Source organism: Gallinula chloropus, assembly GCF_964237585.1.
Source record: "Gallinula chloropus genome assembly, chromosome: 19".
Taxonomy (NCBI): Eukaryota; Metazoa; Chordata; class Aves; order Gruiformes; family Rallidae; genus Gallinula; species Gallinula chloropus.
In genome coordinates, this window is record NC_140104.1 from 582,796 (window position 1) to 698,872 (window position 116,077).

General features: G+C 52.8%; 4 protein-coding genes and 1 long non-coding RNA gene across 7 annotated transcripts; 3 read left to right on the plus strand and 2 right to left on the minus strand.

Moving 5' to 3' along the window:
- Positions 1-5,925: 5,925 nt before the first annotated feature.
- On the minus strand, positions 5,926-13,080 carry RAD51D (RAD51 paralog D). Of its 3 annotated transcripts, none has more exons than XM_084272810.1 (10): positions 12,739-13,080; positions 11,513-11,574; positions 11,251-11,369; positions 10,425-10,506; positions 10,194-10,328; positions 9,666-9,761; positions 9,390-9,480; positions 8,561-8,631; positions 7,519-7,686; positions 5,926-6,845 (listed from the first exon to the last, which is right to left on the minus strand). In XM_084272810.1, exons 1-10 carry the CDS (start codon positions 12,818-12,820, stop codon positions 6,762-6,764), a joined length of 990 nt encoding a protein of 329 aa, XP_084128936.1. In that variant the 5' UTR covers positions 12,821-13,080; the 3' UTR covers positions 5,926-6,761. The 3 variants fall into 3 exon arrangements, with proteins under 3 accessions (XP_084128936.1, XP_084128935.1, XP_084128937.1); XM_084272809.1 differs by having other exon boundaries at positions 10,425-10,509; XM_084272811.1 differs by lacking the exon at positions 7,519-7,686 and having other exon boundaries at positions 10,425-10,509.
- A 2,789-nt stretch (positions 13,081-15,869) lies between these two features.
- UNC45B (unc-45 myosin chaperone B) lies at positions 15,870-27,267 on the plus strand. The gene is made up of 20 exons (XM_084272997.1): positions 15,870-16,040; positions 16,177-16,346; positions 17,179-17,215; positions 17,520-17,695; positions 18,214-18,303; positions 18,767-18,934; positions 19,506-19,674; positions 19,947-20,117; positions 20,866-21,037; positions 21,345-21,645; positions 22,036-22,130; positions 22,786-22,927; positions 23,365-23,505; positions 23,688-23,815; positions 24,230-24,296; positions 24,660-24,773; positions 24,876-24,991; positions 25,312-25,429; positions 25,520-25,675; positions 26,517-27,267. Exons 2-20 carry the CDS (start codon positions 16,185-16,187, stop codon positions 26,781-26,783), a joined length of 2,790 nt encoding a protein of 929 aa, XP_084129123.1. The 5' UTR covers positions 15,870-16,040; positions 16,177-16,184; the 3' UTR covers positions 26,784-27,267.
- Positions 27,268-28,644: 1,377 nt separating this feature from the next.
- Positions 28,645-29,509, plus strand: LOC311198966. Its single transcript, XR_014617726.1, has 2 exons — positions 28,645-29,152; positions 29,366-29,509. It is a non-coding gene; the product is annotated as an uncharacterized lncRNA (long non-coding RNA).
- A 2,200-nt stretch (positions 29,510-31,709) lies between these two features.
- Positions 31,710-34,506, minus strand: PEX12 (peroxisomal biogenesis factor 12; the record flags this gene model as incomplete). Its single annotated transcript, XM_084273008.1, has 3 exons — positions 31,710-32,728; positions 33,383-33,927; positions 34,381-34,506. 3 exons carry the CDS (start codon positions 34,504-34,506, stop codon positions 32,335-32,337), a joined length of 1,065 nt encoding a protein of 354 aa, XP_084129134.1. The 3' UTR covers positions 31,710-32,334.
- A 4,068-nt stretch (positions 34,507-38,574) lies between these two features.
- AP2B1 (adaptor related protein complex 2 subunit beta 1) lies at positions 38,575-113,137 on the plus strand. The gene is made up of 22 exons (XM_084272906.1): positions 38,575-38,610; positions 38,926-38,983; positions 41,110-41,215; positions 42,313-42,448; positions 44,172-44,417; positions 55,749-55,939; positions 58,003-58,224; positions 59,092-59,212; positions 61,291-61,386; positions 65,879-65,994; positions 67,058-67,223; positions 67,721-67,819; positions 70,668-70,927; positions 75,159-75,351; positions 86,094-86,135; positions 87,952-88,098; positions 89,371-89,516; positions 91,973-92,102; positions 100,593-100,677; positions 101,302-101,388; positions 109,300-109,454; positions 110,893-113,137. The coding sequence occupies exons 2-22, from the start codon at positions 38,947-38,949 to the stop codon at positions 110,965-110,967; spliced, it is 2,856 nt and encodes a 951-aa protein (XP_084129032.1). The 5' UTR covers positions 38,575-38,610; positions 38,926-38,946; the 3' UTR covers positions 110,968-113,137.
- The last annotated feature ends 2,940 nt before the right edge of the window (positions 113,138-116,077 follow it).

Consider the following 116,077-nt stretch of genomic DNA (forward strand, 5'->3'; position numbering starts at 1 on the left):
GCATTAACTGGCTCTCAGCAGCCTCCCGTCCCAGGAACACCACTGCTCAGCAGTTTCCCAGTCAGCTGTGGCTCAGGCAGAGTACTAAAAAGTACCGACGCGCTCGTGGAAGAAAACAGACCTCAGGGAGTCCATCCTCCAACACAACAGGGGAGAAATCGTGCATCTGAGGCATTCTAACTACCCGGAGCTGCTGGGCGAGCGACGCCTGGAAGCCGTTCACTGGTGGCAAGGTGTTCACCCTTCACCGAGCAAGGTGTTTGACATCAACAACAGCATCACATCAGCTTCAGGCAGGACTGGCAGGGGATGCAGGATTATGGCTTTGGACTCCTTTGGGCAGCGAGCCAAACCAATCATCGTGCTCATGCACGACCAAGTGGCACCGATTCAAGGGAGCCATTTGTGACACTGAGATCTGAAATTATCTGAGTGTATATATAGAAGATACAATGCCCAAAGGAACCAGCCCTCCACAGCAGAGGTTACCATGCAACAAGCTGCTCCCAGAAGAGTACTTTAAATCTGCCTGTTTAAAACCTCACTTAACATCAGTCTAGAGGCGCAGTGAGAAGACTCCAAGCACATGCTGCTTAATTCTTGGAACCACATCCCACAGCCTGCTGAACAGAAATAAGAAGGTGGCAGCATTAAAAAAAAGCTGATGTTAAATTAATATTTTTCACTACACAGAAATACAATGTGGAAATTCCAATTCCAAGACTGTTTGGCAGAGAAGCCAGAGATCATTAGAGAAAGAAGCCTAATTAATATTTTAGAGTAAAGTTAAAACCTCAAGAGCAATTAATGTGACGGATTTGTTGATTCTACAGAAACTGAGAAGAATAAACAGCGTCTCAGAGAGCATGAATTCTTTTTAAAGAAAATCCCTTATGGGAACATAAATTTAAGAAGCCAAAAAGGGCTTTCCAAGCTTAGAACAATCCATCTCTCAGTTCTGAGAAAACTGGCTGAGAAAGCTGGGAGACACTCAGTTTGAATTCTCGATCTGACAGCCATCCTCTGGCCCTTCAAGAAATTTGTCATTTTTCAACCTTGCAGTGTTCTTTGAAGATGGAATAATCGGCTTTGGAGGAAGATCAGGTGGTTAGAAGACCTGGTGTGCAGACGAGTTTGTTTCTGCCATCAGCGCAGCAGTGATGTGATTCTCCTCCCCACCAGAGCACAGAGGTTACCCTTACTCACCCCTGCAGAGTGCTCCCTGCTCCCCAACTGCCACTTGGTGCAAGTTCAAAGTACTGACTTCTTCTAAGGACTGTCCCTGGGAAGCTGAGTAAAACAAGCTTGATATGGGGAGACACATGGAGCCTAATGGCTGGAATTACTCTGGGGAGCAGGACACTGGCTGGGGTTTTGCAGTGGCCGTGGTTATCAGGGGAGGGCTGCAGAAACACTCACAGCACGTGGAGACGTTCAGCGCAGAGGACGATGCGCAGGTGCATAAACAGCAACAGCATCGCAGCGGCACAGTCCTGACCACAGCTTTGAGTGTGACCCTTCCTGAGAAGTTACAGAGATACTGTTTAGCCCACACCAGGCTGCTAGTGATACTCAGGTAACTTAAAGCCATGCTGTGCCTGCAGCCCGAGCTCAGCCTGCAGAGAAGGACCGAGCACCTTCGGGTTCTACCAGCATGGAGATCCTCTTCTTCTGGTCAGCAGCAGCTGACATATAATTGTGTCCAAAAGCAGAAGGTGTGCACACAATTATCTGCAACTCTCATTATCCTTCTGGCAGCAAAGTGTTTATTAAACCCCAAGCACGTGGTTCAATGTACTTTCTAATTCCTTATCTTTTGATCAGGCTCTGTATCCCTCAGGACCATCAAAGGCTTCAGAGAAGAGACACTCTGAGACATCCTATGAAGATGCACTCCTGTACAGCATGGGAAGGGCACCTAAACCTAATTAAGCACAGTTTGTTCCTATGGGTATCAGAGTGAACCCCAGAGGCACTAGATGAAGGCAGCATTGTGCCTGGCTGGACGCGAGGGCAGGAAGCTGCAGCTCTGGGTTCGGCACGCAGCCTGTCTAGCTGGATAGCCTGGCTCCTGCGCAGGGCTGGGTGAGCCAGAGGCAGGCACGCTGGGGGAAGAACACCACAGCAGATGACTGCATGGAAACCTGCTTACACCTTTCCACCAGGCAAAGGCCGGTTCAAAGTCTAAAGCAGAAGTTTTACCAACCCTTTTATCTATAGTACTGGGGGTTCAACTCCAACCCTGCTCCAGCCCGACAGAAGAGCTCACGAGCTCAGTTACAGCCAACAACCCAGGGTACAAAGTTGCATAACAAGTGAAAATTACACTATTTAAAATAAACAACCAAACAAACAACAAACTGAAACCGAAACCAAGCAGCAAACCAACACAAAACTACACTGAAGCCAACCACAACACAGAGAAAAATGGAGGCCTGAAGATCGAGCTCTGTCATAATGAGTGACAGCCAACCCCAAAATATCAGTCAGACACGTTATTCCTTTGCACTCTCCTTGCAGAGATCTCCAAGAGCCCCACCACACGTACCTGCCAGTGAGAAAGGCTACACCTTGCTGAGAGTCAGCCTTTTTCTACCCTACACTTAAACACAATATTGAAATGATGGCTTTAAAACTAACCCAATTCAGCACAAACCTGAGCAATTAAGCATTAACCTACGAACACCAATGTCAAAGCAATTAGCTTTTAATTAAAAGTTTGGTTGCTGCCAGCTGAGGGAACATGCAAACCACAGAGCACTGCAGCCAGGTCACTCCGCACCGGGATCAGGACGCTGAAGCTGATAGCTTCAGGAAGCTGTTTGGTTTCTTTATGCTCAGTTCTTCTACCAAAAGTAATTATGGTTACAAAGAACGAATGCAAGATTCCCCCCCATCACTGTGACACACAGCACGTTAAGGAGATAACAGTATTTAATGGTGGCAGTAGGTAAATGCAAGGATCTAAAATTCCTAAGAAACATTTAAAGCTCACAGCTTTGTGTTCCACTTCTGGGCTCTGGAAAAACAAGGTGGCAGTGGAAACGATAGCAAAGGTTAAACACTCTTGCTGTTTGTTTCATGTAATCATGCCTCTGCCTTAATGATGATTTATCTTGAAATATGAGCCTCAAAGTCTTTACATACAATCTATTACGCTGTAAACGCACCAACCCCCTCAACTTGTAATGCACTTGTCATTCCCCATCCTAATGCAATGGGGAACCAGAAAAGCATTTTGTCCATCCTCTACATTCTTCACTCATCCTATAGTCAGGTTCCTGCACTGCCACGAAAGGGGTCTCAAAGAAAAAGCAACATCTCAGCCCTCCTGTGCTGCCCACAGGAGATACGCGGTGTGCCAGAGAGGAGGAAGTGAGCTCAAACGAAACACATAAACAAAACCTTTGTATGTCTCAGCAAATTAAACATTACCCTGAGCGGATCTTAATCAAGGAACCATAACACTAAAACACCCCTATCCACACTCCAGCAGCCTGTATCTCTGCAGCGTCTACACAAGCCCAGCCATCCCTGCAGTGTTCCCAAACACACGAAGCCATCGAGGGCAACAGCCTATTTATCACAGCCCGAACATCGAGCACACTCATCCTCAGCTGTTCTGCCAGGTCTGCAAAGGCTCAGGCTGGGCTGCTTGCTGCAGAGTTTACATTTATTAACCGTCAATCACATCCTGAAATACCGGTAAGAAACCGACTTGACGATACGTCACCACTTTCCCCACAGGAAACACCTTGAGCGGCTGACGGGAACAACCCGTTCTGAAGAGCAGCCCAGTACTTTTATTTTCTGAGCTCCTTTTGCCTTCTGCAGCACAGGAAGGTCTCGCGTAGCCGTCACCTTGCCGTACCCCCAGCGCCGAGCAGAGGCAGGGCAGAGCTCCTCGCTAAGAAAGCAGCCTGGGGTCCCTGGCACCACGGGCACGCTGCCAGCACACAAACCGCGGGCACGACAGAACGCAGAGACACAACAACCGAAGCAAAGAGCCGGACCGCGGGCTGGCTGAGAACGCCTCGTCCCCCACAGCACCCCGCGCAGAACCACCCGCCAGACCTCGGAGCGCCGGCGGGAGCGTCGCTGCGACAGGCCGAGGCTGCCGAACGCCGCTTCCTCACCGCCAGCCAGGGGCCGGTGCCCGCGGCCCGCCCGCCCTCGCTCGGGGCGCCCCGCACGCTCCCCGTGCCGGAGCCCCGTCGCTCCAGCTCCCCGGAACCAGCAGCCAGGCGCTCAGCACCCGCTTCGACCCTCTCCCTGCCCCATTCCCCCCGGCCCCCCACGTTACCTCCCCATAGCCCCACACACGCTCCCCCCCCCCCAAGGCCACAGCCGTTCCCGCACCCGCAGCCCCTCGGCAGCCCCCCCACCGCCTCAAGGCCCCCACGGGTACCTGTCCCCCCCCACTACACGCACCCCCGGCTCTGGCAGCGCCCCGCAACCCCCAAACCCCGGTAGAGGCCTCGCAGGCCTCCCCGCCCCCCGACCCGGCAGCCCCCTCGCAGGCCTCCCTCCCCCCCTACCCCCCGGGCAGCCCCCGCCACGGCCCCACCCCACCTGGCAGCCCCCCCGGCACTCAGAACACCCCAAGCCCCTCACCTGCCTCCTCCGGCAGCCCCGTCCCGGAGCGGGCGGCGGGGCCGGGCCGCGGGTCAGCCCCGAGCCCTCCGCTCGGCGCGGCGGCGGCGCTATGGCAACTGCCCACCGCGGCGGCGGCCAACCACTGAGAGGCCGGCCAGAGCGCCGCGCGCTTAGACGGCAGCGGGAGGAGGGCCCGCCCCTAGCGGCGCGGAGGCTTCTCTGGCGCCCTCAGGAGGCCGAGGGAGCGGCGGTGGCTCCACGTCCCGGGTTCGAGACCCGGGCCGGGCAGATGGGGCCCGTCTGCTGCTGAGGGGTGGGCTGTGGGCACAGGGCTGAGCTGCACCGCGCGAGGAGCACACACGCACACACAGCCACACGCACTGCACACACAGCACCGGCAAAGGGGCCAGCGCTGCCAAAAGGCATCACCCTGCTGAGGGCAAGGGGTGCCGTGTCTGCCCCAGGACAGGTTCATCACCCCACTCGGGGCCTCTCCCGCAGTTTTCCAGCCACAGGGAAGGAGCAGGGAGAGGGGACACCCCGCACACTGGCACAGCCAAGCCCTGGCCTCTGGGGCTGCACAAGCGCCTGTCTGAGCACAGAGCAGAAGAGCCATTTAGGCCACACACGCTTTTCAGCCGAATCTGACTAACCAAACTCAAGGCAAATCAGCTTGAGTAAGGAGTCAAATTTTTCAGGTGAGACTCCTGTAGCCTGAACCCTTCTGCTGTCCCCGTGCTAAGCAATAACCAGCACAGCCAGGAATTCAGGACATCACCTCCCCTCAGTGCCTACCTCAGCAGCAAACCTGGGTGCAGAGGGGGTGTGACCAGAAGCTCAGCTGGGCCTGGTATCAACAAGCCCCCCTCAACCTACCCAGCTGCTTCCCAAAAGAGTATAAAACTCCCTCAGCTACAATTAGCTGATTGCCAGAGAAAGAACACCCCTCTCACTCCCCAGGTCACAGCTGTGCTGCAAGCCCAGGACGGGTAGCTTCAGAGGAGCACAGCCCACCCACTGTCACCTTACCCAACCTCTTCCCAACCAAATGGCACCCTCCCCCTTGATTCACCACCCCGTGACTGCTCCCTGGTGACTACGCACAAGAGCGGCACCTGCTGCCATTGCCCAGAGGCTGGGGTGAGGATGCTCCCTGGGCCTGGCCCAGGGTCCTCCCACAAGTCAGGGGAGGCAGGCAGTGAGGAAGCTCCCTCAGCTCAAGAAGAACTAAAGGGTTTTTCTCTTAGGCTTTTCGCCTTTGAGAGCTTTGCTTTGCCTACAGGATCCCAGGCAGAGAGAGAAAATAGCAGCACCTGGGTTTGGTTGAACTTGTAAGTCCCAGCTCTTTATTCACAGCTTCAAGAGGTATATGCTAAAGGCTTGTAAGGAACAGCCTCCTCAGCACCAGCCTCCAGCAGACAGGAAAACCATCCTCCCCCTGGCCCCAGCCAGCCAGGCAGCAATCCCTGTGGCAACCCCGGAGCCTGCCCAGCGCAGTGGAGAGCAGCTGGGAAGCACTGAACCGAGGAGAGATTCTTTTCAACTTCACCACGTCCCATTGAGTAGGTCCTTGAGCATCAGACAGGGCCAGCTGGTGTCAGTCAGGACTCCTCCACCCCAGCTGGTCCATGACATTCATGCATTAAAAGCAGCTCTGTGCAGCACAGCATGGCAGCAGGTCCCTACAGCGCCTGCTGTTATCATGGGGACAGCATCAGCTCCAACATCTGATGGTGTCACTCAGCAGCAGCCTGTCCCAGCCCTGCTAGGGACTAAACCTCAGTGTCTTTAATTAACAGTGGTCACCATTACCTGGAGTCCAGCTCCCCACCACAGCACTGGGCCAGATCTTTCTTTTATCTCTGACTCAAGATCGCAAGGGTGATCAGAGCTCCAGTGAGTTACTGGAGTTACCTCAGAACAGGGCTAGCTCTGCTGCTCAGAGACAAAGCTGTAGCAGAGGAGAGGACCCAGCCACCGTGGGCTGCATCTGCTGGGGCAAGGAGATCTCCAGGGATCCCCTCACTCATTTTCTCCCCAGCACAGAACAAGATCTTCTGCATGTTGGTCCTTCCCAAGGCTGCAGGACTCAGAAACAGTCTGTAAAACCTTCAGTGTGCTTATCTGCCTTTTGTTTTCACCTTGACATTTGCTGTTGTGCTGCATCACAGCCCCGGTGTGGGTGTTGCTGGGCTCGGCTCCTGCATGTCACCATTTCCAATATCCAGCTCCACCTGTATCCCCGTCGGCTGTGAGAGACAGAGAGAAGCTCCATCTCACACTGCTGGAACTCTCCAGGCAAACCTGCACACTGCCCCAGAGCCAAAAATCCCCAATTTCACCCCCTTGAGGAATTTCTTTCTGCCAATACCCTCATTTTAAGTGGGTCTGCTGAACAGAAACACAAATAGGGAATGCAGTTTAGTGAGGAAAGAGCATCTTGCTCCAAGACATCCCCAGACACACTATTATTTAGCACACCCACGCTGTGTTTTGCTGCCCAGCACATCACCAGATCTAAACCCACCCGGCTCAGGCTGCAGAGCGGGTTCAGAGCCGGGAGGCTGAGGCAGGGCTGCAGCTGCAGCCAGCTCTGCGGGTGTCACAGCCAGCTCTGCAGGATCCCCACTGCCCACACACCGCCAGGAGAGCGGGACAGGCACGAGGAACACGGTGACCTGGACTGGGTGCCACTCCTTTGGCACGCCAGTCACCACAGGCTGGGGCTGCGGGGAACAGATGCTCTTCTCTTCCACAGCACCAAACTGCGCTGCACCCGCTGCTCTCCCATGGCTGGGGGTCACCCAGTGGGGCCTGACCCTGCTCTACACCCAGAGCAGGAGCCTCCCTCTGCTCCAAAGCCGGGTCCAAGCCACAGAGCTGCTCCTGCACGACCAGGGGGACCCGTGCAGGGAGCCTCACCTGCCGGGGTGACTTCGCCAGGGAGGCGAGGCGCTGCCTGGTGCCCTTCTCCCAGGGGGCTGCTTTGCTCTCCAGCAGCACCCGGGTGCTGGGCACGAAACTCCAGGAGCGCCCAAGGGCTGGCTTCAGTGGGCTGGTGCTGCTGTCCCTTGTCACCTGGTTAGTCACCTGCAGCACAGACAGGCTTATCAGTGCCCAGGGCAGCAGTGCCACTCTGAACAGAACACCAGAGGAATAACTGCCAGTCTGCTACTTCCACAGAAGGTTTTTCTTCTCCATCCTGACTCTTCTTCCCTGGCACACCCATCCCCTCCAGATGCATCCCTCACAACTGTCCCAGACACACACTCAGGCAGAAGCTCACTTGTACCTGCACACTGCAGTGACTCCTGGTGCTGAAGAAGCCACCTGCAAGGTTCAACTTGGAGCCTCCAACCATCCTTCCAGGCACCCTGTCCTTGTCACTTCATCACTAATCAAAGGGCAGGGTTGTCTCACCACCATCCAGTGCCAGGTTCAGCAGACCACTATTACCCTTCCCAATTTAAACACATTAATTGTGGTCCCAGCAACCTGTCTGGGGCCACTGAAGCAAACGCAATTGCTTGGCCAAGAGCTGAGGACAATTAGAATAGAGCCCCTTCCAGCCCTCTGGGATGATGCAATGCCTGGCAGTTGCTCCAAGGTAAGGAAGCAAGAGGTTACTTAGTAAGCTGGCCAGCCTCTTCAGTGAAGGGTGTTATATCAAAGATAAATACAGCCAGCTTCCAATCTGTACTTAACCCTACCCTGCTCAGCCAAGTCAGAGCCTCTAGTTGAGGACAGCACTAAAAGCAGGCAGCAAGTCAGCCCTGTTCTTGCTCCATGTGTGCTGGAACAAGACATCCACAGGCTGCAGAGACCAGAACTGCTGGGGAGCAGAGCACTGTGTGATACACACCTCTCCTGCTCAGTCAGAAGGGTTCCCCCCACCCTAGGGGTCCCAAAGCCTCTCCAGGGCTCCCCCCATGGCACAAAAAGGACAAGGTGCAGGAACACTCACCACAACAGCAAGGCTGAACTCCCTAGCCAGTGTCTTCAGCTCCCTGGCCAGCTGCATCATGATGGCCAAACCTGGAGGAGGACAAAGTACGGGGGTGTTTGGGGATCAACCCAAAGCACATCTTGGAGGCACATGACATCTAGAATTGCACAAACCAGATGCAGTGCCAGCGCTGGTGTTCAGGGACACCTTCAACCCATTCCCATCACCAGCACCCCAATGCACCCACTGCACCCACACGCTCCAGGGCACCTTAGCCAAATGGACAGGCCATGGAGAGACCACTCCCCAGACTGTCCCCCTCTCCTTTTCCCACCTTACAAGCCCTGAGGCCAGGAAACCCTACAAAGGCACCAGAGGCTCCAAAGCTGGCCAGGTTGATTTAACAGGTACAGGACCCCTCTTCTCCAGCTCACAGCTTCATTTCCCTCAGCCTGTAGCTACAAGGGGAACCCCTTGGCACACAAGACCCTCTGGAAGGTGTTTGAGGGGCCTCCCTGGCATCTCAGGAAAAGAAAGCCTCTCATACTCCTGATTTATGGTCCTTCCTGGCAGAAACAGGGGAGCTTGGCAACCTGTGCCAGCAGCCACCATGTATCTGTGACACTGCAAGCCTGGGGGCCTGTCATTCAGTGCCTCCTCTGTCCTCTTGCCAGGTTTCAGACCTGTCATGAGCTTGCACAGCCACAGCCAGTGCAACTGCAGATTCCCCTTTCAGCCAGGCCCAAAGAAAAAGCTGGGAACAGCTGCACCAACAGCCATCCTGCCCCAGGCACAGGACATCTGGGAGGAAGGGTCTCCTCAGGACTAGCAGGGGTCTGCAGCTCACCCTCTGCCTGCTTGCCACCCAGCAGCGGGTACACCACAGCCGACACCGAGTCAACCACCACAACCTTGAACGGCCCCGTGGAGCTCACAGCCTGAAAGACAAGAGGCACCGGGCGCTACGTGGAGCGGCAGCTGAAGCAGCTGTGGAGATCCCGAGCTGCAGAGGCTCATATATCCCCGGGGAAGGCTGATCTGGTGCCGCTGGTCAGGCACAGCAGCCCTGCTGCCCTCCTTGCAGCTCTGGGGCAGGGAAGGGGGCTCGGCCCCTGGCTCCCACCTGCTGGGAGAGGCAATCCCGCAGCTCCTGCAGAGCGCTCAGCATTCTGTAGACATCAAACACACGGGCCACCTGGATCCGCTTCAGAGCCTCCAGCTGTGGCACAACAGCAGCATCAACAACAGCCTTATCCCCTCCAGGACCCACCATATTCCTCCTGCCCAGCTGCTACCAGCTCTCTGCACTTACACCATGCCACAGAGACTGGGACCCTTATTTCTTCCACATCTGCCTCCAGCCCACGAGCACCGCTGGCCCCACTGCAGCAGCGTGGGCTGAGCTCAGGGACCAGAGCTGTGAGGAACTGCAGCAAGCCCTCCCCTCCTCCCCAGGAAAAACATCCCAAGTGCAGCAGCTGCCCCTGAGCACAGCACCCACCCGTCCGTGGCAGGAAGAGTTTGGACCCGGTGGGGACAAAGGCAGAGCTGGACAGAAAGCCCATCTCTGGGGGCTGTCTGCAGGCAGGAGCCAAGGTGGTTTCAGCATGAGCAGAGGAGCAGCAGCAGGACCAGCTGCAGGGGAACTTGCCTGTTCTTCCTCATCCTCTGCCCGAGCTCGAAGCATCTGGTAGAGACGGGAGGCGGTGAACCCCCCCGTGGAGTCAAGGAACAGGACGTGCTGCTTGAGGCCCAGAGACACGCTGGCTGCGATGCTCAGGCACACCTGCAGAGGCAGGGACCAGGCATCAGACAGGTCTGCCCCACGTTCCAGGAAACATCTGCACCCTGCCTGTCCTCTCCCCTCCTCTGACACACTCACCTGCGTCTTCCCACTGCCTGGCGCTCCCATGAGCTCCATCACCTCTCCCGTGTACAGCCCAGAGTCCAGCAACTGGTCCAGGCTACTGGTTGAACACAAAGTGGGATGATCAACACATCTTCAGCCAGATCAGCAGGGGCATCAGGAAGCAGCAGTCCCTGGAGAACCCTTCCCAAATGCAGCCAAATGCTCCAGGCTCTGCTCCTTCCCTCCCACCCCCCTGCTCTCCATGTTGTGGACAAGAGCAGATCTGCACTCTGGGGGATGCAAGAGGACAGTGTGGAGCTGGAGCACAGCAGGGAGCAAGGTTTGAATACCCAGGGTTCCTCTGCATAGCCACTGTAACAGCCCAGTGAGGAGACCAGAGAAAAGAAGGAGTAAGGACATGCAGGAGAGCAACTCCACTCCATGCCTGATCCAGTTTGGACCATCATCGCTCAACAATCCTCACAGATGCTCAGCCCTCCTCCTCTCTGGAGCCCTCAGGAGAAGCCAGAAGGCAGCATGGGCTAGAAGTAAGACACAACCACTTCCCAAAAGGTGTGCAGGCTCTTACAAGGACAACAGCAATGTCATTCCCTCCAGGGGAACAGACCAGCTGGCTCTGCAGCCACAGGACATGAAGAATATTCACCTCTTGCTCATAAAAAGCAGAGCCAGGCTGTGGCTGAAGTTCCTAAGGCAGCTGCTAGGGATGGTTTGGACACCACGGAGCCTGCTCAGGGCATCCCCACGCTGAACGTCAAAGCTGTGCTGGGCAGCCAAGACCTTTTGCACCAAGCCCAGCCCCAGGCAGCCTTGCTGGCCCGCTGAGCAACGTACCCACCTTGAGCTCCCAGTGGGCAGGATGGCCGTGGAGCTCTTGAGCTCCTCATAGAGGTCTGCTCCATTGGCAGGGAAGGCAGAGAACTGGGCCAGGAGCACACGCCTCACTGCCACCAGCACCTGGGGGGTAGAAACACATCTGGAAAAGGATGGCCCAAGGCCACCAATGTCCACTGCAGAAGACCCACCCCCGCAGACAAGCCCATCCCAGCTGTGAGCTGAGCAGCTCTGAGCTCCCTGCTGATTCTGGAGTCACCTTTTACCTTGTAAGACAATGAACACTTCTGGGCAACATCCTCCAGGTCTGATGACACAAAGTCCACCACTGCAAATAGCAAGGGACAAGCAGTTGGAAGCCAGACCTGGACAGACCACAATCACCAAAGAACCAAACAGTCCTGACAAAACCTGCCTGCACTAGGCCAAAATACCTGTGCCCCCTGCCATCACTGCAGGTGGGTGAGCAGGAGGCCCCACAGAATGGGGTGTTGGAGATTTTCCTCTGAAATGGCTCTGCTGCCCGCAGCAAAACTGGTTCTTGCAAGAGAGACCAGGGAGAGAAAGTGGTAAAAACTCTGTTTTGTTGGAGAGCTGCCCGGGGCACTGGATGGCTGGGGACAGCCATCAGAGTCCCTCCTGCCAGGGACACCGAGTCTCAAGGGGCCAGTGACCAACCCAAAGGACCAGCCTGGAGTACACCAGAAGGGCTGAAGCCATAGAACTCACAGCTCCACCTCTGCTCCCAGGAACCACTCCGAGATTATGTTTTCACACAGATGTGTGTGTTATTGGTTACAAAGCGTTAACCAGGAATTTTCCTAGGGAAAACAAGGATTACAATGTCCAGGGCTCCAGCACCCACAGGGCCTCACAGACTCCATTTAACAGGAGTAAAATGGTGTTTTTCTCAGCTCTAGTCCAGTTTCTCAGAGCCAGGAAGGAATCCACCTGGAGCACCTTCCTCCCTTCCTGTGAGCAGGAGGTGCCCAGGGTGCAGCATGCCAGGAGCAGGGGTGCTTTTCAGAGGAAAAGGTGCACAAACGCTCCTAACAGCAAAACCCTCTGCAGCGACCCCCACCAGGTCCTAACACTCCTCCTGTCCCACAGGGAACCCCTGACTCACCTTACCCACCCAAGGGGACCCAGAGGACACCCAGCCTGGATGGCACAGGAGGGACATCGCACCACCACCCTTCCAGGGCACAGGCTGCCCTGGGCACAGGCAGGGGGCTGCAGCCCCATGGTGCCGGCAGTCGGTACCCGGTGTGCCCATCGCAGACAACCCGCAGCCAGGCTCCTTCTCCGCGGCCTTTATGAGAACTCCCTGCTGCAGCTTCTGGGCTGGAGGCCAAAGCCCCCAGGGCGGGAGACGTTTCCCAGGGGTTGCCCCACAGCCCAGACCGCCCGGTCCGGCAGGTGTGTGTCCCGCAGGGGAGGGCAGGGCGCGGGGCACGGCGCTCCCCTGCCCGAGCCCCCGCCAGCCCCTTACCTGTCCTGATGTCGTTCGCCCTCAGGAGCTGGATCATCTCTTCGGTGAGGCCGGGGCAGAGCCCAGCCCGCAGGACGCCCATGGGCCTGGCCGCCCCCAGGACGGAGCGCCAGGGGCCGGGAGAAGCGCAGAGCTGGAGGAGCCACAGGAGCGCGGCCTCGGCCCCGACCCCAGAGCGGCTACACGGGCGGGGGCGGCGCCGCCCGGGCTGTGCCCGGGGCGGGGGGCAGTGCGGGGGCCCGGCCAGCAGCTCCCGCCCGCGGGGGCCGATCTCGACGCGAGCCCCGGGGCACAGGCGTGGCTGGGCGAACACGGACAGCCCCACGCGGAGCCCAACGCGCGCCTTCCGCCCCCTCAGCCTCCCGCAGCCGCGCTGCCCGGCGCCGTGGCCCGGCCCCGCCCGCCCCCTTCCTGCGCGCAGCGGAAGCGCCAGGCGTGGCGCCCGCCTGGGTCCGCAGCCGCCATCGAACCCCCCGTGCGACCGCCAGCCCCCGGCTCCCAGCGAGGCGGCACAGGGGATCCCCCGCCGCGCCCCGCAAGCAAACGGGGCTCCGGGTGCTGCCCGGGGGAGCACTGCCAGCCGCCGCCTGCAGACGCGGCCCCCGGGAAGGAAACCCCCCCGGCCCAGGCTGTGCGCTCCCAGCAGAGGCCCGGCCAGCGCCAGGGCTTGCGCGGGGGCTGGGGCAGGAGGTGGAGCAGGGGGAGTCTCCCATTTAATAACCCCCGAGCTACCACCACCTGGCTTTAAACGCCCACAGCACCGGTCCCAGCAGTGCTCCAGGCTCTATAAGCAGCAGAACCAGAGCCTGGCTGTGTTTGGGCTGCAGTGGGTGGGTGAATAAGCTAGTTTATAGGGGAAATGTTACAGAAATACGAGCTAGGCTGAAGGAGTGAGTGTTGGGTTGCTCTGAGCTGCCCTTGCAGAGCTCTGTGTGCCTGGGTAGGGCCTGTTTTGCTCACAGAAGCCTCACGTTCAGAGGTGGGCTCTCTGCTGTCGTGGCTGGGTAGGCCCACGGTCCCTTGCAGAGCTGGGGGGGCCTGAGGCCCTGAGGCCAAGCTGGTGGGGCCTGAGGCCTTGCTGGGAGCGCAGCAGGTGTGGCAGGGAAAGAGGCTTTAGTTGTAGCCTCTGAAGTTAAGTTTGAGAGATGAGCCTGAGCTCTGTGTCCTGGGCAGAGCTTGGGGGGCAGCTCTTCAGGGGGTTGCATGTAACTCTAAGGAGAAGGGGGTGATGCTATGCCAGAGAAAATCTGAAGCTTGGGTGCTGAGTGCAGCTGCCTCTGCAAGCCTGCTGCTGCTCTGCTGATGCTGGAGCTCCTCATGGGGCTTTCTGGAGGGTAATTTCACCACAGGCCTGTGCAAGGTCCTGGGTGAGATGGTGGCTTAGAGACAGGGTTTGGCTGCCTGGGGTTTGAATTTCCCTAGGAAAATACCTTTTTTGGCTTGCTCAGTGGAGGCCTGAAGAGGTTTCCGCATACTTGCTGCTCAGGCTGCCTGCCCAGGCAGGGGCTACCCCAGAGATCCTCAACACATCTGCTCCAGCTGCAGGAAGGCACAGGGACACGGTAACTCCTGGGGCTGGGCACTCTGTCTGGGGCAGTGTAACCACTGATACCCTGTCCCAGTGAGGGGCCAAGGGGAGCTATGGTCACTCCTGGCTCTGTCCTGAACAGTAGCAGCATCAAACACAGTTTTATTTTGTAACTTTGTTTATTTGAGGCACCTGCAATGCTGCAGCTTGTAAAAAATGAAGCGTTTATTCCTGATAACTTGAGAGAGGGCATGCTGCGTACACCACGAGCACTGAAATGAAGCAAGCTGACCCTTCCCCTACATCTGATGCAACATTGGAAGGGGTTTCTGGTATGTGAGCCCTAGCCAAGCCACTGTACTGAGGCTATCCAAGGCAGAGGTGGCCTCTGGCACCCTCCACAGATGTGGTCCTGGGACCTGCTCCCAAGCAGGTGAAGGTATTTGGGCTGCCTGCAGTTGCTGTGCAGGTGATACGATCCAAAGGGATTTCCAAATTGCTTTGTGTCCCCTCCTGCCCAGATACCAGGGACCAGCCAGTGCTGTTGGTGCAGGGTGAATAAACAAGGAGACCTGAACAGCCCAGTCCTGGGCCAATTCTTGCTGTATGAGATCCACAAGCCACTACACTGATTGCTGATGTGATAACCAACTTATTTCCACAGCAGTGTCTCAGTGAGGTGTGTTCTCTGCTACAGCTCAGCTCTGCAGTGTGAACCTCATCGGAGCCACTGAGCTGATACTGGTCTGGCCTCAGTCCCTCCCCATCCCTAACACCAGTATTTGTTTGTAGCTGAGATGCTCGTGGGTACACTTGGGAAGACAAGGCCTGTTTTGGGAGAGAAGCTGCCAAGGAGAACTCTTGGCTTGATTGTCACCCCTGGGAAATGGGGGGGTTTGAAAGGCTCAGCTGTTTAGGAGCTCAGTACTGCTCTGTCTACTGCCATCATTCAACCTGAGACTCGAGACACTCATCACAGCAGTGGGACAGTATTCCCAGTACACATGACTGTGTTGGGCTGTGCCAGTGGGCTGCCAAATGAGGGGAAGTGGCAGTGCCAGCCATGGGTGGGGTTTCCAGTGAGGTGGGCTCCCAAAGGCCCTGTGAGGAGGCACTGGGTGCGAGTTGTCTTTCTGTCCTGGGGTGTTCTGGAAGGTGCTGGCTGCAGCTGCTGGCGCGGGGCTGCTTGTCCCCGAGCCTCAGCTGTCTCATGCTTCCCTAAATAGAAAGGGAAGCGGGTCTGAGCACTGTGACAGGGGTCAGCCATCCCAGCCACGGGGTTTTTTTGGCACGATCCCCCCTGTTCCTGCTCCCCATGCCCTGTGTGGCTCTGGAGGTAGAGGGAAGCTGGGATTTGCCCCCACGGGTGGGATGGGATCCCCTCTCACTGAGGGGGACTGCTGACCACCTGCACACAGATGTCCCCCCGCGCTGGGCTGGCTGTGGGGGCCCTGGCTCACAGCCCTCCCCAGGCACTATATAGCATGGGGAGTGCTGAGGAGGGGACAGGCTGTGGTGACAGGTGACGCTGACAGGCAGCAGGAGCTGCCAGGTCCTGCCCAAACTTGGAGCGGGAGGCGAGCTCTTTCCTGAGCCCCACGAACCCTCAGTAGTGCTGGCAAACGTCTTTAATTCTTCTTTTTATCATTGCTGTTGTCGTTTTTCTTTCTTTTGTCAACTGACTTCCAAGGATCCACAGCCATAGGACAAGCTGCTGAGCAGCCACAGCCTTGAGGAGAGACTTTGGTCTGCGTTCTCCAAACTCTTCAGCCTGGTAAGCTGCTGTTATTAGTACGTCTGTTAATTATCTGTCGGTCTCATGGTGAAGCTCAGCTTGGTGGAGTAGGCAAGGGACCCTGGTGACCCCGGCTGCTGAAAACAGAACATAAATCAATGCTTTTTCCTTAAAGCTCTGCAGATGGAGGATCCCATCCAGCTGAAAGAGGAGGGCAATAAATACTTCCAGGCCAGTGACTACGAGAAAGCTGCGCAAAGCTACACCCGAGCCATAAAGCTCAACAAGGACAAGGCACTGCAGGCAGTGCTGTACAGGAACAGGGCAGCCTGCTTCCTCAAAAAGGTGAGGGAAGCCCCCAGCTCCCCTGGGCAGCACCCAAGGGGAGAGGAGCGGGGAGAGGCAGGCAGGGGTGCTGGGTGCTTCGTCTGTTCATCAAGTGGTTGCCAACTGATGTGAAATTATTTGCTCTGTGCTTGTGCTGGAGCTGTGAAGCTGCCTCCCTGCTTTGGTCCTGGTGGGGCTGGGTATGGTGGTCCTGCTTAATCGCTTTGAAGCTCCAGCTTTTGGCAGCCAGCCTGCTCCAGGCGTGTGGGGAGCTCTGTCAGCTGTGGGTTGGGGCACAGGGGTGTTGCTCGAGCTGGCTGTCCCAGCACCAGAGAGGCAGACACAGGTATTTAACAACACAGAAAGGTATTGGTATCCGTACCCAAGCTGTCTCCACCCTGTGTGGACAGCTTACTGTGACCTGCTGCTGGGTTTCAGCAGAGTCATTGCATGTTCCTGAATTTTCACTAGCCCAGAAGTGACCCCAACCCAGAGCAAGCTGCAGATTGCCTGTTGTGGTGTCCCCTCTCCCACCAACCTGTTTTGGCAGGGGGGTTGGACTCAATGATCTCTTGAGGTCCCTTCCAACCCTGACAGTTCTGTGAGTCTGTGATCACCGCTTGTGATGATGCCATCATCATCCACATATGTTGTCACCTGTGTCAGACCTTTTCCTCTTCCCCCATCAGTGGTGACGAGGCAGCTCCGTCCCCGTCCTTCCTTCTGTAGGCTGCTGCTTTCACTGGGGTGTCCTGTGAGTAGGTGGGAACAGAGAGGTCACAGTGTCCATCAGCCACGGGACGTGCCCTGCTCTCCACTGCTAACAGACCTCTCCCTTCTGCTCCAACAGGAGGAATATGCCAAGGCAGCCTCAGATGCATCCCGAGGTAAGGAGGGGGCTGCTTTGAGAAAGGAGAGCTGTGCTGCTGGGTGTCCTGGCTCCAGCCTGCTCTCCTGTCTGCTTTTGGGGCATGCTGAGGCGACAAGGGAATTGGTAGAGGAGGTTCAACAGAAGATGCACCCTTTCCCTGTGTTGGTACAATCGGTGCCAATCGGGGCCCGGTTCACTCTCAGTGTTAATAACAGCCGTGTCTCCAGGAGCTGTAGGCACTGTGCAGCCAATCAGAGTTTACACAGAGGGTTTCTGAGATACAAACCCTGATGCCTGGTGGCTTTGGATCCCTTTCCCAGCTCTGGACATCGACACTTCGGATATCAAAGCCCTGTACCGGCGCAGCCAAGCTCTGGAAAAACTGGGGAAACTGGACCAGGCGTTCAAAGACGCTCAGAAATGTGCCACCCTCGAGCCCCACAACAGGAACTTCCAGGAGACCCTGAGGCGCCTGGGGGCCAACATCCAGGAGAAGGTAAATGCTGGGGGCCCAGGCTCACGGGCCAGGTGTGGAAGGTCCTTGCTCTGGATTACACTGCTGGATGGTTGGTTGTACTGGAAACTCAGAACAATGTTAGGGGGATAAATAGGCTCCACTAACTGGAAGTTCATAGTTGGTGTATGTAAATTGAAGGGTTAAATTAAAAAGCATGGCAGCTCACTCCTGATGCTGCCCTGGTCCTGAATGTCTTGGTAAGGTCCCCACAAAGACTAGACCAGCTTTGGACTACATCTGCAGTCACCACGTTGACTTGGTGGGTGCTGTGAAGAAGTCCCTGCATCCCTACTACTGTGAGATCTCAAATGATGGCTTAGGGCTGGTTCTGTCCATGTTGCCGAGTCTGAGGGGGGTAATTGATGTCTCTGAGAAGTGTCACCTAGTTTGTTACCCAGCTTAGGTTGTGGTTTGAGGGTCTGTGGTGTCAAAGTGATAAAAGAAAACTGCTCCTAAGTTTTCCCCCCTGATGGTCCATGCACTCTCTGTTGGCACAGCTGCACATTCAGTTCTCCACGGACTTGAGGGTGCAGAAGATGTTTGAAATCCTGCTGGACGAGAACAGCGAGAAAGAAAAGCGAGAGAAGGTGAGAACTGTCCTGGACCTGCCAGGAGAAATTGCTGTTGCCTATTATCAGAGGCTGCCCTGAGGAGCAGGAGGCTGTGCTCCTTCCCCACCTCTCCCAGGTGAGGAGCTGGCAGACACTGCCCTCAGAGACATGACTGAGAGGGGAAATCCCCCAAAGAGGCATCACCCTTGGGATTTGGGAAGGTGGAGCAACCTTCCAACATACCAGAGGTGGGATCAGACTGGACTTGTGCTCAGGCCTGTCTCTGCCACCTTCCCCATGTTTCCCTCCAAGCAGTGGCCAACCTCTCTTGGACAGAGTGACACTGATCCAAGAGAAGCTGTCTGGTGGGGCCGGAGCTGGTTGTCTGCAGCTGTCAGGAGATGACCACCCCACAGCTCCCACTGGGACATCCTGGCGCTGCACGGAGGTGCCGGCAGGGCCGTGCCACTGACCCCTGGTTCCTCTGTCTCCCACCCAGGCTGCCAATAACCTCATAGTCCTGGGCAGGGAAGAAGCGGGTGCTGAGAGGATTTTCCAGAACAATGGGGTCAGTCTGCTGCTGCAGCTGATAGAAACCAAAGATCCTGAGCTGATCCTGGCAGCCGTGAGGACGCTCTCGGGCATGTGCACAGGACACAAGGCTCGGGTAAGTAACGGGGTGCTCGAGACTTCCACTGCTGTTGCCTTCACCTGGGGGAGTGGAAAACTGCAGTAGGTCACCATGTTTGGGAGCAGTGGGGCTTCTTCTCCTCCTTCCGGCTCGTGCAGGGAGGAAAAACTGAAACCCTACTAAGGAGATTTGAAATTGAGGGGGAAAGACCAAAATTAATTATGCAAGTGGAGGCAACAGAGACTCTTGAAACTGCCACTGTTACTCTGCTCCTCATCTCTGGGGTCAAAGCCATGTGTGTACCTTATGGTTCCTGCACTCAAGAGGCTCTTTGTTCCCAGCCTGGTGTGTGCACCTCTTCTGAACCCAGCCCTTCTCAGCCCCCTTGTTGGAAGTGCTCTGTTCCATTACCAGCCGGTCGAGGCTTTAGGAGTTGCCTTATCAATGCAAATAAGAATAAAAAGCAAAACTGCCTTGTACTGACTCAGGATTCAGGCTGGAAAAGCCTTTCTCCATACAAGTGGAGCCTGAGTTCTCTAAAGCAGGCGGGGAGGGAAGGCTTGAGCCTTGGCTGACGGCTGCCCTGCTCTCTTCTCCCTGGGGCCAGGCCACTGCCATTCTGCATTACCTGGGCATCGACAACATCTGCATGTGGATGTCTGTCAGCAACGAAGAAATCTCCCTGGCTGTCTGCAGCCTCCTGCAGACCATCTCGGACTGCTTGCTGGGCCAGGGGAAAGAGGAGCATCACGGCAAGCAGGAGGCTGTGGTGCTGGGTAAGTGTGTGACCTGGCAGTCCTTCTGTCTTGCCGTAGAAGTGGGGTGAGCAGGGAGGGCTCTGCTCCTGGGATGTCCATCTTATTCCGTAGTGAACTGGGGTCTTTACCCTCCAGCTGTCCAGGATCACCACCTGTGCACAGCCCTTACCCTCACAGTGTTTAGAACCCATGTTCCAGCCGTGCAGTGGCTTTGAACGGCTTTCACCAGGTTCCTCTCCTTTCAAAGACAGTTCCTTGTAACTGACTGCTGCTGTCTTGCTTCTCTGTAGATACTAAAAAAGATTTGAGGATGATCACGATGCGTTTGCTGGACATGCTGGTCAGCAAGAAAGTATCTGGGCAAGGGCGAGACCAAGCTCTCAACCTGCTCAACAAGAATATACCGAGGAAGGACCTGAAAGACCATGACAACAGCAGGACCATCTTTGTCGTCGACAACGGTGAGTCCTTCCCCTCCATCCTGTTCTGGTCTGGGAGGTGTGGGGCTGTGTATTCTTGCTTGAATACCTATAGATCTGATTCTCTCTACAACAAATCCTCTCTGGCTTTTTTCTGTGCGTGTACACGGTGTTAAAGTGAAGAGAAAAACCCACCTGTGTTAGGAGAACAGGAACTTTTCAGTTTCTAAAGGACTGACTGAACTTCTCTGGTTAGTTTGTGTATTTGCTAATGCCAGGAGGATTCAGCTTGGATAAACTGTCTGGCTTAGGATGAGGTGAGCGCCTGCGGAGCTTGCTGGATCCTCAAACCAGTTGTTTCTACAGCTGGAAGGGGAACTGGGGTGGGGTGTATGTACTCACTCTGATAACTTCTGGTGGAAGTTACTTAATAACACTTTAGCAAGAAGGGGCTTAGGACATCCAGAGTAACTTGAAAGTCACCGAGTGTCCCCCAGCCTCAGAGGTCAGTAGGTTTGATGTCTCCTGACAAGTGACTGGTCCAGCCAGGGACCAAGTGCAGAGTTCTGCATATCTCCCTGAGAGCTGGATGGAAGCCTGAGGCTGCAAAGCTGCAGAAGCTCCTCCCCAGTGAATATTCAAGTGCCTTCTGTGTTTAAGGTTTATGTGGATAGGCTGCAAAGTAATTGAAAACTAAATTGTCCGTTTCTCTACAACCCCCAGCAAACAGTATCTTGAGTTTGTACAGCCCCTGTCCCCTCTACCAGCTGCACCTCTCCATTGTTTCCAGGCTTAAAAAAGATCCTGAAAGTGGTGGGCCAGATTCCTGAGATGCCTGACTGCCTGCCGCTGACAGAGAACACCCAGCTGACTGCCTCCGTGCTCCTAAATAAACTCTACGATGACCTGCGCTGCGACCCCGAGCGGGACAACTACCGGGTGATCTGCGAGGAGTACATCAAGTGAGCCGGGGCCGGGCTGCGGGGGCCGGGCTGGCCCAGAGGCACAAGAGCAGGAGGCACTGGGAGCGGGGTGAGGCACTCACAGGCCACTTAGATGCCAAATCAAGGCCCTGGGATACTTGGGTCCTCATGTTGTGCTTCTACCTGCTGGGTCACAGCCTGTGCGTAAGTTGGGGCTCAGCCGTGTCCCAGATGATACCTCAGGCGCAGAGCTCAGTTTCCAGTCTGAGGGAGAACATTCCCTGCTCAAGGGCATGAGAATTAAGCAGCTACTGTTCCATGTGGTAACTCCCTCTGTTCCCTGCAGGAGCAAAATCGACCCGCAGAACATGGACAAGACGCTCCATGCCATCCAGATGGTGTCTGGAGTTCTGCAAGGGCCCTTTGACTTGGGCAACAAGCTGCTTGGCATGAAGGGAGTCATGGAGATGATGGTTGCCCTGTGTGGGTCCGAGAGGGAGATTGACCAGCTCGTGGCTGTGGAAGCTCTCATCCATGCCTCCACCAAGCTGAGCCGGGCCTCCTTCATCATCTCCAATGGGGTGACGCTCCTGAAGGAGATCTACAAGAAGACCAAGAATGAGAAGATCAAAATCCGAGCCCTGGTGGTAAGGATGGTGGCCCCTCTCCCTACTGCCTGCCATGCTCGCCAGCTTAACCCCGGACTTGCGAGAGCAGGGAGGTCCTGGGAACATACTGAGTTCATTCACCTCAGTGGGGGCTTATGGTGCCTCCCCCTACAAGGAAGGGGGATGTGGCAGGCCAGGGGAGCACATGGATTATTGGTAACTTTGAAGGCAAAAGTGGTTAATCTTCTGTTAAAGGTGTCCAACAAGAGCCCCAAATGTGACTACGATCTCTTGGGTCATTCAGCTTGTAGAGGATGCTTCCTCTTTGTTAGACCTGGCTTCAAACTTTAGATAGGGGATTGGGCTGTTTGGGGGCAGCAATACTATGGATAAGCTTTCTCATAGGTGTGTCCTCTTCATCCCCCTCAGGGTCTCTGCAAGCTGGGCTCAGCAGGAGGTACAGATTATGGACTGCGGCAGTTTGCTGAGGGCTCCACAGAGAAGCTAGCCAAGCAGTGCAGGAAGTGAGTGGGTTTACTCTTTCCTTCTGTTCCACGTGCTGGAAGATACAATCTGCTCCCTTCCCCAGAGATCCTGCCCACAGTGTCCCTCACTGTCACTGCCTGAGGGCTGCCAGTGCCCCCAGGGCACTGGGACCTGAAGAGCATCTGTGCCTCAAGCAACTATGCGTTTGTTCTGCCTCAGTAACCAGACAAGCCTTCTCCCTCACTTCCCACTAGACCTGGTGCCTCATCTTTGCCAGAAGGGCACAGCCCACCCCATGCTCTCTAGAATATGCACAAGCACCTTCTGAAGGTGAATTTACCAGGTAGACTAACCAAGGAGGTGGGATGAAGTTGGGAAGTGACTGAATGAATGTGTGACCGTTGCTGCTGGCACAGACAGCAGGGCATTCTGTGTTTCATGTGATGGTGAAGGCAAAGCTGTGCTGAGTAGCTGTCTTGGTCTGTCCTTCCCTGCAGCATTTAGATCCCTTCCCTCGAGATGTGACCTTCCTCCCGTGGCCCAAGGGAAGCACCCACAGTCTTTAGGAAGTGCAGCAAAACCTGAACACATATTTGGGCCTGAAACCTCTCAACATCCCTTCTTCCTCCCTCTTCTCCCAGAGGAATTAGTCCTGGGTCCCAAGGTAAAGGTGGATGTTTTTCTTTCTTCCAGGTGGTTGTGCAACACCAGCATTGATGCCCGGACCAGGAAGTGGGCTGTGGAAGGGCTGGCATACCTCACCCTGGATGCAGATGTGAAAGATGACTTTGTTGAAGATGAGCCAGCCCTGCAAGCCATGTTTGAGTTAGCCAAGGTCTATTTCCTTACCTTGTTCCCTCATCCCTCTGGTAGCATCAGGCTTTCCCAGCCCTCCAGCCCAACACTGTCTCCCCAGGCAGGAGGAGCTGTGACCCCAACCCCTCACCTACAGTTCAGCAAAATGTCAGTTTTGCCTGTGCCATGGAGACACTTGAGGTTGTTGTCACTCTGTTCTTCTCCCAAGGCTGAGGGAGGGTGCTCATATCTTTACTGTCAACAACTGCATGCAAACCAAAGGCATCAAGATGTTGACAGTGATGTCAGATAGCCTCTCTGACCATACAAAGCTCTTCTTTTCCCCTGTCTTGAGCTACAAAGCCAGGGACAAGGCTAAGCACGCTTCAGCTAGAGCCAGACCAGCACGATGGCAGTCCCAAGGGACCTGTTTCCTTCCTGTGTCCTCCTCACATAAGCTTTTATATTTCTGTGCAGACAAGTGACAAAACTATCTTGTATTCTGTGGCTTCTGCGCTGGTGAACTGTACCAATAGCTACGACACCAAGGAGCTGGTCCCTGAGCTGGTGCAACTGGCAAGATTCTCTAAGCAGCACGTGCCTGAGGAGCATCCAAAGGTAGGGTGTCCTCAGAGCCGAGGAGCTGGGAGGAGATGCTTGTGCCTGGGACTCTTTGGTGCATCAAGTATCGCAGGTCTCCTGTCTCAGGCTGAAACGGCTTTGCTGTCCAACCAGGCTTGGCTGTAGCCATCAGGAAGGCAGCTGCTACAGGGCTAATCCCTTTCAATGTGTCCCCCCAGGACAAGAAGGATTTTGTGGTGAAGCGGGTGAAGCGGCTGCTGAAAGCCGGTGTGGTCTCTGCCTTGACCTGCATGGTGAAGGCAGACAGTGCCATACTGACCGACCAGAGCAAGGAGCTCATTGCCAGGTACCTTCAGTGCTGCCATGGGAGCTGGGAGTGCTGCCCAGCCCGTGAGCCACTGAGATGGCACCAGGATTTAGTGGGGAGGGTGTGTTCTGTCTCGGGGGTGAGAAGAAAGAGAAAAGATCTAAACCCCTAATTTTTCTTAAGCAATGTCATGTTCTGACCTTGAAGGGCTGCCTTGCCAGGATGCACTGTGAATTCCTAGTCCTCAGTACTGGTTTGGGCTGGAATGGAGTTCATCTTGCAGGCCTGGACACTTCTCACTGTGCCATTTGTAGCTTCCTCCCAGAGCGCTGTGGGCACTGGGGTTTGCCTGGTGGACCCGGCACCCCTGCGGAGCTTTATCCCCCTTCCCACCAGGGACGTGGGTTATGGCCTCCCCACGTGGCTGTTCTAAGTGATGCTGTGCTTCTGCAGGGTGTTTCTTGCCTTGTGTGAAGACCCCAAGGACCGTGGGACCATCGTGGCTCAAGGGGGTGGAAAGGTGATTGCTTTTGCGCTTGCAGCCCGACCCGACGCGCGGCTGATGCTCACTGGGAGCCCGACACGTGTCTGCAGGGAGGGGGGGAGGCAGGAAAGCATGAGCTGTCTCGGGAGCCCCTGGGGCCCGGGCTGACTCCCCAGTCCCATCCCTGCAAGCTTCCAAAGCAGCAGATTCTTCTGAAACAACCCCCTGTGTGTGAGCTACAAGCTCTGGCGTGGTGCCTCTTTGAGAACAAAAGCAGGGAGTCACTCTGCAGCTACAGTCCAGACCTATTTCTGCAACAGACACATCTTTAGGATATTTTTAACTTATTTCAGTATATTAAGGGAATCCTTAATTGAATGCTTTCCTGTGCATCACTAGGCTCTGATACCTCTGGCTGTGGAAGGCACAGAAGTTGGCAAGATAAAGGCTTCTCATGCTCTGGCAAAAATTGCTGCTATCTCCAACCCAGACATAGCATTCCCAGGGGAGAGGGTAAGTGTAAACAACAGAACAAAGATCTTGATAATTCCTTTAGAAAATAACAGTTGTCAAGATCTGAGAGCTGGAAAGCAGTGACCTGCCTTCTCTTCTTAGGTGTATGAGGTGGTGAGGCCCCTCATCAGCCTGCTGAACACAGAGAGAGATGGCCTCCAAAATTATGAGGCTCTGTTAGGTCTCACTAACTTTTCAGGAAGGAGTGATAAACTCAGGTGAGTTAAACTGCTTTTTCACTTACTTTCTTCCCCAGAAGTGAATGGGAGTTTCGGTTCAACAGTCTTCTTGCAGGGCTATGCAGGCTGGTCACTTTGAGCTACCTTTGGCAAAGCTAGAAGGGTCTCAGAATTAAAAGATTACTAAAAAGAGGACAAGAGTGGTATATTTTCATCTAGAAAGAGGAATTTAATCTGTGTTAGGGAGTGAATCTTGTGTCATGAGCTCCGTGCTGCAGACACTGATTTGGTTCCAGGCCTCCCCTGTCTGCCGTCCACACTTTGTATGTTGTATTTCACCTGACTGCTTCTCAACACAGGATGAAGATAGTCAAAGAGAGGGCCCTGCCAGATATCGAAAACTACATGTTTGAGAACCACGACCAGCTCCGCCAGGCAGCCACGGAGTGCATGTGCAACCTGGTGCTCAACAAGGAGGTAACTCGCGGGCGCCCGACTCGCTGCCTGCGCCGCGCCGCGAGCCCCTGGCGAGGCCTCAACGTGGCTCTGGATGTTGGGGGGGTTTAGGTTCAGGAGCGGTTTGTGGCTGATGGAAACGACCGGCTGAAGTTGGTGGTGTTACTGTGTGGTGAGGATGATGAGAAGGTCCAGGTTGCAGCAGCGGGAGCCCTGGCCATGCTGACTGCAGCACAAAAGAAACTCTGCTCCAAGATGACTGAAGTGGTAAGGCTGTGAGTGTGGTGTCCGGCGGTGCAGACGCTTCCTCGCGGGGCTGGCTCGGTGACGAAACGCCTCTCAGAAGGAAGATGTAGTGCACCGGTTGGGCAGAGAGGAACTCGGTGGGGAAGCTGAGACCTGGCTGTGCATGCTCCTAGTTCATCCTGGCACAAAGGCAACCAGCCTGTGCCTTACTCTATTCATCTCAGAGCTGAAACATTTGTATATAGCTTCTCCTGAAGCTAAATCCAGGGTGCTATTGTATAAGCCCTTAAAGCTTTTGATAAATAACCTGAAATCTGAGCCCTGTTTCACTCAGAAATGAGAAGAGCTCAACAGATAACCTGTTGAGCCATCTCCATTTCCTGCACAGACCCGTGTCCCTGACAACTCAGCTCCTGCACAGCCCCATGTCTGTGAAGAGCTGTGGCAGAGAACTCCTTAACCAGCCTGTGTGCAGCATGACAGGGTGTCAGATTCCAGGGCTTCATGGGATAAAAATGATTCCTGAAGCCAGAGGAGGGGCTCAGGAAGGTCAGTGGGGGCAGCAGGTGCTCTGCTCTGCTACCCTACCTGTGCCAGTACTCTGCTTGGATTCTTTGTGGAGGTTCTGCAGCAGCCCAAAGATGAGATGTGTAGTTCAATGAAAGCTTCTGACCGTAGTGTGACAACAGTTGAATGTTGTTTGGAGTCAGGTTTCCTGAGGTATTGGATTCTTTAACTGACATGAGTGTGGCAGAGGTGAGTCCCTGCGCTTCTGTCTGCTGAGAAGTGCCTTGCCAAACTCATTCTTGGTTGAGGTCATCTTCAGATCAGTACTAATGATCTCTCTCTCTCTCCCTTGAAGACCACCCAGTGGCTTGAAATCCTGCAGAGGCTCTGCTTGCACGACAACATGAAAGTGCAGCACCGAGGGCTGGTCATCGCTTTCAACTTAATCAGTGCTGACAAAGAGCTGGCGAAGAAACTGGTGGAGACAGAGCTCCTGGAGATCCTGACCTACATCAGCAAGAGAGAAGGTGACCCCAAGAAGCAACACATCATTAACACAGCACGGGATTGCCTCACAAAGTGTATGGATTACGGGCTGATCAAACCTCTCTCTCAGGCATGAGGAAATAATAAAGCACCAGAAAAAAGGGCTGAGTGGGGGAAAAGGCTTCTGAGAAATGTGGAAAGGTGAGGAAAATTTAGTGCTGTTGTCAAGGCATGGAATAGTTTGGGGACAATGTTGGAGGATCAGAAACTTGTGAGGAAAAGGGGGATGTTTTTCTGGGAAATTTGGAGTGTCCATCTGAGTGATTCCCAGATGGAGACAGCCCTTTGCCCCCATTCAGCCGGTAGCGATGGATGCTCCATGGCCCAGCTGTAACAGTTGTGTCAGAAGTGTGCTGGGAGGTTGTTAGAAAGAACCTCAACTTCTGGAGTTCCTAGCCATGGCAGAGCAGGGAGGGTTAAATGAATTGTCCTGTAGCTGGGAAGTATGTGGGGTTTAGCTGTGTGCTTTTTTTGTTCATTTCTGGTATTTTTAAGCAGCCTGAAGTGGTGTGCCCGAGGAGTGAGGGTGGTGGATGGACTCTTAATAAATTCTCTACTTTGTCCCACGTGGAATTCCTGTTCTGCTTTTACTGAGCAACAGTTCCCCCTGCAGCCTGCACCCCGCCCGGGGAGCTGGAGTGGGGGTAGCACAGGCTGCTCACGTGGGCACGGGGAGTCACCCTGAGAGGCTGTACGAGGGGGCAGCACCGGGGGGTGCAGCGGGTTCACAGCAGGGCACAGGGTTTGGGTCAGCAGCAAATGCCAGTACTACCTCAGTTAGGGAAGAAGAGGGATGTGAAGCACACACATGGGTTGGTCATAGATTAAACCTTTATTACAGCAGTGTTTACAGTCAAGCACCACTGCTGTGTGCAGGCTGGGGACAGCACACACAAATCAGCCCCCTGCTTTGGCTCCTCAGTGCTTCACGCATGAGTTCCAGGGCACGGGAGTGTTCCTGGTCACGCTTCGTGCCAGCGCTGCTCACACAACGGGCAGGGCAGGGCGAGCGCCGGGGCTGAGCAGAGCCAGGGCAGCATCTTCTTGTGCGTTAAGGAAAAACGAAGCAAACCCGTGCTGTGAGCCCTGCAGCTCCGGCCCGGCTGTACCTGGGGGCATCAGGAGGAGTGTGGGCAGCAGGTGACAGGAGGGGATCCTCCCCCTCTGCTCTGCCCTGCTCAGGCCCCACTGCAGTGTTGTGTCCAGTTCTGAGCTCCCTGGGATCAACCAGCCAGGGATCTCCTGGAGACAGTCCAGAGGAGGGACAGAGATGCTGAAGGGGCTGGAGCATCTCCCCTGGGAGGAAAGGCTGGGGGAGCTGGGGCTGTTCAGCCTGCAGAGCAGAGCCCGAGAGGGGATCTGATCGGTGTTTATCAAAGGCTGAAGGGCGGGGGGCACAGGGCTGCCCGCACCCCCGCCTGAAACCAGCCCCCGCTTCCCGTCCCGCCGCTTCCCCCAGCGCCGCCCGCTCCTCCCGCGCTGTGTTCATCCCCCCACAACGAGCTTCGATTCCTGCCCCGCCGCGCTGTTCTAACGGCTCCACCCCCACGCCCGTGGCCGCGCGGAGCCGCCGCCGCACAACGCGGGAGCCGGGACCGAACTGGGGCCGCAGCTGGCGGCGGGGAGCCGGAGGAGGGCGCCCGAGCCCGGCACCGCGGCGCCACGGCCGGACCCGCCACTAACGCGCCTTCCTGTTGGAGCCCGTCCGGGTTCGTCGGCAGTGCTGCGCGCTGCCATTGGCTGCTGCTCAGCGGGGGCGGGGCAAAGGCAGGAAGGTCCGGCCTCGGCGTGGTAGGGGCCGCGGGAGCGCTGGGGCGGTGCGGGGATGCGGAGGCTGCGCGGGGGGCTGGCGGGGAGTGAGCCGGCCGGCGGCGGGGCTGCGGGGGGCTGGGGGCCCGGCGGGTGGAGAGCAGCCGCGGGGCAGGAGCTGGGCGCGGGCGGTGATGCGCGGGGGGGGGCCGGGCCGGGCCGGTCACAGCGGGCTCTGGAGCCCCGAGGGCTGCGGGCTGGGCAGCGCCTGCGGGCGCGGCGGGCCGCCCGCTCGGCCTGGGGTCCCGGGCCCTGGCCTGTTTCCCTGGGGCCAGCTGGGCTCGGCCAGGCACCCGCCTCCCTCCCCAGCCCCGTGTCCCGGCCCCTCGTTACCCCCGGCGAGGCCCCTCAGGGTGGGCCTGAGGCCCAGTGTCGCTCGGCTGCTGCGCGCTGGCAGAGCTGGCAGAGCTCTGTTCGGCCTCCCTGCGCCTCGCGGGTGGCACCGCGGGCAGGGGAAGGAGGGAAGGGGTCTGCTGGCGCAGGGAGTGGTGTTTGGGGAGGGGAGGTGGAAGGCTCCTGCCCGTGTTACTCTAACAACGTGGCTTTGTCGTGCACGCAGCTGAACACGGGCTCTGCATAGAGACACTGCAGCCCTGCTGGTGGTGGGGGGTTCCAGCTCCTCTGTGCTGCCCAGAGGTGAGTTCAGGGAGGTAGGGGTGGCTCAGGGCGCAGCTTTTCAGGCTGGTAACAGCCACTCCTGGGTCAGTGTTACCTTCCTGAGAGCTCCGTCCTGCAGAAAGCCCCAGGACCCCCAAAAGATCCCAAGCTGAGCTGTGTTTCTTGGAGGTGAGGGGGTGTGTGCTTGTTTATTCCTCCAGGAGTAAAACCCAAAACACTTCTCTGCTCCAGGTCCTGACCAGAGAGCAGGGTCCCTATGGAATGAAGCAATGATGAGCGAAGTATAGTCTGAACTGGTACTGCTGAGACTCCGTGTCTTCGCTCTGACCAGGGCATGATCACGTAATCTTCTCTCTGAGCTTACTTTAGGCTGAGCTCACCTAGAGTCACACCTTTGCTGCTGATTAAGACTTTGATGCACCCTAAAAGTACTGAAAACACATTAAGAATTTTGAGCAGTTTCTTTTACTGGCAGGAAACCCAAAGCTTGATGTGCAAAGGCAGCAGTGCAAGTGCTTGTCTGGGTTTGTGTCTTGCTGTGGCACCAGACTCAGCACTAAGCCTGTAGCTAGAGGGTTTCTTGGTTTTCCTCCCACGTGTGACATGGCTCATGGAGCTCTGGGTACTCTGCCACAGTGTCTGGCCTGTTTGTAACTGCAGCGTGGACTCTGTAAAGCAGCCTTTGAGCTGTCTGTGCTGTGGCACCTTGCTAGCAGCTGGCTCAGCTGTGCTCTGTCTGGCGAGTGCCCGCAGGGTGTTTCTTTCTGGAAGCCAGTTGTGGTCTGGCCTGGCCCTGGCACTCTGAGCTGCAGCCCTTTTGGGGGTGGGGGAAGAGGCTGGGCTAATGGAGTACAGGAAAGATAGGGAGTTGTTGTCTAATGTGGGTTTTACTCTCTCTCAGGTCTTGGTGACAGCTTTACATTCGTTTCTCTCTTCCAGCAGGGAAGGAACCTCCGATGGGGAGCAGGAACCCCGGAGTGCAGTTGTGTTTTTCTCTCTTAGCAGGAGAAGCCATGGGGTTTCTGTTAAGGTAGAGAAAGCAACTCAGTTGCTGCTGCATGAAGCTCTTTAGAGTGTCTGGCTGAGTTGTGAATGTGGCTTAGGTTGACTACACACTTTAAAAAGTGCAGAGCTCTGACAGTAATGTATTGGGCAGCTCCAGTGCTGCTGGTAGTCCTGATGTCCTGAGCCCTGACTGTGTGTATGATGCGTGACTGTGTAGAAGTCAGAAGTTAACATGCACACCCAATTAATAAAGATGGTGTTTCCTGAAACATCTTTTCTTGCCTTATTTTTCTCTTGGCTTTAATAACACTACAGCATTCCTCAAGCAGATACATGGGAGTTTCTGTAACCTGAGTTGGTTCCGTGGCTTTTGTTTTAGGCAGTAGAAGGGTACGTGCGTGGCTGCTGGGGACAGGAGGCTTGGAAGCAGCAGTCAGATCCCAGCTGGTGTTCTGCTGTCTGCAGGAACACTAACAGACCCTGGCAGGTAACTGCTGAGCCTGTCACTGCTGTGGGCTTAATGCCTGGTAGGCAGAAAGAGCAAGTGGCACTCGAGTCACTGTGACCACAGGCTCAGTCTGTGTCCCCAGACAGGCAGCTGTCAGACTGTGCAGCACTGGAGCATCTGGGGTGCTGGTTTGCTGCAGAGATGATGATCTCTGTGTGCATGAAGCAAAACTGATGTGAATTAACATCCAGTCCAAAGCCAGGGATGCTAAAAGTGACTGGAAACCTCAGAAAATCTCACACCTTGATGTGGCACTTACAGGAAGGTCTATGTGCTCTCACTGCCTTTCTAAGGAAGAGGGAGGTCTCTATGGATCTTGTAACTACTGGGGAAAGGAGCAATGAGAGAGTTTTAACTGTTCTTCTGTAGTGGCACAGGTAGAAGGGTGTAGAAGTTGAATAGAAACAGCTGTATTTTCCCACATTATTCAATAACCCTGCTATCTTGCTTACAGGTGAGGGAGGATATTAGAGATTTTATCCTCTGAAGCAGGGCTACAGCAGAGGGAAAATGAGATGAGTGGTTCTGTGGAGTAAATGTTGGGACTTGTCTTTCAGTCTGAAAAGAGCAGGTACTTTGTGTGGCAAACTTTGCTCTTCACACTCTATAGGCAAAGTCACTGGGCTGTCTGGAGCAGCAACTGCTGCTCCCTAGAGCTGAGTCAGGACAAAACCTTCCATCCTGAGATGAAATAGGTGTGGAGCAAGAACCAGGCATAATGCTGCACGTGTTCCCTTTCCCCTGGTCAGTGAAGGGATGCCTTCTTATGGTGTGGATGTGTGATATGGCTGGGAGGGGAGTAACTGCAATGTGATGCTTAAACACAGACTTTACAAGATTCCCAGCCTTGCATCCATCATCATCTGCAAAGCCAAAAGCAGCCTTAGCCTGTCCTCCCTTAGATCATCCAGCCCCTAGAGGATTAAGCTCTTTTCCTCAGAAAAGAACCTTAGGTTCTCAATCAAGAAAGAATTTTGCTTTCTAAGAGCAGGTAGCAGATGCAAAATCTTAATTAACAGAAACCAACTCTCCTCATTTGGCACAGCTGCTGCTTTAATCTGGTTTGTTGTTTTCCTCCCTTGTGCAGGAAATCTCTCCCCCTTGCATCCTTGTTGGTGCACATCACCCCCAGTTCCTTTCAGGATCCCACAGTCTTAATTTAGAACCATTGGTGGGAATTAGGGGTGCAGGGATCTCAATCCAAAGGCCTGAAAATGTGGGGAGACTCTCAAGAAAAGCATGATTAGATGAGAGATCTAAGACCAGCTCTACCTCTTTGCAAAACATTAGTGCCAGAGCTCACCCTGGGCAGCACATGCACCTGGGGAGCTGCTGAGGGACAAGGAACTCGCCGGGAGGATCCCGCTACCTCTTTAATATGCTGGCTCGTGCCCTGGAGCAGGACTGTCACCAGGGATGCTCTTTGATCCTCACAAATGCATTCGTTCTTACCCAAATCAATGTTTCTTCCCTGTGGGTTGGTCCTTGAAGGCATTTCTGTGCTGTCTGACAGAGTGTGGCCGTCTGATGCCTCTGAAACTGCCACCGGGTGTTTGAACAGAGCCCGACTGGGATCCACTGAGCTGGTCTGCATCCGAGGTGGAGGCAGCTTCAGGGCTCACCAAGGAGCTGCAGCGGCCACGGGTCTCCCATGGGGCAGAAGAGGGGGCCAGCCCCAGGCGGCCTCTCAGCTCTCGGGGGTGTACAGTTTGACCAGGTGCTGCAGCTCAGTGGCGTAGCCGGTGACGGGGCAGCGCTGGTGGCTCCGCACGTGGCTGTAGGCGCAGCGGTAGCAGAACACGAAGCCGGAGGTGGCCAGGGCGGTGGCGTTGACGCGGACCTTGCGGCACAGCGGGCACACGGTCTTCAGTCGCGGCAGGAGCGCTGAGCCGGCCTCGAGGTGCACGGGGGGCGGGGGGGCTGGGAGCGCTGTCAGAGACTTGATGGTCTCTTGGTTTTCTGAGGAGTACCACCAGTCCAGGAACTGGAGGAAGAACACGCTGACAGACAGCCCGGTGGACAGGGAGCAGGCAATGCCACCCAGCGCTTTCCTCACCGCTGACCGCACTCGGGCTTTAACACTGTGGGAGAGGCAAGACACGGGGAAACGTCACTACAGCGCAGCTGCCCACTGGCACACCAAGGCAAAAGGGACCTGGGGGGTCGAGTCATCCCTTCATAAAGCTGTTTAGAGATAGGGAAGTTGGCCAGCGTGTCCCATGTTTGTAATGAGGCAGCTGCTAAGGGTTCCTCTCCGATTCTTTGTTCTTTAAGAAAGCTTCAAGTTCTGTTTTGTGCAGAGGTCTAAATTGGAAGAGTCTGGATTGAGGGGACCTGGACCATGCAGTGTTTCACTCCCAGCTCATCATTTTCAGGACAGTAGCTGCTGCCCATAAAACTCACAGAGCTAAGTTTCAGTCCTTTCAATGTTATTGCTGCCATCTACTTCCCTCTTAGAAAAGTGCAGGTGAAGACTGAGCAGGGTACAGGCTGGAGTGCTGAAAAAGCCCCCCAAACATTGCCATTTCATTACCACAAAGTCTTGTGAAACTAACCCCTGCTACTCGTTTCCTCATTTACACTAAGGATACACCCTTTTTTGGAGCACATTTTCCCAGAGGTAAACCTCATCCTGAAGAATTTCTACAGAACAGAGTTTTCCTTGCAGCATCCCCTCTAAACTGGCACCCCACAGAACCTCACAGAGCGCAGCTGCTGAGCATGTTCTGCCATACCTGCGTGTTTGGCTTGAGGTGCTTCCAGACAACTTCTTCTCCAGGGCCTGGATGTCCTCTGCAGTCAGTCTGACCAGGCGAACACCAGCCAGCCGCAGCATGGGCGAGTGATGCTGAGCTTTCCCCAGGATGTAGCACAGCTGCTGGATAAGAAACCATCCCTCCCAGGCCATGTTTACAAAGGGGTAGGCGGCTAGGAAGGCTCTGTAGAAGCGCTTCCAGGATGACGATGGAGGGTGGATGGAGTACTCATCCTCCTCCCTCAGGCTGGACACCAGTTTCTCCAGCTTTCCTTTCAGGTAAGGAACAAGAACCAGCAAGAGGAGAGACTTCCAGTGCTGCCTCTGTGGCAGGCCCGCGGAGGCCAGAGGGCGCTGCCCGCGGTCTCCCACCGGTATCCTCTTCAAGCTGTAGAAGTTTTCGGAGAAGGAGGCGCTGCACCTGGCCAGGTAGTGCTGCTGGAGCAGCACATCCAGGAGGACGTAGATCTCGTCGAACCAGTGCCAGAGGAAGCCGAACCGGCCGGGGTCCGACTCGGCGAGCACCTGCGGAGAGGGACGGGGCAGGGGAGGGCCCGAGGCGCCGTGGCAGCAGCTGCAGATCCCGGCCCCGCTCTGGCCGGGCCGCAGCCGCTGGGCGGGCTTGTGAGCGCGGCCGGGGCAAACCTGGCCAGGACCGGCCGGGCGCGGGCTCCCCGCGACCCTCCCCGCAGGACCCCCCCCAGCGTCCTGCCCCCTCCTCGGCCTCCTGCCCCCCCTCCTCGGCCTCCTGCCCCCCCCTCCTCGGCCTCCTGCCCCCCCCTCCTCGGCCTCCTGCCCCCCCCGCCTCGGCCCCCTGCCCCCCCCGCCTCGGCCTCCTGTCCCCCTCCTCGGCCCCCTGCCCCCCTCGCCTCGGCCTCCTGCCCCCCCCCCCCAGCCTCCTGCCCCCCCCCAGCCTCCTGCCCCCGCAGCGCGCCGGGCCCTCCTCTCCCCCAGGCCTGCGGGCCGCTTCCCCCTTACCTTGACCAGGTGCTGCAGGGCGGGTTTCACGGCGGCCATCAGGCTGTCCTGGGCCACCGCCTCGAAGACCGAGGGCCGGTCATCGCCGGCCGAGGCGGCCGTGAGGTGCGCGCCCAGCTCCGCCATGGCACCCGCGCCCCGCCGCCAGGGGGAGCCCCCGCGCCGCCCCCGCCCGGCGCAGCGAGGCCCCGCCCCTCCCGGAAGCGCGCCGCGGGGCTGCGCGGTGCGTCCTCGCCCCGCCTCGCTATGGTGGCAGGGGCGCGGCCGCTCTAGGCAGGGGAAGGGGTTGTTCGCGTTCCTCGCGAGTCCTCCCGGCCCCTCCGCGCCGCTTCCGGTTCCGCCGCCGCCGCCCCCGCAGCGGAGTGTCCGTCCCGCCGCTGTGAGTGGGGCCGGGGCGGGGCCGCGGGGGGGGAGCTGGGAGCGGAGACTGGGGCAGGGGAGGGAGGGGAGGGGCGCCGGGGGGCACCGGGAGGGGCGCTGGGGGGGCTCGGGTGAGGTGGGGCTGGGATGAGGCGGGCCGGGCCGGGCCGCTGGCGGGGCACCGGGACGGGTGAGGCCGTCAGGCTGTCCCGGGCCGCCGCCCGCACTGGCGGGGTACTGGGAAGGGGGGCAGAGGTAGGGTGGGGAGAGCTGCTGGTGGGGCGCTGGGAGGGGGTGGAGAGTCACTGGGAGGTGTGGGCAGGTGGGTGCAGAGGTACTGGGAGGGGCACTGGAGGGGCGAGGGGTGGGCGCTGGAGGGTGCTCTGGGCAGGGGTGAGGGGTGGGCGCTGGGAGGAGGCGCTGGTGGGGGGTGCTGAGGGCCCGGGGGCGGTGGGGTTGGGAAGGGAGGTGGAATGGGGATGGGCAGAGTGAGCGACTGGGGTACTGATGGGACTGGGCAGGGATGAGGGCTGGGGGGCTGCTGGGACTGGGAACGTTGGGGAGGGGAACTGGGATTGCTGGGGGATGTGTCCACAACTGAGGGATCCTGGGAGAGGTCTGGGGGGTGCTGCTGAGGCGGGGGGGTTGGGGGTGCTGGGGGTGGCTGGGGGGAGAGCAGGTGGGTTCTGGGGGGGCTGCGAGCCCGGCTGAGGCTGGAGCCGGGGTGAGGGGTGGTGATAGGAGCCACAGGGCATCTGGGGAGGGGTGGAGGCACCACGGAGGGGTTTGGTCCCTGGGATGGAGACAGATTACCTGCTGCTCTTGGGGCTCTGGGCTCCTGAAGCCCCTTTCCCTTTGCTGGCTCCATCGCTCTGCTTGCTGCCCTGACACTGCTGCAGCCCTGAGCCACGCTCGGGCTGTCACCCCGCTGCTCCAGGGGCTTTGCCCCCGGCATGGGTGCAGGTAACAGGCGGTGGCACCAGCTGGAGTGTCAGGCAGGTTAACCAGGGGTCACTTTAGAGGTGCAGGGGTTCAGCACTGGATTGTTTTGCTGCTTGGGTGGATCCTGAGGCCTTAAACCTGCCACCTCCCCTTTGCAGCTGTGTGAAACCAGCGGTCAGGCTGTTGCTTGGAGTGGCACAGGGGGCAGAGGGAGTGTTGGTCAGGCACAGGAGTTGGCTTTCTGTGGGGTTTGGGCTGCAGTTTATCTTTCTGGTTGTGATGGGTCCCTAGTCTTTTCATTTAATCATATTTTTTGTTCAGTCTACCCTCGAATGTCACACCAGCACTCACAGCACTGAGCACTGGCAGGGCTTCTGGAGAAACTCCTGTTTCAGCTCTCCCTGCGTGTGCTGGGCTGGGAACAGGAGCCTTTTGCTGTCAGCTTGGACACCTCTGCCTGTGTCCACCTTAGCAGGCGCTGGACACAGAACAACAGTAGGGAGAGGGGAACCCAGTGGAGATTTTTCTCCTAAAAATGCCAGGAAGTTGCTGGTGCTGCTGCCCCTTCTCCTGGCTCTCTGCAGTTTGGGGCTGTGTACCAGAAGCCGGCGTTTTCTCGAGCTATTTAAAACGTTGCTATTTGTATGTCTGGGCTGGTTTGCTTTCTGCCTTCATGTGGGACTAGCTGGAAGCCACGCTGGGTTTGCTTAGAGGATGAGATAATAGCAGGCTGTCTCTGAGCAGTGTGTGGAGCCAGCTCTGACACACGCCAAGCAAAATCTGTGTGCTCCTGAGGGGAAAGACAAGAGCTTTCTGCTGTGCTGCACGTGCAGAATCCAGGGTTGCTCATCAGCCCAGGCTGGGTCTTGTCTCTACAGCCCGTTCTGATAGAGACAAACGTGGGCTGTGCTCAGCCTGAGGGTGCCTGGGACATTGTGTGTGTCCAGACCTGGGCTCTGGGGTTAGACACACGGTGACGTGCCCTGTGTTTGGGTGTCAGATCGGCTTCCTCCTCTGCAGCTCTGTGCAGCTGGGGTGATGTGTGTGCTGGGGGTTGGGTCTCCCCCTCCATGCTCTCTGTGTTCTGCCACTCTGGCCCCTGTTAAAACAGCAGCAGAGCAGCTCAGCTGGGAGGCAGGACCCAGGCTGAGCCCCACACGGGATGCAAACAGAGAGCAGCAAGGCTGCTCAGTGCCTCCTGTGGGCTCCATGCCAAGTACTCCAGAGGGGAAAAACGTTGAAGTCATGGCTTAAGCTGGGCTCAAACCCTGTGTCAGCACTAACGTCGCAGCTGAGCACGGGCTGTGCTTCTGATGGGAGCACGAGACCCAGAGCAACTTCTTCTTCTGGGGTGCTGAGCTGCTCTTCCCCTGCGGTGCTGCTCGGAGGGAGGGCAGACCTCTCCTGCAGAAGGGATGCACTTCCAGGGCTGTCCACAGCCCCAGTTTGCTTTCCAGCTTGGCAGGAGAGAGAAATCAACCTGTAACGCTGCCTAATTGGGATGAGGTGGTATCTGTGTGGACACAGGGCAGGCAGGAGCCCCTGGGAGCTGAGCAGAGCAACAGGTTGACTCTGATCCGGTCCCTTGGCAGCCGGACGTGATCACGATGCTGGGGGTGGTCAGAATTGTGGTGCTGACTGGGAATTTGGCCCCTGAGGTATTAAACTGATCGAGGGGCAGGGAAGAGGGTGGTACTGGTGCTGGGTTGGTTCTGGGGTGAGGAAGGGAAGTGGTAAGAAACAGCATGCTGGTTGTGCTGCTGGGCAGTGTCCTGGAGCCCAGAGCTGTGCTTGGCCCCAAGTGCTGAGCCAGCAGGACCCGTGGGGTTTAGGAACAGATGACTGGCTGCCTGGCTGGTAGGGATGGGGTCACAGAAGTGACCTTAGGGCAGACAGTGGCAGGACAAGGGGGATGGAGTGAAGCTAAAGGAAGGAAGGTTTAGATTAGATATTAGGGGGAAGCTCTGTACAGAGAGAGTGGTGAGGGGCTGGAAGGGGCTGCCCAGAGAGGGGGTGGGTGCCCCATCCCTGGGGGTGTTCAAGGCCAGGTTGGCTGGGGCCCTGGGCAACCTTGTGTAGCTCCAGGCCTGGAGGTTGGTGTCCCTGCTTGTGGCAGGGGGTTGGGGCTCTGTGACCCCTGGGGTCCCTCCCAGCCCAGCCCAGTCTGGGGTTCTATGAGGTGTGTACAAGAGAAGGGGAACTGGGGGGGAGGAATAGAAAAACGAGGAAATAGGTAGGAAACCCCTTTTTTGGGGTGGTTTTAGGGCCACAGGTTTTAGCAGTGATGCAGCCTGTTTGATCAAAGCCAAACTGCCCCCACCCTGTGCTTGTGTTTCAGCCAGTTCTTGAGAACTGTTTGAGTTGTGTTTGTCAGGGAGCTGGCAGTGAAGTGATGGGTGTCCACACAGGTTTGGGGAGCCCCTGCATCCCAAGCTATTAACAATTTGCTTCTGTGGAGCAAGAGAAGTGCTGGTGAGACCATTCTCTTCAGCTGTGCTGAGCACTCGTTGGCCCAGCACCCTTTCTGTTCACCCTGCCTGTGGAAGTTCAGTGTGGCACTGGAACCAGGGGCTTGTTGTGCGGCAGAGGTGGGTGTCAGCTCGCGCCAGAGACAGATCTGAATTTCAGGCTTGAGGGAACTGAGAAGTAATGGCCTGTCTTCAAAGACCCACAGAGCTGCTTGCATCTCCTGGGAACAGAAGGGGGGAGAGAAGAGGCCCCTCGGGGTGGGGATTGGGAGCGGGGTCAACGGGTGCTCCCGTCAGAGGCAGCACGGGCAGGGGTCGTTGGGGGGGGCTGGCAGTTTCCTGTCTGCAACAGGCACTTCTCGCTTCCAGTCGAGATATTAAACGTACAGTGCTGCTTCTTCTGAGAAAGCAATTGTGTAGCCAGGGGAAGAGCTGTGGAACCTGTGCAGACCTGCCCCTGGTGAGCTGCCTTTCCGTGTCCCAGCGCCGAGTGTCAGAGCTGGGCTGAACAGCGCTGCTCCCGGCCCCCCGCCCCAGGGCCCCTGGGCTCTCACTGCCACTGCTCTTCCCAGCCCATCACACCCCTGGGTTTCCCAGCTACAGCCAGTGGCAGGTGCAGAATGAAGGTTGTGAGACTCAGGCCTGTGGATGTGAAGCACCTGCTCCCCCTCACAGTGCACCCTCCCCAGCCGCCCGTCCTCGAGCTCCTGCCTTGCGCGCCGGGGGCTGTCAGCTCCCAGTGCTGCTTGACTCCTTGTCTCATTGTTATCCTCAGGTGTTGTAAGGAGCTGGCACCATGACGGACTCCAAATACTTCACCACCAATAAAAAAGGTTAGTGTGAAGCTGAGCAGTGGGGGGGGTGGTGGGTGGCTGTTTTCACACGGCGTGTTTAGCTGCATGCAGAAGAACGTGTGCTTTCCTGTGAGCCCTGCCCCTGTTTCTTGTCTTAATCATCCAGGGAGAAACTTCTGAAGTAGGTCACATGGTGACAGAAGGAAAAAGTAGTGATGTGTTGTATGCTTTTGTGATGCACAAAGTGACCCAAACTGCTGCTTTTCCAAGGATCAGAGAGCAAAACGCTGGGATCTGAGTGCAGATCTGGTCAAAGTTTTAGCTACAGACTAACGAGCTCCAGGACTTGAGGGCACTTGTTCCATTGGGTGTTACAGGATTAAGTTGCTTGAGGGACATTGAATATTCAGGCTCTGCTGTGGTAGGGACGATGGGATTTCCCACTGCTGCTTCCTCCAGAGCCGCAGTGCTGCGTTTGGCTGTCCCTTGGCTTTACTGTAGGTAACCCTCCCCTCACCTCAGGAAAAACTGCTGCTGTTAAAATTGAGAACATGGGAAGGTGTCTTTGGAGGCATTTTACCCGTTCACCTGTTTCAGTGCAGGAATTCTTCTGCCACAGCTGTCCCAGGAGGATTTATTTGTTTTGTTCTAACCTGTTCTTAAACAAAACTGTTTATCCCAACTCTTGCTGGCTGCAGTTTACTCCTGATGGCCCTGGGCAACCTTGTCTAGATCATGCCTGGAGGTTGGTGGCCCTGGCTGTGGCAGGGGGGTTGGAGCTCTGTGATCCTTGGGTTCCTTCCAGCCCTCATCATTCTATGATCTGTCTCAGGTAGATGTGGAAAACAGTTCCCATTAACCTTCCTTTTCCGAAGGGCTGGATGTTTCTGATGCATGCTTGCCAGTGGGGGGACAAAACCTACAGTGTTGATCCATTTGTGCTTCACTGGGCTTTGGAACGAGCTCATGAATTAAGGAAATGAAGTTTGCATCTTTCTCAGGAAGAACTCTCTCTGTCAGTTCAGTCTGAAGCTTTGGGCAGGTGTTTCTGGGATGGCTGCAAGAGACCAGGCTGCTCTGTGAGCTCTGGTGAGCGTGCTGCTGCTGGCTCAGCTCTGCACCAGGGCACTGTCTTGGTGTGAGTAACGCCAGCATCTCTTTCTCAGGCAGGGGGTATTACCAGTGGTCGCTGCCCTGTGTTCTGCAGAACAGTAACTTCTCTTTTGAAGCACCTGCTAGTCTCTTTGTGCCAGGCTTTTCAGTAATTAGTGCTGCTGCTGGGTAGGAACTGAAGGGTAGGGGCTAGAATGCATTTTGTCAGAGATATTTGGGTGTTTGTAACATGTCCTCAGCCTGTGGCTTCCAGTGGGAACTCTGCTTGTTTTCCTACCCAGGGAAAGCTGTGGGTTGGGAGCATTATCTGTCTCACACCACTTGCTCTGTGTGGAATAGGCCTGATAAGCTGTCTGCTGTGTGGCTTGCTTTATTTTGTAAACTTGCTGTGTCACTTCCTGAGCTGACTTTCCCTGCAGTGATCTCTGGAAGCTCTAGTGCCTTGGAAGAAGCTGCTTGGGCAACCTCAGGATCCAGGCGAGCTGTGTTGCTCCCTGCTGTTGTTAGTAGTAGCTGCCTTTCTAGCTCGGAAGGAATTGATTCCATGGACTAGATGTGTGCTCTCCTGGCTGTGATTCGTGGCATTTGGGCTGCTCTGCAGGCTGCTGGTTTCTCAGTGCTTGTGCAGGAAGCAGGCAGTGATGAGCAAAAGTTAGGAAGTCTGGGCAGAATTCCTAGCTAAGTGAGGTTTGGGGGTTTTTTTCCCTTGTAGGCACTGATCTGGCATCTCCAAACATCTTTTCATCCTGGTTATGTAATAGTTGCCTCTGAGAAACAGACGCCACAGAGATGTGGTTTAATGTTCTGGAAGTGGGAGAGCTGCAGCACGCAGCGTGGTGCTTGTGAACTGCTTTTCCTGTAGCAAGTTGTAGCCTGTGTCGTTCTGTTGAGCATCACAGCTTTGCTCCTCCAAGGGCCACGTTCTCCATCAGCTTCCACCTCTTGCTGTGCCAGTTTTACGGGAAGAGCAGCCCCAGAGAGTCGACAGTCACTTCTGGGGTGCCCCTAAAGCCTGACCCAAGAGGCTCCATCTCTCTCTTCTCTTCTGCCAGGAGAGATTTTTGAACTGAAGGCTGAACTCAATAATGAAAAGAAAGAGAAGAGGAAAGAAGCTGTGAAGAAGGTTATTGCAGCCATGACCGTGGGGAAGGATGTCAGGTAAAGGCAGCTTGCTGTGGTTGTCCTGGGGCTGGGTGGGGTGTAGTGACACGGGTCGCCCTGCCGCCCCGGCTGGGTGGCGAGGCTGCCTGTGTCCTGTGTCCTGTGTCCTGTGTCCTCGCCTCCGCTGTGCCCAAGTCACACGTTTCCCAACCTCCTTCCTGTTAACAAGAGCAAAAGCAACAACCCTTTTCAGTGTGGGTTTAAGTAGGTGCCTCACAGCCCTTTTGATTTCAAAGCCCACCCAGAGTTCAGCTGGTTTATATGTCTCTGGATGACAGCTTCTCCCTGCTTGCTACCCTGGCTTTCAGTGTTAGAAAGGTAATTCCAAGTGCCACTCTTAGCCTGACTTTTCATAGCAGAAATTTCAGCTAGGCTTCAAAATGAGTGGTTTTTACACTGAACCTTTGCCTCACAGGGACTAAAGGACACAGGCATTTACCTTCTGCAACATGGTCCCCAATGCTTTCTTCTCTCTCTGAGGCAACCAGATAAACTTGCTTGAGTGAATGCATTCTCCCTTCCAGCATCCCCCCTAACTGGAGCCTCCAGTAAAGTCACAGGAGTCCTGGATTCATGAGAATGTGGTCTGTTGCCACGGGAATTAATACAAGGTTGCAAATTTAGCATCATGACTTCATTGGAGAAGGAAGGAACAGAAAAACTGGAAGAAAAAATAATCATTTTGGCCAACAGCGCTTGCCCTTCACCTTTAAACCCCTACAGCACACCTGAGAGCTGCAGAGAGCCTTGTGTAATGTGCTGCTTCTGCAGTGCTGTTTGCAGAGTGTTGCTGACATTTCAGTGAAACTCAGCTTGTCAGCAGTGAAGCTCCTGCCTGCTCTGGAGTTTGCTGGGCTGAAACAGGTGGATTCTTTGTAAACATCCTGCGTTACCAAAACCCTTTTAAGCAACGTTTTTGACTTGTGGGTTCATTGCCAGGCCTCACAAGTGTTCTCCTTTGGTCAACTTCCCAATTAAAACACTTCTAGGAGATGGCATTAGCTTTTCCTGGCTCCCTTGGTGGTTTTACTGTCCCTTTGCACACTGTAATCTCACTGCTGGTTCTCTGTTCTCACTCACTGTTGTCTGTCCAGCTCCCTCTTCCCTGACGTGGTGAACTGCATGCAGACAGACAACTTGGAGTTGAAGAAGCTGGTCTACCTGTACCTGATGAACTATGCCAAAAGTCAGCCAGACATGGCCATCATGGCTGTCAACAGCTTTGTGAAGGTAACGTGCTCCTACAGCCCGTCAGAAATGGGTTCAGCTCAGTGGCTGTCACTGTGTCCTCATTGCCTGTTGGTCTTTGTGAGCTGTTGTTTATCTCTGCTGTTGTACTTGAGTCTCTTTGGCTGGGGGTGCTTGTAGAAGGGCAGGAAATAAGGAGCTGACATGCTGAATCCTCCAGGTCTGGGTCCTCTCTCTCACTTGCTGCTGCTAGTTTACTGCAGAGGAGATGACTTCAGTGCCCCACAAGTGGTTATGAGAGCCTGCTCTAGGAAAAGCAGCTTCTTTAATTGTACTCATCATCGTTAGAGACCAGCTTCTGGTGTTAGATAACAGAACTTATATTTGTAATCCTCTTCCAGCCTTTGTAGTATCTATGTCACATGGATATCTACTACTTGTTTGAGCGGTTCAGCTGTGTTTTGTGTGGAAAACCTTTATCTCTGGTGAAACTGGAAGATGGCTCACTGGAAAAACAAGACCCTGACCGCTGTGTTGCCTTCGAGTCTGTTGTCAAGTTACCCCTTATTAATTAGCAAATGTTATTTCAGGCCCAGGTCATGCAAGTTAAAACCCAGTGAGTGCTTAGAGGAAGTTTGAGACTCCTCCTAGAGCATTATAAAATCTGAGACACTGGTTAATCTGATCATGTTTTAAGTTTCTAGTGTGGTGCCTGACACTGAAAGAGGTGAGAGGACCTGGCTGAGAGCAGGGCTGCTCTTCTGGCCAGAGATGGCCTTGGTTTTCTCCCTGGAAACACTATTGATACCTGTCTTATCTTTAAAGTGTAATTCTGCAAGAATGGACCGGCAAACAAACATCATCTTTTCCAGCTTCATGTTTTTTCATGTAAGGAAATGTCCCATGTCCCTTTTGGCAAGCTGAGGGCCAGGTGTTGGTAGGGCCAGGTGCTGACACTAGCCACCCAGCTCAGCACCTCACACAGGTCACAGCTGAAGGTGTTGAATGCGCTGGTAAAAGATGTCACTTCCCTTGGATGCTCTAAGTGATGCATTTGGGTGGCTTTTCAGCTGTGAGAAATTTAAACAGTAAAAGGTAAGTGTACCCTGTGCTGTTGTTGGCCATTCTGCACCCATCTTTTACAGGCTCGTTTCAGAGGAGTCCTGCTCAGCGGTGTGGATGGGCTGGGTGTATGGACAGTTGCACAGGCTTGCAGTAGGAAGTGTCACAGTCCCTTCTGCTCTTTTCTTTCCTCATCAGAAAAGCACCTCTAGAGTAGCCTTTGCTTAGTGCTTCATGTGTCACACACTTCAGAGATGCTTTTGAGCAACAGGCCTTGATGGTGGCTGCATTGTGTTTAATTGTTGGCTTGTCCCATTGTGTTCTCTTGCTCCTCTGAACCAGTAAGGCTGGAAACCAGTATTTGAGTTTGTCTGAAAGTTGCCAGTGGCTAGTCCTTGAGTGGTGAGAGCTGCCTCTAGCGAAGCTGTAGCTGCTAGATGATGTTTGAAAGCAGCTTTGCCTGGGAGAACAAAGGGACACAGAGATCACAGTTTTACCAGCTGTCATAGCCTGAACACATCTTGAGCTGGGGTAGAACGTTTCCCTGAACCAGCAAGTTCCACCTTTTATCCCTGATGTGGAAGGACTGGCTCTTTTAGCATGCAGCCAGAGGCAGTGCAGTGTGGAAGGAGCCCAGCCTGGCGCTGGCTGCGGGCAGCTGTGGCAGCTCCTGGTGCGAGCGTGTGTCCTTCTGTCCCCGCAGGACTGCGAAGACCCGAACCCTCTCATCCGCGCCCTGGCCGTCCGCACGATGGGCTGCATCAGGGTGGACAAGATCACCGAGTACCTGTGTGAGCCGCTTCGCAAGTGTCTGAAGGACGAGGACCCCTACGTGCGCAAGACCGCGGCGGTCTGCGTGGCGAAGCTGCATGACATCAACGCCCAGATGGTGGAGGACCAAGGATTTCTGGACTCTCTGCGGGACCTGATCGCGGACTCCAATCCCATGGTAATTTGCATGTCCTTGAGTTTGAACCAGGCAGATAATCAGAAAGGTGAAGGCTCTTTAACTGTGTGAATGCACCGTGATGAATGCACTGACCAGAGGACACTTGTTGCCTCTTCTGTTTCTCCATCTCGTTGGGCTTTTGCCTGTCTTGGGGGCTGCAGCAAAAGTTTCACTTCCTGTGGTCAGATGAGTTAAAAGAAAATACTTGGTGCTGCTACCTTGGTGACAGCTATTGCTTTCCTGCAGGCGTTGGCTCTCCTCGGACTGAGAGGCTGAATGAATTCATTCCCTAATGCAGACAAATCCACTGGCCTGTAATGAGTGGAGAAAATCAATGCTTATGTTTTTAATAGAGCTAAATGAGTCGTCAGAGCAGAGGTGGAGATCCAGACCAAGAGTTTCACAAGACTAAATTACCTACTAAATCAGTATTTCATCACCATTGATGAAGGGTCCATTTCCATGCCAGGCGTGTTCCCCCGGTGTGTTTAACTGAAAGACACTGGGCAGTGGATTGAAATGCTCTGCTGCCTAATCCTTTCATTCAGTGGTTTTTTTGCTTGTGACCTGCCAGCATCCAGTGAGCATGCCCATGTTGTAACTCCTGGCAGGGAGGATGACTTCTGTGGCTTGGTTTAACTCTGAGTTTAATGATGTCACTACTACTTTTTAACTCTTTGAGGCTCTGCTAAAGACAATTTCACGTTATTAGGGTAGGTGTAACAGCTCTTTCCCTCTGCATGATTCACACCACATGAAGCAAATTGCTGTCTTGTTCTGGCTGTCTTTTGAGCAGGTTTGGGTAAGTCAGCTGCAGATGGTAAGATGCTGTCCCCTTTGGTAGGACAGTGAAGGCTGCTGATTGCTTTTCTTTCAGCTTTCTAGAGGGAGGAAAATAAAGGTGTCTGATTTTTCTCTGGCACAGATCCGTGAGTGGTGGTGCCTATCAGAAGATCCAGGCACCTCTTGCCTCTGAGATCTGTCTCTCTCTGTATGCCTGCCTGATTTTCTTTCTATGCTGGGTTTCTGCATGAATATTGATGATGACTAGAAGATGCTCTCTCTGTCTAGGCAATTTTGAAGCTTATAGGGGAACACCTGCTTTGTAGATTTAATGTCGAGGCTGTGCCTTGCAGCCTCTGAAAGTACTTAACTGGGCTGCTTTAGTTCCACTTGAATATGGGCCCCTGGCATTCCCTAGCTCACAGGCAGCAGTGGAGTGTGCTGTGGAAAGGGGTATAACCTGCTCTTCTCCTAGCCTTGGTTCCAACTCTTTAATTGTCTTCTCATTACAGCCTCATGGATATGAGTTGAGGAGCTCAGGCTGAAAAGATGAGGTACTTCAGGAGAAATTATTAAGGTTTTGCTTGCCCTTTCTGCTCATTAATCTCTATGGAACTGTTTGGGTAAATGAACCCTTGGCTGTTAGGAGAATACTGGTATCTATTTCAAAAGCACATTAATGTAATACTGACTTAAATGAAGGGAGAGAAGAGGAGAAATACCAAAGGGCATTGTGTGCTCCATTTGCTAAATAAACTGCTGAAAGTAGCACAGGGATTCCTAATAAAACATTAGTACAGCTAATGAGCTCCTTGGTAATGAGGATGGGCTGGGACAGCAAAGCATTTGTAGGTGCTGCAGTTGGCTGCAGCTCTGCAGCCACTGAATCTGCAGGATCACAGCACCTGCCTCACGTCCCTCTCACAGCAGGAGAATGTGGTTTGAAGTGATAGTGATGAAGAGAAGCCTGGGGTGTGTTGTCAGGTCTGCAGGCTTTGAGAGGATCTCCTGGCTGTATTCAGTGTGCTGTTTCCCAGGTGTTACTGTAGACAGGACATTATATTCTTGCTTTTTAAGGGTAGGTGAGATTTTATCAGGTTTGGGGCTCTTACAGCTGATGACTTAATACCATATTTAATCATGTTACAATTTCAGTCGATTCAGACACTCCTATTTATTGTTTTGTACCCCTTTTGAGATTCATGCCTTTGTGGTACAGTTGTTCCCTTAAAAGTACAGGAGCTATCCACCCTTAATTAAAATTCACCTTCCTGATAAGCCAAGCTGTGCAGCTCATTGCTGGCTTTCTCCATGTGAAATTTCAGAGAGGATTCCAGGCAACCAGGAGTTGTGCTTGCCAAATAAGTTATAATTGTGTGCCAGCTGATGTTTATTAAAGTATTTCTCTAGGGCAAGGTGGAATGCAGCCCTGCCTGGAAGCTCTTTTTAAGTAAAATATCATGTATCTGGTATCAAGAGAAAGGTGACTGAGAAGACTGGTACAGATGGATGTAGCCCTATGGCCTAGTCCTCTGTAAATGGGGCATCTCAATCGTGGCAGCCTGCTATCTGAACTCATTCATATTGATACTATTATAAATGTTTCTCCTCTTTTGATGACTTGTGGAAATAGGTGACGTTTGATGCTTGATGAAGCAGAATGTTGTTAGATGGGAAATCCACACTTGTTCTCTCCTGAGAAATGAGGATTTTGAGCAGGAGCTAAAAATCCCCTGTTGAAAAAGAGTCTTCAAGAAGGTTTTATGATGGGTTTTGTAACTGGCTGCCTTTAGCACATGAGCAAGCACTAACCATTCTAGCTGGGTGCTGGCTGGAGTAACAACTCCATCTGTAGCTTGCTAATTGCGTTGTGGTTGTGCAGAGATCAGGGTGTGTGCTGCTATCCTCTCACATCACCCTCATCATAAACACGTCTGCCTGAGTTGGAGGTGACCTTGTCAGAAACATTTTGGGGTGGTTTGGCTTCTTTTTCCTGGTGTAAAGCTCAGCAGAACCAGGTCTAGATGGGTGAATGTACAGCTAAGGTTTGGCTCCTTCAGGCTGTCTGCATGCTGCTGGGCTTAGTCCTAGGGGCCTTTCTTGCTGGTTACTGTGGTGTGGTGCAACTCAAAGCATGTCCTCACGTTCTAACAAGGCACAGGCTCAGTGGAGCACCCCAGGGTTTGTGTATCCCTGCCTGTAGTGGATGGCAGGTAACTGCAGCGTGCCGTCGGCATCCAGCAGTAGATGATAGTGGGGTGGAGAGGTAGGTCTGTTAGACACCTCCTGATGGCCAGAGGACTTAGCAGGCAAACTTCTTCCTGATCCAGCCTTGTCCTGACTCCTGTGAATCAGAGTTGGAGCATTGCAAGTGATTCCGAGCCCTGGTGATGCGGAGCAAGACCAGGAGATGGCAGCAGTTCAGAGCAGAACCAGAGCTGTTCCCATTACACACCTTTTGTAACCAGCTCCCTCCTGGCTTTTATCACAGAGCACTTCTCACTCTTCTTCAGGAATGTAAATATTAGCAGAAAAACATAAAAGGAAATCCATCTTGAGCCTTACTGGTCTTTTAATATTTGAGTGGAACAACCTTTCTCTCTCCAAATATTTTAAATCCTTGACCTTCTAAGGTAACTCTCAACCCATGGAATGATTTTTCTTGGCAATCTACCTGTTATCCATATGGCTTAAGTTAGGTTGGTGTCACCTTCTCCCAGTTCTTAGGTGCTGTGGAGTCTTTGATTCCTTCTTGCAGCATTTCTTCTTCCTTCTGTCCTGCTTGATCACTGGGATGCTCTGGATCGAAGCTCTCACCGGTGTGGCTGTTCTGCGCCTGTGTTTTCGTGGGCTGTACAGACACAGCACTTATGTGCTGTCCAATAATATGTCATGTTCTGCACCATCTACACATCAGTTTATTGGGGGAAATGCTGTTGTGAATCAATATGGAGTAAACTGAGATCACATAAGCTGATTAGTACATGCACCGAGTCTGGGGAATGTATTTAAAGTCTTTTGTTGTGCCTGTATTTTCTTCCCTTTAGCATTTAATAACCTGCACCAAGAAAGGAATCTATTGCTCTCTGACACCTAGAGGTGGCCAGGTCCATCTTCATCTAATTAGAATTCTCTCTAGCAGTATTAAGTCTCTGTAGTTCACAGGCTAGACTGAAAACCTATTGCTGTAGGTATCGAGGCTTTCTTGTCTCTCCTGGTGTGACTGCAAGCCCTGTAGGTTCCTTCTCTGCCAGCCAGAACTTCAGCACATGTTTGGGCTTCCTGGATGACCTTGTGGAAGAAGGAGGTCTTCATTTTGTTCTTTTTCCTGCTAGCTGGTAAGCAGCATGTCTTCCTGAGCTGAAGGCCTGAGGAATGAGCTTGTTTAGAAACAGAAGAGCTTTTGCCTTCTGGACTGTCCTGCCCTGCATGCTACTTTGCAGGAGTTTCATCCTTTGCTGTGTAATAAAGCTGAGAATGTGCCTCTTGCTGAGAAACTGTTGGTGGTCCTTTGAGTCCCAAAAGGACTTTGTAGGAGGCAGCCTGGGACATTGTGGAACTTCTCTTGTGCATCAGGGGCTGGAACATCATCTTCTTCGTGGGTGCAGGAAAGCACACCTTCCTCACAGGGAGACTTGGACTTCTCACAGCTGTGTGGGTTTCTTCCTCTGCAGAAGATGTTTTTTCTAATACAAAGAAGGAACCACCACTGCTGGATGAGTTCTGGATTCCTGCTTATGAAGGTTGTAAGGACTGGAAAATTCTCACTCTGGTGTGGAGCTGAACACTGCTGGGAGCTGTGGGCTGTGCCTCTGCAGCGTGTGGTCAGCCTGGGGCTGTCTTGCTCTCTGTAAACTATTTACAGCCAAGGTGTTGCAGAATGAAGGCTGTATCTTGAAGCCTCCCAGTCACTGTCTCTGTTGGTTTGGTGTGGTTTGGGTTTTTCTAATCTGTTTGTGCTGCAGGTGGTGATAATTCCTTCTGGGAGATACCTGATGGCATTCGTAGGTGGAATTTGTTTACCCAGGGCTGGGTATGTTACAGTGAACGAGACTGTTGCTTATGGGCTGTTGAAGTGTGTGGGCTTCACTCTGGGGCTCGCAGGGAATTCCTGCTGGTTCCACCAGGCTGCCTGGGGGGCAGAGCAGCCTGTCCTGTGAAGGCAGCACAGAGCTGGCAGCAGCAACCTGGGGATGAGATCGGTACAAGTTACGGAGGAGACTGTGCAGAGCAGCGGCTGTGTTGCTGTGTGTGGTGGGGTGCTTGGAAGAGGCAACGTGGGACCTCACTGGGCAGTTCAGAAGCCAGCTTGCCTGTCTGTGTTGCAGCACTCAGACTGCAAAGATACAACCCATGGGAGAAGGTAGAGCTGCCATCTGTGATCCACAGCACGGCTCCTGGTTGGCCACCGACCCTCCAGAAAGCCGGTGTAGGCTTAGGGCTGAGCTCTGGCAGGAAGGCTGGGGCCCCACACTGAGTAGCTAGGGGCTTTTCAGGGTGTCCTCCCAAACGGTCTGAGGGATTTTCAGGCCTGTGTGTGGGTCCTGGCTTGTTTGGTTGGTTTGGTTTGGTTTGACAGGCTGGTGGATGCAGGATGCTGGTCCTGAGCACTTCCCACAGGAGCTGTGCTTCCCCCTGCCTTTCGAATGCTGGCACTCTGGGGGAGAGAGCCAGCAAATCTATATGGTAATGCAGGAATTTCCACAGCTCCACCGAATCTGTCCTCACAGACCCCTCATTTATAAAGCTTAATTGACAGATTCATCCATCAGAGACCTGTCCTCTTCCCATTACTGCTACCAGCATGTGTCTGATTTGCAGGGTGTTAGTCTGGCCCAATGGATCGTTCCAGACCCGTGGTGTCCATCAGAGTGCTGGGGAATTTTGTGGACCTGTGTGTCGATGCTCAGTCAGTGCAGACTCTTCTGCCTATCGACAAGCAGGTTTGTCACAAAACGCTGTGGCTTTGATGTGTTTGGATTCTGCATCCCCCTCCTAGGGCTGCATAAGGTCTTTATTGATGCTGAGCTGGTGCCTTTCTCCTGAATGGCTGCGTGGCTCAGGCACAGGCTCTTGCCACTGGATGGTGCCAGTGAGAATCTCCGCAAGGAAAATTGCGAAGGGCCTGATGAAGAAAACCCCTGCAAAGCCTTGCAGACCCCGGGCAGCTTTCCTGTAGGGCTTGGCTTCCTGTCCTGGGGCAGACAGCAGTACCAAGGAGAGCACCTTTGTGTTGGAGCCATCCTGGAGCAGCTTCTTGCCCACCTGCCCTGAGAGATGCACCCTTTGGGGGGGAAGTGTGGTCTCCTGTGTTACCACAGACACACCTTGCAGGGATGTGAGAACAGGAGTGGGGTTTGGGCCTGTCAGGTGGTGTTTGTCAGCAGGGCACGGTAGGCACAGGGAAGTGCAAACACCAGTCAGGGGAAGCACGTCCTGGGAAGCATAACACTGACTTCCCTTCCACTGCCAGCTCCACAAAACGCATCCCTCTTGCTGAGAGCAGCCAGGAGCCCTTCCCCACCCAGGCACTTTTCAGGACGTGGCCAGGAACTGATCACATATCCAGCAGTGTGGTTCCAGGCCTGGGCACTAAAGTACAGCCTCCTGCAGTGGAATTAGTGGAAGATGAATGACATGCCCAGAGCCCTGGAAATCTGTCTCAATTAAGGCTGAGCAGGTGAGCTGTTACTACTTTCCAAGACTCTTCATAGGCTGGGCATGTGTTAGTCTCCCAGGGTTTTAATTTAAAGCCATACAGGTTCCATGCATTAGTGGTGTGAGAGGTTCATACAGGCTCTCTGCCTGCCTGCTTGGGCTGTTGTAATAGTTCACAGATCGTTTCTAGGGAAGCAAAGTGGAGGCAGGCTTGTAGATGAGAGGTGATTAACATAGCACATAAGGGTGGTGCTCAGGAGCAGAAGCTGCTCTGTTGGTACTTGTTAGGCACCTTTCAGGCACACAGCGTCGTTAGTGGCCGTGGAAATGAGTGGCCCTGTGCAATACCCACCCATGTGGATGCCCCTAACATCCCATCAGGGAGCCTGTGCTTAATGACACCAGCGTACCATGCGTGCTCCGCGTGCTCTGGAAATGTCAGCACCTCTCTGTTCACAAAAACATCACGTGGCGCCTGGCTCCCTTGAGGGTAGGAGCCTCCAGCTATGTGGGGAGGGCAGTTTTTCCTCAGCATCTTTTCAGAGCCTCTTAATTCTTCTTCCTTTTCTTAATTTTCCTCCTCATTTTAATGGGGTGGTGAGCCAGAGGTTCCCGTTTTAAGCAGCAGAACGTTGTATTTCATTAACTCCATTACACACTTGGTTTAATTTCCAATTAGCCTGGGATGCTAGCAAAATAATCTGATTGCTTTGCCTGTTTGGTGTTCTAGATCTGCCTAGCTTCCCTCCTGTCCCCCCCACCCCCTGCAAAGCTTTTTCCGTGTGGGTTGATAGGCAGACACTCAGGTTTTCACCCACCCCCTTTCCTCCTTGTTAATGTACTTTATACCATTTGCTCCGAGCTAAAGGTTTGAGCTGCCAGAAGGAATAACTGGCACATCAGTGTTCCTACCTCTGCAGTTCTCCACGAGGGCGGGTCTGGTCTCTCTGGCTGAACGGGGGTTTGTAGGTGGGTTTAAAAACGTTGGGTTCTTGTTAAATCTGTAATGTAAATTGCAGGATATTATTTTTTCCTTAATAAGAACATGTAAGATGTAGTTACTTTCACTGTACCAATGACACTTCTCCAAGAGCCTGAATTCCTTGGGAAATTCCAGCCAGAAAAGCAGGTCTATTGTCATGTGGCATCAACGGGATGTTGCTGTGGCTGCATCTGAGTAACGCTGACGTGTACCCGGGGTGAACTGCCTTACATCAGCCAGCCAGGAACCTGTTGTTATTACTGTTGTTGTTTATTCAATCTGCTCTGTGTTTGTACTTTCTAGGTGGATTTTAGGCACATTCTCGTTGGTTGGTAGCTGTTAGCTAAAAGACTCTGTTCTTAACTCTGAGTCAAGTGGGGCACCTTGCCATGGAGTTACTCTAGAAGTGTGAGCTTTTAGAAGTTTTTCATGTTCATTAATTGCTTTGCTTCACATATTGGTGGCTAGTGGGTTGACCTTGGGTTTTTTCCTTTATTTTTGAGAACTGAAGGCTATACTGGATGTTAATTCCTTGCTTTTAGTCTCCTTCCAATCTGTGAAATAAGGGATCCAGCTCCAGTTGGTTTCTCCTCAGAGGGAATGTTGCAGGTTGTGGAAGCAGAGAATACTTCGTTGGCTAAAGAAGCTTCTGGCATTGGCTGGAAACTTCTCCAGTTCCATGGAGGACTCTGTCCTGCTGCACTTGTAAAGCTTTAGTTTTACTTCTGAGATGTCCCTCAGCAGTAGGGAATCACTGCTATTTATTTTCATGGTGAACCCCCCCCAGGTGTTATACAGCCTGTTCCATCACTTCCTACCTTCTACTTGCAGCTCAGTGCCATTGGATTTCACTGTCTGGCTTTGTTCTGCTAAGGAAACAGTATCAGCTGAGTTGCAGATAGAAGCTTCAGCCTTGTTGTGGGTTTTCTTTGGCCCAAACACCTTTCTAAGTGTTCCAGTGACGCTGGTGTGACTGCCAAAGCACAGGCTGGTTACCAGGTGATGCAACACATGAACTGGAGTTGACTGGCTCTTAATGGACTCTCTTCCTGTACCTGACTGATTGCTGTTAGTGTCCCACGCTGTGGACAGTGCTTTGATCTGTGTTTACACGTCCTGAGCCATCACTTCGGGCGGTCAGCAGAGGGGTGGTTGTGTGCTGGATGGACACCAGTGCTGGCTCGATGTTCCTGGCTTGTCCTGAAGCCAGTGGCAGTGCCAGTGAGGAGAGGTGAGCGTGCATACTTGAACCAGTGTTTATGTTGGCCTGGTTCCTGAAGTCTGTTTTCGTTTCAGCTGTGCTGTGGCTGTGTAAAAAGCCTTGAAGATGCTAATTATTTTTGTTGGCATACCGTAACATATCAATATGTTCACTGTGAATCGCCAGCAAGTACTTCTCTTCTAATAAATGTTGCTTAAAGTTTGAAGATTCTCCTCATCCCTTCTCACGTCCCCTTTTGCTTCATTTATCATCTTGTTACCAAGCTGACAGCAGCCCTGTTCTGCAGCGGTGGGACGTGAGGACCAGCTATAACTGGACTATGAGATTGCATATCCCAGCCCATCTGGCAGAAGTGAGCTGCCCTCAAACGTTTCACAGCCCCTTCCAGCCCATTGTTGTAACACCCAAGGAGCCCACAGCCATGCTCCTGGGTGCATCTTGCATCTGATGCTCTTTCTCGTGATGGAAATCTGACATCTGGTGGGCTGCCACACAGAGTCCCATCCACAGCTTTGATCTCCACACTTACATCTGTGCTGCCACACTAGCTCCTGAGGAGCACAAGAAGGTCCTAAAAGCAAGACCTTGATCACAGTCAGGTCTCTGGGCTGTAGCTACCGTGTACCAGGCAGCTCGTGGTCACAGTGTTGCTGTGCACCCTCTGCCTGTGGTGCATCCAAAGCGATGGGTCTCACAGCGCAGGGGAAGCTGCTTTGGTCTGCACTGGCCCCAGGCTTTAGGGTGTCCACGTGGCCCAATTACTGTAACGAAGGCCTGGCAGCATGAGTGCATTTGCCAGCACTCAGCCCTGCTCCATACAACTGACAGGCACCTTTCTGTGGTACTTTGGCAGATTATTATTTTTCCAAAGTCCTTGTTTCATTTCACAAGTGTTTCTTCATCCTGGTTTGGAACTTGTCAGTCGCCTTAATAATCTGTCTTCACTTGTAAACTTCCAAAATATAATGAAATTAAAACTGTATTTTACTTCAGTCTTATGCTGGGTCACGTTAACTGTTCATGAATTAGGCAAATTAAATAATGGGAAGAATAAGCAGCATCTCTTCAGTTACTCATTAGAGCAGTACAAGAGGACAGCAGTTCTGATTACTAATGATTTTGGTAACAGAAGGCTCATTCAACTAATGAAATTCATGAAAACTTGGATCAAAATCCTCTCTCTGACCTCTAGGTGTGAAATGCAAAACAACCAACGTGCCTGTGCATGTGCAGTGACTCTGGAATATGTTGGTTTAGTGACAAGTGGTGATGGGGACGATGCAGAGAGATTTCTGGTCTCTCTGTTCTTGTTTTCGGTGTTCTACATCAGAAGCATCTTTAGTCATGCAGAGAACCAGACGATTTCAGATAAGATGTTTCTTTGCCTTAATCCCATGGAAAATAATGCTATAAATCTTCATTTTAGCAGGAATGAGTTGTGAGTGAGGTGGGCTGGGCGTGATACACATTGTAAAATAGCCTGGAAGTGCCTTTTCATAGGGTGTATCAGATCTGTGTGTTAAACTCAGGTTTAAATCCCTTTGCTGGTGAGTTTAAAAAAAATGAAAGACTTTTTGTCTCTGTAAATTTTCTATTTTTGTCTACATACTCTGCAAGTCTTCTATTTTAGAAATCTTCAGCTGGCATCTGTTAGAATAACGGGTGAACCTGAGCATGGAGCTAAATTATAAATCTGTGTTGCACTCCCACTTCTCACTCTTGTCAAGCTGGACCCTGGGCTTCATCTCTGCTTCCTTTCATCCGAGCTTAGAAAGGAGAAGGCCTTATATAGTCGTCGGTGTAGCAGGAATATTTTCAGTGATGAGTGGTGCTGTGTGCTCGCTGGGAGGGAACTCTGCACAGCACAGAAATGGCTGCTATGGAGACTCCTTGGAACTGAAATATGTGTGATGAAAAATGTAGTAGGAGTTGTCCATTTCAGGGAAACTGTGTGGTTGCTTTCAAACCGGGTGACCTGGCAGAATCACTACAGGGCTGAAGGCTGCCTGCACCTGACATCTCTTACCAAGGAGATGGTGTCTCTCGGTTTGGATCGTGTTAAGCAATGTGTTTCAGGACTGCTGGGGAGAATGAGGCATCCATTCCTGAATGAGGTGGGTGATTAGAGGTTTTGAGACCTGGGCTGTATCAGTTGAGCATCCCTTGGAAGTGGGGGGAGATGGTGCCTGGTGCAAGCCTGGAGGAAGGTGAGATGCTGTTCATGTGGATGCCATCTCTAGGTCCCTCCAGAGTAAAGTCCCTTGTGAGGCCCTCGTGCCAGGTCCCTGTTCTGTCCAGAGGTGGCTTTAACTCTTGTTTATCTTGCAACAAAACCACTTCCAAGCTGCAGTTTCTCTAGCGAAATGCTCTTTGTACCTATGCTGGCCTGTCATGCTTCCTGTGCATGTCAGCAGCCCCCTCGTGCTGTGCTGCTATTCTTTCACCTGCTCCCAGATTTTGGCAAAGAGCAAGGTTGCAGTCAGGCTCTGGGCTCTCCAGGTTGTTGATGAGGCTGCACAGGGTCTCTGCAGCCTTGCATGACTGACGTGGTGGCTGCTGAGCAGCTGATAGCACACCCCAGGGTCTCTGCGTTGGTTTTGCGTGTGTAACCCGTGCTAAGCCCAAGCTCATCTCTGCCAGGCCACTGATGGCACGCAAGCACAGAGGCGCCTCGTCTCTCCTCCAGGTGGTAGCGAATGCGGTGGCTGCCCTGTCAGAGATCAGCGAATCGCACCCCAACAGCAACCTGCTGGACCTGAACCCTCAGAACATCAACAAGCTGCTGACGGCCTTGAACGAGTGCACCGAGTGGGGCCAGATCTTCATCCTGGACTGTCTGTCCAACTACAACCCCAAGGATGACCGCGAGGCTCAGAGGTACGCCTGTTCCCGCTCTGTAAGGCGGTGCCCTCACGCGGCACGCGCAGGCTCTGGCAGCGCTGTGGCTCTGCAGAGCGCCCGTGCTCACAGGGGGCTCTGCTTGGGGCTGTAACAGCTCACTTAAGACACGAACTGAGAAAGGTTTGAAAGGGAGGCAGCTTTTGGTAGCTTGGGCTCACGCTGGAAACCTGCCCCTTCCCTTTGCAGTTCCACTTTGTTCATCATTAGCTTTTTGAACTTTTTTTCCCATTTAAAAGGCTGGTTCTGGCAGGAACTGGCTGAGAAGGGATCAGCCAGAGACCAAACCCTTACTAACAGCTGACCCACCTGGAAGCCTTGTTTGGAGGATTTTCTGGTTAAAACAGAGATTCCAAATCTGATTTTGCTACTTTGAGAGGCAAAAAGCCCATCTAGATTTGGGGGCTTCCAAAGTACTGTAGGTCTGAGACTGGAATATTTTTTCCAGCTGAAAAAACTAGTCTGAGATACGATAGAACTGAAAAAAAGGTGAGAAGTTATTTTTCTTATTACTTCAAAATCACCCTTGTGCTTTTACTTTTAGCCACAGGAATTAAACCTAAATGCAAAGCCTCAGGGCTTAGGTAGTGGGGTGTTAATTTGTATGCTTCAAGACTCCTCCTCTGTGCCCAGAACCACAGAAATCAGATTCTGTACCAAAGAGAACAAGGAACCAGCAGGGAAAATTACTTGGAATGGAGGAATTCTTGCTACATTTCATGTAGATAAGAGGGGTGGAGGGGAAAGCAGGGGCACAAGCCTGGCTGGGCAGGCCTGGGCAGGCTTGTTGGCTGTGATGGGTTTTTTAAGTGATCCTTGAGACACAAGAGATCATCCACTCTTTTTAAAAGGCTTGCCATTAGTCTTGCTGATTTTTTTTCCCCCCTCCACCTCCTTCCCCTCGTGCTCTGTTCCTGTGCCAGAAACAGCTATTAACAAGTGCTGGAAACCTGCACAGATCTGCAGGGTGCCAGGCCAGCGTCGCCCGCGCTTCGTCAGGAAGGCACTGCTAGTTCAAACAGCTGTGAGCGTGTCCCAGTTCCTCATCCATCCTTCCTCTGAAGCTGGTGTGTAAAACTGTGTGGGCAGCACCTCCCAGCACTCCTGTGTGTGGAGTTTAACTCCCGGAGCCTGATGTCAGGCAGGAGAACTGACAGCACCTGGGTTTGTGCCCTGTTCCCTTCACAGCAAGGCTGGTGCCGTTACCCTGCACGGGGAGACCGAGGCACGCAGAGTTGAAGCAGTCGGGTGACTTGGGCAGCCCCAGCTGGGCCCTGTCCCCACCTTTGACTGGGACTCCTTTGCTCTTCACTTGGCCACGCTGCTTCCCTCTCGGGGCAGCTGAAAGCAGATCTTTGAGGGAAAGAAACTTAGAGGCACAGATGGGAATAAGATTGTTCTGGGTTAGCAATATGCAGGAGGGGGTGGGAAGAAACTTGACAGCTGCTGTAAGAAAGACCATATGAACCCAAACTTCCTCTCTGCTTGGGATGGGTTGTTTAGGATGCTGTTGATCATAGGATTTACTGAATTGAGTGGTGAAGCTGAGATTTGGGAGGGTGTTTAGGTCGCTCTTTCCTTCCGTCTTCACAGTAACAGAAAACTTTATGTACAGAAACAAATGGTTGAAATGGCAGCAACCCCCAGACAGGCGAGAAGGATCGCCCCCAGAGGATTTCACGGGGGCTGGAGTGTGGTTCTGATGGCTGTTTTGTTAAAGTTGTGTTTGTAAGTGACAGACCAGATCACAGAAATAGAGAATGCCAGCAGTAAAGGCAGAAGCAGCTCTAGGAACTGAACATGGCTGGGACTGGAGGGCTGAGAGCTGGAGGAGCTCCGGAGCTGAGGTGGCACGAGGGAAACCTGGAGCTGTGAGAGAAGTTGTTCTTGTCTGGTTCCTGCTGTGTTCAGGACAGCAGGACTTTGCCTATTCTTTGTGAACAAGGCCAAAACAAAGAAATGTCTGGGGAAATAATTCTATATATGTATATATTAATAATAAGGTCTGAAATACATGGGAATCCTTTCTTCTCTGTCTCCAGTATTTGTGAACGGGTGACCCCTCGGCTCTCTCACGCCAACTCGGCAGTGGTGCTGTCAGCAGTGAAGGTCTTGATGAAGTTCCTGGAACTTCTTCCCAAGGACTCTGACTACTACAACATGCTGCTGAAGAAACTTGCCCCTCCACTGGTGACCCTGCTGTCTGGAGAGCCTGAAGTTCAGTACGTTGCCCTGCGGAACATCAACTTGATTGTGCAGAAAAGGTAAAGCCTCACAGGGGTGTTTCTCCTTGGTTGTCCAAGGGCACCTGGTTGTCTCAGACCTTCATGTATTTCCACATGCACAGCACTTCATTTAATGCAGGGTGGGATCCCCCAGGGGATGGATTAACCCGCCTCATGCCTCTGGTAGCATGAGTTAATTTTCTGTACAGCATACTGGTGATATCAGTATCATACAGAGTTTCATTACCTGCCTCCCTCTTCGCTGCCTTCTTAAGAGCAGTAAGAACTGCCCTCTCATTAGACTGTAAATCAGATTGCAAATCGGCAAGAGGGTGTAACTGCAGAGTGCACGGTGACCTGCAGAAGCTCAGTGTGCCTGTAATGATCTCCTCAGCAGAGCCGCCAGGCTGCTGACGTACTGGTGCACAGTGGGTTGGGTTTGTTGGGTGTTTGGGGTTTGATTTTTATTTTTTTTCCCCAGTTTACTCCCACGTGCATGTTTACTCTTGTTCCTTGCTGAAGGGTGGGATGGGTTGGATAGCACTGTGATTGCATTCAGGGCAGGGTTACTGTGTGCTGGCTCTTGCAAGTGAAAGCACAAAATGAGCTTGTAGATGGGTTTTGCATTGAGATGAGGATGCTTTCCTTTCACTGAAAGGACCGATGTCCAGTGGGTGGCCCAGCAGTGCAAGGAGGTAGAGATGTAGGTATAGAGAGACCAGACCTCTGCATTTGCATTTAAAGTTCTCTTTTTCTAGCTTTCTCCACATTGTTCCCTTCCTGTGTTCCTTTGCATGCCCTGGACACTATTCTGTTCCTGGTGAATGTTTGGGTAGATCCCTTTGGTTAGGATAGAGCCTATTGTTCTTACCAGTCTTGAGTGAAACAATGTTATGTTCCCTCCAGGCCTGAAATCCTGAAGCAGGAAATCAAGGTGTTCTTTGTGAAGTACAACGACCCCATCTATGTCAAACTGGAGAAACTGGACATCATGATCCGCCTGGCTTCTCAAGCCAACATCGCCCAGGTCAGCTGGGCACGTCCTGCGTGTGCTGGGGATGGGAAACCCTCTCGTGGGGCTGTGTGCCACTGCTGCTACTGCTGTCCTGGCCTTTAGGCACCTCACTAACCCTGGTAGAGGTGCTCTTTGCAGCTACTTAATGGGAAGTGTTGGACCTTGCTCTGTAATTTAAATAAAAACGGCATGGGGTGCCCTTAGGCAGGGCTTGTACAGATCACAGTTCCCGGAGGAGAGCTGATGTCTCCTGTCAGATGAGTCACTGCAAGTGCTGAGGTTAGACTGAGGGGCTTGTTTCAAGTGAGAGGTGTGCCAGTGGAGCCATTCAGAAAGGCCAAACCTTACTGAAGTGTGAAGTTCAAATGTATTAATTGCATTCTTAAACTGTAGCATGGGCACTCTTCAGAGCTAAAATAACCTTTGTTTTGCTGAACTTACTTCCAGAGTGGAAACTGCACAAAGCTGAACTTGAATTGAGACCACTTTACAGTGTAGGGTTTGGATTTGATGTAGTTTTAATCCAAATTCCTTTCTTAAAGGAAGTGTTCACAAGGCCTAACGCTAATGTGAAATGATTAGTGCCTCTGGTTAGTGCTATTAATGTCCTATCCTCACTGTCACACAGCACTTTCATTTAATGTGACATCAAGCACCCCTCTTCAGCTCTCCTGATAATTTTGTTTGTTTGTTTTTGAACAAAGTAATTCACCCCCCTTTTGTGCTGGGACGTGGGAAACATGTTAAAAATCAGTTTCCATGAGAATCTCTTCAGGTTTTTCTATTTACTCTTAATAGGCTCCATACCAGTTTTAATGCCTAATGTTTGGGTAATGCAGGTGGTTTGGATGAAAGGCAGTGATGTCTGGAGGGCAGAGTCTGGGACTGGCATCCGCAGACTAATGAACGAATCTCTTCCTGGCTCTAAAGAGGCATTCCTCAAAACAACCCACGCTTCATCAGGAATAACACCCTGAAATGCTTCTACCCACACCCTCCCTGTGCATCTTTTTGAGACCCTCCATCTCCACACCCATTCTAGACCAGCACAGCAACTGGCTGAAGCTGAGGCAGTCGGACTCAGGAGTATTTGAAAAGCATAAGCTGCTAAACCTGGGTGCTTTAAGTACTGTGCAGCATAAATCACCCAAGGAAATAATAAAACTTCAAAACACAGATGTCCTGTCTGCTCCTTGTGGATTTATTTGTCTGCAGTCTGGCCCTTCAAGGCCCCTTTATCTTGTCATTGTTCTGAGCAATTGGCATTGAGTAGGGATGTTTTTTCAAGGAGCCGTCTGGCTTTGTGCTGTTTGTCTGTCCCTTGCAATCTATTTGTGACATCACAATGAGATCCCTGATGTCATGTTTGATACGAGAAACTGAAACAAATGAGATTTTGAGGGGATATAAATTACATGGGATCTCCTTTTAATATCATTGTTTCGAAGCCAAGTGATTTGTTGAAGATAAAGTAGGGTTTCAGTCAGCGGTCTGTAAGATCCCAGCAGGTCCTGCTAGAAGCCCTTTTTCAATTTTCATTAGTAGAGAAATGGAGACAAAGTAGTAAATTTTATTCTTAAGAGGGGAAAAGTCTTGACTCTGTTGTTGATCTCTGTATATGCGTTTCAGGTGTCCTCAGAGCTCCTCTGCTGTCTCTTTGGATCCAGTAGAGATCCAGAGATGCAGCTCAGGAAAGGAAGAAGTGGCTGTTGCTTAGAGCTCTGCATACAGTGACTGTGGGACAAAAGCACAATGGGGTGTACATAAAAATCACCCCTATTTCACTGCATTTTCAGCGTAAGGAGGTAGAGCAGCACTGAAGTTTGGCGGAGATGATTTATTCCCCCAGCTTTTGTTCAGGGGGATTTGAAAGTAACCTAGACCAAGCCACCTCTTAGTTTTTGCAGCCTAACCCAGGTCTTGCTTCCCTGATCCACGCTTCACAGATGGAGACTGATTAGAGTTCGACTGCATTAGCCTTGAGTGCAGGTGGAGAGCACACGGTGCGTTTGGGCACGCGAGTGGCATCGCTTGTCAGCAGGCTGTTCCTGTGGGAGCCCGGGCACTCAGGGGGTGTGCTTTCTCTGCAGGTCCTGGCAGAGCTCAAGGAGTACGCCACGGAGGTGGACGTCGACTTTGTGCGCAAGGCTGTCCGAGCAATTGGGCGCTGTGCCATCAAGGTTGAGGCAAGTACCTGAACTTTCATGTGGCACTCAAAAACAAGAGTGGGCTTGGCAGTCTCGTTCCCACATTCCACTAATCTTCTTTCCTCCTGCACTGGCAATCGAGTGACCTGGATACATCGTGCTCATGGGCAAAGCCCCAGCTGAACAGTAGGACGTGTGAGCTCTGGTTGAGTACCTGGTGGGAGGGTGGTGTGCTCCTAGCAGACCTCAGCTTGCAGGCAGAGCAGAGCAGCCAAATCATCCTTGGTGGAATATTTTACTGTACTGGCTTCAGTGGAACAATGACGGCTTATCCATGAGGCTCTCCTTTAATCACTGCAGCCTGACCTTTTGAAGGGGGAAGGAGAGGAGATTGTGCAGAAGAACTCAGTATTATGAAGTGTTTTCTGTTCCCTGGTTCAGCTGAATAGAACACACGCACAGAATGACAGAGATCTGGGGCACTTAAGTGCAATTCGCACAAACAGAGTGACCCTCTCTGCTTATCCAGTACTAAAGGTCCTTAGAGCTTCATTTCCAATGTGCTCTCCATAGCCTAGACACTTATGCAAATAAGTTCCCAAGAACCTCTGCAATTATTCAGAACAACAGTCTGAAATGTTCTCTGCTGGCTGAACATCCACCAAAATGCCCATAATAGAAATTATTGGTGTTTTTCTGTAGTGATGCTCCTGTTAACTTCCCTGCAAGTGAATCTGGTGTGCCTGACAGGAGCTCAGAAAGCCTGTGAAAAGAGAGGAGACTTGTGCTCTGGTGTTGGTACTTTTCAGTAAACTGATAACCGAGTGCAAAATGTCACAGAAGTGCTCTAATTTCAGCTGAGCTCATTTAGCTTTTGCTAAAGCGTGTTCCCATGAGCATTGCCTGACAGCAGATTTAAATAAGAACCTAATCATGCCTGACTGAGTACAGTGTCAGCGCACAGGTTTCCCTTGTTTCAGCTAAACTGCTGTTAAGTCTGAGTAGAGAGAGCACCGACTTCTGTCCTTTGGAGAGCATCTCCCCCCCATGCAGCCTTCTGCTCCGTGGGCTCTCCCGGCTCCTCACAGCCACAGCCTGCCTTTGAAGCGGGGCCCGAGAGCGCAGGCACTGGCTGCACCTCTGCGGTTCAGATACCAGGGTGTGCTGGCAGGAGGCTGGCTGAGCTATGGCACTGACAGCACGAAACGCTCTTGAGTGTGGAAGAAGGCTACTGGGAACTAAAAGGAAGCTGTTGGCAGCTCTTCTTGTGGTGGTTCTTGTGCTGGGGAGCGGGAGTTTGCTTTGGTTCTCAGCGAGGACTTTCACGCTCGGACTCGTCCGTGTGTCTGTCCTGCTCTCATGTGAAAGGGGCTGTATTCCTTGCAGTTACCAAAATGTTTTTACCCTTTGCTGCCCTCATCCTCTACGCTCTTTCTTCCCATCCCTGATGCCATGACAATCACATTCAGTAGGCAAACGTCTACGAATGTCCTGGCAAATCTGCAGTGATCCCCTGATGTAACTGGGTGTCTCAGGAAGCAGTGGTAACCTTGATTTTAGCAGCGCTCCTCTGAAGACACTGCTGCTAGAGATAAGGTCTGTTTACTCCTCTGACAAGAGCCAGATTTAGAGAGGGCAAATATAGAACAACTCATTACAGTGTCCTCATCTCTAGGTTAATCCCTGTCCCCAGTGCATCTGTGTTTACTAGAGGCTGTTTGCACTGAGTTATGACTAATGGAAGAGCATTCTTACAGCCCTCAGTGTCCAAGTTCCCAAGGCTTAGAAATCTGCTCTCTTGACATGGGGCACAGCTGATGAATGAGTGTTCACAGGGAACTTCAGCTCCACCTTCAAGGATCCCACTTCCTGTCTAACTGTCTCTCCTAGAAGAGTAAGACAATAAATAAACAACCTTGTCCTCTCTGACATGCGCTGTAGAGCAGGTGTGGCCTGGCCCTTGCTGCACAGCAGTCTGTGGTGCTAACAGCAGAGGTGGCACTTGTTTTGGAAATGTAAGCCATACCCATGCTGAACAGCAAGGCTGGTGGATTTTGCTCAGGCTTTGTCAGCCATGTGGGCTTGGGGGATGTCAGAACAACATTGTTTGCATGGACAGAGTAGCTGGGTATGTCTACAGCAAACGGTGTGGTGTAGCTAAACGACAGCATGGGGTGAAGGTGTCTGTGGGCTGTGCACTGGTTTGCTCCATTGGCAGCACCAGATGAAGTCATCTGATGCTTCTGATTGTAAGGAAATAAAGTACCATTCCTGTGGGAAAAGGAAACGAAATGGATGCAGTGAGAATGGTGATGCCTCTGGAGAGAAGGAGAAGCAAAGGACCCGTGTTGCCATGTTAGAGGGGGATTTGTCTCTGTTCTAGGAGATCCAGCCAGCAGTCTGGTTCTTAGAAATCCTTGAGACTTATGGCTGCGAGCATGGTATGTGCTACTTCAGTAATCCTGTGGGCTTTCATTTGGTTTCTACAGAAAAACAAAGCAAGTTTGACATGGTTCTGTTGTCCTTCCTCACTCCAACTTGAGAGCTGTTCTGGTTGGGACACTCTTTCATCCCTTTGCAGAGCCCTGCGGTCCCCAGGGATGTCCACCTTCAAACAGCAATGTGTTTGCAAGGGATGAAGTGGGCTGAGATGCATTTTGTTACATGGAAATGTTGTTAGAGGAGCTGCTGTGCTGTGTGTGTGCCCACATGGTGGCTCGCTTTCCGAGGGACTCTGGGCTAGAAGTCAACACTGCATATTTCAAAGTGGATGTTGTTCTCTTCCTGGAAAAAAAAGGCAAAATAAACCTTAACTTGCTTTTCCTTGAGTTCTGTAGCTCTGAAAGCTTTCCTTGTTAGGGGCTCTGGCAAGGCTGGACTGCTTGTCACAAACAGTGACCGATACACTGGTTAAAACAACTAGTGGAAGCTGTTGAGAAACTGGTAAGCGATAGGACTGCGAGCTCTGAAGCATCCAGCTTGCAGGGGTTTCCAGCGGGGTTCCCACTGTGGGAGTGGGGACCTGTGTTGGGTCAGGGCCACGATGAGCCTGCATGGACAGAAGTGTTGTACAGGTCATGGGCCTCAGATGGCACCTTGAGCAGGAAAAGACATAGGGGTAGAACAGTCATACTGCCTTCTTTCTACCTCCATAGTGACACAGTACCTGTACAGCTGTGCCAAGGGGGGACAGGTATCACAAACAAATCCTGCACCAACCATATGACTTCAAATAACAGCTCTCCCTGGTCTGGTACCAGTCGTATCGGATGTTGTTTGGTGTGAATTTCTGGGGAGTGTCCCATGGCCTTGAGGGCCAGTTTGGGGAGACAGAGCCAATGCTGGTTTATAGTGTCTCTTCTCGTGGCTGATCTCTGTGCCAGCATGGTCACAGTTTGCTCTCATAGGCGGTGTAAGGTACCAGAGCTGAGAGTCACCAGGAGGTTTCAGTTTCTGCTTGTCCCACATTCATCTCTACAAGTCTTGAGGTTTGTCCTTGAGATTGTTGCCCATTCTCAAAAATCTGATTCCTGTGACTTACTTAAATGCCATTTCATTCCTCCTCCTCCTGCCCAGCCTTCAAGTGCTCTGTAAGTGAAGGGGACTATTAGCTCACTGGAATTGAAAAATCCACCTACGTTGCTATTGTTTGTGCTCTACAGTATTTGTCTGGGTTCTGAATGCCTTATGAATGTTCTGGTGGTGCCTGCCTAGGCAGTGTCGTGAGCAGTCTGCTTCTCACATTAATCACCAGCTGTGTAATGAGGCTTCATATGTGCTCTGCTAATAGCCAAATAACTGTCCTGATCTGAGACTCTCCAGTGCTGGAGTTGGTTGCTCCTGCGATGATGTCCTGCCTTGCTGTGCTATGTGGGAACAAACCTCCCCAAAGTGTTTGCCTCTCACTGCAGCTCTGGTTCCTGGACCATGCCAGTGTCCAGTCCTTGTTATCTTCCAGGCCCCATGGCTGGGAATTTTGAACTAATTAATGTGAAAGCTGCGCTGGAAGCAGCTGGATTTCTAATAACAGCTGTATCTTCACGTGTTGCTAGGGACCTCACCCCACAAACATCAAACCTGTTGCTGGTGGGAGCTGCTTTTTGTTTTCTCCTGCCTTCTAGCTTCCCCAGACCCCTCCCAGCAGTCCCTGTGTAAAACTCTCCCAGCCCCGCTGGCTGCAGCCTGGGCATGTCCAAGGGAGCTCCTTCAGTCCCCTGTTCCGACTGCTAGACAGCCAGAGGGTGACAGGAGTAGGAGGGCAGGCAGTGTTCTTCCCTTGTGTGGTGATCCAGCTATCCCCAGGCACGGCTGCTCGAGCCATCACTTCTCACAGGAGTCAGCTGGTGTCTCTGCTGCAGAACACAAGCACTTGTCAACCCGCAGGTCTTGCTGGATGCACACAGCGAGTCGGTAGCTGTTGTACTTTTGTCTTCCCCCTCTGAGCCTTTCCTCGTGCGCGTGGTGTGCTGTGGGCTGGGAAGGAGTGCTGCTTCAGCTTGTGTTAATTGTTCTGCTCTGTGTGTCTCCCCAGCAATCTGCCGAGCGCTGCGTGAGCACGCTGCTGGACCTCATCCAGACCAAGGTCAACTACGTGGTGCAGGAGGCCATCGTGGTCATCAGGGACATCTTCCGCAAGTACCCCAACAAGTACGAGAAAGCAGCAGGAGGCTTTTGGAAGCCCTTGGCTGCTAGAATCAGAACAGAGCAATGTAAACCCCCCTCAGCATCGCTCACCAGGGCTCTGAAGCAAAGGGGGCTGTCTGTCTGCAGAGCAGAGTGCATCTGTCCAGCAGGGTTGGGATGTTGGCTCTAGATGAGGTGTTGGCCTGACACATTACTAGTCTGAATCGAAAGCTTTTCCTTTCCCCGCTGCTCCACACTGATGAATATAAGCTAGTAAAGCTTTTACAGGGAATGCCAGAAAGAAAATTTGACTGAGTTTACAGCATTAGGCTTCTGGTTTTGTAGCCTTCTCTAGAAGACTTACACAGGAGGCCCTGAAAGTTCCTGGCCCTCGTGGCCTGAGAACAAACTGCTGGCTTTCCCCACCGAGCAGTCACTCTGCTTGGGCAGTACTCAGCTGCTTTTAAGCTGCAGCAAGGCTCTGTCTCTTCAGCTACAGAACAGCAGCAAGATCTTTCAGCAGAGGCTTCAAGATCACATAAAAAGTAATATGGGACATCTGCAGGCCTCTCTGGCAATTTCTGCTGTCAGTTACAAGATCGATTGCCTGCTGATGACAGGGATACCCACGCATGGGAACAGGGGAAGCTAAATAATTAGTGTGGGGTATTGTCTGTTTTACAGCAAAGCCTTTGGGGAAGTGTAATATCTAGTTTAGAGTTACCAGTCTGAAGATGCCAGCAAGGCTGCAGGAGCTGATAGAGCTCCTGTTTTGAACTGTTGGATCAAATATTCCCTTTAGCAAAACAGAGAGGGAGGCATCTTTGTCTTCAGTTCCACATCTGGGTGGTCTTGGTGATTAATGAAACTGCAAAGCTCTTGAGGACCCTATGAGCTCTTAGTGCTCAGCTTGGAAAAAGACAAGTCCTGGGGATATCTGCCGTAGTTGAGCGTAAATGCTGCTCGTTGCATAGAAATACAAGACATTGTCATTCAGGGCAGGGTTCTCTGCAGAATGATGTGGGCAGAGATGGAGTAACACAGGTTGAATTCACCCCAGTAATCCACCTGTCCTCTGACAAACCAGGTATGAAAGCATCATCGCCACTCTGTGCGAGAACCTGGATTCCCTGGATGAGCCAGATGCCAGAGCTGCCATGATCTGGATAGTGGGAGAATATGCAGAAAGAATTGACAATGCAGATGAGCTGTTGGAGAGTTTCCTGGAGGGCTTCCATGATGAAAGTACTCAGGTAAAATTGTGCTGTGCATCTTACTTGTAGTGTTCCATGCAGTGTGTGTCTGGGACAGACGGTAAATAGTATTGCAGGGGTCAGAAAATACCTCCCAGTGAAAATTTCAGTCTTCAGCTTAAATGGAGCTCTTGAGAGTCTGTAGGTGTTCCTCTCATGTTTGTATCTCCCAAGCGTCTCTTCTTGGAAGAATAAGGCAGAACAGGAGTTTCTAGATGTTATGTGCTTCTTGGGGAATAGCCCTACTAGGGCCCAGAAGATAGAGAAGAACAGTGTTGAGATGCAGAAGTGACAGAAATCTCAGTGTGCTGACTGGGGACTTGTCTGTGAAAGTGTTTTGCAACAGGCAGGAGTCTGAGTCTCGTACTGACAAAGAACAGTGTAATGCTGTTACAAAGCTTAGGACTTGAATTGTGTATCAGCAAAGGGTGTTGAGATGTGGGAGACACTGGTAAAGCATGGATGAATTCTCTAATCTCTCCGTGTGCCTTTCCTAGGTGCAGCTCACCCTGCTGACTGCTATCGTGAAGCTGTTCTTGAAAAAGCCTTCTGAGACACAGGAGCTGGTTCAGCAGGTCCTCAGCCTGGCCACGCAGGTAAGCCAAGATACCCAGTGAGCCAGAGTCCTCCAGAGGCTGTGTCAGCCTGCTGTGTGGTGTCTGCCATCTGCCAGGCCAGTCAGCTGTGCAGGAGATTGGGCAAAGGGGGAACGCACTTGAATCCTAAGAGGAGGGACTTGACTCCGTTGAAGAGCTGCTCTGTGCCTGTTACCATGCCATCTGGTATCTGCTCTCTCCTCCTTAGCTCTTGCTTCATCCTAATTCCTTCCCTGTTCACCCACCAAATGAAATGTTAGGGACAGGGTAGGGTTATGAAGACACCAAAACGCTTTCTCCTTGGAGATGGCTTGCAGTTACAACATCTGGAGCTGTGATAGAGGGAAGGGGCCTGGCAAAGACTTTGTTCCATGAATGGCAGAGCATAAGCAGTGCCTTGGAAAAGAAAGAAACGAGGTTTGGGTTTTTTCCTTTGTACTTGGATGCTGTCGACCACAATGTGGCAGCTTTGCTGGAGGCTGTAACAGTGGGCTAAGATCCTGGATTCATTATGCATGAGGTGCTGAGTTTTGAGCTCAGATCACTGCAGGTGGGGCTGGGTTTGAGCTGGCAGACCTGGAGATGTCCTGGTGGCAGGAGTGGGTAAGACATCAGCTGGTCCTCCTACACTCCCTGGCTGCAATGACAGGGGCAAATGTGTGGCAGCATAGTCCAAAAAGAGCAGCTCCTCTCCAAACCTGCTGTGTCAAGTGATCACAATAGTCTCCTGGCTGTTCTGAATGGGCTGCAGTTGTTTCTGGGCAGAAAACCTGGAGTCAAATAATCAACTGGCCCTTTCAGTCCTCTTTGCTGCAAGAAGTCACGGCTATGGACTTACTGGTACTTAGAACTATTCATCCCTTTGGGGTGTTTCACTGGTCAGGGGCAGGAAATCAGTGGCCTGCTTTCCTTGCCTCAGAACGCTCAGCTCCCCTCCAGTACAGGGTGGGCCAAGGGCAGGCTGTATCGTTTGTCTGAGCCAACCAAAGGAAGGTATTAAGTGTTAAAACCCACTATGCTGAGTCACAAAACACTTAATGGCACCCTAGGAGTGGAACAGGCGGCTGTTTTTTCTCTGTTTGTCACAAATGTTGATTCAGTCTGGCTTTTTGTATTTTATGTGAATAAGTCAATGTAGGATAAATGGCTGTAAAACACTAAGAGCCTTATGCTTCAAGGTCTGATTTCTAGGTAGAGATAGTGCTTTTCACTGGAGTGGGAGAGTAATTACACGTGTGTTTCCTTCCCCAGGTTGGGTACTGTTGCACTTTGAGTGTCTCTTAGGGTATGTCTGCACAGCAAACTGCAGGTGCGGTGGTGGCAGGAGCCAGCTTAATCCAGCCAACACTGGTAAAAATACCAGTGAAGCAGCTGGGGATGGGAGGGACCCTGATGTGCAGTGGTGATCGGGGTCTCTGGCCAGCCCGTGACCCAGCGGCTGCCACGGAACCTCTGCATCTCCGTTGCTGCCGTGTGCCTGTTCATCGGGGTGCACTACTGCATGCAGGCCCTGGAGAGCGGAGAATTGGCAGCAGTATGGAAAGGGAAGAGCTGAGCCTCTTGTTTCAGTAGGTTTAGTGAAGTTTCAAGTCTGTTTGACTGTGAGAAGAAACAGTCTTCAATCTGTAGGTGCCTGCAAGTAGCTCGGAGCCGGCGGTCTCTCATGTCTGCCCTGGCAGAAGCCTTGCCTGATCTTGAGCTGCCTGCCGCAGGCAGGATGCACAGGGCCTTGTAGGAATTGAGGGCAGAAGGTGTAAAGAGTCCATGACTCCACCATCAAACTGAAAAACAGCGCTGCAGAGAAATCTATCAGTTGACCCAGACCTTGTATCTAGGTCCTCATGAGCAAAATGAGCTTAGCATGCTCAGCCTCATTATAAATAGAGGTTTTGCTGAGTGCCTGAGAATGTCTGGGGACAGAGGGCAGAGAGGCAGGCTGTAGCAGGTCAGCAGCAGTGTGAATGAGATCACAGAAGAGGAAAAGAAATGCCAAGGAAGAAGGATAATGAGATGTACAGTATGTTGCCAGAATTTACAGGGGAAGGAAAGCCTCAGAAACATTTTCCCTGTTTTTCTGCTGCTGTGGGGATCAAAAATCCCAGCTCTTGTTTCTGTGAACAGTACAAACGTGTTGCACTACAACATAAAAATGTATCAGCTCCCTCTCCCTAGAATATTAACTGCAAACTATCACCACTCACTTTGCTGCTCTGGGCAGAGCTGTTCGAAAAGGGGAGAAATAATTAGCACTTCATGCAGAGGCAGAAGTATCTGCAGTGAAACGGGGGTATTACTGACAGCTGGAGATCTGATGAAGCATCCTAACTGGGTATCATTAGCATCTTTCCATACTTCATTAGATGACTAAAAGGCAGGATAAATAAGATCTTGTTTGGTATGAAGAATACAGCTTAGTGAGGTCTTTTTGTCCAGCACTTTCCTTGGGGAAATCATGTATTTCCAGGAATGTTGGATCATCCTGTCACTACATGTGATATTGGATATCTGGCCTTAGTATAAGACAGAGTCGTTTCGAGTCACCTCTTCTCTTGTCTGCACTGCCTTAATTTAAGTGGCAGGAGAGGTGGGAAAGCAGTTCATAGCTCAGTGGGATGGGGCAGTTGTGGGATGTAAATCCTGGCTCTTTGCTCCCAGCTGGGCAGGAAGGTCAGCATTAATGCTTTTGAGTCTCATGTTTAATTTCGGGGTGCTTTTGGCAACAAGCAGCTCGTGGCCTCATCCTGAATTTGGTGATGCTCTTGCATAGTTGGGGTGTTTAACCAGAAAAAGGAGGTGATTACAGGTGTTGGACCCCTTCACACCTGACTGATGGGTTGCTTGGTCGCAGGATTCGGACAACCCCGACCTGCGGGATCGTGGCTACATCTACTGGCGCCTTCTCTCCACGGACCCGGTGACTGCCAAGGAAGTGGTCCTCTCGGAAAAGCCGCTTATTTCTGAGGAGACCGATCTGATTGAGCCCACGCTGCTGGATGAGCTGATCTGCCACATCGGGTCTCTGGCTTCCGTGTACCACAAACCACCCAACGCTTTCGTGGAGGGGAGCCACGGGATCCACCGCAAGCACCTGCCCTTTCACCATGGAAGGTAAGCTGAGGCACCTGCGCTGGCAATGGGCAGGACTGGCTGTTTCTCTCTAGAGCAGTCCAAAAGATGCAAAGATCTTTTATAATACAGCTGGTGGGAGCATGTTTATTGATTGCACAGGGGCTTGCAGGCCATTCCTGAGGCCATTTCAGTGTAGAATTCCGTCCTGGGTCTGTAGTTTCTGAGTTCCCAGGTCAGAAGACAGAGGAAGCATCAAAGCTCTTGTGTGAAGAGAAGCTGTGATGTTTTTTTGAGCAGACACTGGCTATAAGCCCTCTTGACATGAGAGTCTGAATAAAGCAGAAGCTTTGGATAACCAGTACAAGGGCATGCTTCCAGGAGGAGGAGGACGGTGGTAAAAGCAAGCATCTTGCAGAAGGATGCACCACTTCGATTTTTCTAAGAGCTTTTGCTTCAGCAACAGCACAGCTTTACAGGCCTCATTTGTGTAAAATAATACAGGTTTCCTGGAACTGGGGAGTACAGGGATCCTCTGCTGTGGGAATGTGAAATGGGGAAGGATTGGTGAAACTGCCTGTCAGGCAAGGGGAGTGTAAAAGCCATCTCAGCCCTGCCACTGGAAACATTTTGGTCTTAAAAGAAGCTGACTAGCCTGATAAGATTCTGCCTAACGTTTGGGAGGTGGGGGGAAATGCTTTGGCTTATTGTCTGGAGCTTTAATGCTTCCCCATGAAGACAGTCCTGTAGGTGGGTTGGGTCGGCAGGAGCAGGCAGTGCAGTACTCCTGGGCTGTGGCCGTGTTGCTGTGAGCCTGTTCCCATGGTTCCTCATTCAGGTAAGCAGTGCTGTTTGCACTAATGGTATTAATTACAAATCCAAGTGTGATTTACAGCAGGAGGCAGAGTATCCAGGCTTACCTCTTTAATAATATTCCCAAAGTGACATTTGGAGTGCTATTTTTTGCTGTTGCACTGATAAATCAGCATGTGTAGCTGCTCCTTTCCTATTTTCTGACACCACTTTGCTGCTATTCTTAGCAACAGAAGCTATTTCTGACTGGCTTTGCAAACCAAGTTGTTTTCTCCCTGCTTAGGAAATCAAGTCTAGCTGCACTGACCCAGGACCAGCAAGCACAAGTCTACCAGTTGGACAAGAAAAGCAGTGACCACTTTCCTCAGCCACTTCTTAGAGTCCAAGACTTGCCTCAATAGCAAAAGGAGCTGTGGTGGGGGCAGCTTTGGTGCCCAGTGTTACCAGCCTCACTGCACACTGGCCCCAGGTCACTGCAGGGAGTTTAGTCAGCTCAAGGAGTTCAGCTTTTGCAAGGAGCAGTATTTCTTACTGGCTTCTTGCACACACTGTGTACGTGGCTTGACTCTCGTAGCTCATGCTCAGATGGTCGTCTGACCTCAGATCTTGTCTGACTGCAGCAGTACTGCACATCCCCCCATGGTGTTTACAACTAAATTACCCATTATTTCAACATAAAACCTTTGGGCCTCAATCAGCAGCAGCAAGCTGAGGCAGCCAGAGCTGAAGGGCGCTCAGCAGAGCGTGCTGCATCCTGGCACTGTATGGAATAACGTTGCTTAATGGCACACCAGGCTGCTCTGATGGGAGCTCACCTCATAGAGACCCCCCCCTTATTGTGGTTTTCTGCTCTACTGTTAGAAGAAGGACAGGAAAACCTTACAAGCTGATGCCCAGGCCTCCTTGTAGCATGTCCCAGCACACCAAATTGCCACTTTCAGCCATAAGAATTACAGTGAGCAGCTCTGCAGGAGCATGGTTGTGGGGAGCCTGAATTTGTGCATCCAGGATGATTTTACTGATTACTGAGAAATTGGTTTGCCCCTTTTATAGTGCTCAAGGTGCATTAAAAGATACATGAAAACCTTTCAGTTCAAGGCAAGTTAAGGGTGCCCAATGAAAGGGAACCTCCTCACCTAGCTATTTGGAGTTACCTTCGTTACTTCTGCACTCAGGTAATGACTGTTCTGGTGTCTGCTGGAGTCTGAGGTTTTTCCTTCATATTGCACAGTGAGGTTGAGGTGGGAACATGGAAGCATCTCCATGGCTTCCTCTAGACTCACTCAACTGCTCCATGCCCTTCTTGTCCTGGGGACCCCTGAGCTGGATGCAGCACTGCAGGGGCAGGTCTCGCCAGAGTGGAGTAGGGGGACAGAATCCTCTCCCTTGACCCACTGGTCACACTGCTGGGGTTGCAGCCCAGGACACAGTTGACTTTCTGGGCTGTGAGCACACACTGCTGGCTCATGTTGAGCTGGTTCCTCCCTGTTCAGTGAGCCCAAGTGTCATAGAGTTGCAGATTAATCCTAAAAGTGGGGGAGACATCTCCTGATTGCTTGGCAGTGTTTGCTCAGGTGGTGGCTCCCACCACCCCTACGCAGCTGTAATGGAGCTGGGAAGTTTTGGGGAGATATTTACAGGGTTCCCAGGAGAGGAGGAGTCTGGTTAGGCTCTGGTAGGAGTCCCTATTCCCAAATGTGGGTGCAGGAAATGATTCTAGGTCAGAAGGTGCATCCCCTGTGACACCCAACATCTGAGAGTTACTGGGGCTTGGACTGATGGAAGGACAACCTCCAACACACATGGGCAAGCCCAGCTGCTAACCGCTGCCCAAGACTAAGGGAGAACGCTTGTGTCAGGTCTTTTTGCCCTTTATAACCCACATTTCTTTTAATATTTTTCCCCCAAAGCAAATGCAAAGCTTTCTAGACAGCCCTGCGCAGGGGCCAGGTCTGGCTCTGTGCAGGAGCCATGGCGGTGGAATGCCACCTGCCTTAGCCTTGTCCTCTCCTAATTTCTTCTTGGGCTTTGGGGCAACTGCAGTTACACAAGACCTTGAGAGATTGCTTTATCTCCATCAGAAGAAGGATGAGTAAGTGTTGAAGAGGTGTAGTGTTAAAGGGATTATACTGGGAACGAACCGAGTGTGTGCACTGCCGGCTCGGAACGTGCCTCTGCTCACACATGCTGTTCTTGCCTGCTCTGGGGTGGGGGTGGGACTGGATCGTGGTAACCACTTGTCCTTCAGAAATGTTTGTTAGCTGGTCAGTGCACAGAGAAGTCCTGCTGAAGGGAGAAGCAGAAATCACTCTTGATATTAGTGCTATTAGGGGTGAGAAGCTTTCAGGGCAGAGAAGCTTTCAGCCCCTCCTGTTGCTGCCTGGTAACTAATTCATTCTGCAGTCCTTATGCTACAGCTTTTCCTCTTGGCACTGAGGTTGGGAGCAGCTTATACTCCATTGCTGAAGCCTTCCCCTCAGCAACCGAATGAGGATAAGGGAGGGAGTCGTGGCGACTCAAAACCAGGAGCTGTGACCCTCACAGAAGAGCACCAGCATTAAACACCTTGTCAGGGTGCAAATTCCCAGGCTGCTCAGGTGCAAATACCTGTTGGCTGCATCCACAGTAATAGCAACTGGAAATAATTCTGTCAGGTACTGCTGGCAGCAGGATACAAAATAGATTTTAAGTTATCTAAAATATTAGTGTCTCTGGATTTAAAGAATAAATACATGGTAATGAGAGCTGCAGGAGCTGCAGTCAGTCTCTTTTTTAACCCTCCTTGTAAAATTCAGTGGTGAGTGCATGTAGAAGGTAGTCAGGCTGCATATGATGAGAAATTTTGGAAGCATTTCTAGACTAGTAATTAGCATGCTGCTAAGTCAGAAAAAAGGAAATTATTGGTAGAAAGCTTGAATCCATTCTAGATTGAGGCCTTTAATGAGAAAAGACTTGTGGAACTTGGTGCTGGTCAGCTGGTTAATCCACACCTGTGAGGAGTGGCTGTGTTTGCCAGGGTAGAGTGAGGGCTCAAGGGTTCTATTGCTGTTAAGTCTCTGAGGAAATCTGGATTATTTCCCCCCTGCCATGTATGCATGTAGTTCTCCAGGCCTGGGGGGCTGAAAATCATCTCTGTAGGTTTCTTCTGAGCTGGGCAGTAATTTTCAGTGCTGTAGTCATGTAGCACTCGTGGCTCAGGCTTCACACCTTGAAGATTCCCTTTTCCAAACTGCAAACCACACACAATGCCTGGAACATCTCTGTGCTCAGAGCCTGTGCTGATGAACCCCTCCCCATAACACCCTGCCCTGTGGCAGTAGGCAGATCAGCTGCCAGCACGAGCTTTGAACCGGCTCCCGCTCCTGAGCCGCCTCTTGCTGGGTTTCCCTGTGTGGGGAGTCTGAGGCTGGAGGCCGAAGGTGAGTGATGTTGCTCCTCTTCTTGTTCCTCCCACCCACAGCACTGATGCAGGCGATAGCCCTGTGGGCACAACGGCCACTACAAACCTGGAGCAGCCACAGGTCATTCCATCGCAGGGCGACCTGCTGGGCGACCTCCTCAACCTGGACCTGGGACCCCCAGTGAATGTTCCCCAAGTGTCCTCCATGCAGATGGGTGCTGTGGACCTCCTGGGAGGAGGGCTGGACAGCTTGGTAAGTGGCATCCTCTTTAGCTTCTGCTGATGGGAAATAATTGAAGCTGTGCTTATCTCTGTAAAGCTTTGATGGTTTGTGCCTGTAATGCTCAGATCACTGAGCTCCCACTGAAGAGTCCTAAAACTCCAAGAGGATTTAACCAGTGCTATTGTACCAACTTCTAGCAGGTTTTTCCTGCTATGAAAAAAACGTTGCTGCACGCTGTAGAGTACCTGTGGTCAGTGGATATATTTGTTCCATGCTTTTTCTGTCTGTAGAAGAAAACCAAAAGGTGGCTTTAAGGATGGAGAGTTCCTGCTGCTTTGGAATGGGCTCAGGCTCTCTTTCAAGAAGGTTTTTGTTCCACTGGCTCCCAACCCTATTGAATTTCAGTGCAGAACTCCCGGGGCCGCAGGCCGTAGCCCCGTGTCATCCCATTTGTGTATCCTCTGGAGTGTGTCATGGTTTAACGTGGGTGATGTTTTAATTGCAGTTAGGTCAGGAGGGAAGCGCTCTGTCATCCTCCCGGTGCCGCAGCTGCTCACGGGGAGGTACCCGGTACTAACAGGGTCAGAGTATGAGCAGTCACACGCTGCGTCTGCTCTGGGCTCTGAGCTGGGCGTGAGCTGCAGTGAGAGAAGCGCTTAGAAAGGAGACTGCAGCAGTGGAGAGGACCTCAGTGCTGTGGTCTTGCGTTGGTGGCAGCCAAGCATTGAGAAGTGGTGAGTGTCGTCATCAGGAGACGTTCCTGTGGGGTGGAGCACAGCACACAGACCCCAGCACCCTGGTGACTCACCCGCAGGGCTAAGAAGCACTCTAGCCATACTTGCACCATGTAACCTGAGTCAGACCACCCCAGTGAACGCAGCTGGGTGTTTTCCAGGTATCTGGTGAATTCGTGTTGCTCTGGTTTGAGGCCTGGCTTGCAGTGAGCTGGGTTGGTTATGTGTGTGCCTGGTTCAGGTGTGCTTTCAGTTCTGCATCGCGCTGCGAACACCAGAGGCAGGAGGCAGCTGGATGAGCCCCAGTGCAACCAGTCCTTGTTTGTCAATTTATTTATTTTTTAAGCTGCCATAATCTTATTAAAGGAGCTGTTTAACGAGTTTCCTGCACCAGTGCTACATAAGCTAATGAACTGGAAACCATCTAACCCATAATGGCATCGGCATTCACAGAGGTCAGGTGGGCTTCAGTCTCTGTGCCAGCCAAAAAGCCATTTGCTTATTTAGCAGGGAGAGGCTGCTTTTATGCTGGGAGGTAGGGGAGCAGGGGAATGGTTTGAGCTTGGAGCTGCTGGGAAAGCAGGCAGCGAGCCCGGAGCAGTGACCTTGGCAGCCTTCGCCCTGTCAGATGTGCCACTGAGAAGCTGGATTTGTCATTGCATTAAGGCCCTGCAGAAGGTGGTGTTATCTGTGGTGGCTCAGGAGCTGTTCCTTTGTCTGCACTGTCTTCCAGGCCACTTACAGCAACACTTTGTTTTAGTGACGAATAAATGGACGTGGCAGGAGGACTAAAAACTTGGGTTTGGGAAAAGATTGTCTTGCACTTGGCATTAATGGGCTTAATTTAGTGACTGGCTCTGGCAGTAGAGCTTTCAGTTGATGCAGTGCTAGGTTTTTACGTAGTATTTTTCTCAAGCCTGAATTCATGGGGCTGTGGAGTGCGATCGAGCAGGCGATCGTGTCTGGATGGGGCTGTGCCTCGGGCTGCGTGGGCCAGCACCATCTCAGACAAGTTACTAGAGGGGAGAACATTGAAAAACAAACCCCAAACTATTAGGATGGTGCTGTGGTGGTTGGGGTTTTGGTTTTCCCCCTGTGCTCTCTACTGAAGTGCTGTTCCATCAGAGGTCATGTCTTCTGATCCCTCCCGTGCCTTGGGGAATCTTTTTCCTGGTGAATCTTTGTATTTCTCTGCCTTTCCCTTAATAAGCCTAATTAGCATGTGTGTGAATGGGATCTGTGTCTCTGTTTATTGTTGTGGGCATTTGTTTAAGAAGTATCAAGCTGTTATTGCTAACCTGGTATTAGCTGAATTGCTAGGCAGTGCCTCTTGGCTGCGTGGGGAAGCCGGGGGCTTGGTGTTTGGGTCTCGGGGCAGCGTTAAGCCCCAGTGAGCGGTGCTGAAGCCACAGGCTCAGGCTGCAGGTACCCACCTGCCTGCTTTCTGTACGTGCTGGGGGGGAGATGTGTCCTGAGGAGCCCTGGGAAGGAGGGCTGAGCCCTTCACCTGGAGTCAAACCCGGCTGGGGACGGCTCTCGCAGGCACCGTGTCTGGACACTGAAATGCAGTCATCTTCCTCTGTGCTTGTCAGCCTTCTGCCTGTCAGTGTGTCAGCAGGTGTCCTGGCTGTCGCTGAAGCAATCCCTTCCTCTTTCTCCACCTCAGATACCTTATCCACACACTTCCCTGATGTCATATCATTGCCTGATTCATTCAGCTTCGAGTTTCCATCTCCATGACTCCTGAGGTCCTTTTTAATGCCTTTTCTTCCCCTGCCTTGTTGGGAAGACTGAGGCTCCCATACCCTTCTCAAAGAGAGTCCTGGAACCAGGGAAGGCTGGGGGCTGATCTAAGGAAGGGCTGAGTATGCATTTTCCTGTCAGGGCTTTGGGGGAGGTTGGACTCCATGGTCTCTGGAGGTCCCTTCCAACCCCTGAAATTCTGTGAATCTCTGTAATTTATTTTCTATTTTTTAAGGTTCCCACTGATGGAGTCTGGATCAGCTCTACTTTTGATCCCTGTTTTCAGCTCATCAGAAGTAGATCCCTTTTGGATCCTTGGTGACCTGAGAGGTGGCAGGGTGACATGAGATATTTGAATGCTGCCTGTCCCTGCCTTGTGCCTCTGGCGTGATCTCTCAGCCTGTGTGGGGATGGAAGCTGCTCTACTGCCAGGGCAGCGCGACCCAAACCCCACTTCCATTTTCTAAGCAACTGTTTGATACAAAAAAGCCTAAATAAGCCCCTCTCCTCCAGTGGAAGAAAGTGGTTTGGGTTGATCTTGAGTTGATGCGTGAAATGGTGGTCTGCTGCTGGGATGGTGGGATTGCCTCAGTGCTGTGAGTGTCTCAAAGGCAGCTGAAGGTCTGGAAGAGGCTGCTGGCAGGATCTCAGCCAGTGTGTCACATTCACTCAGTGTCACGTCCTGATCCCCTCGGATACTTACTGCAGCTCTTGTGTATTTGATAACGCCTCCTTTTCTTTGGAGATGATGGAGGGATGCTCTTGCAGTGGAAGCCCCAGCAGAACTAACCCAGGAGGTTACCAGAAGCATTAACTTCCATGGCAAATGCCATTCTGCATTTCCATTTCTGCAACTGTGGTGTGTTTTTCTTCCAGGCATTTAAATAGAGGCTGCATGGTGTAAAACTGGATAAACACCAAGTTAATATCATTCACTTGAATTTTCCTCAGCATTGCTAGATACTTATTCCTATGATCAGTGAGACTCCAGCTGCTTGAGAGGTTAATTTCTTCAGCGAATAACTCTTACTTCATCTCCATAGTGAGTCCTGTAATTGGTATTGAATGTAACATGCATATTGTGCAGGCACAGATGCTGAGCATGTGTTAATTTAAAAAAAAAAAAAGGAGAAAAAGGGCCTTTAGCACAAGAACAAGATATGCTTTGCTTCTGACCGGGGCAGACTCGCTATGTGACTTGTGGAGAGCTGTTCTCTAGAGAACAGAGCCAGCACCCAGTCTGCTCCGGGCTGTGCTTGTTTGCTGCCCTGTGCAGGTCTGGCTCTGCTCTGCTCTCTTGTCTGTAAAACAGTGACCAGTTGGCAAGCTGTTGGCGATGCCCAGCTCCAGACTGTGCCGTGGCAGAAGCCAGACTGGCCCGGGCAGCAGCGTGCGGGGTGCGGCGCTGTGCGTGCTGAGCTGAGCGCCTGGTGCTTCACCCCCTCGACCCGAAGGGGCCAAACACAGGGGTTCTGGCAGCGCTCTGGCTGCTGTCCTGCTGGGCAGGCAGCGCTGGGGGGATGTCTGTCCGTGCTCCAATGGGCCGGGGTCTCTTTGCCTCTGCACCTTTGTGTGTGCAGGAGCTCCGAAGGCCCTGCACTCGTGCTGCCCGGCGCAGGAGCCGCTGGCGCTGGGGAGCGCAGCAGGAGGCTGCCTGAAGCCCGGGGCAGGGCAGTGAATCTGCAGAACGGGCAGGCCTGGGCTGCCTGGTGTGTAAGGGCTTTTATTTAATGCTCCAGCCGCTCATCTACAGGAGTGTTATTGATTCAAGGCTGGCAGCTGATCAGGCTGATTTATGCCCTGAAGAGTAAAGCTGTTTGATAAACACTGGGTATCCGTGCTCTACTGTAGTACTTGGACTAGTTTGAGCTGTGACCCTGTCTGTAACCAACCTGGGTGTGGGGGAATCTGATCCCAAGGGTTTCTTCTGCATGGGGAGGGCTGGGAGCTGAGCACCGGCTCAGCCTTTCCTCTGCAGTGTCCTGGGCTTGGCAGAAATGCCAGCTCCAGCAGCCCCCGGTGCCTGCTTGATCCAAAAGGCTGGTGGGAAGGGGCTGGTGGTGTAGCTCCCTCCCTGTCTGACCACTTGAACACAGAGAGTTCAAAGCCTGGCCTCGGTGGACAACACCCTGGCTTGTTCAAGCTGGTAGGGACTCACCAGTGTTTTATGTAAAAATCCTTTTACTAAGTTACTGCCTGTGCTCAGAGCAGGAAGTTCCATGCAGTTGTGGAAGCCCAAAAGTGAACTCCAAAGAAGTCTGCCCTGGGTGCCGGATTCCTCTCCTGGCTCTGCAAGTGACTTGCTGTGATAATCTTAGGAAAGTTTCTTCATTTACCTCTTCCTGGAACTACAGTGTGAGTGTGTCTGTGCTAGGTCAGCCCCAGGGTGCTCCATCACCCTCCAACAAGGACCTGAGCGTGTCTCTTCACCTAGGGTGTTCCAGTTTGATGAGCTACAAAGGACATCTGTTAGTGTCTGTTGCTAGCAGTGCTGATAGGAAAAGGAGCTCTTCTGGTGGGACACACATCCATGGCTGAGGTAGGGCTGGTGTGGCTGGAACAGCAGACTGCTGAAGCTTTGCAGAAATGCTTTTTCACACTTTAGAAGGTGAAAATGGCAAAGGATTAGTAGTGCCTGGCACTGAAACCGGTGGTATCGACAGCATGATGTGTCCTCCACCACTTCTGACGTGTTATCCTCGGTCTTGACATGTCACCCTTGGTCTGGCCTGGAGCCCTTTTGCTTTGCAAGCTTGGTGTGGCAGCATGAGAACAGACACATAAACCAGGTAGCAAACGAGGTCCCGAAAATGCCTGGGTGTGACTCATGGTGGAGTCTGCAGCGAGATACCTGCTGGAGATCAGAGGGTGCAGGCCAAGTGTGATCTGTCCTGCAACTAAGGTGCCTGTAACAGGACTAGCCCGGACCGAGCAGCCTGCTAGAACTGTGCTCTCAGCATTTCAGCCAGCCCTGTGCCTGATCCTTGTTCAGGAGTCACCGTGTTCCTTGCTGCTGCCAGGCTGGGGCCATGCTTGCTTCTAGCTCTTGAGCTGCAGTGTTTAACTCTGGTTTGGGGGCGAGGGAGGGAGGAGGCAGCAGTTGTCTGCTCTTCACCTATGAGTTTTGGCTCCATGAAATGCAGCTGCTCTGGCAGCCAGGCCTGTGCTGTGGACTGCAGGCAAAGGGACTGCTGAGCAGTGGTTGTTGCAGCTTCTGTCCCTGGCTCCACCCTCCCTGTTATTTTTTGGAGCTCCAGAAGCTCCACGTCATGTTGCAGAAGGGATTGTAACCCCTCCAGATCACATGAACACTTCAGCAGAGTCTCTTCATTACAAGCTGCTGTTAAGATGCAAATAAGCCCTCCTGATGCAGTAACTCTGCTGCAGTTGGTAAGTCAGCACAACTGCTGCAGTGACAGGGCAAAGGCTCCTCAGCTGCAGAGCAGCCCCAGCGCCACCTGAGCCAACCAAGACAGAGTCAAGGTGCAGATGCAGTTCAGGAAGATGCACTGGTGCTGTTTGGGTTGATAGAGGGTCAAGCTCAGCCTCTTCTTTAAACCCACCTGCCTACTTGAGTGTTGTTGTGGCAGGACAAGTTTGGAGGCAGTCAAGAGAATTCCTGTTTGAAGAGCTCCATGTGTTTGTTGGCCAAAGGCTCCCTGTTCTTCCCCTGCTCATCTCCTGAAGCCTCTTCAAGAGGCAAGCCTGCCAACTGGGACTGAGGATCAGGGCTTTGCCAATGCCACTCATTCCCCTTGGCCATCAAGTGGCAGCTCTCATCCACCCCACCACCACCACGAGCGTTCCAGCCTGGGCAGGGCAGGCAGGTGTATTCATAGAATCATGGAATCATAGGATGTGTCAGGTTGGAAGGGACCTTTAAAGGCCATCTAGTCCAACCTCCTGCAGTGAGCAAGGACGTCTTTAGTAGATCAGATTGCTCGGAGCCCCATCAAGCCTGACCTTGAATGTCTTCAGGGATGGGGCCTCCACCACTTCTCTGGGAACCTGTGCCAGTGACCTACCACCCTCATACTGAAGAACCTTTTCTTAATATCCAACCTAAATCTCCCCTTTTCTACTTTAAAACCATCACCCCTCGTCCTATCACTCCATGTCCTCACAAACAGTTCTTCCCCAGCTTTGCTATAGGCACCTTTCAGGGGCTGGAAGGGGCTATAAGGTCCCTCTGCAGCCTTCTCTTCTCCAGGCTGAACAAGCCCAACTCAGCCTCTCTTCATAGGAGAGATGGTCCAGCCCTTTGGTCATTTTTGTGGCCTCCTCTGGCCCTGGTCCAACAGGTCCATGTCCTTCTTGTGCTGAGGGCTCCAGAGCTGGACCCAGCACTGCAGGTGAGGTTTCCCCTGAGCAGAGCAGAGGTCAGAGTCCCCTCTCTCAATCTGCTGGCCACGCTTCTTTTGATGCAGCCCAGGATGGGGCTGGGCTCTGGGCTGCAGATGCACATTGGTGGCTCCTGTCCAGCTTCTCATCCACAAGTCCCCCCAAGTCCTTTTCCTCAGGGCTGCTGTCCAGCACATCATCTCCTAACCAGTATGGGTAATGGGGGTTATCCTGCCCCAGGTGCAGGACACTGCACTTGGCTTTGCTATATCTCATGAAATTCACCTGGGGCCACTTCTCCAGCCACTTCTCCAGACCTCTCCTCCATAGAGCTGTTGCCTGCTCCCATGCAAGGCAGGCTCACGTTCTCCTGTCAGGAGGAGTGGCTGCCTGTCCATGAGATGAATGGAAACAGTTAACTAGCGCTGCCAGCCCTGGGGAATTGGTTCAGCAGCACTTTGTGCCTGACTAATCTATCTGCTTCTTCCCTTCTGCACTCTGCCTGTCACTCCAGATGGGAGAGGACACTCCGTGGGTAATTGGTTCCTGTTCCCTCTCTCTTCCTCCTTCCCTCTTACTCACAGACGTCGCTGTTACAGTCGTTCTGAGTTATTCCAAGTTAGGTCTGGGGTGTTCTGCAGGAGGATTGGGTGAACAGACCTGTACTTTCTGAACAGGGAAAGTATTGGTGCTGAGGTGAGGCAAAGGGAGAAAGGAGCTTCTGTGCTGCTGCCCTGGGTAGCACATCCCAGATCCCATGTGGAACTGATTTGCTCTCTATTAACTTCCCCCCTTAACTTCTGTTGGAGCTGATATGTTGTCAGTCCTCTCTTGGCTGTACAGGTGCAGCCAGCTCTGCCTGTAGGGACCTGGGGAAGCTCCTCAGAGCTTGCTCTGCAGCTTTGTAGCTCCTATCTGCAGCGCTCGGTCCCAAGTGTAGGAGCTGAGACTGGCAGGCTGCTGTGTGCAAACCCCTCCTGTGAGTAAGGCAGGGCTTGGGGAGGAGCAGGTCAGAGCTTCCCGGCTTTGGAAACAAATCTTCTCTACCACATAGATGTTGGGTGGGATCCAGAAGCGAAAGGAGGTTGATGGTAAGTTCTCTGAGCCAGTCAGGTTCCCTCTGCCTGGGAGGGAGTGAGAGATGGAGTTTCAAGTCAAGACAAGCAATAAATCCAAACTCTACTGTTCCCCCAAGGCCTGACAGCTAGGGAACATGGAAGACTTGCAGATAGCTTGAGGAACCCCAATATGTCATTCCTTTCCTCCTTCACAGTGAGCAGCTATCATGCAGATAGCGGTGCCGGGCTCTCTTGGAGGCTGGATTCCCAGCCTGCAGCCTCTCATCATGACTGTGGTAGGAAGTGGTAGAACAGTTAACATCTGGCTCGATTATGCAGAATTATTCAATCATTTCCATAATACCCTTTGTAAAATGCTTGCTGCTTGATCAACCACCCATTCCCCTGCTGCAGACAGCAGTGCCAGCAATCCTTCGTGCACGCAGGGAGATCTGGAAATGAACTGGATTCTTTACCTTTTCTTCTTCTTCTCCTCTGGACTTCACTGCCTGTCAGTATAAAGTGTGAAGTTCGTCTGCGTGCAGGGCTATGAATAGGGATGAGGTGTAATAGTTGCATTTATTACTCCTCAGTGAGCCAGTAACAAGATGTAAATGATCTGATATATTAATCTAAAACACGGCTTGGCTTAAAGAGCAGCCTGTAGAACCACACTCTGCTCTGCCAGGCTCTTTGAGTGGGGGAGACCTGACACTGGAATAAACTCTATTTTATTAGCTCAATATTAATTGGATTTTGCATCCTCTGGCTGGCTTCCTTTGGTCTGTGAGTGATCCTTCTTTTAACTTTGGAGTCGCTCACTCTTATCTGTTATCTCTTAAGTAAACGAAGAAGAACTGGACTTGGGCTCTGCAGCACAGTGGGCAGCAAGAGGATGATGGGATGCTGCACGAGGTGGTGGCTGGTGCAGAAGATGAGGGACATCCTGTGAATTTCTGCTGTGACCTCAAGTAGGGATAAACTGAGTCTCACACAGAAAAAAAACCTCTTCAGGCTGCTTCTCAAAAGGGAAATCGTGTGTGGTTTCTCTAACACCCACTGACGGCAGCGAATGTTGCGTCAGGTGGCTGCTGTGGGGACTAGGGGGAGGAGAGGTGTTGGGGTAGAAGGGGATCCACAGTAGCACGGGGATTTGTCAAATTTTATGGATTTCTGGAGGCTAGGTATCATCTGGTAAGTCACCACCTCACAACTTCACTGCTGTTCTCAAGGCATTTTATCCTTGCTATCTGTGCTTTGAGGAGAGAAGCGCGATGCTCTGTGGTGTCTCTTGACCAGTGTACATGTTTGCCAGGAGATGCCCAAGGGAGCAGGCTGGCAGGGACCAGAATGAAGCTGAATTTCAGTTCTTCTGTGCAGAGGGAAAAGGTTGGAGGTGTTTTGGCTGTGAGCACGGGCACTCCTGGAAGCTTCTGCTTTAGCTCTGTGCTGCTTTTTTTCCCCAGTATCTTAACACATCAGCATATGTTTGAACAACGTACCTGGAGCCTTTGTTGACCCAGTTTGCCAAAAGCTTTTTCTAAAGCAAACCAACTCCCCAAACCCTAATGAATGGAAGAGCAAAGTCATGCACCAGGCGAGCTGTGCTGTTCTGGTCTGCCAGTCCGACCTTTTCCCCGTGGGGCTGACTCCTGCCTTGCCCCTCTGCTTGCTTCATCCTCTGTGCACGTTGCTGGGACATGCTCCTTGTCTGAATGTGACTGAGAAACCACCCTGTACTGGGCAAAAATCTATCATGGTCTCATGAACAAAAAGCCTGGGACACAGATAAGCCTGGGGATGTGTCTGTGGGACTGCTGCGGGTCCGTGCGTGGTTCCTCCTGGCTATCAGTCATCTGTCAAGTGCTTTATAAATACTCGCAGGAGTGATGCTGTACTCGCAGGAGTGATGCTGTACTCGCGGGAGTGATGCTGTACTCGCGGGAGTGATGCTGTACTCGCAGACAGGACTCATAGCAGCTCTGGGGTCTGTCCAGATCACTGAATTCTCTCAAGTGTGGAGAATGGTGTGGGGATTGATATATTGTTTTTTAAATGGGCTTTCTCACTGAGAAAGGGATCTGGATGCTTTGTTTGGGGTGGGATGGCTTCTGGGTGGGCTGTGGGATGGGCAGAAGAGCTCCAGGGAGGACTTCGTGCGTGTGGAGGGTTGCGCGGGTGGTACACCATGGCTGTGTGATTGTCACTGAAATACCCTAGTGCACCCTGAGGTCTCTGTACTATTTGAATGTCGCATTAGATTGTGAAGCTGTTTTTTTCATGTCTAGGGGAAGGAGGCAACTTCAAAGGGAAGCCAAAGCCCACCTATCTGAGCTGCTGCAATAGCCGGCACGCATCCCGTTCTGTCTGGCTTGTTGTTGACGAGAGCCGTGTGTCAAAGGAACGTAGCCAAGATGTATTGTGTTCTCCCGTCGTTTGTAGCTGTTCCCTAGAAAACTGAGGCTTTCAGGAAGTGAGCTTCCTGTCAGTTTTATTTTTATTCCATTTCACAGTTATCCCACTGGGTTTTGTGGAGCGGCTCAGGGCTGCTGGCAGCCAGCGTGGTGGGTTGAAGGGAAAGCACTGATGCATGAAACATGAAGAGCTGCACGGAGGGTTTGGTGCAGATGACAGGCACCACGATGGGGTTTTGTTCTTACCAACCTGCAGAAAAACCCGCTCCTGTCCACAGTAGGTGTGTGTGGGGGGTCGTTCTGCAAATAGCTCTGCTCACACAACAGCAAGAAGAGCCCCTCTGCTCCCTGCGCTTTCCCATCCCTGCGTCTCTGCCTGTCCTGCGCGCAGCAGCGCGGTCACCTGAGCTCCGCTCTGCCCATCTGACACTTGGCTTAAATGAACTCGGTCCTTCTCTCCTCTCTCTCCTTCTCTCTTTCAGCTTGGCAGTGACCTTGGCGGGGGCATTGGAGGAAGCCCGGCAGTAAGTGCCATTCCATTTTTTTCCCCAATTGAGAAGGCTGCTCAGAGCTGGGGGGTTTAAATGCCCCCTCACTCCTTACGGGCTGGAAGCTGCTTAAATCCCTGAAGATGTTTGCAAAGGGACCGACTGCAACCGAAACACCCGGGTCCCACCCCATGGGACTTTGAGTCCAGCTGTCTCCTGGGCTTTCCTAAGAGCAGCCAGGGCCAGAGCTGTTGACTCTATCTGCTTAGCTCTTCTTTCTCAGAGCTTCTAGTTTAAGCAACAGCATTAACATGTGCAGTACAACTGCTTTGGCAGCTGAAAGGCCAAGGATGCTTACCTCTCTACTCACAAAGCCTGTTCTGTTGTAACCCTAACCTGGCATCACCATGAGCCTGTCTCAACTCAGTGCTTTTCTCCTCCCAAACACCACCAAGATTTCTCCTGGACATCAGAATCAGGTGATCTGAGCTTTCCTACTACATGTGGTCAGTGCTGAACTCTGCCTGCCACCGGCCACCTTCTCTGTGCCTGTGCTTTGTGAGTGTCCTGGTGCCTAGAGCGCTTGCCAGGACATGAGAGACGCTCAAGCTGCTTCCAAAGCACCCTTGGCTTCAAATGCATACCAGGTTCTTCCAGGAAAGCATGGGAAAAGGATGCAAGATGACCTGGAGACACTGTGGGCAGGAGGGAGTGTGCCTCCAACCCACAGGCAAAAGCAGTCTCCTGGAGAAAGCTCCAGTCCCTCTTCCCAGGACTGTGTTGTGAGGAAAGCATACTCAGTTCTGGGGTGAGGGCTTTTCAGAAACCCTTGTGGTGGCTGCAGTCATTCTCTCTCCTTCTTTCTTGCATTCCTTTCTACTGTCAGCATGAGGGCAGAGGAGAGCTGATGGTGCAGTATACCTGCAGCCCCCAGGACACAGGAGACACGTACTCCACAGAGATCATAACCACAAAGCCAGGTCTCTGCCTCCCTGGGTCAGCATAAACCCACCGAGCCATTGTCTAAGTACATCAGTCCTCTCTGTCCAGAGGGCTGCTTGGAACACCACAACTCAGGTGGGCTCCTCCACACAGAACAGCACCAAGACTTCAGACCTAGACCAGTCCTACCGCCTTTAGTCATCCTGCCTGTCTCTGGGCTGCTGACTGCTGAATCCTATTCAAAGCATTTGATTTTTCCTGCTCTCAGTGAAGAAGGGAACTCAGGAGCCAACTCGAGTGTGGCTGGAGCTGGGCACCTAAAGGTTAATACTCTGGGTTTGGTGCTCTCATTTTTAGTCCTGAGAGGGAAGGGTTGCCCTTGTTGCAGAAAGGTTGTCCTCTGCCATGTAATGTTCTGCTTCACGTAATGAACTGTGTGGATGATGGTGCTGGGAATGCAGAGCTCTGGCTTTGGGTGGGAGTACACAACACGGTCATGACTCCCTTGCTATCTCTGGATATGCAAAATCTTGCAGATTCCCAAAGACTCTCATAGCTGGGGGAAGGCTGGAAGCATTTTGTTCTTTTCCCTGGGTTTATGTAGGGCAGAGCCACAAAGCATATTGTCTTTATGAGAAGAAGAGATGGAGAAGAAAGATTCCTCTACAGTGGGAGTAGATAACTGGAGCTATAAAAATGATGTGAAAGGTTGAGGTGACAGCTGGGTGCAGGGATTAGTCTCCACGAGCTTTGGAATTCAGATGCATTATTTATCAGTATTGATAATTCAGTGGGGAGGCTGCAAATGGCTGTAAAATATTTAGGATGTTGCCTGAGTTCATGCTTTATTGAATAAGTAGCGTTCTTCACGTGTGATGCTAACCATGCCTGTTGATTTTAACTCCTCCAGGTGGGGCAGACCTACATTCCTTCCTCTGTGCCAGCCACCTTTGCTCCTTCCCCCACCCCAGCCGTGGTGAGCAGTGGGCTCAACGATCTCTTCGAGCTCTCGTCCGGCATAGGCATGGCTCCTGGAGGATATGTGGCTCCCAAGTCTGTACGTAAGGAAGAGGATTCGTCCTCACTCTTACCTCAGGTTACAAGTACTCTGAGGTTGCTCGCTTGTCCCCTTTATTGTGGGTTTATGGTGCTGTCAGGGCACCTCAGTTCAGCTCAGCCCTGTTGGGGATGCCCTGGGGTTTCGCCAGGCAGAGTAACAGTGTGTTGGAGACCTTGTTAGTTGTTGTTTACAGACTTCCAGAGGTTTTTTTTAGCAGTTCCCCCATTTTGTTTGTAACAATATTCCTCTAAAGAATGGCTTATATAAGATAGGAGAATTTCAATTCTGTCAGAGCAGCTTTCCTGGAGACCTACTTCTTGGCAAGTTTCCCCAGGAAACTGAGGGCAGGACACAGTTTGCCACAACTTTCATCCATTTCTTTGGAGGCATCCAACGTGAGGGTGAAGATAAAACCCCATGGCTGGGTGAATGTGTTGCAGGGTAATGCAGATAAATGCTCTGCTAGTGGCAGAGAGCACAGAATTGCTGACTGAAGCATGCTTAGTCTGAAGGGTTTGTGAGATACAGCCACGGCCCTGGGAACAGGGTGTACAGCAGCCACAGGGAGCTTAGGATTAGCCTTTCCTGCCTGAAAGGGAGTAAACAACAATTAGCAGTCTTCTTAAATAGTAGATGAATAAACTCAGGTCATCCTATGAAATGTAGGCTCTCAGGGTACCACAGAGCATACTCAAAGCTTTTAGTCCTTAGCTGCTTGCAAGTATTGCACCATGTGTCAGAGCAAGTAGAAGAGAACCCTGTGATTTTGAGCTAAGGACTTTTGCAGCACTCAAACTTGAGTTTGGGCTTTTCCTATAAAGATGATTCGGGAATCCAGAACCCAAACAGCTAATAGTATCAGCCCTGTGGTTTTTGTTTGGTTCAAACTTTAGTATTGTCCTACCTCTGATTGCCTGAGAGATCCTTGGAGCAGCCTGTCCATCAGCAGGCTTGGTAGGTCTCACAGTAGTGGATGGACACAAGCTTTCCCTGCTTCTCCTGCACACAGTTGTAATGGTACATTTGAATTCTTCTGTGAGTGCTGGGAACACAGATTAGGAACAGCAAGCTTGTTTCTCATTGATGAGCTTAATCCTCTCAACACTCCGTGTCATGTCTCCTCTGTAGTGTTCCTGTAGCATTTGTGGGCTTGACGTGCTGGTGTAGCTGGGTTTCCAAACTCAGGGCTCTTCTGTTGTTTGGAAAACTGTGCTTGTTTGTTACCTCCAGGCCAGACCTCTCGTGCTGAATGGTGTCTCTTGTGTTCAGGTTTGGTTGCCTGCAGTGAAAGCTAAAGGATTGGAGATCTCGGGCACGTTCAGTCACAGACAGGGACACATCTACATGGAGATGAACTTCACCAATAAGGCTTTGCAGCACATGACTGACTTTGCCATTCAGTTTAATAAGAACAGGTAAGAAATCAACACTCTTTGTCTGCTGTGTTAAAAAGTGTGTGTTTGTGTGAAAGGAGTTTGTGCCAATGCTGTCAGGTATTGGGAAGACCTTTTATTGTAGATAGATAATGCAACCAGGGAAACAGCTGGATGATACACCCTGAACTCTCCATCACACCACAGTTGTGTGAAAGTGCTGTCAATACAGACTGACAACTCAGTGAGGAAACAGGCAGCAGACGGTCCTGTCGTTCTTCTAGTTCTCCTAGCTCTGAAACAGCACCTGCCCCATTCAATCTCTGCAGAGTTTTAAAGCAGCCTCAGGAGTTGTTAGGCAGGTTAGTGGCTTTATAGCCAGTAAGTGCCCTGAGCAAAGTGAGGAGGTAAACAGCAAGTATTTGAGCTGCACAAGTGTCAATCCATAATGCCTCCATCTCCAGACTTAATTGCTGTGCTGCCCCCCAGACAGTCTGGAAGTGTGGCTCCCATCAGTACAGCTATTTATCAGTGAGGAAGCTGCAAGGTGAGAGCCTGTGGCACATGGTTTCCCTGTAACTGGCAGCAGAACAGTTTTGGCAGAAGGAGCTGCCACTTTACTGTTTGAGCATACAGGCTGTTCTCAGCAGCCCATCCCAGACAGACACGATGCGGCCACGGTGGCTCCCACAGCTGCCTGTCCCAGCCAGAGTTACCTGGAGCAAGGACCAGGCTAGTTCTTACCAAGCCTGTGAAGAATATCTTGTGGCTGAAATGTTGCCTGTATTTCTTAACACCCCTTCACTGGAAAAGGGTTCTCCATACTGAGGATCCACTGGAAGCATCGCTGTTAGCCCTGCAAATGTGGGATTTCTTGGGACGAATAATATTTACTTAGAGAAGACATTATGCTAAGTAAGTCTTGGTAAATGTTCTCCCTGGACTGCTGTATTTTCTGGAGAGTTTTGCTAAGCTGCTAAATGCAAATGTTTCATGCAGATTGGCCTAAAAAAAGCCATTTTGCTTGTGATTTCTCCCCTTACATCAGGCTGTATTCTAGCCACACCTACATGGTACTTCTCAAGGATGTAAGAAGTTTAAATACTGTACAGTAAACCAGCAGTTTCTCCTTCTGCAGCGTTTCAGCACACACTTCATATACAACCCACTTCTATTTATTCTTTTACAAATACTGTTGTCCTGTCACTGCTTTCCGTGGTGGCTGGTGCATTGTGAAGAGCTGCAGTGGGCTGGCTCTTCAGGTTTACATATGAAGGTTTGTGATTGGGAAGGTTTTATTGCTTCCCCCCCCCCCCCCCCCCTTCCTGCTGCTACTAATGGCATTCACTGCAGTCTTGGGATAAAGCCTTAAAACAAAATAATCAAAGAAAGCTAGAGCTCTGGTGTGCTGTAATAGCACAGCCACTTAGGAGCAAGCACAGCTTTGCTTTTCCCCTGAGTCTCAGGGCTTACGTCCCCAGAGGTGAAACGGCTGCAGAGGCAAATCATGTGGCTACACCCTTGCTGAGAATATTCTTTACTTCAGCTCCTTAGAGCTGAAAACTGAGCAGAGGAAAGAATGGGGCATCTACTGGTTTCTGCAAGTGGCGTGCCCAGTATGCATGTGGCTGCAGAGACACTATCAGGTTCTTCAGTACATAAAGTAAAGCCACACACCTAGACATCTTTGTCTCTAAGTTCTCTATACCCTCTGGGTTAATGTGAGTTCTGCTAAGGAGACTGAGTGGCCACCAAAACTCCTGAGCATCTGCACTCCCATCTGCTTTGGAGCAGGCGGTGCATAGTACAGCAGTGTCATGTTAAATGTCAGCTGTTTGCCTCTTGTCCCCACTAACTAGAGGTGCCTGTGGAGTTAAATGCCTCTTGGACTGAACGGGCAGGTAGATGCTTGCTTTGCTATGGTGGTCTAAGTCCCCAACTGAAGGAGCCTCAAACCAGGGAACAGAGCCAGACGCTGTCGTTCGGGACCAGACAGCTGGCTGCGTTGATTCATTTGTTCTCACAGTGCTCTGTTACAAAGCACATTCTTCTCCCTGGCTATGTATCTGTTCTGGTTTGGCTCCAGTTCCTCCTTCCATAGCTCCCAATGATATAACAACCGTGCAGTGTGTGATACATGTTACTTATGGCACTCTGCAGCTCTGTAAGGGACTGTCAGAGGTCTGAGTCCCGGTGCCGCTCTCTGCTGGGCAGGCTGCAGCTCAGCACATGGCCCGGTGCTGTGCAGGTAATGGAGGAGTTGCTGGATGCTGATCCGTGGGCAGGGTGGTGCTTGTTGTCAGCAAGGCTGACCTGATTGAGCTTCTCATGCCTTGTCCTACTTTGTCTGCTGTTTTGAGCTGTGTTCCTCCCTGGAGTAACAGCAGGGGCAGCTCAAGAGTAACGGGAAGGTGAGCTGGCTTGTGCCTGGCAAAAGGGGAATAGGTGCTGGGCAATGAAGTGCTGCTCCTCACCATCTCTGTTTTCCTCTTGTCCAGCTTTGGGGTCATCCCAAGCACCCCACTGGCCATTCACACACCTCTGATGCCAAACCAAAGCATTGATGTCTCCCTGCCCCTCAACACTCTGGGACCGGTGATGAAAATGGAGCCTCTGAACAACCTGCAGGTGAGGATTGTCATCCTCTGGGCCACGGGGCAATCGGCAGGTGCTCAGCCCAGTTTGTTTGGCCCAGCATAATGTGGTAAGGCTCCAGTAATGAAATGCCACGTGCACAGGGTAAAGCACGCAGACCCCATGGATTTGGGCCTCGAGTCTAGCCAGAACTCCTTCCTGCTCCTTTTTCTGGTCTCTCCCACAGGGACTGAAGCAGAGACTTTTCAAACACCTTAAGCACACTGCTGGTGTCTGCTCCAGTAACACGCTTCTGTAAACTGGGCACGAGGCTTGGTTGGGCTTATGAACTGAAGCTGGTCTGAAAAGGTGTCTGCTTGTGGAGGAAGAGGCAGTGAAGCTGTCAGCAGGAATTGAGGCAATCAAAGGAATTGCGGGAAAGGTGGCAACTGGGGGGGATTAATATTTCTCTAGTGCTTTTAGCTTCCAGGGTGCTTTGCAAAGACATTGGCACATCCCTGCCCCAGAGAGGCTAAGCCAAGGCAAACAAGATGTGTTCCAGGAAAGGCAGAGGAGAAATGACGTGAGCAGCTAATGTTTCATTAATGAGGCTGCTGATGCATCTCAGGGACAGCATTCCCTAGAAGAGACTTTTGATCAGATTGGCCTGCCAGTCTGATCCAGGGAGATGTTCCACTCTGGTTTGGACCAGAGACTGTCTCCATCAGCCCGAGTGTGCCTCAGGTTTTGGGCTTGCACTCATGAGGCAGACAGCTCACCCTGCAAGCAGGCTCTTTCCCACTGCTGCCCAGTGCAGCCACTCTATGGAGCAGAGCTCAGTGAATGACTCCTGCCTCTGCTCCCTGGAGATGGGTTCTCCAGGATGGTTGTCCCAGTTTCCCAGAAGTGCAGTTAACTTGGGCTACAGCATGTCTCACTTGCCTCAAGTCTCCAAGAGATGGAATTAGGTTGGATTCCTGTAGCGTAGCAGCCCATAGAGGGGAATATTTTGAAGCAGCTCATTCTCTTTTTAGATTGAGAATGCAATGGAAGTTACTATTTATTCTGCTTGAGCAACTGTTTTTTCCCTTCTTTTGACTTCCATTCTGGGGCTTATGACTTATTGATGAGTCTTTGGGCAAACAGCTCGAAATAGCTTCTGTGGCGCTCAAACGAGCAGTCCTACACGCCGGCTCCCAGCGCGGCGTGCGATGGGGGAGCGTGAGGCCAGTCAGGGAATTACATGTGCTCCTCTGCCAGCTGGATTCCCTCCCTGTCCAGGCCACAGGGACGGGGTTGCATCACTGCGCTTGGGTCAGCTGTGGTAGAATCTACCTCCTCCTCTGAAGCAGCTTTGGAAGCCTCTCAGAGGTGACAGTCCCAGTCTGCGTCCGTAAGACCGGCGACTCTCCCAGTGAACTAGACTCAAATCGCTGCTTCCTTTGATCAGGAAGGAGGTGAAGTATTTGGGTTATTAAATCTCTGAAGGAATCAGAACACAGTTTGTGTCTTATGGCATCTTCTGTTAGAACAAAGCGAAGAAAAAACATGTGAGGAAACCTCCAGCCACCTTCTATTGAGACAGCGGAGCGCTCGTTAGTGCCAGACTCGGTTGCTAATTTGCTCGCGCTCTCATTGCCATAGAAGTTGGCTGCCCTTTTACAATTGGGGAAGCTGCCATATGGAGTAATAGTATATTTCTCTGCAAAGAGTTGAATCATGGTAGCAGATGCCAAGTTAAAAAGAGCACTCCCCTTACTTTTTTGACAGCAGTGGGTTTGATGGAGATCTGTCACTGCCCTGACAGCCAAGGCGCTGGGTTTGTTTTGTGAGTTCATGGAGAAATTATCTGTCTTGAAACATTCAGAAATCATTTTGGTGACCTACTTAGGGAACAATTTATAGCATAATATAGGAGTAGAGAATACAAATGTTCCTGTATTCATTGAAGAACCAAAACACTCATCAAGTTGAATTTGCTTGATGTGGTTTTTCTGAGCTGGGGAACATTGAAGTCGATGCGGGGCTGGTTTGAACCTGAGGACCTTATGTTCATCTCCTGTTCTGCTGGGTTGGTTTTTAGTTTGGGGTTTTTTTTTTGTTTTAGTAACAAGAAAAATAAGTCCTGAAATAACCAAACTGATAGCTTTCAACTTTTTGTCATGTTAATTAGAAGCTTCAAAGACTAGTTGTACATTCCTTAGGCAACTCTTTCAGAAGTAATGAATTCAAGTCTTGTTCAGGTTATTTTTATGACCATTTCTAATCCTTCACCCAATACAGCTGGTTTAACCTTCACATCCATAATCAGGGAAAGAAACTAAAATATTTGAGGTGTTAACAAAAAAGCCATTTCTGCAAGAAGATGAGAGGGACTGAAATATTTTCAGAGGCTTCTTGGGTACAATAATGTTGTGGCTCCCAGCTGAAAAGTCTTCTGTTTGCCAGTCACCTTGCATCTCGTGACAATGAAGAGCAGGCTTCTGCCTCCCACCCCAAAGCAGTGATGACAGTGTGACTGATGATTTGACCTGTTGACTCCAATTCAAACCCCAGTCAAGCAAGCCAAAATTAGACTGGGCACAGCACTGTAGGGCTGAACAGACTCCACCTCTGCTCTCTGGTGTACCTGTTTTACTTCTTGCAAGCTCAGAAGCTGGTGCCTGTGACTAAGGAAAGTCTGACACAGTTGTGTGCTGTTGGGGAACGCTCTTGCAGTGCCTTGTTGGCTTTTTGAAGGTCCCTGGCACCTGTGGGTGCTGTGGTCCCCAGAGCTGCCTCTGCAGGGCACGGCCCCAGTAAATGGTAACAAGGTCTTGCCCAAAGGTGTGTGTGATGAGCTTCACAAGTGTTTGGTAGCCCTGGCTCATTGGCCATCAAGGGACATGGCTCCAGTGGCTGGACAGGCATCTGTGGGTCCTGCAGTTGCCTTCTTCCCAGTCAAAGCAGTGAAACCCCTCTGAGCCATTCTGTACCTGATGGAGAAGATGGGGTGGATGCAGGATCTTTCCAACTGTGTATGTGAGACCTTGAGCCCTCAAAGAGGGACACTGGTTCTGAAATAGGGATTTGCTTTGGTGAGGTATCTTCTTTCCAGATACTTCTTCAGCTTCAAGTCAAACTTGGAATAAGAAAATGCCTGGGATGAAAGGCTTTGTATGCTAAAGAGAACCCCTGTTCCTAGTCAGTGGCCTTTGAAGGGCTGGGAAATGAGAATACCCGATTTGTTCTTTGGGGCAGGTGTGAACTGCTCCCCTAGCTCTGGAAATGGGGGAAGTGGAGCCAGCCTACTGCAGGAGTTTGAGCGCAGGCCTGGCCTCTCATGGCACGACTGTGAGGGTCTCTCAGTAACCACTTTCAGGAGACAAAGCCATCAAAAACAGGCTGCAGGGACTCCTGGAGCAGTGGCAAGCCTGCCTGAGCTCGGAGCACTGCCGTGCTTTTGGGATCCACATCCAGAACAGTCAGTGTGTCGCATTCCCCAGTGTTACCTGCTGTCAGCTGCCAGGGCTGTTTGTCGCAGCTACTGAGCATGCAGCCAGTTTTCCAGAATGCCCATACAATGATCTGGCAAGTATGGAAAGGGAAGGGTCTGCCAGCTGTGTCTCCTCCTGAGAAGTGACACTTGGAGACCCAGACCTCTCCTGTGGCACAGCCTGCAGGGCAGAACCTTTTCCTTTCTCCCAGTGAGTTTGACAGAACGTTTCTATAAAGGCAGATGAAGGTTCTTCATTGAGAAAAGATGGGTGGTGTAGTTGTCCTTCTGTCTCAGTTCTGCTGTAGCTCATCACCTGCACTCCCCTGCTCTTTGGGGCCTCGCAGCGCAGAGCCGCTGGAGCTCTTACTCCTCAGAAGTGTTAATGTGTCTCAGGTCACAGATGCAGAGCTCTTGGTACTTGGAAACAGATTTCCCACATTTAACTCCATAAAAACAAGGCTGAGAATCAGTGTGAGCAGCAGGTCCAGCCAGCAGATGTTCTCCCTTCAGAGCCTGCTTGATATGTGTGAGAGCTGTGTCGAGATTACCGACCAGCCACCGCAGAACAGCCTTAGGTGGCTACACCTGGAAGGTGGTTCCTCAGGTTTGCTCCCCAGGTTATTTTTATTAACAGGCTCTATTAGTTGAGGGTCTCATTCTGTCAGGGAGAACCCTCCTGGGAGCTCCCTGCATTAAAGACTCAGGTCACAGCTTGGTGTCTGCAGCCAGCTCCGGGCTCAGCAGTGGAAGGCTGCCGGTGAAGGGCAGGCCTGCCACCTGGTACAGCACACTCAGTAACAGAGGACGTTCTGAGCTCCGGGTCCGGGCAGGCGCAGAGGGGAGCACAGCCCTCCCAGGAACTCGCCGTCCCCTGACCACTGACGTGAGCAGCGTGCCCGGAGCTGCCAGGCACAGCACCCAGCCTCCCTGTCTGCACCCAGCCCCGCTGCCCAGGCTTGAGAGCTGTTGGCTGTGGGTAGAGCATCCCCTGGGCTTGAGACCCGTGCCTGTGGGTAGAGCATCCCCTGGGCTTGAGACCCGTGCCTGTGGGTAGAGCATCCCCTAGGCTTGAGACCTGTGCCTGTGGGTAGAGCATCCCCTGGGCTTGAGACCTGTGCCTGTGGGTAGAGCATCCCCTGGGCTTGAGACCTGTGCCTGTGGGTAGAGCATCCGTCTGGCAGCGCCTGTCAAGCACTGGTGGGATCCTGAGAACCCTACCTGTCAAACAGAATGAAGTGAAGTAGCAAGCAGTCCCTGGGGGCACCTGACAGCCAGAGCAGCAGACTGTCACGGAATAAACCATGACCTTGTGCTGGCAGAGGTAAAAAAGACTCTGCAGAGGAGAGTTCTTGTCGCCTTAACAGTTTGGCTGTTACCAAGCTCTGAAGCAAAACTCAACTTGAAGTAAATCCTTAATTTAGTGGAGGTGCTAATGGGATTCCAAGTGGGTATGTTGTGTACTTGCTGCTGATGGAAAGCATCTGTGTTGCTTTCAGACTTGACTTTGAAAGTCATTTCTTATGCTCAAGCCTGGGATTTAAAGCATCAGAAATCTACGCTATGGAAGAAGACAAGTTAGCATTGTTCTTAGGGGAGAGCTTCCCCAAAACACCATTCACAGGGATTGCACTGCAAGAGGGGACATGGGGGTGCTCGTGCTGCAAGGCCAGCAAATGTGTCCCAGGGGTTATTTCTAGAGGTGCTGCTTCCTCCAGTCGGATCATGAACGAGACACAAGCAGTTGGGAGCCCTGTGCCAATTTTCAGTGGGCTCTCACCTTTCCAGCAGTGAAGCATCACATGAAAATCTGGCACCTTTTGACTTTTATCCCTCAGAAGTTCTGTACTCTGCTTGACTAAATTCACAAGGTAGTAATACTGGGATGTGGGGTTTTTTTTCCTCCTTTTAGAAAGATCACAGATGGAAAGCCAGTTTTATTTGAGATGCTTCTGTTTTGACTTTGAGATGTCTGGACCTGAAGATTTAGTAGTTTGTGTCCAGGTTGGCAGGGTAAAGCTGCAAAGCCACACACTGTGTTAGTCTGGGCTGGGCTGTGGGATTTACTGCGTGTGAGTGGAGGGGTGTTGAATGTGTGTCAGACCTGGAGAGACTTCTCAGGTGCTGGTATCGCTTCAGGTGTCGTTGGTTGTCAAGGGTCCATGTTCCCACCTCAGGAGCACTAGATTTTTCTGGCAGGTGGCTGTTGTTAGCTCCTCAGTCTCTCACAGGTGCTGCTGCTTTCTGCCTGCGGTGGCTTCTGTAGCCTGTCAGATGGCATTGGATGCTCCTGATGTGGCAGTGCAAAGGCTGGAGTATGACCTTGGAAAGCTGTTAGCAACTGGCAGGGCCTCTTAGCATCTTATTGAGAGTTTCCCTTTCCATGGACCAGCACTAACTGTGTGCCTGGCTCTTTGGGGAGGTATGTGGTGGTGCATGGTGGAAGCTAGTCTTGAAAAGCTTGCTAGTCTTGTCCTAGTGCTATGGGATTAAGGAGACTGTAGCTTTTTCCTTTCATGGTTGCAAAGGTTATTTGTAACAGCTGGTGTCTGCATCATTACAGATACTTGCAGGGTGACACGTGATGTCATTACTGAGTCCAGTGATGCAGTTTGGGAAGAAGGCTGGTGTGTGGCTTGCTTTGCTGGGAAGAAATTGCACTTCAGAGCATCTTAATTGAGTAGCTCTCCAGAGTATAGCCAAAGCAGCTTACTCAGTATGTTTCTGCAGAGTTGAGAAGCAGGTCAGCAGATACCTTTTTATAGCATTCTCATAACTGCAGGGACAGGGTTAGCATATTAATTTGGAGCGTGCCTCTAGAACCGTGACTGGAGAGAAGGCACTGCTTTCCAGCCCCTCTTGTAAGAAGCTGCTGTTGTATGGCAACAACAATTAGCTACAAAAGCTAAGTAATCTCTGTTGTTCTAAGGCAAGGCAATTAATCATTAAATCAGAGTTGGGAAAGATCTTAGGTCACGCAGTGTAGCCCCTGCTATGCTTTGTTGTTTCGCTACAGTTTCTCTTATTGAGAGCATTGTCAAGGCTGATTTTAAATTCTCCAAGCACCAGAGCTTCTGTCTTCCTCAGGAGAATTTTGTGCTGCTCAATAATTCTCACTATCAAGTTTTCCCAGACGTTTAGCCTACATTTTTTCCTCTTCTGGCTCATCTCCATGACTTTTTTCCAAGTACAACATCTGGAATGGCTACACTGCTGTCTCTTCCCCAGCTCTCCCCTCCCGGACTCAGAGGTGTGTTTTTGGCTACTCACCCAGGCTGTTCAATCACATTTTGCAGAGCTGAATCACTTAAGTCCATCCCCAGTCTGCTTTTGTCCCTCTGGCGTTGGTGCCTCTGAGCAGCAGCCGCTGCAGCGCCGGAGCGTGACGCCAGCCGTGGGAGCGTGTGACAGCTCCTGGTGACAGGACACCCTTCCCTTGGCTTTTTAGGTTGCACCATCATTTACATGGGTTTAGTGGACTTTAAACTAATCCCTTCTTAAGCTGTTTTGCTCTGTGGGATTTAAATATAAGCTGCTACCTTTAGTGATGGCTGGAAGAAGAGACCTCACAGGCGGTCACATCCACCTTTCTGCTGGTCTCTGCACTTCTGGGACCTTCCCAGTTGCTACAGGAGTTTGTTCTGGGGTTTGATCTCCTACCACTCGTCCCCTGGCTTGCGTGCATGTCTAATCAACTGGCTTGTGTTTGAATTCTCTGGTTTATTGCCCTCCCTTGTCTATCTGCAGCTGTTTTTATTGACATTTGGGGGTGTCTTTCTAAATCTGCCACTGTGGGACAATAGATTTTCTCAGCAGAACACTAATGTGTGTAATTATTAATGCGAATGGAGTTTGTCTGGGCATAAATCTTTGTAGCAGCAGATTTATTTCTTCAGCTCAGCATTTAGCATGGTCTGGTTTGTGTTTCACCTGGCTGACAAATAGGAGAACTCCTCTTGGGATTTTCCAAAGGAAGTAGGAGCTCAAACAGCTCCTGAAGTTCAGGGCTCCCCACACAACCCCGATTCTATCTCTCTCTTACAGACTGAGCCTCCTTCGTTGCAAGTAATGGCAGGTGTCTGCTGATCTGTACTCCCATGACAGGCTATCGCTGTGCGGGGTGATGTGAGGAGAGCGTGAGAGGCATAGGAATAAAGCCCAGAGCTACCTTTTCTGTGCTATATTATGACAGTGCACTTTCTCAGACCTCCCGTTTGCTCCTGCTGTACTGTCAGCTCTGAGCCTGGGGAAGACTCAAAGTAAGGTTTCTCTCTGTTAGCAGAGATTAGGCAGTAATGTGGCAAGGATGTGTGATAGAAGGTGATCCAGTGCCTCTTCCTGGCTGGCAGAGTTTAATGATGCTGAGAATTAAGTCTTTTGTCAGGTGATGTTTATTTCCTTACCTGCCCCGACTGCTCTGCAGCAGGGCTCTCCTCTTCCAGGAACTGACACCTGGCACACGATCCCATAGAGCTGTCACTGCACAGGAGACTTGGGAGATGCTGCGAGGAAGGTGCAGGCAATGGGCTGGCTTCAGGCTTTCTAGAGAGTCTCGGGCTGAGACACGACTGATGAAGGAGTCTGCGTGTCCAGACAGGGCTGGGGGTGAAAATAAAGAACACGCAGGGGGTTGGAGCTGGGGTGAGATGGCAAAGAGGGGTGGTGAGAAGCTGATGTGCAGTACGACAGACGTGGCAGTAGCTGTGTGCAGCCAGGAGATAGGGATGTACCTCGGAGGTGGTGGAAGGGGGGGGGAAGGAGAGGCTGAGTGAGAGCAGAAAAGAGCAAGGATGCTCTGAAGCAGCGTGGTGAAACTCTCCTGGGAGAAGATGGAGCAGCTGTTAGAGGAAAGGGAGTGAGTGCAAAGGGGTGAGGCTCATCCTTGCCTGAAACCCAGAGACTCGGCAGCCTCTCTGCAGGTAGTCTCATGTTTGGAGCTGGCTGCTGGCCTCTGCCCAGAGAGCTCCTCAGGGTGCGTGGGCAGGGGAGAGACTGCACGAAGTCTTGGGCTCCCTTTGGACTTCCAGCTGACAGAGAAGCTCTAACCACCCCTGTTCCTTCTGTGACAGGTGGCTGTGAAAAACAACATTGATGTCTTTTACTTCAGCTGCCTAATCCCTCTCAACGTGCTTTTTGTAGAAGATGGCAAAATGGGTGAGTGCCTCTAGGTCTGTGGTCAGCCTCCCTCAGCCAGACCGTGCTGGCCGTGCCCAGCTGGGTGCAGTTGTCCCGTGGCTGAGATTCACTTGTGCTGGGCCATGACCTTCACACCAGTGCATCCCAGCAGGCTGAATTAATCTGTAGTGCTTTGGTCTCCTGTCCCCTTTTGTCCTGTAACTCCAGTAAAAGGTACCTGAACCCCAGACTTCTGCTCTGACTCTTTCTGCCAGACAAGGGGTGATCTGTTTCCTTTGTAATTCATGTCACCTTTATTAAACTGTTGTTTTAATTGGCTGAGAAATTGCTGGAAAAGCAGCTTTCACTGACATAATCCTAAATGTGTGGGTCTCCTTCCTTCTTGTCATATCCCCCCTGTTCTTCAATTGTAAACAGCTCATACAGTAAAGAACTTCTTTGATTTGGGGGCTCCAAAATCCAAGCTTTGCTGCTTTTACAGTGAGACTGAGGTGGTTACAGGAGCAAATCCTGAATCTGACCACAACAGGGCAAAATGTGACCCAAAGATCTTTTGTGTGTCTACCTTGTATCGTTCTGGGGTGAATTAATGCTTCAGTCCTGCAAGGATCCAGGAGTGCTGATGATCTTTCTCATTTCTAGAGCGCCAGGTCTTCCTTGCAACATGGAAAGATATTCCAAATGAAAACGAGCTTCAGTTCCAGATTAAAGACTGTCACCTGAATGCTGGTGAGTACCTTAATTCTACCCTCCTGAGAGCACTTTAGGGGGACGGCCACCAGCCATCACCTTAACAGCATTGTCTGTGGCTAACAAAAAGGTGGGTATTGCACTTAAGAGCAGAACAGCTTTGGATCACAGGGCTTGTTTCAGTCAAAAGCTTTAGCTGGCACCCCATAAAACCACAGATTTTAGGTTTTACCTGTCTGCTTCATTTTGTACTGGACTTTAGTCTTGTTTTCTCTTTTATACTCTGCTTCTCTGCAAAGCTGCTCTTAAATAGAGCTGCATGTGGTGTTGGGGCTGTGCAGCAATCCTGTCCTGCTCCTGTGTGCTTCAGGCACAGTGGTACAGCCCTCTGCAGGCTCTAACCTATTGCATAATCCTGGGCCAGTCGCTTCACCTTTCAGCATCTTGCTTCTTTCTGTTGTGCAAGAGTGACCTGCACACACTGGGAGAGGTTTTGATGCCCATGGAGGACAGGCTGTGTGTGAAGAGCTTGGGGCTGCTGTTGGTAGCTGCTGTATCGATGCGTTTTGATCCCACTCGCTCCTGTTCTGCTCTGTTTAAGCCTTCTCGTTGCCTCTGTGATCATCCTGCTTGTACAGATGACCTTACTACTGCTGAAGGATGAGGGAGTGTGGAGAGAAAAAAACCCAAGTGGAATGGGGCCAGCGTAGCAGCTTTGCTCCTGTTCAAGAGGTTCTGGGCAGGAGCCAAGTGATGCTACCAAAAGCTGCTATGTTTCAGGGAGAAAGAAAGTGTCCCTATTGATTACAAACCCTGTAACCTTTTTATTCTCTGGGATCTGCTGTTTCACAATGAACACCCTCTTGCTTCAATTGCAGACAGAAACCATGGGTCTCTTTGTACTCGTAATTATTACTATTTTGGAATATAAAAGATGGAGCACGCAAGAGGGGGAAAAAATAGCAGCTGTTGGACCTTATGACTTGATTTCACTGTGGGGTTTCAAATGAGAACAACCTCTGTGCCTCCCCCAGTCCTCCCTCTGCTCCCGACTGCGCTTGGCATAGCCTCTCCCCTGCACTGCAGTGCTGCTGCCAGCAGTGCCTTCTGCCTCCGCCGTGCCCCAGCTGCACCATCCAGGGCCCTTTCTGGCTCGAGTCAGAAACGCTGGTAACGGCTCATGTTTGGTGCTGGAGTGTTGTGGTGCTGGCTGGATGGGAGAGGGAGGGGGGGGTTGGCTGGGAACATGAGCCTGGTGATCCTGCAGCCTGGCCTGTGCCCCCTTCTCCCTCCAGCAGAAAGCGTTTGAAATGGGGGGTGACAGGCAGTGCTCCCTGTTCAGGGAGGGTCCCGGCTCCCCAGGCCTGCTTGAGTTGGTGATTCTCAGAGCAGAACATGGTACTGGCTTGCAGGGAGAGCGTGGGGACACGGGGAGGCTTCTCTGCAGTGGTATCCGCAGCCGTTGCCAGGGCTCAGATGGGAAGAGGCACCTGTGGGTGGTTGAGTGAGAGCCCTGGGTGCAGTGCCTGTCCCCAGCGCGACCCCTCGCTCGGGGTGCTCGGGGGTGCAGGATCTGCCAGGCTCTCTGGCTTATGTACCGGAGAAAGTGGGTCACGTCTCATCAGCAGATTTCCAACACTTCCATCCACGAAGCTTCTGTGTGTGTGTTTCCGCTGCTGACACCTCCTCCCTCCCGTGCCTATACCCCCGTTTCCTTCCTTGACCAGCTGGGCTTCTCCGAGGAGCAGGCCAATAGCTTGCAGGAGGGGAAGCTAGGGAAATCTTGTGTGCTTGCCTCAGTGCCCTGTATCTTAACCAGCAATGATGCAATACTCAGTCTGCTGCTCGCCTTGATTTCAGCTAAGCAGTAACCTCCTCCAGTACAGACCATCCTAGCAGCATCTAGTCTGTCTGTACAAGTATCAGCCAAGCCCCAAATCCCCTGGAGGGATGGGCTTCCAGCATCCTCTCGCAGTGTGCTGGTGGTGCACACCAGGGCAGAGGCCAAGTGAGCTGGATGAGCTCTGATAACGACTGAATCCATCTTGCTGTGAGCTTATACCAGAGCAGGGCTGTGTGCCTGCCCGGCCACGTGCCACAGTGGGGCAATAATCTCTCAGGATTCACAGTTCTGTTTGCTTAAATCCAGTGAAATTAGCCTTGTTTTCAGGCACCTCCTTTTTATAATCAAGAACAGCAGCTCTGTGTTGGGTATAAAATCTTTGGGAACTCGATCCTTGTGGAGGAAAGGCGGGTTCATGTTCAAAAGGCTCTCTTGCAGGAGGTGTCTGAGCAGAACAAAGCACACAGCCCGGCTGTGGGCACGTCCGTTGTTCACCGATGAAGCGCTGAGGTGCACCCCGTGTGCCGCGGCACAACTGTGCCGAACGGAATCTGCGGGTTCCAGCGGCTCCTGACTAAAGCTCAGGAGGTTTTGGGGGGTTGTGGCAACCCTCTGGCGCTGAGGAAAAGCTGCTCAGTGCCGCTGGCTCCGCAGAGACGCGCGGCCGCTGTGGGAATCGTCACCCCTCCTCTCCGCCCGCTCCCACCAGTACTTCATGGCCAGCGTGAGCCCACCCCCTTGGTGGAGAGTTGCCGGTGAGGCTCGGGGACACACTGCACCATTCATGCTTCGGTCTAACCCGTCCCAGCCCAGTGACGCCAGTTCAGCTGTGGTCTAAAAATACCTCTGCTCCCAGCCGCCGTGCCCTGATCGCAGCCCCGCCAGCCGCTCCCGTAGCCGCGCGCTGCGCAGGCTGAGGTGGATGGAGCAGAGATGCCGAACGGTGCACGGCTGCTGCTGGGGTCTTGCGGCTGGGCCCCTGTGTGGCTTCCCTTAGCTGCAACCAGCCTTTGCTTCCCGAGCACTCGGATCTGCGCTGTCCCTGCGCCACGTGGGAAGCGGGGCTGGAGTCCTGTGCAGACACACAGGAGGCCTGGCCCAGCAGCTGAGCAGGGGCTGCTGGGTTTCTTCAATGGAGAAAGGGAATTTTTACTGTCTTTTTCTTTAAACCAAAGGGAGGTGGGCTCAGCACAGGGGTTTTTAGGGGGCAGGGGTTTACCTATCAAGGCAGCAGCTTGTGTGCTTCTTGTACAGCCAGGGCTGGCCGGCTGGCACTGTGCAACAGTCACCTCACAGCACCTCTGGTGTGAACTGCAGGCTTCTCCACAGGTTATTTACTTTGTTCCTTCAAATGAAAAGGAACTAAGCGTGGTCCATCAGCAGAGATGTTTCTGCATGGGTCTGTGCTCCCCAGCCTTTGTCTCAAATCCTGTGCCCAGGAGGGAAGCCAAATGGGATTGGCTTGAGCTTTTATGGCTTGCAATGGGGATGGCAGGAGAAGCTCCAGTCCCTGGCAGCTCACCCCTAACAGGGCATGGAACAACCAGAATCTTGGCTGCTGTAGGTGGCCCAAAGCACCACAGGCTGAAGCCCAGGAGAAGGTGCCAGGCTGGGGGTGAGGAGCAGGTACCCTTAAATGGTACCCTTGCCATTCTGATCCCTGTCTCCACTATTTTTCTTTCAAACTAAAGCAAATCCTGGACCCCCCGAAGATATTCCCATGGTTCCAAGTGACTTGGTGAGAGATGAGATGCTTATTTCTGGATGAGGGATTTGGGGGTTGCATTCCCAGCAGTGAGAGCTGGCACCGACCTGGGGCTGGAGCCGTGTCACCATGGAGGAGCGAGTCTCTGGAGTTGTGTGGTGGGGTTGAGGTGTATTTAGGATGCACTGCACATCTTGAATGAATTAGAGCTCCATTTCATGCATCTGCCTCTTAGGAAGCTGTTGTGATGACAGTGCTATGGAGAAAGCCATATTCAGAGACACAACTTGCAATGAAAACGCAAGGCCATGGTTATACCCCAGCATTCTCATCTCTTATGAATCCAGTGCTAAATTAATTGATTTGGGGTTTTTTTAATGAAAATATAAGAAAAGTGCATGAAGATACATCTGTGGACTGTTAGGGCTCAAGTAATTTGGGTGCTGCTGGTGCTGCTCTGCCAGCCAGGGCTTCCCCTGTGACTGAACTGAGCCAGAGCTCGGGCTGCCTTGCTTGTGCTGTTTTCCCAAGATGCTAAGTTTGATGAAACTGTAAAGGATCACTGTACAAAGCTGAGAGATGCAACTCAGATTAGCTAAATGTTTCTCTTTTTATAAATTCTGCTTACCCAGACCCACAGAGTGAAGGAGGACAGGCTGACTTGCACGTGGAGCCTGGATGCCATTAAGCAGGAGGCAGTTAGTTGCTGTGCTGGTCAGCAGTTCAGGAACTTTGGGTTTGCTTATTGACAGGTCACAGTTTGGTGTGAATCAGCAGCTTTAGTGCTTGGAGCTGAATGGGGCTTTATTGCTATGCAGTGGCCACTTCAATCCCGTCCCCCCCAAGTAATTTGCTGGTGATAGAACAAAGAATAATTGGATTTTCTTGCTGGAACAACCTGGGACACGGTGGTATGCAAGCTTCCCTGGCAAGTTTTTCACTATATGTGAATCTAGTCACCTGATGGTTTAATATGTTGTAGAACCTGTTCATATTGCCCGTGTTGGAAGTGAATGTACTGTCATAATAGTGACCAGAGTGAATCCCCACTGGATCCGCGTCCAGAGGTGGGTTTGGGGTTTGAATTCAGCTCTTGGCTGGACACTCAGATCTGTTCCAGTGTTACTAGAAGCAGCATGGGGATGTTTTCACCTAATGCAGTATAAAACACAGGGATTCAGTTTCAGTTCCTGATGTCCAGCGCTCGGTGCAGACTGCTGAGTCTGGGGTCAGAGGTGCTGGTGTTGGTTCTGAGTTGTGCACGTCCCTTGTGAACACTCCTGTGGCTGCCAAGTGCTTCCCTTGGCTGAGTTTGGAAATGGAATTCTTCATCTGTATGGGTAGAAGGTTTAGACATGTCTCTTGCTTTACCTAGCAGGAAAGTGCTGGTGAAAAGAACTGGCTTACTTCAGTGCCAGGGAGCAGATCTTGCCCGTCGGTTCCTCCCCGTGTGCCTGTGTTTCCACCTGGGAGGTTTAGTTGTTGGACTGAGGTGGGGTTAAGAATTTTGTTTAGAAAGGAGAAAGAAAACAAACAAAACTCCTCAAACAGACCAAAAGAACTCCAAACCAACCAACCAAAAAAAAACCCCAGCCCTGAAAGCTGCAGTGCTGCCAGAGGCTCCCTGGGCTGGGTGTTGGGGGGATCGTTATGTCATGCTTCAGGGAGGTTTGGACAATAAGCCAAAAGAAGCCGCCCTGCAGAAAGTTGCTTGGCAAGGTGGGATGTGGGCTGTGCTGTCTCACAGCAGTGCTGGTGTGGCCCTGGCTTGCAGAGTCACCAGGCTGGAGATGCTTGCCCAGGCCAGCCCAGCTCAGCTCTCCTCCCGCCTGTGCCAGGCGCTGGTGGGGCTTTGGTGGGTGCTGCGCTCTGGCTCGGCAGCCAGCAGCCTTGCCCAGAGCTGAGCTGAGCGCTCTGCTCCCAGCAAGGATCTGCCTTTTTTCCTTTTCCTTTTTTTTCCCAGGCTGTGCTGTCACATGGCATTAGTGGTCCTGCCTTCAGCCAGGCTCAGCCTGGCACTGTTGCTTAGCAACTCTGCCCGATCTCCAAAATCCTGACACTGGGGAGCACAGCAGAGATGGGAGCTGCTACCCTGGGGGGAGAAGGGGTAGACTCACCAGTCCCCAAATCTGTGCTGAGAGAAGGGGCAGGAGGAGTCAGGCGAGCTGAGCATCAGCACTTCAGCCTGCTCTCAGTTGCTCCAGGTGTCTGGCTGAGAGCGGATATGTTTTGTAGGGTTCCTTGCACGCTTGGGGTAGCTGAGATCAGACCAGGTGGCAGAAAACAGGAGCTTGCTCTGCCTCAGTTTCCCTCCCTATACCCCTCTACAGTCAGTTGTGGGGCAGGAGAAAGACCAGGAAGGGTGGCAAGAGGTGATGCCAGACTGGAGCTCTGCCCCCTTGGCTGTTTCCATCCCTGTGCCTGACAGCAGCCCACATCCCTGCACAGAAACCTGCCCCACAGCAGAGACAGTGACAGTTGCAAGAGGTGCCATCTCACAGCTGAAAGCTTTGGTGGAGGAGCTCTGCAGCCCCACCTTGCCCGCTGTGCCCCCAAAGCAGCTCCCCTCCCCTGTGCTCACACTGTGTGATGGGGTAGCAGCCCCATGGCTGTGAAAATCCCAGCTTCCCGCTTGCAGCCTTGCTTCTGACCCTGTTCCCACGCTCCCCAGGGAATGCCTCTGCCCTGACAGCATCCCCCGGCACAGGGGGAGGCTGCTGCCTGCTCCTGGAGAAAGTCTCAGCCCCTGGCTGGCACTTGCCCTTCTAGGATGCATGTCCAGAGGGGCTTCAGACCAGTGAGCTTTAACCTCAGCCTGTTTAAACTGAGCGAACAACATCCCATTTAATACCAACATCTCTTGCAAACAAGGATGTGCCCTGAGCCATCACTTGTGCTGAGCACAAACAAAGCCCCAGAGACTGCTCCCTCAGGCCAGGGGGGTGTGAGGAGGTGGGGATTTGGGCTTCATCCCTAGCTGGTGGTGTGCCTGCAGCACGGTGGCTCCCAGCTGTGCTCCCTGGACTGGACTGCTCTGTGTCGCCCGTCTCCCTGGTCTGGGTGAGTTTGCTGTACAGAGGAGAGGTGGGAGGAGGAGACAGAGGGAATGAGGGGTTTTTAAGCAAAGGATCTCATTAGTTACTTATATCTGCCAGTTTCCATAGTAACTGAGGAAGAGAGGAAACCTAAATCTGAGTGTGTCTGGATGCCTGAACCCTCCTCAACCTGCGCGCAGCCGCTCTGGAGCCTGAGGAGTGAAGGGGTTCAGCCCGGCCACGGGCACGGGGTCCAGCTGCCCCTGGAGCTGCTCCACAGCTCTGGTCACCAGCGCTGCCCCGGGGAGAGGCAGTGGGTCCAGGTCTCTGCAGCATTCATGGGGCCCTTTCTCTCCTGCTTTTACCATTCCCTGGTACCTGAACAGCCTCTGCTGCCCGCTCTCCCATCCCTCCGTGCACCGGCACAGACTCGTGTCCCTTCTCAAATCCAGGGCTGTTGCTGGTGGATGACAGCGTTTGGAAGAGCTGCTGCCCTGCTCCTTGTCATCCTTGCCATGGATCCCACATTCCCAGTCTCCTGGATTTCAGGGCAGCTCCGTGTAAGGCTCACCCCTGCTCTGTCAGAAGTGCTGACCTGCTGCTAATGGCCCAGCAAAGGCAGGAGGTTCCTCCCCAGGCCCAGCAGAAAGCTTGAAGGGGCTGGATGTCTCCTGCTGGGCACCAGGAATGGGAATTTACCCTTGCTGCTTATCAGGCATGGAGTATCCTCACTGAGTCTTCCACCCAAAGTGTGAACGTGCCCCTTCTGCTGGCACCCAGGGGCTGGGGTTTGCCCTGCTCTGTGCTGAGAAACCCTTTGCCATCCAGAGGCTGCTGCTTTGGGTCTTTGTTCTGCATATTTGCTTCTGTTCTTCTTTCTTTGAAAGGTCCCTTAACAAAAGGAGAGGATTTTTACCACCTTGTAGGACGTTGCTTTGGCCAGAGGCCTGTGTGAGGTGAGGGGGAGAGCAGGAGGGAGCTGCCATGGTTGGGACAGGACTGCAGAACCAGTCTCAGGCAGTGATCTTTCATCTTTGGCTGCCTCCAGATTATCTCCATGAGGTTATAGGCAGAGCAGAGTCCTCTTGCCCTCTGAGCTGCAGGCTCTCACCTTGGTGAAGCCAGTAAGACCTGAGTGACCCAGAGCAGGAAGGGAAAGCCCTGCAAGAAGACCACAGCCTGGTGGGAGTGAGACAGGCCCACAGGAGCGAAGTGGAGCTTCTTTCTCCTTGTGTCATGTCTGGTCCTGTCCCTGGGGAAAGCTCTGGGACAGAGGTCAGTGCCTCCCAGGACGGCTCCTGGGCTCTCCTGGCCCCACAGATGAGGAACCTGAATTAACACACGTGTTTCTTCCCTTCTCTCTGAAGACACTGTCTCCAGCAAACTGCAGAACAACAACGTCTACACCATTGCCAAGAGGAACGTGGAGGGTCAGGACATGCTCTACCAGTCTCTGAAACTCACCAACGGAATCTGGATCTTGGCTGAGCTTCGCATTCAGCCGGGGAACCCGAACTACACGGTGAGGCACCTCCCTGCTGGGCCTAATGCGTTTGTTTTGGGGAGATCCTGTTAATTGGACTGGGGGGTGGGTAGGAATGCCCACTGAACTGGGAAAAAAGTGAGAGAAACAACAGAATCGCGCTGCTCTGTTCCCAGTGAGCTGGGATAATGCCCACTCAGCAATGAGCAGCCACTTGCCAAGGTTACCCAGAGATAAAGCCAAGAGCCATTAGTGAGAAAGCATTGCCAGGACACCCTTCCCCCTCTCATAAACAAGGAGGAATTGATGCCCTGCTGCGTTCCTGCAGCGGAGACCGGCTGGCTGCGTGTCGGAGCCTCTTTGGCCTCATGCTGGCATCAACCCATGGCTGGTGGGAAGGGGCGATCTGTCCTGCCTGGTGCCCCCGTGTCACTGTTCTCTTGGCTTCTGCTCCCCCTCTGAGCACCCGTGTGTCTGTCTGAGCATCCTGCTGTCATTGGATTTTATCTTCTGTTGGAAGCTGTTCCAGGAGCTTCAAGAGATATTCATGGTCTGGGGGCCTGTGGGGTGAAAGCTAGTGTTGGAGGTGATTTACAGTGTTTGCACAAGGATTGATGCCACGAGCTTCATCTCAGCCTGATCCTTGCTTTAGACAGGGGTGACAGCCAAGTCTCTGTCCATCAGGACTGAGCTGCTGTGCTTGGGCTGTGATTTACAATGTGAGAGCGAGTCCCTTGTCTCAGGGTCCAGGGCAATGTCCCCTTCCTTCATGCCTAAAGAGGTCCCTATGGTTAAGGAATCTGGGAACCCCATGGCAGGACTTTACCTTCATGTATCTCCTCCTGCTTGTAGCAGGCTCTGAAAAGGTGTTGGTGAGGAATGAACCAGTGCCCAGGAGAAATACTCATCGTTTAGGGCTACAAAGGGGATGAAGGGCCTGGAGCATCTCCCCTGTGAGGAGAGGCTGAGTGAGCTGGGGCTGTTCAGCCTGGAGAGAAGAGACTGAGAGGGGATCTGATCAGTGGGTATCAATAGCTGAAGGGTGGGACACAGGGGGCCATGGGCAGCCTCTGCTCAGTGTCTGTGGGGACAGGACAAGGGGCGATGGGCTCAAGCTGGAGCACAGGGAGTTCCCCCCAATGTGGGGAAGAACTTCTTCCCAGTGAGGGTGAGGGAGCCCTGGGACAGGCTGCCCAGGGGGTGTGGAGTCTCCTTCTCTGGAGAGATTCCAGCCCCGTCTGGACACCGCCCTGTGTGCCCTGTCCTGGGGACCCTGTTTGGGCAGGGGGTGGGACCCCATGGGCTCTGGGGTCCCTTCCTGCCCCGACAGCTCTGTGAATTCCATGAATCGGTCACACCCACGATCTGTCCAACCCATGCTGCAGGTCAGACACTTCCAGTTGCCTTCGTGGAGGTGGTAGGAAGCTCCTGCCCTCCTTCCCACCACCGCTAACCTCTCCTCTCCTCCTCTCTGCAGCTCTCCCTCAAATGCCGAGCCCCTGAAGTGTCCCAGTACATCTACCAGGCCTACGATGCCATCTTGAAAAACTAACAGGAGATCAGCCTGTGCCTCGCCCTGCAGAAGGAGGGGGGAAAAGGGGTCCCCAGGTCCTCCTTCACCACTAGCGCGGGGAAAAGCACTCTTAACTGGAAGCAGCTGTATTCGTGTGTAGGATTTCAGTCAAAGGCACTGATTAAACAAGGTAGCAATTAGTATCCACGTGCTAATGATGATAGGGAACAAACCCCTTTGATATTTTTAGCGTCCATGGAGTTTGTAACCACTGCTTCTCACTCCTGCCCCGTCCCCTCGCCCCTCACTCGTCCCTTCTCGTGGGCTTCTCCATTTTGTGCCAACGTTCAGTGTTTTCTAATTGGCTTTAGGCATCGTTAGGGTTTTGTAACATCCTGCTCACTGGGGGAACCCAACCCAAGCGACACCCACCCGGCGGCTCATTACAACAAGGCAAGAGTGTTGAAAACAACAGACACTGCACTTTATTTGATATTTTTGTACCTTTTTCTTTTCCTTGAGTTTTTCTATTGTAATTGGCTCAAAGGGAAGGTGATTCCAAGGGAGCATTGGGAGCCTGGCAGGGACGTCGGGCTCTAGCAGGGCAGCACAGCCTCAGAACCAGGACCAGAGCCCTCGGTTCGGTCCGTGGAGGCGGATGGAGCCCTGGAGAGGGTTTTTTATTACACTTGTGGGCAGACTCGGCTCTGCTTTTGATGGTGTGCTTTCACTCCACCCAGCTCCCCTGCCTCATCAGCTGCTGATTTGAGAAGCCAGGCCGCTCTTGTGTGGGGAGGAGCCGTGCACCTACATTGGTCATGGGACAGCAGAGGCTGTAGCCAGGGTACCCAGCCACTTGTGGAGCAGAAGGTTCTGCCAGAGCTCTGGGTCTGGTCTCTGTCCTCGCCCACCCGCAGCCTCTCTTCTTCTTTCCGTGCCTGCTCGGCCGCGCTGCCTTCTCAGCCATGGCCCTTGCTGTGCCACCCTCGCCCCGCGCGGTGCGAGCCCCCATGATCCCCGAGCCTCCCAGGGGTAGAGCCCAGCCTGGCAGTGCTGCTTCTCTGCCGGGGCTGCAGGTGGTGGCCGTGTCCCTAGGGCGAGGGGCTGCTGCTGGCAGGGTCCCGGGGTGCTGCGGGGAGCAGCACGGCTCTCCCTGCTCCCCTGCTATGCCCCAAACCCGGGCCAAGGCACGATGGGGGGTGGTGTGGGCTCGGTGGTGGTCACAGCTTGGCTCTTCGTGCCCAGAGGCAGGTGGTGAGGAGGGCATGTCAGGTTCCTGCTCTCACCCCCTGCCCCAAGCAGCCCCATGCTCTGACCCTGCTTTTCCTTACCCATCCTTAGGGCCAGCACTGCTTCCTCTTCCAGCCCGTGGCCTCACCACGTTGCAACCACTAAGTGCTGTGGCACCAGCAGTGAAAGCAAAGCCTCTTGCATGTCCTTGCTCTATCCATAGCTTGTCCTGCTTCAGCCAAGCCACTGACCAGCCCGGCTTCACCCTCCCCAGCATGCTCTGACGCCAGCTCCCCGCCCCGCAGCGAGCAAAGCTCTTGTGCACAGCAACCCCCATGTTGTCTTTTTAGATGCCACATTTAAAGTCAATCGATGTTTTACGGTGGGAGATGGTTGGTTCATCGGGGCTTTGGCACTATCTGCAGCCAGGGAGTCAGGGAAAAGGTCACGATGCCCAGGAAGAGACTCCAGTGGGGCCTGGGAGCTGCAGGACCCCAGGGGAAGGTGGGGTCCCTGTGTGGGAACCCCTGTGCTGGGGAGAAAGTGGGGCAGAGCTGGAGCAATCCAGCCCTTGAGCCCTGCCCACGTGTGCTGGGAGGTGATTTGCTCTAAGCCCTGCGGGGACACCGAGAAAATCATTAACGGAGCAATTAATGAAGCATCAGTGGTGCTGAGCACAGTGCTGCCTCGGGGCAGGGAGGAGGGGGCAGAGGGTCAGGAACAACCAACCTTCCCTGCGCTACCAGCCACGCAGCTCCCATGCAGGGAGGGGGATGCTGAGCACCCCCTTCTCTTGCCTGATCCCCTCCCAGCTCTCTGGGGTGCAGGTGCCTGCGCTGGGGGCAGAGCCCGTGCCCGGGCTCGGTCGGTCAGTGCTGTCTCGCCCTTCTCTCCTCTCCCACTGCCGCTCGCTCGAGTGTTCCCTGCGTAGTTGTTGCTCTTCAGGCTTTACCTGCCATCCGTGTCAATAAACTCATTTCCACGATGCTGTGGCTCTGCGTGGCTCTGTGGGGCTGGGAGGGGATCCAGTTCCCCTGCCTTTGGCCCCGGCAGCCGGAGCAGGCAGGGGTGAAGGCTGGGTTTGGTGGGATTCGCTCACTGGGAGCCCTTCATTCTCTCTTCTCCTGTCACTGTTCCACAGCCCCCTGAGCTGGGGGCTCACAGGGTGAGGAGGCAACAAGCATCCTTAGTCCTCTGGCTGCTGCTCTGTTCCCATCTCACAGGGCAGCATGGGAAGGGCACGTGGTACCCAGCACAGTCTGAAGAGGAGCAGGAGGAAGATGGATGTACCCGTGTAGCCCTTCCTGGGCCCCAGGTGGGGTTTGTGTAACATGACCTGCTTTCCCTGGAAGAAAATGAAAGGGCTGTATGAGTCAGTGATGTATTTGGATTGCTCTGGACCAGGGCTGGGTTCTCCCAGAGGATTTTGCCATCACTGTGGTCTTGTCTTGGGCAGGATGGATTGGGCTGCGAGAACTCTGTACCAGGCTGGAGCTGGGCTCGGGCAGCCCTGAATTCGGCCCTCAAAGTGGCCAGAAATGCAGCTGGAGGAGATTTGGGAGGTGCTGGGGCCAGCTCCAGCAGCGTGGCTCTTCCTCCCACATGGAGATGGGCGGCAGGTGCTGTATCAGCCGGTGCTGCCCTGCACGGGGGTGTTAGAAACTGGTGTGAGCATCTGGCAGTAACAGTGCCAGGCTGGCCTGGGGTCACTGTTACTGCTTTGTGTCCCTTCGTGCACCCCTGATGTGCCAGGGGTGGGCTGCACGCCCCTGGGGGGGGATGGGTTGGGATTGTTCCTCACTGTGGGTCGGCTGCTGATGCTGGGCCAACAGGAGCAAAAGCTGCCGCAGGCTCATCGGTGTGAGCTGCTGCCCCGTTTGTGCCTCATGGCAAAGGGAAAGGTTTCTTCTTCCCTGCCCCTTCTGCCAGGGGCTCCTTGGGGAGAAATTGGTCTTTCCTGCTGCTCTGGGTTTGCGGGGACACACCAACCCACGCTGTCCCTTCCAAACTGGGTGTGCTTCCTTGGCCTCAGGGCACACAGCTGATGCTGCAGACTGGGTTCCCAAAGCCTTCCCCATTTCTGAGGCCCAGACTGGGGGGCTCCTTACTGCTCTGGCTGGAGCTGGCCCCAGCCCTGATGGGCCGGGTGGGCTCCCCAACCCCCCAGCTGCTCCTGCCAGCCTTGCACGCATCCTGCTCCGTGCCTCTGGGTGTGCTAAGGGCCGGCACAGGGTGACAGCAGGTCCCCAAGCCCATGGTGCAGCATGGGGGGGAGGCAGGGGCTCTGACCACAGACACCCCCCCAGCCATCAGCCTTGCTTGTCCCCGCTGCCGCCTGCGTGCCAGGACACGGGAGCTCTGTGATGGATTTTTAGGTCTGTCAGTCTCCTGTCGCTGCGGCTGGGCTAAGCCTCGCAGCCAGCGGGGACGTGCCAGGATCCAGCCCCTCCCCCCCTCCCCTCCCCCCTCCCTCGTATATTAAATTTCACAAATAAAACTGCAAGTGAAGAGCATCTCAGCACAAACTGCTAAAAATAGCCCCCAGGCTGGAGCCTGGATTGTGCCGGCGAGTTCACGTGCAGCCCCGATCCTTGCCCCCTCCAGAAACATCCCAGGGCTCAGGGCCGCTGATGAGGGGGGAGAGGGGGCTGGGGGAGGCCGAGCAGCATCTAGGGCTGGTAATGACCCCCAGGGACACCGAAACATCTCCCTGGTATCAAGCAGCTCTGCAGGGAAATAAACTCCAACCTCCGAGCGCCCGGGTGTAGCGAGAGACACGGGAGCGGGGCTCTGGCTCCCGTTGCGGGCAGCGCGCGCAGCCCCAGCCTTGGTGCCTGCTGTGTGAGGGCTGCCCTGGCCTTTGCCAGCTGCCCTTGCTCCCTCCCCGAGCTGCAGGGCTGTGTCTGCTGTCACCTTTCCCCCCAGCAAGGATATGGCAGTGTGTTTCCACTGGTACCCCCCTGCTCACCCTGGAGATGATGCTTTTCCTGGCCGAAGGGGCTGTCAGGGCCGGGGGGGCCTGGCTGTGCCGTGGCCGGTGTTCAGGCACAGCCAAGCGTGTGTGATCACAGCCACGCACGCAGGGACACCCTGGTGCTTCCTGGTGTCACGGTGAGCTGGAGCAGGGTTTGGGGTCTGTGTTGAGGAGCAGAGAGGCACAGGAGTCCAGCAGCAGCGTGTTAGGAGGGCCTGGACCACGTTCCCTCGAGGTGTGACCAGCATCTTCCTCACCATCCGGCACACAGGTAAATGCACAGTGGGGGGATCCCAAAAATGTAGGTGCTGCAAAGGAAACATCCCTTCCTTGGTAGGGCCTGGCACCACCCCGAACTGAGAGCACCCCCCGGTGACAGTGGGCACAGAGAAACCCCCCCAGCCCTGCCAGGGCTGCCCTGCTGCGGGCCAGGGGCTCGCACAGCAAGGAGATGAAGTGATGTGCCCAAGAGGACATGGAGCAGCAGTGTCGGAGGATGGAAAGGCTCCCTGGGCAGGGGTCTGGCCTCGAGGGGCTCCCACAGGGTGGGCATGAGGGCACAGGTACTGCTGGGTGCCGGGGAGGGAAGGGGGGACGGTATTGCACCCAGCACACTGCAGGGGGACATGGGAGGGTCCTCTCCCATCGGCACCTCCCCAGAGCCCCGGGAGAAGCCGGTGTCCCTCCTGGCTTCCTGCGACTCGGTCTGGGCATTCCCTGCCTCCTCCCTCCTCGGGCGCTGCCTGCATCCCTCCCCGGGCATCCCCTGCATCCCCGCCTGGGCAGTGCCTCCTTCCCTCTCCGGGCACTGCCTGCATCACTCCCGGGCATCACTCCCTGCATCCCTGCCTGAGCAGCGCCTGTCTCCCTCCCCAGGCACTGCCTGCCTCCCTGCCTGGGCATTCCCTGCATCCCTCCCCGGGCGCTGCCTCCATCCCCCCGGGC

Bases quoted from the DNA above. Each gene is read 5' to 3' on its own strand.
- RAD51D (XM_084272809.1), bottom strand. From the start codon at position 12,820: ATGGGCGTCCTGCGGGCTGGGCTCTGCCCCGGCCTCACCGAAGAGATG. The intron at 10,329-10,424 runs GTGAGTGTGTCA...CTGCCTCTGCAG, and splicing joins CAGGCAGTGGGAAGACGCAG to GTGTGCCTGAGCATCGCAGC. The intron at 8,632-9,389 runs GTGAGCTGCAGA...GTCCTCCTCCAG, and splicing joins GGGTGGCAAGCAGGCAGAGG to GTTTGGCCATCATGATGCAG.
- UNC45B (XM_084272997.1), top strand. From the start codon at position 16,185: ATGGAGGATCCCATCCAGCTGAAAGAGGAGGGCAATAAATACTTCCAG. The intron at 18,304-18,766 runs GTGAGAACTGTC...TCTCCCACCCAG, and splicing joins AGAAAGAAAAGCGAGAGAAG to GCTGCCAATAACCTCATAGT. The intron at 20,118-20,865 runs GTGAGTCCTTCC...CATTGTTTCCAG, and splicing joins CATCTTTGTCGTCGACAACG to GCTTAAAAAAGATCCTGAAA.
- AP2B1 (XM_084272906.1), top strand. From the start codon at position 38,947: ATGACGGACTCCAAATACTTCACCACCAATAAAAAAG. The intron at 67,820-70,667 runs GTAAGCCAAGAT...GCTTGGTCGCAG, and splicing joins TCCTCAGCCTGGCCACGCAG to GATTCGGACAACCCCGACCT. The intron at 92,103-100,592 runs GTGAGGATTGTC...CTTCTGTGACAG, and splicing joins AGCCTCTGAACAACCTGCAG to GTGGCTGTGAAAAACAACAT.